Source organism: Neofelis nebulosa, chromosome 4, assembly GCF_028018385.1.
Source record: "Neofelis nebulosa isolate mNeoNeb1 chromosome 4, mNeoNeb1.pri, whole genome shotgun sequence".
In the NCBI taxonomy this organism is placed as follows: Eukaryota; Metazoa; Chordata; class Mammalia; order Carnivora; family Felidae; genus Neofelis; species Neofelis nebulosa.
In genome coordinates, this window is record NC_080785.1 from 3,114,652 (window position 1) to 3,236,547 (window position 121,896).

The following is a 121,896-nucleotide window of genomic DNA, read 5'->3' on the forward strand; positions in this document are numbered from 1 at the left end:
TGACTGTATCATTGAGGCCATCGTGGAAAAGAAAGAAGGTACGTGCACCTTCTCTGCCATAGGGCACCAAGTCTCACCGCTTAGCGGCCAGACACAGGAGAGTTCGCCTCTGTAACAGTGACTTTCACGGGTCAGCTGGGCTGTGGTGCCCAGATATTAGTCAAACGTTACTCTAGGTGTGAAGGCATCTTAAAAATTCAATTACCATGTGAATCGGTAGACGTGGAGCAAAGCAGACCGACCTCCACGATGCGGGTGGGTCTTGTCTGGTACGTTGACGGCCTTCACCAAAGACTGACCTCCCCCACGGAAGGAGGAGTTCTGCCAGCAGATGTCCTTCGACTCTGGCTGCAACATTCACTCCTCCCTGAACTCCCAGCCCGTAGGCCCTACTCTACAGATCGCAGACTTCACAAGAACCAATTCCTTAAAATCTTTCTCTCTCTCTCCCTCCTTATGCGAGGGTGCGCGCGCGCACACACACACACACACACACACACACACTATGGGTTCTGTTTCCAATTATAATACTCAAAGAGAGGAGTTCGAGGAATGTAGAAAATCCTTTCTTCTCATTGTCTTTTCAAAACTGCTATTCAAAGCTGAGGGGATCAATCTATCCTTCTCCTGACCATCTTAGCCTCCAATCCCGGCAGACGGATACCTTTGGTGACTGGGGAGAAGTCTGTGTGTCTGGCAAGGCGTGGGCATAAGGCACATGAACGTATTCTTTAAAATAGTATGTCGGTGACCCCAGATCATTCTCATAGCGGCTGTTAGTCTGGCACCTGGAAAACAGGAGAAGCTCCGGGAGGTTGGCTCGTGCTGCTTGTGCCAGGATAGAAGATGGGTGTCCCACAGTCGGGAGAAACACACGACTGTGGTCCCTTAAAGCCAGTGTGAATCTCGTGGAGCCTATCCCACCCGTGTCGGCCACGGTCTGAGAGTGGCACTTCTGCCGGACCCGCCATGGCAAGGCCACGGTCCCCACAGAGGTGCGGTCAGAGGGACTGGACTGCTTTCGGGGTCTGCTCTTATGCCCTCCAGCTTTATCCCCTTTGCACTCTGCGGCATGGGGATGGGCTTCCCGGGGTTTGTAGAGAAAGGCAGCTGCGACGGTAGGCGCCCTTTCTCCTTTTGGAAAAGTGATCATTCCTCCTAGACGTTCCGACAAGGCTTCCGAAGCACCCACAGTTTTTATTACAATAACCTGATTGTCTGGTTCTGTCATAAGCTGCCTCAAAGCCTTCCTAGGGCCAAAGAGGGAAATAACGATTTCATTGCGAATTGAACACGTCAGTTAGAGCATAGAGGCAGAGCTAGGATGGGAGGTGGTGAATGAAATACGTTCATCATTTTCTAAAGCAGTCGGTTTACACCAGGGAGAAATACCAGTTCGGATGAGCGGTTCCCTTCCCAAGGCACTGATGTCAGGAAGCTGCTTCACTGTGGATATGAACAGAGGAGACACGCGACTCTCAGCCCGTCATCATCTCGGAAAAGTCCCCATTGGGATTTTGGCCGCAGGGAGCAGAGAACCAACCCTGTGTCCGTGAGGCAAGAACGGAACCAGGATGCCTCCCAGTGTCTTGCTACCTGGGAAGGGGAGGACCGGGAGGGCCACTGGCCCCGGCAGTCTCTAGTGTCCTCCAGTAAGAGTCCTCTGGGGAGTGGGCGCCCTTGATGAAAGGGTCCTATTGCCAACTCAATTTGCAAGCCACTCGCCTGGGCCACTGGTGTTCTGCACGGTGGGGGCTACGACGAGTGAAGGCTCCTTGCTCCCTGATGGAAAACCGCAGGCCCGGCATCCAGGGCGCCATCAAGGCAGAGTGATGGTTGATTTGCATAACCACTGGCACGGTGCCACATTTTGGGTGATTTGGGCACGGGGCCCTCACCCACAATTGTTGGGAAATAGCACAGCTAGTGTTTCCTCATCAGGAATTAGCCTGCTGATTTCTTTCTTTTTTTTTAAGTTTATTTATTTTGAGAGAGAGTGCAAATGGGGGAGGGGGAGAGAGACAGGAGAGAAAGAAAACCCCAAGCAGGCTCCACTCTGTCAGCGCACAGAGCCCAATGCGGGGCTCGAACTCACAAACCGTGAGATCGTGACCTGAGCCGAAGTCGGACGCTTCACCGACTGAGCCCCCCAGGCACCCCTACCCTGCTGATTTCTAAGTGAGTTCAGTCTGGCTTATCTGCCCATTAAGCCACACATTAGATCCCACATTCCAGCGGCTTGGACAATTGACCCTGTGGCTTTGGAACTTTAAAGTACTTCTTGGAAGTGAACTCAGGAGTCAGCTGCCTGTCCTGGGCAGGTTTGCTGGATTATCTCTTTGGGCCCAATGTAATCAAGGGATCCTTACAAGCGGAGGAGGGAGGCAGCAGTGAGTCCAAGGGACGTGTGACGATGGAAGAAGGCAGGAGGGCTGTGACGTCGTTGGCTTGGCAGCCGGAGGCAAGGCAACGAGCCAAGGAAAGGTGTCTGAAAGCTAATGAGTCCAGGGCACGGATGCTGGCCTCGCACATCCAGAAAGAAAACAGCCCTGCGGAGGCCGTGATTTGAATCCGGTGAGGCCATGTTGGACTTCCGACCTCCAGAACTGTGAGATGATCACTTCCTGTGGTTTTAAACCACCAAGTCTGTAGTATTTGTTACAGCGGCAAGAGGAAACTGAGCAGTGCGCGTGATCTGTAGTAACGTAATTGGGCATCCCACGACTTTCCATCCAATGGAGGAAACCGGAAACGCTGTCTGGTGGACTCTTGTCGTGTGATTATGTCTTGAGGCCTTTGTTTCAAACCGCAGGGTGGGCTCACCACAGTTCGGTGTGTCTGTGGCCAGAACTCTGTCCTGAAGCTACAAGACACGAATGGCCTCACCGATGGTTCCAGGACCCTCACCTCGCGGTGCCCTGAGACAAGGCGGGCTGGTTAAGGAGTAGGAAGGAAGGAATGTGTTACACACGAATAAGGACATCCCTCGCTCTCGGATAGGATGACTCAGCATCCTAGACGACTGTCTTCCCTAAGGCCTTCCAGGTTAGGCATGGAGCCATTTACCTAACGCAACATTAATAAAAAATGCCAACCACGTTTTGCCTGGAACTAGGCACGCTGACGTAGAGTCCGATGGGAAGATAGTATTTAACAAAACTGGGAAAACCATGACAGCAGAGGGCTATGTGAACAATAATATGAGACCTACCGGAGGGCGTAACAAAATCTGGGCCTCGACGGGTAAAGAGTGTGGCACTGGTGGGTGAAGAGATAAACAGCCGAGCAGAGGAGAAGCCACACCTCCAGACGAAGAGAGAGCCAGAGTCAGCAACCAGGGTGGCAGGTACTCTGCTGTACGTAGACCTACTGTGTGTCCTGCTGCTGGCTGGTTTTAAGCTCCCAGAGCCTGGGGCCCCCTGGCCGGCTGTCACATTTTATAGCCTTGTACATTCTCTGTAAATCGCATGAGCACGTGTGCACGTGCACACACATGCAGACATGCACACACACACACAGGGTCATCTTCAAACTTTGTTCTCTACCATATTAAAAAAAAATTTTTTTTAATGTTTATTTTTGAGAGAGACAGAGAGACAGAGCACGAGCAGGGGAGGGAGAGGGGGCGGGCGTGGGGGGAGACACAGAATCCGAAGCAGGCTCCAGGCTCCGAGCTGTCAGCACAGAGCCCGACGCGGGGCTCGAATTCACGAACTGTGGGATCATGACCTGAGCCGAAGTCGGACGCTTAACCGACTGAGTCACCCAGGCTCCCCTCGACCATATTTTGGGGGATGCTAAGAACCATTGCCCCACTCACCCACCGGTCTCATTTAAAACCACAATTAAATGGACAGAAGAGCCAGGCAGTCAGTTTTGTTCTCAAATGTGGCTCTGAGCTCACCGCCAGGCCCTTGTCTCTAGCCACACTTGCGAAACCTCACGTGGTCTTTCCCGAGATCCTTCCCCTCTTTGACCTTAACATTAGATTGATTAGATTGATTAACATTAGATTACATTAGATTGATTCTAAAATGTAGGGGGGGAAATTAAGTCCATGAGACAAAACTTACATTGTCTCAAAGATTCTAACACACTGTATTTGGAGACATCAGTGTAAGTAATGAAGACTGTATTTACTAGTGGCGTGGTTTCTTGCTGCTGCTAGAGTCACAACGGGCGTAGTTGTGAACGCCGACTGTGGTCCATCGTGATCCCTGTGACCCGCTGGGGAATGGCTCAGTGCCCAGGGGACCCCACCTACCTTGAGGAGCAGGAAGGTGAGAGGTGGCCTCTGTACCCACTCTCTCCAGCCCACCTTCTCCAATCTGGGCCCGGACCTCTGTCCCCCTTAAGGTGCCTGGTCAGGGCAGAGGAGACAGGCAGGCTGTCCGATGCCAAACTGGAGGTTTGGTTCGATAACCCTAACCCGAATCCTATCCTATGTTAGCGTGTTTGGGCTGCCTTAGCAAAGGACCACGGGCTGGGCAATTTAAACAAATACATTCATTTTCTCAGTTTTGGAGGCTGGGAGTCGGAGATCACGGTGTGGGTAGGTTGGTCCCTCCTGAGGCCTCTGTCCCTGGCGTGTGGATGCCATCTCCTCCCCGTGTCCTCATGGGGTCGTCCCCCTGTGTGTGTGTCCTGACCTCCCCTCCTTGTAGGGACACCAGTCACACTGGACCAGGGCCACCCTCCTGACCTCACTTCACCTTAATCACCTCCACGTACAGCCACATCCTGAGGGCCGGGGGGTTAGGGCTTCACCTATGAACTCTGGGGGGACACGGCCCAGCCCACGACACCCCCAAGTTCAGCTCCAGCAGACCCGACTGGAGAGAAGTTGGAGGGCAGAGCCTGGAGACACTGTCACATCAAATGCCACTACCCTCAGAGTTTGCCCAGCTGGGTCAGGAGACAGGACCCTCATCATTCCTGTTAACAGAAACACCAGGATGGCCAGAGACGACATCTCTGGGCACACGGTACGAGTAAGTGTGAGCTGCTCTGAATGCAAAGGGGGAGACAAAACAGAGAGCTGTTGTGCGGCTGGGTGACCCCGTGGCAGCCAGACACGGGCTACCCACGATGGATGTGGTCCTCCGGGGCCGTGGCACCCTCGGCAGAGAGGGCTCCCCGCATCACTCAGGGGCTGCTCAGGAAGGCGAGCACACCAGCCCCACTGACAGACAGAAGCGCGGACGAGCACGGCCAGCCAGCCCTGGACCGCTGACCGCGGGCCGTGGCGGGCTCACAGGTGACGAAATGCACCCTAGACACCCTGGCTCAATCACCATTTGCATTTTCTAGCATTTCCAACCTAGTCACGGACAACTTTTGGAATTGAAATAGAAGCAGAATAACTCATGAGGTGCCACTTCTTCCACGGTGGGGACAGTGTCTCTCACTCTGGCGCACGCAGAGCGTGTCGCACGACGTATAAAGTGCCATCCGGGAGGCGTTAAGTACGTATCGAATGACAACAGCCACTGGACCTGTTCATCTGACAGAAATATGAATAGCCTCAGTAGGAGACTGAAATGAAAATAATGACGTGTTTCTCCAACGAGGGATACGGAATCCTGGGGGAGCCAAGGAGTTTTTGAAGCCACCAACAAATGTGGCAGATCTTCCTAAAAGTGTCAAGGAGAAAGGACCCTTGTTTTTTTAAAACAGAAAGACAAACATTGAAATAATGGATTGCAATGACATTCGCGGGCTCTTTCAGATAGATTGACTGAAAAGTTTACCCATGGTTCTTTTATTTAGTGATTTAATGTTTATTTGAGAGAGAGAGAAAGAGAGAGAGAGAGAGAGAGAGAGAGACTGAGCATGAGTGGGGGAGGGGCAGAGAGAGAGAGGGAGACATGGAATCTGAAGCAGGTTCCAGGCTGTGAGCGGTCAGTGCAGAGGCCGACGCGGGGCTCAAACTCATGAACTGTGAGATCATGACCTGAGCCGAAGTCGGACGCTCAACTGACTGAGCCACCCAGGCTCCCCTTCCCTTGGTTGTGATGTCCCATCTCTGGGCTCCCCTTGTCTGAGCGTAGCCTTCTCTGCTACGAGGTATTGATGAAATTTTAGACGCTCGTCCTTTATTATGACACTAGAATCTAATAGCATTTGGCGGTCTCTCTGGTTCCAAGTAGTAGTGGGGAAGGTAACTGAAATGAACAATCCGTATTGTAAAATATCTGTGGGTTGGGTGCCTGGGTGGCTCGGTCACATAAGCATCTGACTCTTGGTTTCAGTTCAGGTCAAGAGCTCACAGTACATGGGTTTGAGCCCCACACCAGGCTCTGTGCTGACAGCATGGAACCTGCTTGGGATTCTCTCTCTCTCTCTCTCTCTCTCTCTCTCTCTCTCTCTGCTCCTTCCTCTCCCTCTGTCTCTCTCTCTCTCTCAAAACAAAAAAACTAAAAAGAAATTAAAATATTTGTAGGTTTGGCACTTCAAGTTATATAAACAGAAGGCAGAAAAACCTAAGAATGTTTCCAAGCAAATCCTTCCATGAACTTGCTTCAATGCATAGATAAGAGGTCTGCACTTAGCATCATCAGCCATGACCCACAGAAGCTGTGTAACATTTCCTCGTCTGCTCACATTCTTTGAGTAAAGAATCTTGGCAGTAAACGCAAGACTAAACTTCCAACCAAGACTGCAAATTCACACAGATTTCCTATTCTTGATATAATTTATTATATACAAAAGAATACATATATATTTATGATAATAATCAAAGATTATTATGAGATATAGTTTTTGAATTCATGCATTGAAAGAACCAGGGACATAGTGGACCACAGGCACTTTTATTGCCCAAGATCTTTTTAAAGTTTTGTAGAATGGCCTAGGTTTTATATGATCATATAAACACCACACCATCACTTAAATGCCTTGACTCACTTATATAGAGGTGTCAATCTGCCGAGGACCAAGGCCACATTTTACCATATTTCTGCTTTTCTCATTAGTTAGTAGTAGTGTTGGCCTCAAAATGGGCATTCACACATCAGTAAAAAATAGCAAATTAACCAACTGTCCCTTTAAAGTGTACATGTTCGGTAAATATACCTTCACAGTCCTTGGTTATGAGACTAAAAGAAGCTGCCAGCTTCATGACACCTGTTTTCCTCTAACCTCATGATCCAAGGATAAAGGTCTTTGTCCTGCAACATTTGAATAAATTCTATACAAAGAAACTCCATAGAAAATAAGCAAGTTTGACAGAGTCTACAAAACTAGTCTATTTTTCTATGGTTGGTGTACAGTTGCCTCAGAATGGTGGGAGATATTTGGTTTGACTTTCAGCTCCTGTTCCAAGTTGACGGGTTGGATTTTAGAATAAACTGGCCTTTGGAACATTCACCTCCTCCAGAGTTCTGTGTGTGTGTGTGTGTGTGTGTGTGTGTGTGTGTGAGCGTGCGCACACACACATGTGGTTACCACAAACAAAGCCTTAAAGCCAGTATTCACTGGTCTTACAGCTGTGGCCATGTGCTTTTAATAGGTTCAGAGACAATATTTTATGGCCAAACACTGGGACATACACAATAAGTACTAGGGTATATTTACCAGGACCACAGAATGGAATGTTCGAAATAAGGACTATTCCACAAAACTTGGAATTATGGTTTCCTACCCCTCGGATATCGCAGTATGACTTCTAATTCATCATCATCCACCCATTCTCAATCTGTCCGTGTTGCTTTATTTCCTCCCTCTCATCTGCTATGTCTGACTTCTCTGGGGCAAGGATGATGACCATGCTGGAGTGGATTTGGGGGAGGAAAGGGCACTTTGTGGGCAAAGTCCGTGGCTGGTAGGTGCAGGGGGAGCAAGAACAGATAAGTTAGATTAATAAGGTCACCAAAACTGTCTGGGAAGACCCACATTCCTGCCTTGGAGCGTGGAAGGGAGGGCTAGTTCTGAAGACGACCCCGGAGAACTCCGAGGACTTGCCTCTTCCGTGTGGTGCTGGGTATTTATGGGGAAGTAGGTAGAATTGGAAATTTGATTGAGTTACAGGACAGCTCCTTCCTATCCCCAGGCCTCGTGCTCAGTGTTGCTTAGAAAAGAAGTTCTTGAAGGCACTGTTGTAGTTCTTGTTGAAAGCTGTATAGATCAGGGGGTTAAAGAAGGAGTTGGAGTAGCCAAGCCAAAGGAAGATGCTCTTCCAGATGGTGGGGATGTCGCAGGAACACAGGGGGCTGATGAGCTCCGTGGTGAAGAAAGGGATCCAGCAGAGCGCAAACACCCCAATGAGGATGCCCACCATCAGGGCGGCCTTCTGCTCTTTCTGCTCCCTCCACGTGTCCCCTTCTGTCTGGAAGGTGACGGTGGTGTGGCGGACTGTGAACACCATCTGAGGCTGCTGAGCAGAGGTCTTTGCCTGGAAGAGATAAGCAGAAGCTTCATGAAGAGCCACCTTCTTGTGCCTTCCAGACGCTGGGTCCTGCACATCCACTTGAAGAGAAAGCCCTTGGTCATTGCGTGCGGGAGACAGGCTGCCTGGGGAGCCCACCCTCAGCCGTGGAAACGTGGTGACAGAGCTGGCATTTGCTTACGTCTTAGAAGTGGAAGGAAAATGGGAACACCCATAATAAAAATGATGAAGACGAATTTCCCACTGCTGCCTGTTCAACAACAAACAACTGAAAAAATAAGCCAGTCACATAGTCAGTGCGTGTAATTCGGTGACAAAGGCACGAGTAATCAAAAGTGCTCCGAATCCTTGTCAAACCCTGGGACAATTAAAGTCTGACTTTCTAAAATCCTCACAACTTTCTGAAATCTTTGTAACTTTCTGTGCTCATGTGAATCCTCCCTCAAGGAATTTTCTAGAACTTTTCTCCTGGCATCAGTTTCCCAGGACCATTTGGGACAGTTCGCTCACCAGGACACTTACCTCCCTCGGGGCTTCATGGAAAGCAGACTTTCATTCCCTAGCGGGTGAGACTACGTGGACGTTCGTTATCATTCTTCCCAGCCCAACCCAGCAGATTCAGCATTCTGTGATCCCAGTGCATTTGAAAAGGATGCTCACACAGCTCTCTCTCAATAGCACACAAACTTTTAGGTGAAGGACCAGGTCAGAGGGTCATTCTTGTTAACCTAACCCCCTTGACCAGTTCATGGCTACATCTACAGATTGGGAGTCCAAAGGAATCGATTTATCTGTTCATGGAGCATAACAGAGGTATAAATAAGGACACTATGGTTGAGGTAAGATTAGCTGCTATATGAATTCTTAAATTTGCACGATAGCCTTCTTGTTATTTGCTTGAAGAATAGTGAAACACCAAGTATTGTGCAATCAAAAAGAAAATCATAAATATTGGAACAAATAGTCCACAACACTGCAACCCGGAAAAACGGACATAAAGTGAGAAGTGAAAACCTCTTTCTAGACCCCAGCCTCACCCCGAGATGCGCCAGTGACCTTTCATATATTATTAGTGCACATCCGGTAGTGCATTGCAGGAAATTCATTTATGGAAATGCAACACAATATTTAGCTTTATTTTTCCGCACAAATGGGAAAACCTACCAATTTCTTAATAAAACTCAAACCCAAAACGGCATCAGGGAAGCGATTTTTACCCCTTTTCCAAGGGTGGCAACTTGAAGCAACATTCTGGTCCTGACTTTAAAACCCCTAAAAATTCTCCTCCCTCTCAGCACTTTTTCAGGGGTAGCACTGGCCACTCAGGGTTGTGACTCCCCTGTGACCACCCCTTAATTCTCTATAGCACAACTGATATAAAAGTAGAACACTTAAACTAGACTTTGTCAAAGGCTCTGGTCTAACAGTAGAAATAAATACAGCAACACACAGCCAGATATTCTGGCTTTGGAGATATGGCAGTCTTTTGGGAAACAGCCAACCCCTCCCATCTTGACTCCCTGTCTGCCTTCCCTGTGGTCATTAGCCTTTTCAGACTGACTCCAGAAGCCCCCGCGTAGTCCTTTATGTACTCAAATTCCAGTTGCGAGACATGATGAGCCTCACAACGAAACTACCAATGGAAGACCAGCCTTCTGTAAGGTTGAGATATATCCCCGTGTTGGCACATTATGTTTGTAGGAGTTTCCTGTTGCATAATGGGAAAAAGTTGCAAGGTTTCCAGGCATATGACCTACATTTAAGTGTAGGATTTGAATATTTCGATGGAAATTAGTCTTGGGAAAGGAAGATGACTTTTTATAGGACACTTTTATGGAAGTTCATCACTTTAGTCGTGGTCCCTGTACAGGAATGTGAAGTGCCCTACGTGCAGGCCTGCTTGTATGGGCATTTGGCAGTCATCCTATAAAACCTGGTGTTCTTCCAGTTTACCTGGGTTCCTACAGGTGATGAGCTGTTCCCAGATAAAACGGACATTCGCTGGGTCTGCAAGAATCGTCTGCTGTGTAATGGTTCTAATGTTGAATGAAGGGCATTCTTAAAGATATCCCAGGGAGTTTATTCCTAAGTTTGTCTTCAGGAGGACTTTCCCCTTGTCAATAGGGGGGCTCAGCTAAACCCTCGCAGGGGTTACATGTATGTTCCTTCCTCACGGAGTTGTTAGTACAGCAGTGGGGGGCCCACATCCATAGCCCCTTCCAACAAAGACTCAAGATTCCTGTTTTAACCATTCTTTTTTATGTCCCATGGGAACCCCTTATGGTTCTGCTTTAGATTCGATTAAATATTTTCTCTGAATACTATCTTTTTCTGGTTTTCTGTGAGTCAGGAGTTATTTATAGGTTAGTCCTAGAACCCCACGTGACTCAGAAAAGCACATTTTCTAGGACCTCGATATGAAAAGTTGACTGTTTAACTGGGCCCCTCTTCATGCATCCTTCAACGCCAACTCACCTGACAGAAGAAAGAGGGCCACGGATTTAAAATGGTTCTTCTGGGACGGCAGAGGCTCTGCTGGAAGGAGGATCTTTGTCGTCTGGGAAGTTTCAGGTTTCTAGTGTCTCATGGCTTTTTGTTGCTCGCCCTGTGGCTTTCTGACTCAGGGACTCCTTAGCTCTTTGCTTTCTGCTAATCAATGATTACAATAAAGCGCCTAATTGAGTCTTGAGAATAGAACTCTATTAATTACTCTATCAATTACTCAACACGCTCATTAGTAGATTCACAGAAAAAGAAGTAGGAGGATAAACAATAAAGTGGACATCCAAGCCAAATTAGACTTTTCTTAATCATCTTTGTAATGCTGTATCGTTTGAAGCACACATCTCACAATTTAGGATACACATACAAAATTTTTCTAGGTGAACAATTAGCCTCATCTCTCCAAATAAATGCGTTCTTTGGGGGACGTGTACTTATGTGTCAGACTTCTCATTTTTCTGAAATCGTTATGTACTAAATAACGATTTATGGGTTAATCATAAACCTAGTAGGTTTCTTTCATTTCCTCTAACCACTCAGCTTCGCCTTCCTATTAATATCACACATAATTGATAGATTACCATCAATGGTAGGTACTGCAGTTCAAGGATGAAGACTGTTACCTTAGAAGTGGTTTTGGGTGGTTTGCAGGTTAGACCAGCCCACTGTCAGAATGGAAGATGGACCGATGAACCAGGATGCTCAAACTAGAAATGGTCTTACACGTTAAGGGAGGGCTCCACACAGGGGAGGGTGAAAACATCGCTTGAACTTCCCAATAAACTTAGGAAGACTGATTGTTCTGTGGCTATGGCAACAAGGAGTCTTGCTGTTTACATATCTTCCACTGACCAGGGACAATCCCCCTCTGTGAATACTCATTTGCAAACCACACAATCCATCATGTCTGGCCTCGAACGTCAGCCAATTAGGATAGGACTCACCCCCAATAAATGCTCCTCTGAGCACCAATCAATTGACAGCAGTCTCACCGAGGAACCTCGTCTTAGGGAGATGTCAGTTCACTGCCCTCAACTCCACGCTGTCCCCAGTCCCCACAGGTGTTCAGCATTCTGCTCCATTCTGGATACGGTGCTTGACAAGTATAGTTTCTTCTCACTGTAGTAAGCAGTTTGGCATTTATTTCTGTTTCAGATACTGTGTGGTGGTCGTATCATCCTTGGACAGTTCAACAGAGTCCACTGAGATCATTTTGAAGACCCTCCACAGGACGCTTGGACCACAGGTGTGTTCACTGGAGCCCAGACTCCAGGGGCACTCAGAATCTGTAGCCAGCTGTGGTGGTCTCAACAGCTCCAACCAGCTCCAATGGGCTCTTTTTGCTCTCTGAATTTTGTTATCCTAGGACTTGTAACCAAAAGTGTCTTTGGTTAAGGTCTTTAGACTTAGGTCTTTGTACCAGGTAACTAGACCTTTGATTGAGATGTATACTATTTGGTAATTGACTTAGATCTTTGTGCAAGCCAATTGTATCTCTCATCCTAGAGGTGTACCATTTGGCAAATATGTTTATGCCATCAATGTACTTATTCTATTGCTACTTGCTTATATGTGCAAAGTCTGGTTTCATAGGGTAGTTTCGTTTGTTTTTCCTAGAGAGCCTTTCTCTCAGTTGAATATAAAAATATAAAAAAAGATTGTTCTGTATGGCATTGGCTTGATAAGCTTCTAATCCATTCCAAGCCAGACCTGAGGGCTAATGTTCTGAGGACTGATAGACTTAACACCAATTTGTGGAAAAGCAATTGATCAAACTTCGCTTTCGGTCCTTTACAAAATTTGAGGATATTCCCTGTCCTCTCAATTTGTGAAGGAATGTCACTTTATTTAGCTGGTATTCCAGCTCAATGAGTGTTGGGTTGGCGCTTGTGTGGCCCCTTGCTAGCATCCGGTCAGGGATCCTTGGGCACTATTCACAGGCACTGACTCTTGGCCAACCATAGAGTCTTTCTTGTGTGTCATGGTTGGTCTAAGCCAAGGACTCAACCTTCTCCTTTAGGAACTTTGACTTCCTAGTTTAACTTGCACTATAATCTGAACTCTTGTGCTTTTCTCAACAAATGCCTTTTAAAAAAACCTTTCTTGATAAGGAACTTCTGACAAGTCAAAATCAGTAAATTCACCCAGATAAGAGCCCTAGAAAAATCAGGGGGAAAAAGACCAAACAGTTAACAGCTTCCTTCTTTAATTGGTATGCTAGGGCCTTAAACAAAATCTTAACTCTAAAATAGTCTCAAAGGTTTTGTAACATCCCCACACCCACCTGCCTTGCACATCTAGATCTTGTATATTTCTACCTAGCTGCACCTGACCTCCTAAATGAACTGTCCTCTCTTCAGGGTTTTCTCAGAAAAAGCAAAGCCACATAGTAAATTTGCCAGATAAGGAGTCAAATCTATAGAATTTCCATTAAAACCCTGGCCTCAAGTTACGTTAAGGGTTATAATTTAGAATTTTCCTAAACTTCAGAGAGAAAATAAAAATAAAAATGGTTATGGAATTCAGAATTTGGTGAGAGTATTGAACAAAATTCTTATTGTCTTGAACTACAAGTCTGTACCAGTGAGTGAAGTGAATTGAAGTCCCCTCAGATGGGGAAAAACAGATCCTTAAAAGTAGAAGGATAGAAAAGAGAAGAGCTATATAATCCAGCTATGAACATTTTAAATATAAAAATATATAAAACTACAAAATGTAAAAATCAGAAGCCCTTCTTTTAAGGAAAGATTGACTAGATGTTCCACATTGTAAACTAAATAAAGATAGAAAATAGACTTCTGGAAATGTTCAAGCAGTATTCTGGTATAAACCCAGCATCTGAAGTTTAGAGTCTTGCCCTATCTTTCTATAAGTGGGCTCAAACTTGAATTAGGGAATTGAATAATAAAAAATAATGGAAATGTGAAATTACCAATTTAGAAAATATCCATTAAGGGACTAGACGTTTCCAGATATCCTTAGAAAAATAAATTAGCTAGAAAGCAATACAAGATATGTTTCTCTAGATGAAACATCCCAAAGGACCTCTGTTTTCAAAGGTTTGGGAGTCTAGACAAGGACCCTTGTGAGTATTGCCAACAGAAAAATCCTTGAAAGAATCAGTGTTCCATACTGGCTACAAGTAAAGATGACAACTATCTAAAATCTATCCAGTGAAGTCCCTCTGAGGGAGACATTATCACCCAACAAATCCCTATCCTTCTAAATTTCCAAGGGGAGTTGTCTATCATTATAGATGTACAACAATACAGCTTTCTTATTTATACAGGCATCACTATAACTGCCATTACCCCCATAATTATAGAACAACAGATCCTTCAACCTAAAATTTTACCGTTGTCTGAAAAGGAAACAGCAAATTGACTTGAAATAAGTTAAAAGCAAATGAAGAAAACTAGAGAAAATTTTCTTTAAAAAAGTAATTAGTTATACCAGATAGTGAAAGAGGATCATGAAAGACAAATTTGTGGCTAGAGAGTAAATTTATAAAGGCTTGAGGGAAAGTGAACTTCATTAGAAAAATTGAAGCAACGAAAATCTTTCATAATTTTGTGTGCCAACTCAAAGCTGGTATTTTAGGATCATTATTAGAAGCATAGTTCTTTAGTTTCTATCACACACCTACAAATTTAAGAAGTAAGATCTGCTTCCAGGTGAAATGTACAGCAGCCCTTGTATGTTATCAGATTATAGTTGATCTACACATGAAAATACTTACACTCTGTGTAATTCCAGACATTATCAAACAAATGGCAACAGGTCTAGAATCCTATGGACAAAGGGCACCACAGAGAGAAAGATTAATTGGAATAGAATGCATAAAGCCCAGATTGATTCTTCCTAGCTTATCATTAATCTGCCTTTTGTACAAATATGATAAGGCTGGGCCATGCTCTAGGTAGATGAATTCAGCAACATGGTGCCTATCGGAGAACTGTTGTCTCTTGAAGGCCAACCCTCAGTTCAGTAATAAAGGTTTTTCCCTTTGCTTCGGAGAAATTACATGACTAAAATTAGTCACCACATTTTAAGACCTTATATTAAGCCTTTAAATCTTGTTATTATACATAGACAATCCCTACTGCTAATCAAAACCACCCACATTTTTCTACTCGTTGATTAATCATGGTTCATTGTCACCTTCTCTTTCTCCTATTACCACCCATTGGTTTAACACTAACAATCCGGCAACTGTATAATCCTTAGCCAATGAAGGTAAGTCTCGTGATTGTGTTTCTGTAACTGAAGAAGTGTCCTTGCCCCAAGCAGAATTTTTTTCACTCTTGTTTGAAATTACAACTTACTATTCTTTGTTGGTGGGTGTTATACTGAAAATAAAAATAATGTGCAATAATCAATTTGATATGTAATAAGTAGTTCAGTCTTTCTCATAAAACGTAATTTCATATCGGAAGCCAAATTGTTCAATGACTCAACGGGGGCTGCTTCTAGGGCATATAAAATTGCTAAAATAATAGAAGAGAAGGTATAGAAACTAATAACTGGTATGCTTTCCAGATAATTCACTTCTTCAACATGCTATAGAAGCACCTTCTTCAGGCATTCTTTAAAAATGAACAACAAATGTGAATTACTCGGTTGGTGACTTAATGCTCTCTGAAATTATCCTAAACTGCAGTGTTAGGATTCAGGGAGGATGACCTCAACATTAGCTGCAGAGAATGCTCAGAAGTAGAGGGGTAGGTGTTGGCTGCTAATCAAGAACCTTGACCAAGCAGATGAGTACATGAAGACTGTCTGGCAATATACCTATAGCTTCACTGAAGTTGATCACATCTCTTGTACACCTCCAGGGTTCTTTATCCCATACTAAACTCACGCTTTTTCATGTCAATCAAGAAACAAGATTGATTGTTCAGTAGGGCCATCAGTTAGGCCATTTCAAAGACTAACTCTCCAATGCCCTCAATGGATTGTATCTCCTTACAAAGAGTCCAAACGGTTAAAACTCTTTCAGGGAAAAGATTCCTGAGAATACTGACCTCATCCATAGGAGTCAGACAACTTGAGGTTTTCATTTAAAAAAATGGTTGGCACAATAATGTCTACATTGGCTGACATAGTAAATTGTACAGTCTACGCTCTGGAGGCACAACAAAGCAGTTTAAGTATCTTAACCCAAAAAATCTTGACTAACAAAATCACTCCAGCTTTGCTTTTGGCCGGCCAAGGAGGAGTCTACGCACTAACACTAAGTAAGACTTCACATTGTACCTGGATTAACACTACAGGTAAGATACAACTGTTTTTAAACTAAAAGAAAAGGTAAACTAGCGGTCTTAGGTAGACACAGGGAATCTTTGGGACTGGCTTTGATTAGGACTAGAAAATCCTGGGTCATGACTTGGGAGATCTTCCAGGCCCTTCTTATAATACTTCTACTTGTTTGCCTCAGAGTTGTTCAATGCTTGGTAGCCAGAGCTCAAATGCTTCTGCACTGCCCTGTCCTGAGAAATGATTGGAAATTACATTGATTGATGTGCAATTTGAGCATCAGCTCTCCACAGATGAAACTTCATCTTCCGGGAGAATCACCAACAGTGGTCAGTATCTGGTTAGTCCTTGAGGGTTTCTCTCAAAGCTTTGGCTGAATGAGGACCAAGAGTGGGAGCCTGAGAACTAAATGTTCCCACAAACTTAGGACAAGACTGTGTGTTCTATAGCCTAGAGCCAGCTTAAACTTGGTCTATTGATCAGGGGCAATTCAACTCAAGGGACTTATTTTACAAGCCAACCTAGCAGTGTCAGTCCCAGGTCAACCTGGGTTGGATTCATTCCAGTAAACCCCTACTGGGATGACAACCAACCAACAAATTTAAGACTCATACAGATGATGTCAACCTACCTATATCTCTCAAAGCCTCCCAATGTCTGAACTCCAAGCTTTCTAAAAATGCTATTTAAGATCAGCATTCTTCTCTGCTCAGAGAGATTGTGCCTGGCCAGCATGGTTCAGCCATACACTAGTAAATAATAAATTCAGCATTATCTTTTTATGCCAGATCTTTGGTAGTGTTTTCATCATCCTTTCTTTGAGGGCAAAGCCCATCTCTTGTGTTGCCAGTTCCCATCTCAGTGTCTGACATAGGTTAGGTTCTCAGTAATATCCTTGGAGAAAACTCAGCAGATAAAGAAGGAGGAAGTATTGTGTTTCCCTGGGTAACACAGCTAGTTGGTGGTAGAACTGTATTTAGAAATTTTGGCACCTGCTACCATGGAGAAATCAGGAGACCTGGTTTGTAATTAACCCTTCACAGTAACATGAGGACAGAGGCAGCCCCATATTGTATATGGAACCCTGGATCATTTGGAGGTCTTGCAAAGCCAAGACAAACCATTTTTTAAAAGTTATCTGGCAGAGAAAGGAGAGAAAATGAAACAGTGCAGACTAGTGTATAAAAGCACAAAGATATCATGATGCTTTGTTTCTGTTGTCTCCAGAGCAGAGCAGTGAAAGCCTGCATCGCCTTGCAGTAAGCCTCACAAGAAAAACTGTGACTGCTTTCCTTTTAAAGCTGTATCTGGTACCAATTGTAAACCATTTACCTGGATAAGCATCCTGGCGGAAGAGAGTCCATGTAAGGAGGACCCTTGAAGGTGGTCAGTCCTCTTGCTCCTGACCTGGGCTTGGGGTGGATTCTCATACACATGGAAGTTCCCGACAGTCTGGTGCTGTGAGCACTCTTAGCCATCAGCACTCCTCATTCAGGTTAGAAATCTAATAGGTCAAGGTTTCCCAAATTTGGCATTACTGTCGTTTTGGCCTGAATTATTTTTTGTGGGGGCTGTCCCGTCCACTGTACAATGTTTAGCCCCACCCCTTGCCTCTAACGCTAGATGCCATTAACACTCTCTCCCAAACTTTGATAATCAGAAATGTCTCCAGACATTCCAAATGGAGGGGGCAAATCACCCCTGGTTGAGACCATTGTTCCAGATGAAAGGATAGATAGCCTCTGACCCCCTTTTCCTTCTTTCTTCCAGAATGATGCACTTTCTCCTCCATTACCTACACCTCTGATCCCTCTAAGCTTGATTGACTGGTTATTGTTGGAGTTAGCCTCTGATCAGGAAAACAGAACCACGTTACAGCATCCACAGTAGGTGTTTACCTCCCTCACTAGAGGGAACTCTTCATGGGCAAAGATGACGTCTTTCATTGTTTCACTCCTACCACCATCCCCATAGTATGTGCTTGATATGCTTAACTGAATTTATGTTGTTGCCCTAGAGCCCCTAACAGAAAATGGGGCTGTGTCGATTTCTGATCTCACTTAAAAAAGTGAATTAGGCTCACGGGATCACCTTGGCAATGAGTTGGTCAGGGGGGATGCAATCCCCACACCCCATGGGTTCAGTTGTCATATATTTCCTGAATTGAAATCAGGGTTGGATTATTAAGAGTTAACAAGAAACAGGAAAGTGTGGCGGAGAGAGAACTGGAAGAGAGCCCTCACTGTCGCTGTAACGGTTGTCCTACAGAAAATGCCACTTGCAAAGAGCTGGGGAATTGTCTGCCTTAGATTTTTAATCCCTCTCCCCACCCCCCCACCCCCGCCCCGTAGCCTGTCTGGGAAGGCAAACAGGTGATCCTCAGCTATACACAGAAGCCTGACAGGGCTGGGGCTAGACCCAGAGAGCAGCACCACAGGCAACAATGGGACATAACAAATGCAGGCTTAGAGACAGACAAAGATCTGTAATCTCACACCAGGGGAAGAGGACGCTGCAGAACTGCAAAGAGTAATCCAGGAGACACTGTATTCTGCAAAGCTAGCTGCTTTAATTTGCAAAGAAAAAAAATAGATTGGGTCGAAACATGAATCTGCTTGGCCTGCTGTTTGGCAATCTTTCTGCCAAGGCACCTCACCATCTGTCCCTTCCTTCCTCATTGAGCAGCTCAGTCCAAATGCAGGAAGCTGCAAGTTTATCTACTACAGCCCCAGACACCTGCTTCTTCAGCCCTCCTACAGGGTGTGATAGAGTCACAGAATTTTAGAGCCAGATGGGACCCTGTGGAAGAATGTAGTCCAAACCCCTCATTTCCCATATGGGGGGGAAAACCCATCGGAGATGGTAAAGACCATTATTGGCTCTGTGATACTGAGCGCGTTGGAGCAAAATCAGCCTCCGAGGGCTTCTTCAGCTACCCTGGTCTACCCCTTCCCCTTTGCCCCCACCCCTCCCCAAGAAAGGAAACTAAAAAGCTCACTTCCTACAAACTTTCAAGTCAGCGTGCGTAGGAACGCGAGTGAAGTATTTGCAAGGGTCACTAAAACACCCACCTCCACAGGCTCCGATATGGGTGAGACACTGTTGGTCCTGGAGCCCACGCGGAACCTGGCTGCCTTGTAGATCTTCCAGTACACGAAGAGCACGACGCAGAGGGGCAGGTAGAAGGCGCCCACAGTGGAGAACACGGTGTAGGACGGCTCGCGGCTCACCTGGCACTCCTCGTTGTCCTCGGAGTAGGTCTCCCCCCAGCCAAAGAGCAGCGGGGCCAGGGAGATCACGGCGGAGAGCGCCCAGGTGAGCACTATCATAACGTTGGAGACGCGCTTGCGGGTGCGCAGTGTGTACTGCAGGTGGCGGGTGATGGACCAGTAGCGGTCCAGCGCGATGGCCGTCACGTTCCAGATGCTGGCCGTGCAGCAGAGCACGTCGCACGCGATCCACAGCTGGCACAGCCGCCGGCCCAGCTGCCAGCGGCGCCCGGACAGCTCGTGCACCAGGCTCAGGGGCATGACCAGAGCGGCCACCAGCACATCCGAGATGGCCATGGACGCCACTAAGTTGTGCGGAACCCGGTGGAAGGTGCGCACACGGAGAATGGTCGCCAGCACCAGCAGGTTCCAGGAGAACGTGGCGGCCACCAGAAAGCCCAGCAAGGTCAGGATAAGCACACCGAAGACGGAGAGGAGGGGGCTGGGGCGCGAGTCTTCCGTGCCGAGGCCGCTGCGGTTGGTCTCCAAAGGGGCGGGGGTGGAGAGGGAAAAGTAGGTTAGGTTCACAGGCGAATCCATCTCTGGGTCAGGAGGCCGGCCCAGGGTGTGTGCAGGAGGGGAGTTCAGGAAGACGGACGGTGGCCACTGCGTCCAGAGCCACTTCGGATGTTTGCAACCTCCGGCTGGGGGCAGGGTTTCTGGGGATTGCCTATGAAACTGGCCCCAACCTTCTGCCGGCGAGCATCCGTGGGAGACGGTGCGGCGGAGAGGAGGGCGCTGGGCTGCGTCTTGCAGCCGGGGCCGCCTAAGCTGTCACATGCCCAGGCTTTTCACCTCGGCGGAGACAGCAGTCTGGTCGCCCAGAGCCGAGCATCTCCCAGGTTGGGGAGGTGAGGGGGGGGGGCGGGGAAGCTGGGCGACCCTGCAGCGTGTGGGTGCCTCTCCTGCCGGAGAGGATGCTGGTGCGTCAGAGCAGTACTCTCCCAGCCTTGCCTCCGGACCGCCCCTCTCTCCAGGCAGCGGGCTGCAGCCTCAACTCCGTGCCAGGGAAGCCAAGCAGGGACCTGCTTTCGGGGACCTGCCTTCTGCTATCCCCCACCCCCCCGCTCTCCCCCCCCACCCCGCCACCACCCGTCCCCTAGCCCCACCCCGTCTGGGGCTGCGGCTTTTGGAGAACGAACACTGGCGCGCGCGTCCAGACCTCCCTTATCAAAGTGGGGATCCAGCCTACGTAAGGCATCAGCTGATAAGGTCCCCTCTCCCCGCCTCTCTCCCCAGCACGCTGGTGCTGTCCATGGTGCTGCTGCCTCTATCCACCGGGGCGCGGGGCTTGGTGCTGTCCTCGGTACTGGCCCTGCTTTCTGAAATGGGCTTCCCTCATGGATCAAGTTTACCAATGAACTTCCCTTGAGACATTCCTGTAGCCACCCCGTGCCCACGATCCTCTAGGGGTGGTCTGCGTACCTTCAGTGGGTTCTCAGCTTTCCGCAGGGACTTACATTTTGTAAGTGTATTCCAGGTTAAGGGTCTAAGACACTATCACACTGGCTTTTCAACTACTGAAGATTTCAGTATAGTATTGCATTCTTCCTACACAACACCCAGTGCTTCCCTTAAAGTGTAGTTTTCCTTTAAAGAGAAAAGGCAAGATAGTATTTACTGCTGTTCCTAGAGACGGTTGAGGCATTGGAACTCGAATGTTTAAACTATTTCTTCAGAATCACAGAAAAGCTGCAGTCTTTCCAGTAGACCCTATTAGATTTGCTCCCCATGAAGGGAAACATTGGAAACAAGTTATTATAAACAACAACAACAACAACACTCCATCTCACTAGAAAAAAAGAGGGAGCATTTAACTCTTTCCCTGTGCATACACACATAACCATATATTCATTCACAGTGATTGCAAAAATATCAAAAGGCCCTACCCAGAAGTTATGATGTAAAGCACTTTGCAGAGACATGATATACAAAGATAAAATAAACTAAGAAAACCAACATGACAGCAAGGAAAATAAGATGGAATTAAGCATTTTTAAAGTACATACAGTAGGGAGGCGGCTGGGTGGCTCAGTCAGTTAAGCATCCAACTTCGGCTCAGGTTGTAATCTCACAGTTTGTGGGTTCAAGCCCTGCGTCAGGCTCTGTGCTGCCAGCTCAGAGCCTGGAGCCTGCTTCGGATTCTCTGTCTCCTTCTCTCTCTGCCCCTCCCCCACTTGTGCTCTGTCTCTCTCTGTCTCTCAAAAATAAATAAATGTAAAAAAATTTTTGTAAGTACATACAGTAGGTATTATGAAGTCCCATACATTCACAAGTGGCGGGTCACAAATTTGGCCAAAAGCTTTTTAGCTATTTGAAAATGAGAAATATGTTTTGTTTTTTTTTGTTTTTTTATAAGATTCAGTTTCTAAATGAGTATGATAAGCATCAGGAGACTTCACTGGGAAGAGAGAAACTTCTCCACTGGGGCCCATAAGAGAGAATGCTGTTGGGAAACATTGATGAGAATATTCTTCATTCAACACAAGATTACTCACAGAGCTGCTTCACCAAATATTCCTTAAACACACCGGATGGTGGCTGCCCATGTACAGTGCTTCTGTGTGTGGGTCTAGTCAAGGGAAAACTTGTGCTCATTCAGAGCACATGACTTTCTTGGAGCCATAGAACCAATGGGACTGAGATGTAGACCATGAATCTTCGTCTTTGAAACAAATGTTCTGAACAATTCTGCATTCCACTTCAGGGGCTCGTGACCTGGAATAATGGGTGAGCTGCATAACCAATGGGCAGCAGGCCTTGACGATGGTATCTCTGGATACAGATCTTAAAAGGCATATGGGATGCAAGCATATTCCCCACTCGTACTGTGTGCTACAGCTAGCTGTCTGTTAAGTGAGACGCTTCAAATAGGAGACCAAGCCGGGCATAACTGAGATTTTTTTGGTAAAAACTGGAGTGTCATATAGGTAAGAATGAAGTCAAATGCTCTCAAAAAGAAGTCCAATGGAGCATTTCCAGAAAAACCTTTTTTTAAAAGAAATCCTGATTTATCTTTTAAAGAAACACAAAGAGAAATCAGAAATTTCAGTTTTTTATCTTAGAGCATGGTCATAATTTTAGCTCGAAAAACATGTAAATAGGTCTACAACTCTGCCATAAAGCACCTCTGAAATGCCAGTTTTGAGGAGTGGAATTTCCTGGTTTTCTTCCTGGGGGCTGAATTATGTCCCCTTCTCCCTCAAAATTCTTGTGTTGAAGTGCTCACCTCCAGTACCTCAAAACATGATTGTATTTGGAAATAGGGTTTTTAAAAAGTGATGAAGTTAAACAGAGGCTCCTATGGTGAGTTGGGCTGGTGTCCTCATAGGAAGATGAAAGTTTGACATACAAAAGGACCCCAGAAATGTGTACACACAGAAGGAAACCGTGTGGGAACGCAGCAAAAGGGTGACCATCTGTGAGCCAAAGAGAGAGGCCTCAGGAGAAGCCAAACTTGATGACACCTTGATCTTGGAATTCTGGCCTTCAGAACTGTGACAGAAGTGGTTGTTTAAGCCACTTAGTGGTGGTATTTTGTTACAGCAGCTCTAGCCAATGAATACACCATCCAACAAAAGATACGTACGAAAGATACAACCAAGATGATATACCATGGGGGGGGGGGCGATTTATAAACACAATGACAAATTAAGGGACATCTACTAAAACACATCTTTATAAAATGTACTTTGTGCTCATCCTAGGAATAACTGGACACAAGTTCTGTTGTCTACTAAAGTTACTTACAACTTGTGATTAAGCCATATCATTGGCATATAGAAAGATGCTTGTTTTACATTTTTTTATAATGGAAAGGTATGCATCTATTTGATTCAAGTATAAACAAAGATTCTCTTTTTTTCACAGAGAGAGAGAGAGAGAGAGAGAGAGAGAGAGAGAGAGAGAGAGAAAGCAAGTGGGGGACAGGATCCCAAGCAGGCTCCGCATCATCAGTGCAGAGACTGGTGCAAGGCTCAATCTCCCAAATCTGAGCTGATGTCAAGAGTCAGATGCTTAACCAACTAAGCCTCCCATGAGCCCCCAAACTAAGATTATTAATTACAAGTTTAAAGTGAGAAAAAATCAAAATGCAGAACATAACCTTATTCCACCCTACTTGCAAGGATGGGAGGGATAAGATTTTTCCTATCCACCAAACCATCACAATTTCATGAGATCAATAAATCATTAAGGCATCATCATTATTACATAAAATCTATATGGCAAACCAGGTGTCAAATGCATATCCCTGTGTGGTCCTACCACAAAAAGAAAATTAAGGAATCCTTATCCCTATTTTATAATTGAGGAAATGGAATCCTGGAGATGAAGGAACTTTCCCAAAACCACAAGATTTATTTAAATGTTTATTTATGAGAGAGAGAGAGAGAGAGAGAGAGAGAGAGAGAGAGAGAGAGAGAGAATGCATAGGGGAAGGGCAGAGAGAGAGGGAGACACAGAATTGGAAGCAGGTTCCAGGCTCTGAGCTGTTAGTACAGAGCCAGACAGGGGGCTCAAACTCACGTACTGTGAGATCGTGACCTGAGCTGAAGTCAGATGCTTAACTGACTGAGCCACCCAGGTGCCCCCCAAGTCTATGCTCTTAATTGGTATGTTTTACTACACAAATAATTAGGATTTCACAATTGTAAGCTAAGCCCTTGTCTTCATTGCCTTGGGCTGCTAAAACAAAATACCACAGACTGTGGCTTAAACAACAGACATTGACCTCACAGTTCTGAAGTCTGGCAGTCTGACATCAGAGTCTCAGCATGGGCAGGTTCTGATGAGGGGTCTTTTCATGGCTTGTGGAAAGTTGAAAGAGAGAGAGAGAGAAAGAGAGAGAGAGATCAATCTTTCTCTTCTAAGCCTACAGTCCCATTAGATAAGGGCCCCACCCTCATGAACTCATTTAACCCTCTGAAGACTGTCTCCAGATACTGCCACATTGGGGTTTAGGGTTTCAGCATATGAGTGGGGGGCACAATTCCATCCATAGCAGCCTTAAGAGATTATTTAATGGTAAGGGAGAAACCAAAGCAATTTACAGAACTCAATGTTATTCCCAACCATTTTTTCCAAAGGTGAGAGAAAATAAAAATAACCAGAGGAGCCAGTCTGAATGGTCTGAAGGCTTACCTTCTCCATATGCTTAACAATGGCCAGAAAAAATCTAGGCTTGCTGTTTGGTTAGGAAGAAAATGGCAATGTATTGTGGATGGGACGATAAGTATGCATCTAGCCTATAACTGAAAAGACAGTAGTCTCCACACATTTAAAACAACTGCTTGCCCCTATTTATATACCAAAAAAATCTATTGTTTTGTTCATCTAATCTACTTAACAGTAGAAAACAATCACAAGTCACAACAGACTTAAAGCTAAAGAACAAGGTGCCATCAGCCGGTGGAGATCTTACTTTTCATTCAGGATGTCTCAAGCTCCATACATATCATGCAACCAAAAGAATAAACCTGCTAGTCAAAATCCAGATTATATATGATAGAGTGCATCTGTTTCCTTTTTCAAAGGATAAAAGGGCACAGATAGACATTATTTTCAGCCCAACCCCCCACTGATTGCCTTACACACACCTGGGGGCATGTACCTAGTTTGGAGACCACTAACAATGGGTTATTCTCTGGGTGCATCCTCATAGGGCAATACACACAGACTTTGTCTGGGAGAACATGTATCAAGGGTGACAGGTTATCATTCAGAGGAGCTCCAGGGCAATAAACCATTGCTCAACCCTTTCATCTTGACGACAAACCACTGGCCTGTCCTTCCATGTCTTTCTGGATGAACTACATGAACTGGTTGACTATCCTAGTCATAGGCAATTCATTAGGCTGAATAATGAATATCTCAAGTCAGACAGTGTTTCTTTATTGTTGTTTTCCTATCACACCCAACAAAGAGCCTAAAATGTATTAGCCTCCATAAATATTTGCTGAAAAAAAACAAAATCGGAAAAAAAAAATGATCTCCCAAGTAAACTACTGGTGTTTGTGTTTGATGTAGGCACAATTAAGGCTATCTGAGTGGAAGCATGCTAATATAAAAATAAAGTTAACTTCTAACCTCAGAGCAGTGACGCTGTACTTTTTGTGAAGCCTAGTTATTCCAAAGAAGGTGAAGTCAGGAATAAGTAGATGCTAAATTGTTATTGAAATCCTATAAAATAATATCAGGACGTGGTTGTGGAAGTTGCACCTCTTGGATAATATGGTGCTCCTCCCATAATTACTGTGACAAACAACAAAGTCATAGGGGCAGGTGGGAGGGGCCAATTTGCAGTGAGTTATGGAGATGGTGAAAAGAACACAGCGAACCTCGAGTCTAGATAGATGGGCAGCTGACCAGAGCACTGCATAAGGCATGTGCTTAAAATAAACCAAGCATGGGTGATGAGGAGGCTGATGATAGTTAGCCTAGTAGACACAGTCTTCTGCCCAGTCGTCACACCTGAACCACTTCTCAGGCCCAGAACCCATGGACTGAAGGAGAAGAGAAGCCAGGTGCCTGTGACGAGTGACCCTACAACACAGTACTGTGTACTCAGAAATATCCTCAGTCCTTCTCCCAAAGAACGGACACCTATAATCACAGGTAACTGTGCATGGAGGAAAGGAAGCATCCAGACCTTCCGAGGACTGTTGGACACAGTCTGAATTGACACTGATATTTAGGAATCCAAAGAGCTACTATGGCCTCCTCATTGGAGCAGGAGCGATTGGAGGCCAGCCAACAAATGGAGGCCAAGGTCCAGGTCAGAGTAGATGCACTGGGTCAGTGGACCTTCCCCAGGGGTTATTTCTCCACTTCCCAGAAGATTAGACTGCATTTGTGGTAGTTGGCAGAGCCCCACATCGGTTTGTTGACCTGTGGAGTAAAAGCTATTATGATAGGGAAGGCCAAGAGGGAGACTCCAAAACTCCTCCCACAACCGGCAGCCAAGACAGCGAATAACAACAACACAGCTGAAGGGAAATGGCAGAGATTATCACCTCCCTGTCTTATCCACATGGAAGTCACTACTTAATCCCTATAACATCAGCTGGATCCCGACAGATGACAGGGATCTACCACAAACTTAATCAAGCATTAGTAGCACAGTTGCACAGCCCGTGCAGGTACAGCTGAATTGGCACGCCGGCTGGAGTGGATTAACACAGCTTTCACTACCCGGTATGCAGCCAGCCACTGGCCTGGTCACTGAGCTGTTTTCTACTCCCATCAGACAGGAGAATCCAAGCAGTTCGAACAGGCCCTTGGAACAGCCAACGGCAAACATTTATGCTCTTGTTCCGGGGCTATGTTAACTTTCCCTCTCGTGGTCATAAAATGGACTGAAGGATCCTGGATTCCCCTAGGTGAATGGTTTTCAAAGTGTGGGTCCATAAACCCTGAGACGCCCCTCAGGCCCTTCCAGCAGGTCTAGGAGGTCAAAGCTATTTTCACAATAACACTAAGACACGGCTTGCTTTTGTCACTGGGTTGACATTTTCACCGGTGTGCAAACCTGAGAGCGGGGACTGGAGCGCACATCAGAGCAGTGGGATGAGAGTCCTCGCCGCCATGCACTCACAGGAGGAAAACTAAAGGAAAAATTGCCAGCTTCACTGAAGAATGTCCTAAGGAAGCATCAATTATATTAAATTATATTACTATAAGTAATAAATTATACGTATAAGTAATACTGTATATAATACTAGATAGCATGTTTATACTATAAGTAATTTATTATATCAATAGATTCAACTATATATTATTAATTATATCAAATCCAGACCTTTGAGTACACATCTTCTTAAAACATTTTTAAACATTTTTATTCATTTTTGAGAGACAGAGAGGATCCGAGTGCTAGCTGGGGAGGATCAGAGAGAGAGGGAGACACAGACTCCAAAGCAGGCTCCAGGCTCCGAGCTGTCAGCGCAGAACCTGATGAGCCTCACCCAGGGCTTGAACCCACGGGCCGTGAGATCATGACCTGAGGTGAAGGTCTATGCTTAACCGATGGAGCCACCCAGACGCCCCTGAGTACACATCTTTTTAAAAGTCAATGTTACAGGTCAGAAGGTACACATATGGCATTTCTAGGATACACTGAAAGAAGATGGTTGTCTGAAGGAAAAGCACGCATGTGATCATTTGATTTGAACGAAAAGCGCTTTTTTTTTTTTTTAAGGAAACACCATTTTTAGTTGAAGGAACTACTGACAGGTAATAAACTATCATTACTGAGTCTTGGGTATTTGGTAGATATTTTCTCAAGATGAATGAAATGAGCCTTCACTTCAGGCAAAACAACCGACAGCGTCTGTTGCCTATAATGAAATGTGAGCTTTTGAGTGAAAATTAGAATTTTGGAAAACTCATAACCACCACCGTGAACTTGACAGCTTCCCAATACTTAACGACCTTTCTGATGAGATTGGTGGTGAGATTAACAAATGTGAGTCTTTGACATTATATAATGAAAGGTGTCGACATCTGGAGTATCTGGAGAATTCAGTGAGCCGATGACCAGTGCGTGATGGTGCACAATCAGAGAGGAATAAAAGACCCATTTCAAATGGCAAAATAGACCAACGGGCTTTAACCTAATGGAGTCCAAAAAGGGCACCATAGGACTTCAGATTCCGTATTACAACAAACCTTTAAGAAACTACCACTTACTGAGTTTCAGTATACCATCGCAAAAACGTATCCATAATTATCTGAAAAGACTATTAAAACACCCTCCACTTTCCAGCTATCTATTTCTATGAGGCTGGATTTTCTTTGTAAACTTAAACCAAAATAACGTACCACAACAGATGGTGTGCAGGAACAAATACAAGGTTCCAGGTGTCTTGAAAAGATTTGCAAGAATGTTAAACAATGCCACTCAAAATTTTTGTTGGAAAATAGAGTCATTTTTCCCTAAAGCTATGCCATTTATGTAAACATGTCATTGGTTTATTACTTTATTTTTAACAGATTAATACACAGATGTGTTTGCAATTTGTCCATTTAAAACTATATTCCAGGACACATATATAGATAAAACTCACATAAACAAAATCTCTCCGGGATACTCGAGAATTCTGAAGAATGTAAAGGAGGCCCTGGGACCCAAATTGAGAATGGCTGTCATCAGTATTCATCAGAATATCACCTTGGTCCACTGTGTTAATGCAGAATGTTAACAGAACCGGATGGCAATTTGCCAGTCCTTGGTAAAGGATGTGTGCCGCATAGGACAGGAAGTAAACCCTTTGAAGATCCAGGCAACTGCTATATCAGTGAAGATGTCAGGGGTCCAGTTGTCCGGGACTTGGCAGGACATTCCTTCCAACGTAAAAGAAAGATTACTGCATCTGGGATTTCCTACCACTAAGAGGGAAGCAAACTAACTGCATGGTATTTTGGATGCCACAGGCAGCATATTCTATGCTTGAGAATACTGCTCTGAATCCTACATCCAATGACACGAAGAGGCTGCCAGCTCTGTTTGGGGCTAACAGCAGGAAAGGGATCTGTCCCAGACTCCTGATGGCAGGGAAAGCCGCCCTTCTGTGTGGCCTCGAGACTTGGCAAACTTTATGGTAGGAGACGCACCTGGGATGGGAGGAGACTCCATGCAGATTGTGTGGTGAACACCAGTAAAAGAGTCACAGTATAAACTGCTCTGATGCAAAGTCGTGCCGTCTGCACAGAAAGCGCTATTGGAAAAGCAGCTTGTGGTGTGCCAGGGCTTTAGTGGAGTCAGAGCATCCGAGCATGAGACATTAAGTGGCGACAGGACAAGGTATCGCCGTCGTGGTCTGATTCGCGCAGACGCACCTGCGAGATTGGGTGGGCTTGGTAGCAAAGCCGCATAAAAATGGAAACGCCAGGAGGCTCCACAAGCAGGTGCCCTAGACCACCCTGTCATCTGTCAGCCCCGTGTGAGCGCCTGCCCCTGAGCGCCAAACCGCGGCCACGTGGCTAGTGGAGGGGGTATGAGAGGAGCCGAGAGTGGCTCACAGACAGGTCACCTTGGCGTTATGCTGCTCATGCCCCCACTCCAGGGTGGGCTCGTGAGACGGTATATCCCCCAATGGGCAGAGCTCTAGGTGGCGTACCCAACCATCTGTTTTGTGTGGAAAGAGAAATGGCCCAAAGTAAGAATATACAAAGACTCACGAGCAGGGTCTAAAGGCCTCGGAGGTGGAAGATTGGGACGAAGCTGGTCTGTGGAAGCAGGCACATGGATGAACCAAAGGGAATAACACACGAAATGGGAACATCTCTCTCTCTCTTTTTAAATTACTTTTCACATGCTCCCGAGGGCAACCCCACAGAGCGAAATACTGATGGCAGAATGGCCCCGCCAGCTGGGGACTGGCTGGGGACTGTCACGGGCCAGCCTAGTGCAGGATAATAGTTGCGTGAGGACGCCATGGCGGAAGGGAAGACAACTCCGTATGGGTAGAACAGTATAGACTCCCTCCCACCAAGCCCCATTTAGTCACTGTCCCTGCCTGATATCCAACCTGCCAATAGCAGAGGCCAACCCTGAGCCCCCAGACCGGCACCATCCCCTGCGGAGATCAACCAGTCCCTCACATAGTGTCCCACACTGATTCCCTTGGAACCAGCCACCTGCCGAGGGCACCTATTCATCTGCAAATGTGGACGCGTCCTTCCTGCCTGCAGGGTCTCAGCCAGCACCACTCTCCAAGGACTCACCTGAGCTCTGATCCCTCTGATACAGCGGTCCACATACCGTCCTAATGAGCCAGCATCCCTACTTTATCGTCCTGGGCCATAGGACCTTAACTGCGGATAGTTCCGTGGGTAAATTAACACGTTCACCATGGAATACTACCCAGCACCGGACGAGCAGACTGTGCTATGTCGTACAACGGGGATGGATCTCACAGACAGAATTTTGAGCCAAGGCTGACAGACACAGAATTCTACTGAATACATGCGCACAGTTCTACTAACAGGAAAATGACTCTCGGGCCTCAGAAATCAGCGTGGTTAGCTGTGGTCTGGGGGGACAGTGACGAGAAGGGGCTAGTGTTCTAGATCTTGCTCGTTTCCCAGGTGTGCCCACCTTGTGAGATTCTTCCAGCTGTACAAGTGTGACTTGTGCATGTTACTTGATCTTATGCTTTGTGGATATATTATGCCTTAATAAAAAAGAATTCGACGGTAGGAACAGCTCAGTATCTTTCAGTTTAAAATGGTCTCTTTCAGCAGTGCCCAGGCGGCTCCATCGGTTAAGCAGCCAACTCTCGATTTCGGCTCAGGTCACGATTTCTCGTTTTTGTGTGTTCAAGTCCTGAGTCAGGCTCTGTGCTGGCGGCACGGAGTCTGCTTGGGGTTCTCTCTCTCTCTCCCTCTCCCTCTGCCCCTCCCCCACTCGTGCTGTCTCTGTCTCCCTCAAAATAAATAAGTAAAAAGTTTAATTTAAAAAATTGTCTCTTTGGGCCGCCTGGGTGGCTCAGTCGGTTGGGCGTCCGACTTTGGCTCAGGTCATGAACTTGTGGTTGGTGGGTTTGAGCCCCGCGTCGGGCTCTGTGCTGACAGCTCAGAGCCTGGAGTCTACTTCAGGTTCTGTGTCTCCTCCTCGTTCTGCCCCTCCCATGCTCATGCTCTGTCTCGCTCTGTCTTTCAATAATAAATAAACATTGAAAAAAAATTCTTTAATTGTCTCTTTCAGATTAATTCTGTCCTCCAGCAACAACTGCCTTCAGCAGAATGGAGAGCTCATGATGGCCATGAAACCATTTATTTGAAATTATTTAAAAATAAAAAATATTTATTTAAAAATGTCACACGTTTCACTCCTCTTAGCAATATTAAATCCTGCCGTGCTTCAGTACATTATAATAAAATTTTAAAATCATAATGCCATATGCCTATGGCAACCATCTGCTGCTTTGTGTATTATTTTGCAGCCTTTAAAAAATTTTTTTTAATGTTTGTTTATTTCTGAGACAGAGAGACAGAGCATGAGTGGGGGAGGGGCAGAGAGAGAGGGGGACACAGAATCTGAAACAGGCTCCAGGCTCTGAGCTGTCAGCACAGAGCCCGGTGCGGGGCTTGAACTCACAGACCGTGAGATCATGACCTGAGCTGAAGTCGATCGCTCAACCGACTGAGCCACCCAGGTGCCCCTGTTCTTCAGCCTTTTTAAAATTATCATAGGGAACCAAGAAGGTGGTCAGCTACAGGTAACTGAATGCCCGATGAGCAGTGGTTTCAACCGGGGTCATCACATGAGTGGCCCTGGGTTAGAGTCGTGACAGCAATACCAACAAAGACTCAGCTCCGTCTTCGTACCCTGCTGTCCTCCGTAGGCGGGCTTGCCCCCTCGTGTGTTCACACTGCCTGCTGCACATCCAAGCACCTCGCCCGTGTACAAGAAGAAAGAAAAGGCTCACAAAGAAAGGCAGGGGCTCCTGGCGGCTCAGTCGGCTAAGTGTCTGACTTGGTTTGGGCTCAGGTCATGATCTCAGGGTTGGTGAGTTCAAGCCCTGAGTCAGGCTCTGTGCTGACAGTGCAGAGCCTGCTTGGATTTTCTCTCTCTCTCTCTGTCTTTCTCTCTCTCTCTGCCCCTCCCCCACTTGCTCTCTTTCTCTCTCTCTCTCTCTCTCTCAAAATAAATTAATTAATTAAAAAGAAGGGCAACTTTCTGCTCAGCTCTGCCTGTGCACTCCGTACCTAAACCAGGGAACCAGGAACGAAGATTTTCCCCCAGAACGCCTCTATGGTAGCCTCCTATTTCTGTTTTACTGGCAAGAATTGTAGGACATGGCCGATGCTGGCTACAAAAGAGGCTCGGAAATTTCATACTTAGCCTTCTGGTTCGTGTAGCAGAGAAAGGAGAGGACAAAGTAGGGTTGCTAATGACAGTTAAATGGGAAAGCTTAAAATCATTGGTGCTCTCTCATGTGATTTTTCCTGCTTTTCAATGATGACGCTGTATTATACATCTTGCTTTTTTGCTATATACTCTAGCACTTGTCAGTTCTAGAACTCTCAAGGCTCTAACCCACTAAGATCCACAAAGTTGTGCTGGCAAAGTGGACTCTGTATTGTCAGGGGACAACAGTACCACTCTCACAGGGCAGGGGGCATTACCCTTTTGCGTTCACGTGCTTGGCGTCCATCCTGCAGATCAACGAACGGCATCGTCTACAAGAACTAAAGAGGAAACCGCGCATTCAACGGCTGCAGGCATGTGCTTCTAACCATAGCCTGTGCTCCGCAGATAATCGGATGAATTGTTCAAGCACCAAGATCCACGGTCGTGTTGCAACTCTGAGCAGGTGCAGTTGCCTTCATCATCATTGTCTTGGGGCCCCAACTCTCTCTGCGCCCAATTAAGCTTTATGTGCTGCAGGGGTTTTTAAGCCAATCAATGAATCAAACCTGAGTCTGCCGGGGTCCCACCACCCACTGCGGCTCCCCGAGGCTGTTTGTCTGACTCTCAACCTACCTGACCAGTTGTAGCTACTCACGTTAATCTCCGGGGAGTTACTACGCCGACAGCTTCCGAAGAATAACTACTGAGCCCTTTTCAGGTAAAATATAAGTAGATCTTTCTGTAAGAAGCATGGTTTTTGAGGCCCATCATGGTGTTACAAGCAAAAATTCTTGTTTTCTGGTATTTTTTTCCCTCCTTAGGTCACAAAACTTCTCTTTGAATGGCCATTTTCCTAGATATGTAAATGCCCTTAAAAAAAAAAATCTATCCGAAGCCCACGTTGGCTAATGAAGATGTTTGTGAAAAACACTTTGTGACATTGTAGCCCGACTGTGAGATCTGATGGTTGACCTTGGTTCTCTTGTGGCCAGGAAGACTTGCAGGAGTCACTAAAAGGTTTTGGGTCTTGGTGACAATAATTGGGTACAATATGGGTACAATAATTCTGGTAGGCTACATGTAACAGTTTTATGGGTCAACCATACAGGGACTAACAATGCTGTAAAGTCTTCATGAACTACCTACCCCCCCTTGGTTGTGCTTAGAGCAGGGCTGCACTGACCGGCCCTCCTACCCTTGGTCTTGGCGTCCTCGGAGCCACCTGTCCCACTCTGCAACAACAATCTCACTTTCGCATGGCAGTGACAGTCCTCGGGCCACCGATTCAGTTATAAACTCTGACTGGCGCCCCATTCTCCAATGTGGAGGCAACAGAGACTCTGTTTTATGGACCTTTTGTCTGGATCCATGGAGCCCTCCTTTTGGTTAGTCCTATCTTGGGTCTGCCCGGCCTGGTCTTAGCAAGAATCCTGCCAGGTCACCCCACCCACCCTTGATGTCTGATCAAGGTCCTCCTCCCCACCTGGCCTGTCTTCAGCCACGTTAGCAAGAGTCCCCTATCCTTGATGCCTCCTCTTAGTAGTTTCCATACCCTGACCCCTCAGTCTTCTCCTTGGCTAGAAATCCCCAACTGTTTTTGAGGTGTTCGGAGTTGAGCCCAATCTCTCTCCTCTATTGAAAAACTCCTCCTTACTGTTTTAACAAGGGTCAGGGTAACTTTTTCTCTCACAGAGGTTGGGCAGGCAGTTGTTGGTGACCAACCATCTCAGTTTGCTCCAGTCTGAGGGATTTCCCAGGATGCAGGTCTTTCCGGTTACTGGCAAATCGGGACTGCTGGTCACCCCGGAGCATATGTGCAATAACTTGGTACAAGTGCCCCAAGCAAGTCATAAAGAGAGGCTCGGCTGCTGGAGAAGATCTGCCAAACTTTGGACGCTCCTTGGATTTAGCTTGTGGGTGGCACTGGAAGGCGGGTGAATACCGAAGGCTGAGACACCCTACAGATCAGGGACCAGGGAGGCAGGAAGCCAGAAATCAGTGGACACATAGAGTGATGGGTAATGAAGTCAGGCAGCCCAGGTCTGAGTCTTGGAAAACCCAGAGATGCAAGATATACCACACTTGCAACTGGAGAGACCACCTTTCTCCCACAATTTATTTTGAAAAATGTGCAAGCTTCTGGAAAAGTTGAGGGAATAATGAAATGAGAATCCACGTATCATAGCCTAGGTTCACCAGCCACACACGTCTTGCTGCCTTTGGCACACACCTGTCTACGTGTGAATATATATTATTTGTGTATGTATATATCCTCTCATACACACAAACACATACACACTTGCCGCCAGAGACATCTTAAGAGGCTTGCATTTGCAAAGCATTCCTGACATAGAACATGAATTAAAAATGAGCATAACTGCTGTGCTAAGAGCAAATTAAGATATGAAGAGGTGATCAGTCTCCCTTGCAGATAGAGAAATGCTGCAGTTTACTTTCTTAAATCTTTTTCATTTTTCTAATCTGATGGGTGAAGAATAGCATAACATCTAAAGTTGATGGGAGTGTAGGGAAACGAACAATCCTATCCACTGCTGACAGTAACCAAAACTGCTGGTGGAAATATAAGTTACTTTGGGGAGGAAATAACCTAGGGGGACCTACTAAAATTAAGTGTATATTCTGTGATCCAGCAGTCCTTCTCTGAGAATCAGTACTCAATTTTTCAGAAATAAAAGCACCAGTTCTTAATTGTAGGACAAAGCTGTTTATTGCTGTGTTGTTTGTGGGGGGCAAAAAAACGAGAGCTATCTCTGTAAGTGGGCATTTAGGTTATGGTTCAATTAATTATGGTAGAACCATGATATGAACTGTATAACTTTTTTTAGGTTGGAAGTACCCATACTAACTTGGAGGCATGCCATGATATATTAAGTGGAAACTAGTTGTGAAATTACCTTTTTTTTTTTAATAAAAAGGGACAGAAATATTTACGATTATGTTTTGCTTAGCCGTATAAGTAGAAAAAGGGAGAGAAAATACACTAATCTGTTTGCTGTTATTGTTGCCACAAGAATCCTTTTCCTTTCCCTAAGACAAAACCCCACTGATGGAGGGGTAATTGTCACCCAGCACTGTAGACAGTTGATAGAGGAACAAGAAATTGAGACACCTGCCTATTCTGGAGGTACTGAAAGACTCAAAGCCTCTCTGTCAGCACCATGGTGTAAAGAGAGGATAGGTGTCAACCTAGGTTTGACAAATTCATTGCTCCCTCTGTTGACTTTGAACCTTGAGAGAAGGGTACAAGTATGAAAGAAAAGATTGTCTTTTATTTATCCTGGTGCTTGGGTACCACTTGTAGGCTAGCAGGCCCTCTCCCAACTACTTTCCCTCACCTATCGAGAGCCAACTTCATACCTGTCCATGTTCATGCTTGTATCTCTGGTCTTGCAAGTTTTAGCTAGACTCTCCTGCAGCAGCATTTGAACTTGCCTTGGTTCACAATCTTTTCTAACTCACACACCACATCCACTGTGAGGTGCTGCTTGTGGTCGCTCAGGGACCCAGGCTAACAGAGAGTTTGGACTTTACAAAGGGTGTTTAAGGGTGCCTGGGTGGCTCAGTTGGTCAGGTGTCTGACTCTTGATCTCAGCTCAGGTTATAATCTCATGGTTTGTGAGTTGGAGCCATGCATCAGGCTCTGTGCTGATGGTGTGGGGCCTGCTTGGGACTCTCTCTCTCAAAATAAATAAACTTAAAAAAAATAAAAGCATGAGCTCATTTAAAAGCTTTGGGGGGGGCACCTGGGTGGCTCAGTCAGTTAAACACCCAACCCTTGATTTCAGCTAGGTCGTCTCACAGTTTGTGGGTTCAATCCCTGTGTTGGGATTCTCTCTCTCTCCCTCTCTCTCTGCCCCTCCCCCCTTGCACTACCCCTCTCCCTGTCAAATAAATAAATAAGCATTAAAAAAAAAAGATTTTTGGAAGACCCAATAAAGAGAGGTTGAATATATAAGGGAGAGAAAGAATAAGTGATACACAATTCAGGATGTATGCAGGTGGGATAAGATCTAAAGCTTTAGAGTCAGAAGGAAAGTTTCTCTGTTCTCACCTGAAAAGAGGGCAGGAAGTTGCATATGCACATGAATTTGTATATCACAGACCCTGAATCTAGGTTTAACTAGATAAGCGGAGCAAACACAAGATAGGATGAGGAATTCATCGTAGCAACTGAACCTCACACAGCTGTGGAGTTGATTGAACAGTCTGGGTGAGGCTGTTGCTTCTACAACTGGTCGTGTGGTCATGGCTGGAGTTTACAACTTCCTTCTCCCCCTATCCATTGTGTAATTTTTTTGCCCTTAGCAAGCATCTGGCTAGTCATAGGTTGTCATAGCTCTCCACTGGCTCTAATCACAGGGCACGGGAGAACAAAGAGTCCCCTGCACTCCAGACAGATGTGGAGCTGTAAGTTGTAAGAACAGGGATACTCAAGTCAGGAAGGCAGCAGTAGATGCCCCCAAATTATTATCGGGTGGAATAAGAGAAAAACAGATCTGGGTGGGAATGCAAGCTGGTGCAGCCACTCTGGAGAACAGTATGGAGGTTCCTCAAAAAACTAAAAATAGAACTACCCTACGACCCAGCAGTTGCATTACTAGGGATACAGGGATGCTGTTTCGAAGGGGCACATGCACCCCCATGTTTATGGCAGCACTATTGACAACAGCCAAAGTATGAAAAGAGCCCAAAAGCCCATTGACGGATGAATGAATAAAGAAGATATGGTATATATACACAATGGAGTATCACTCAGCAATCAAAAAGAATGACATCTCGCCATTTGCAACCATGTGGATGGAACTGGAAGGTCTTATGCTAAGTGAAATTAGTCAGAGAAAGACAAAACTCATATGACTTCACTCATATGAGGACTTTATGAGACAAAACAGATGAACATAAGGGAAGGAAAACAAAAATAATATAAAAACAGGGAGGGGGACAAAACAGAAGAGACTCATAAATATGGAGAACAAACAGAGTGTTACTGGAGGGGCTGTGGGAGGGGGGATGGGCTAAATGGGGAAGGGGCATTAAGGAATCTACTGAAATCATTGTTGCACTATATGCTAACTAATTTGGATGTAAATTTTAAAAAAATTTAAAAAAATTAAAAAAAAAACAGTTCTGGGAACTTGATGCAAGGTAGTAGAGGCCCATCAAGGGACATTAAGTGGCAATACGAATAAGCAGGCTTTCTTTTTTCTTTTTTGTTGATAGGAGTGGACATCTGAACAAATATGTAATTACTACGAATGAAACCATTACTGCAAGATGCAAGGTGAGAGAAGTCATGTTCCTCTGGATTTAAACCCTCCTCTGGCATGTGTTACCTTACCAACCCAACTTCCCCAAATGGCTCCCATCTGAGCACCAAAGAAATGAAGATCACCGATAACACCGAGTCAAGTAAGACAGAAGAGGGGATAGTAGGGTACCAAGGAAGAAAATGAAGACTAGTGTATGGAGCAGGGAAATCTTGATATGGCCCCGCTCAAGTCCCTGTAAAGCCTATTTTACTTGCATGTTTGGATCTTCACTCAGCATCAAGAAGCCTTGAAATTCGATCATTTTATGTCTGAAAATATCTGATTCAGGAAATAAGCAACCGTTCCCAGGATGGGTTCCAAGAAGGTGCTGCCCAGAACAGGCTGTGGCAAACTGGCAAACACCGATGGATTGAGTTTCAGGTGCGCTAATCTCTGATGAATCTGTAAATTCCGATGCTAAAGAGGGTATAAATGAACCTGCTTTCTCTGATCCCAATGAACAGGTAGGTGAATGGAGTAAAATCCATAAATGACAACACTTACAATTCAATGTTTATGATGTTATAACACACACCCAATACTCTGCAAATTTTCCATAGCAGTGGAATGCGGGACTCAACACTGTCTGCATATTCCTCTCATTTTCTGTACTTTGGTGAAATTCCTTAGAGCTGCCACACATAGGCAAATAGGTTAAGCAAATTCTCCCACTTAGAAACATGTTAGAATTATCCGGAACTCTATTAAATCACTCAGTAATTGAAGAGGGTTCCTGGGCCAAGAATTCTGAAAGTAAATTGCTTTTGCGTTCATGGAGGTGACTCTCTGCTATTCTTCTGTTACAAACGAAATAACAGAAAGTCACTGCCACCCAATTGAAGGACATCAGCTGTTTCTTTCCTGTGTTTGTCTTTCTGATTCATCCTCTAGCCTCCATGCTCCGAACTGGTAAGCCACTTCCCGCTTTGGTCTCTGTCTTTGAAGGGGTAGCATGTGTTCAAGGAAAGATGATGAACTGATTTAAATGGAGTTCAGAGTTACTTGTAAACCCTGCCTAGGAAACAGAGGAGAGTATTAGAACTTTGATGTCATTGGGTTTTTAGTATCTTAGAAAATGTGTCTGTAGAACTGACCAGGAATAGGCAGTCCATAAACGAAGAGTGATACTTTTTTAGATTCATAGTCCCTAGATTTGCTCTAAGCTTCAGGTCCAAAATACTTGCTCCTGTTAGGAAATGGAAAAAAAAAAAAAAGGTATTTAACTTACTTAAGGAGCCACATACTTAATTTTGTGACCATTTTCTGTTTGTGAACATGTTGTTCATAAAAACAGTTATCACATGTTGAAATGTCTGGCTTGTATTTGGTAACCAAAATGGTTTTTATTAATATCTTGGGAAAATGTCCCTAAATCCCCATATTTATCTTGACACGGAATTATTTTAACTTCTTTTGATTAGTGCTCTTTTTTTTTTTTCTCCACGCATGCCACTAGACAATAGGCATTTATATTCAATACACTATGAACAAATTTCACTAAGACTTTACTCATTTTCACCTGTGCCGTGCTAATAAGTCTCAAACAGCTCGGTCAGGTCTCAGCAGCTGGCATTGTGCCCCACTGAGTATCACAAACCGAAAAATGATTATTTGGGGAGGCTTCATAATTATACTAAGATGAAAATGTTGGCAGCCAGGAGATACATATTTTTCAAGATTTGAGAGAAAATTTAATGAAAGTGCCACAAACATATTACTTAGGATGATGATTTGCACTTAATATGAGGCCCTTTTCTCTCTGGATTTCAAAGTCTGGACTAATTAATTAGCCCTAATCTCCCTGTTTTCCTGATGGTCAAGCATTCAGACAGACCCCAGGAGAGCAGAGAGTTATCAGAATGAAGCAGAAAGCGTGCAGACCGGGGCTGTGAGGCTGGTGGCTTAGTTCACACCTGTTGGGTGTCAGTCTTTGTTTCTTCCACTTTCAAGTTTGTAACCCTGGAGCCCTGCCCCTCCCCCTGCCCCCACACCCCTAGTTGGCAAACCAAGACCCAAAGGCTAAATCTGGCCCACTGCCTGTTTTGGCAAATAAAGTTCTGTTGAAACACAGCCTTGCTCATTGGTAAGCACACTGTCCATGGTGCTTTCACACTGCAGCAGCCAAGGTAAGAAATCAAAACAGACTTTATGGATCATAAAGCCTGAAATATTTTCTACCTGGCCTTTCACAAAAAAGACTTTGCTGACCCAAGACCTAACCTTTCTGAGCATTTCCCTATCTGTAAAATAAAACCCAACAGCCAGTAACATAGCAACTTCACGAGAAGAGTTAAGTTTTAAATTTGCACAAGGATGACTGTCTTTAATGGTGCCTCAAAACCATTAGCAATGATATTAATTGATTCAAAGTGCAGCCATCTACTCTTTAAATATGTGTCCACTGTCCACTCTTCATCGGGCACATATCAAAGAGTGGAGGAAATACACGTTAAGGGAAATAAGACTTGTTTCAGTTAGTCGTGGAAGGATTACGTGGGGACAGGGTGTGAGATGACGAAGTATTTCAAAATAAAGTCTTTTTGGTATTTTATATCTAGATATAGGGATGGAGGTAAGCTATCACATTTAGGTTCCCTACCCTGTTGTATTCCTTGCCTTGAAAATGGCTCACAGATGCATCACACCAGCCATTACAACGGGTTGAGGTAAACTCTCTCATATTTGATTAGCTTAGTCATCCGTGATCCGTGCCAAAGAGCCTTCACTTACACGATTTGTTTGTAATCATAAATAGAAGGGACAAATATTTCTATCTCAAGGCTTGAGAGATGTTTCAAGAAACGGGCACTTGAGCTTGGCCATGGGAGGAGGAGGTAAGATCTGCATAGGTGTGTAATTGGAGGGGGTCATTCCAGATGGAGAGATGGACAGTCTGTAGAAAGCCATGGAGGTGAGAGTTGTGGCTGTGATTGAAGAAAGTAGTCCAGTTTGGTGGGAAGAGAGCGTGAATGAAGGGGAGTAGCAGATATAAGTCTGGGGTGCTCAGTTCTGGGGAATAAGGATGGGGTGTATGTCAAAGAATAACAGGTGATCGTGGAGCTCATGGAAGGCAGGCTAACGGGACTGAACTTCGCTCCACAGGCAACAAGAAGCTACGGTGAGTGTGGGGCCACAGCAGGGGGCGCTGTGCAGCTGGCACTTCCGGAGTACTGTAGACCCAGAGTCTACACTGAGCACGGCCAGTATTTTCCAAATGGGATCAAATTAAAGACCAGCTTCTACTGTCTCAAATTTAGCCCTCATAATAGATAGATTCTGATCAATGATAAATATGGGCAATTATTGTCACTTCCTACACAGTGTGCCCTGAAGGTCTTCAATCTGCTGCTTGCTGCTGCCTTTCAGAGGTCCGCCCACACCATCGTCCTCACTTCCGGAGTTGCCTTGCCGCCCGCCATGTTGGGCCTTCCGGGCCAGGCCTCTGCTGAGGCCTGACGCTCCCAGCAGGATGGACGTCTTCGTCCTCTTCCTATTACCCTTAGGGCCCTCTACCAGGCTCTCCCTAATTATCCCAGTCTCTATAGCATTTCCCCGCTGTGAATTCGGTCACTCTACACAACTCATGTTGGCATTGCTTCTAGAACAGAACCCAGTCGTTCTATGGGTGTGTCTGGACTGCTGACGCAGCTGAGGGCTCAACTGAAGCGAATTTCCTATGATCAGACCACTTCGTTCTACTAAATATGTTAGGTGTGCGTTTAAACCTGCACCACCACCCAAGCTTTCCTCACGTCACCTCTTGTGGGTCTGGGCTTCTCCCAGGTAGTGGTGGTGCTATGTGCAAGTGGCAATGAAGAGGCATGGAGAAATGAGCAGCTGCCTCCCGTCTCCGTTAGTCTCTGCACAGCAGAGGACAGATTACCCAAATCTGCCTTAGACTGTACTTCCAAAGTGGGCAAAGAAAAATTCAGCCATTGTATGGATAGGGCCTTGTTTGTGTTCTTCATTGTATATTACTTCTTTAAAACATTGTTATCCACAAATTGCTTATATCTATACATAGGAACAGGCCTTTGTGATTTCCACAAGCCATGTGGATATTAGACTATGATTTTACTATGTCTTCCCAAATGCCATCGAGGTTGTCCATTAACAAAGTCTGAGGAAAATCTGAATATTTTAGTGTTTCATTTATATGGGTGACAATTTCCGAAAGTCTCCTTTTCATTGTAATTATCTAGCATTATCCAAAACTTCATAATTATTTTATTGTCATGAACTAGGGCTATTTCTTATAAAATCCTATGTTCTAGGATATCTTTGAAACAAAGGATATAGCCACTCAGAGTTGATAGCAATTATGGAATCCCGACCCAAGTTTTTCCGTGCGCCATGTTTCAAAACAAGTGGGAAACAGCCTTTGCATGTACCTGATATGTCACCTGAAGTCCCCTTCAGCCTGTCCTGTTCCTGCTGCTGATCAGCAAGCAGTAAGTGTAAAACTTGGCAATATTCCCTCTTGTCATAAGCTTTCCAATTATTGAAAATTGAGTAACTCCCAATAGGGGAGAAATCATTAAATATATAGTAAATAATGAGGTTAATTAATTTAACCCCTTCTAATTAGGAAACTAATTAAATCAGAAAATTAAAACTGACACAAGACATTAAAATCAGGAAGTTTTGGACTTAGATGTAACAACCATCTCTTCATCTTCAGCCGACTCCAGAGGAGGAATAGATATTGGCTGCAAAAAATGTATCGGTGGACTATTTTAAATCAATGCAAAGCTCAATTTTCCATCCCATAAATGGTATTTTTAGAGGTTACCTTTCTTCTACTTCGATTATATGTGAAGTTAAACCTTGTTCCTTTTAATTTTTAAAAGAATGAACCAAAGTCCAAGAAGACGGATTTAGCCCAAATTCTGCTAGTAACTGGGATCATGGGACAGTTGCTTCAGTTCTCTGGGCCTCAGGTTTCTCATGCTCAGAGTATTCTATTCAAGAGGTGAGACAGAGTCACAGTATCTTGGAGATGAAAATAGGTCTAAGTAGAAGGAACAAGTCAGGAAGTTACAGCCAGCTTGTGGCAATCTTTGTCAGTGTGACAGAGCGCAGGACCAGGTCCTCAGAGTCTTTATTACGCAGTTGGTGAACCGTGAGATAGCCACAACTCTCTCTACAACATTAGACCGTCATGCCAGTCAACACGAGCTTTGGTTATACATTTGTAACCTCGGGAAAGTCTCTGGGTAACAACAGCGTGGAGAGTAAGGTTGCGGTGCTCAGGTGTCATTGGAAGTGCTGTAAAAATATCTAAGCAGGTATCCCGTTGGAAGTTTTTGGACTCTCCGTCCATTATTCTCATACTGCATGCAGTTGCCAAGAGCATGGGGCACTGCGGTCGAGGCCCTCTTGTGGGACCCGCTCTGGGGAGGTAAGCCAATATAGATTCCCAAAAGCCAGCACCCAAAATCATCCTGATGAAGAGGAGGGCTTCGATAGACACTTGATCACAACTACAGGCAGGTGCGTGGCCCCAATTTGCGGGGGATCTTCCGAATTTCAGGGCGCTTTTGCTTCCGTGTGTCCTTCCTGCTGCTGGTACCTGTGAACGCTGACAGGAGTGAAGTCGAGCCAATATGATCAAGGTGGCTGTCACAAAGTGCTAGTGGCTGCTGAGAGGCCATAACTTCTTCCCTCCAAATGTGAATGTTTAACTCGTTCATTTTAACTACTATGAATGGGGGTGTTCTAATTTCTTGGTGGGTTAATGCTGTTCACTGCTTCACATCAATGGTCAACGCTATTCAGGACAGTTTTATTTCCGCACACTTCAAAGGCCATGAATGAAGCAACAGTTAATCCTACAGCCAGCCTGTCCCAGAGTACTTAACTCTGAATAATTAGTAAGCTGTTTTGTCCTATTACCACAGCTACAGGATTATTCTATACCTCGAATTCAACAATTTGCTCTGGTTGGGGGGGGGGGGAATCCAGGCTCTTCATATACTGAACATAGTCTATTTGTTTTGTATTGTTCCCCATTTTTCCTTGTATCAAATAATCCAGAACTTATTATATAAAATGTGCAACTTTGTACCCAGAAATGCCAGCATTCTGACCTCACATGCCTTGTCGGTGATTTCCCCCTCCGAGAATCACTTCTTTCTTATCCACTCCATCCAAGGAGGTTTCCCCAGGTATTCTGGCACATGAGCCCCTCTTCCCTAAATCTCTGCTGCATTTACCCTTAATTCCACTAGCTCCAGGCTCGTGTATCCCAACGATCTTCAGGTTTTTTAGGGCAGATGTAATCTCTTACTTGAAGAAAAACAATTTGCAACGTCCCCATCAGGCTTTCCTGTCTTGTATCAGCCAGGATTGCGACTCAAGGCGCACACCCGAATTAGGACTATCTGGGAAAGTTAGTTTGTAAAGGCACTACTTATGAAGGTGCAGGCAGGATAGATGAATAATTAAAGAGCCTAGGCCCAAAGGGATGAGGAGAAGGCCAGGTGGCCAGAACCCGGAAGGAGAGAATTGTACAGAACAGGTTCCTTTGGGAGCTCAAGTCAACCTGACGCGGAACTCGGAAAATAAACGGCCTAGTCTTCTGCCTTCCCTCCCGTCAACTCTGTTGGGTTTCCCTGTTCACCAAGTTCACCTGGAGGGGCAGAGGACGAGGGAGACTATACAGTCCAGTCAGGTCAGCGTCCTGGGACCGAGAACGAGGTGAAGGGTGGAACGTAGATCTGAGGGCGGGCATAAGAGGACACAAGATACCCAGCGTGTCCACGCAGGCCTTCAACAAATACCTGATTGCTTTTTTAAAAGAACACTATTCATCCTTTCCATAAATAGTCAAGAACCCTATTCAACAAATACCTACTGAGTAGCTATGTGCAAACATGTTTTTTTTTTAAATATCTAACAATTTCTGCTTTTTTAAAAAGTTTATTTATTTTGAGAGAGCGAGGGAGAGAGAGAGCGCGCACTCAAGTTGGGAGGGGTGGAGAGAGAGAGAGAATCCCACGCAGGCTTCACATCATCAGCACAGAGCCCAACGCAGGGCTCGAACTCATGAACCTGTGAGATCATGACCTGAGCCAAAATCAAGAGTCATAAACTTAACCGAGCCATCCAGCTGCCCCTGTTTGATGTTGTATCACCTTCCTTAATCTTAATTTGTAGACTTTTTTTTTTGAAAACTAAAAATGGTAGACGTTGGCAAGATGCCAACAATCCCATTTCCTTTTCCTGGATGCATAGAAGACAACATTTCCCAGCCTCCCTTGCAGTTTAGATTGGGGTCACAAGACTGGGTTTTGGCCAATGGAAGTAGTTGGATGCAGAAGTATGCTGCTCTTTCCAGGCCTGGCCATATAACCTCCTGCGTGATGTTCTTCGTGCTTTCTCCGGTGTGTATAGCTAAAAGGAAATGGCTCTCAGACAGCAAAGCCACATGATGACAGAGGCCCTGGGTGCCCATCCGGAAGAAAGCTGTTTGAGCAAGCCACCAAGTTGTGTGCAAGAAAATTTCAAGGTCTTAGTCCGGTGGAATGTGATTTGCTACATCATCTTAAACTGTATTTCTCTACAGCAGTGCTGCTGACATTTTGCACGGTTTATCCTCTGTTGTGGGGGCTGTCCTCTGCATTCTGAGATGTTTAGCAGCTCCCTGGCCTCTACCCACAGGATGCCACTAGTACCCGACCTCTAGTCATGACAATCAAAAATGTCTCCAGATGTTGCTAAGTGCCCCCTGGGGGGCAAAACTGCCCCTAGTCGAGAACAACTGACCTAAGTCCTCTTGACTAATACACCCACTGTGTGCGAGGCACGGTGCTCAGAGAGATAGGGAACAGGTCTGGGCCACAGTTTCTGACTTAAGAGCACGGAACTGTATATAGTACATTACACACGCATGCATGTTTTAAGACGACTGCTTCATTGGAGCACTGTAATTGTTAAATTAGAAACAAAGCACAATACAGAATTGATTAAATTCAAGTACACTAAAAAACAGAGTATGGTTAGGGCGCCTGGGTGGCTCAGTTGGTTAAGTGTCTGCCTTTGGCTCAGGTCATGATATTGTGATTTGTGAGTTGGAGTCCCACATCAGGGTCTGTGCTGAGCTCAGAGCCTGGAGCCTGCTTCGGACTCTGTGTCTCGTCTGCCCCTCCCCTGCTTGTACTCTCTCTCTCAAAAATAAGCAAACGTTAAAACTTTTATTTAGAAAAACAGTATGGCGTATCCATCAAATAACGCAGAACTATTATTTATTGACAAGGAGGTACGATTCCTTTTTTAAGTGGCAACAGAAGAGTACTATGGTATATATATATTTTTAAGGATGGGACAGTGCAAGGATTTCAAGTGTTGCTTCTGGGGATGGGATTTGGGATAATTTGTTTTTTTACTTGTTTTCTAATTTTTAAAGTTTATTTTGAGAGAGAGAGAGAGAGAGAGAGAGAGAGAGCGAGCGCACAAGTGGAGGAGGGGCAGAGGAGGGGGGGGAATCCCAGGCAGGCTCCACACTGTCAGCACAGAACCCAATTTGGGGCTTGAACTCACCAACCCTGAGATCACGACCTGAGCCGATATCAAGAGTTGGACACTTAACTGAGCCACCCAGGTGTCTCTGTGTTTTCTAGTCTTTATATACTAAACAGCTGGATGACTGCTGGTGGCAACTGTGCTGGGTTGACTGCACCTTTCCCATAAAGAAGTAACATTTGGGTCCCAGGTTTCCCTGTGACAAAATGGCTTCTTTGTGCCTCTGACTTAAGTGTTTCCTTTCATAAGGTTAAATGCTGTAGTCTATAAGCCCAAATGAAAGGTTTGCTAAACATTGCTAATATCTAACTTTAAGGGTGTGTGACCAGTTTAACAAAATACGACAACGGGACTGAGATTGTTGTACCCAACATAGAGATGCATTTTTAAAAAGCCACTTGGAGATACTTTTCTAAATAATGCCTCAAATTCCCACCAGTAGGTACAGTTTAAGTATTCCCAACTCTACTTTTGCTTTTTCAATTTCACATTTCATTTTTTTGTAGCCTCAGGTTATTTAACTTGCAAAATAGAAAATGAGAAATGTTACCCTATTTCCAAATTAGCATCAGTCTGTTTATCCTCCTAAGACTTCATCAGCAAAATGACCGTGCTTTGAAGTTAGTTGGGAGAAGCGTAAAAACATATTTTTTTAAAGTTTATTTTGAGAGAGAGCACGCACGTGAGAGCACACTAGCAGAGGAGGGGCGGAGAGGGAGAGAGAGAATGTCAAGCAGGCTCTGTGCTGTCAGCACAGAGCCCAATTCTGGGGTTTGAACTCATGACCTGTGGGACGAAATCATGAGCTGGACACTCAACCGACTGAGCCACCCAGGGGCCTAAGTGTAAAAATAATGCTCAGTGTCACATTCGAGGGTAGTACCTGCATCCAAGTTAAAGAAATGTCTCTTTAATGAACAGACACTGTTAGTAACCTGAACACAGTCTTCTCCTAAGTGCCACAGAAATTAATGAGAAGTATCTATTTGTGAAGAAAATACAGTGGTCTCAACATGGTATTTTTCTTCTATAACTTTGTACACGAACATCTTATAGACAGGAAACTTTTGTGAAAATCATTTTTATGTTTTAGTGCTAATTTTCTTTTAATTTTTTTTAAATGTTGTACTTAGTTTTGGGAGAGACAGAACAATAGCGGGGGAGGGGCGGAGGGAGAGGGAGACACAGAATCCGAAGCAGCTCCAGGCTCAGAGCTGTCAGCACGAGCCCGACACAGGGCTTGAACTCACCGACCGCGAGATCTTGACCTGAGCCGCGGTTGGACGCTCAACCGACTGAGCCACCCAGGCGCCCCTTTAGTGCTAATTTTCAAATTGAATTGCCACTTTGTCCTTCGGCAGACGGGTTCGTCTTGATGACTTCAGATGCCGGTCTTGTAGATTTCCTCGGAACATCCACCACCCACACCAAATCAGATTTCCTCCAAAGGTTTTTATTTTTCCTTACTGGTAATACACTCTAGAAATACACCCTTTTGTGTGCTGCTGACCCCGGGCCGTGCTGTGAGGCCCACACGCGTGCACGGACCAGGACTTGGCACAGTTCACCCGGGATGCCTTGCAGTTTTGACAGGCTGATGAGATTTTAAGCAATGCAGATTTAGACTAAATAGCTTACTTCCATAATCTGCCTTATTGAATCATTGAGGCCACAGTAGGGTCAATTTCTCCTGCTAAATGTTGCAAGTTCGTTTCTAACTTCGAAAATAAAATACCTGTTTGCTTTAAGTCTTTTAAAAAATTACGTGCTTGGTTGGGTGTTTTAACGAAAGAAGGAGAGAGCTAAGGAAAGAAGGAAAGTCTTCTCACACAACAAGAGGGCGTGCGAATTCTGGTTCTGTGTTTGGACTCATTTATTGCGCCCACAGTTAACAGCGAACCTACAACGCTATCACGACCGACAACGCACACGCCGTCGGGCGTGCACCGGAGGAGGAAGAGGAAGAGGAGGAGGAAGTGGATTATTTCTGTAACAGCGCTGGACCGCAGCGCGGGAAGGCGGGAACGCGCCCGCGAGCCGCGCACCGCGGAGCCCAGCCCCCCACCCCCCGACGGAGCCCGACGGAACACAGGCCGGTCACGCCTGCCTCCTCGGCCGCGGGAACTCTCACAACTCCCCGGGCTTTCAGACCCCCAATTTCACCAACACGGACTCGAAAACGCCTAGTACTCAGCGGCTGACGCAGCAGTGGGTGGCGGCCTCGGCCTCCTCCGGGTCCCATTCCCGACCGCCTCCGGACGAGGCCCCAGCGCGGCTGCCGCCACAGCGCCCGCCCCGGGCCGCCGGTCACACTCATCGATCAGCCGCGCCCGCACGCTCCCGCCGGCTCCGCGGCGCCGCCAGGTGACGTCAGAGAGCGCACGTCACGGCGGCGCCGCCAGGATGACGTCAGAGAGCGCACGTCACGGAGGGCCGCCGTCAGAGGCTATAGGGGGAGGGGAGCCGGGCCTCTGTCGGCGGAAGTGGGGCTCCGGTGCGAAGGGGAGAAGCCCCCCGGCGGGGCCTGGGGCCCTCGGCTCGCCCGTGGCGCTCGGTCCCGGACGTGGTCCGGCGTCCGCCCTTCAGCTGGGACCCGGCACCCGAGACCCGGCCTCTCTCGGCCCCAGGCGCTGAGGCGTTACCTCGGGTCCCGTCGGGCAGCAGCCGGCGACGTGAGCTCCCCTGTGGCCCGAAGCCGGCTCGCGCCGCCATCGCCTCCGCCGGCCGGCGGCAAGCCCCGCCCCCTCCGCCGCGCGCGCGTGCGCCGCCCGGGCGTCCGCGCGTGTTGACGGGAGGGGCCTCCGCGTTCCCTTCTTTCCCGGGACCGGCCCACTCGGGCCGCGCCAAGGGGGGGGGGCGCGTTTCTGCGCGTCCCCAGGGCCCCCTTGTGAGGAGGCGGCGGCCACGGGTTCCGGGTCTGCGGACCGGGCTGTGCGGTGCCTGTGCCCTCGGAGCCGCGGGCCGCCGCGGAGCCGCAGGGCGGCGCCGGCTGTCAGCCGGCTGCTCGGCGCTCCCCCTCGGCGACCGGCGGGATGGTGCGTCCCGCAGGGCGCGCGCGGCTCCCGCGCTTGGGCCGCTCGGCGCGGGCGGGGGCGCAGAGGGCGGGGGAGCGGGCCCGACTCGCAGGACCGGGCCCCGGCCGCGCCGTTGGGGAGCGGGCCCCGCGGGGCGGGGCGGGAGCCGCCGCGGAGCCTTCCGGCAGCCGCGACCATGTCGGACCCGGCGCCCAAAGTTCCCGATGAGATGTTCCGAGAGGTCAAGTACTACGCGGTGGGCGACATCGACCCGCAGGTACCGCGCCGCCCCCGCCCGCCGCTCTCCGCGTCCCCGGCCCGTCCCCGCTCCCGCCGCGGGCGCGCGCCCGGGCGCAAAACGTCTGGGCCCCGCCGCTCGGGCCCCGCCGAGCCCGCCGGCCTGGCTGCGCGGAGGCTGGGCCACCTGTGCCGAGCAGGCCCGGGGCCGGCGAGCTTGGCGGGGGATAGGGGACCTGGGGGGGGGGGGCGGTCTGCGGTACTCTCGGGAGGGGATCTGGAGAGGAGACCTGGGGTTGGTCTGCGGGACTTTCTGGAGGAGACCCGGGGAGGGGAGGCAGGGGACCTGGGAGTGGGGGTTCTGCGGGACCTGCGCCCGGCGGGGAGCAGAGGAGAGAGAGGGGATGTGGGGGTGGTTTGCGAGACCCGCGGCCGGGAGGCTGGAGGGGAGGGGGGGTCTTAAGGACCCACGATTGGGGGAGATGGGGGGAGGGTCGCAGATCTGTGTCGTGCTCTACTAGGACCTTTGGCCAGGAGGGCATCTGGAGGGTGAGCTCAGGGAGGAGAGAGACCTGGAGAGGAGGGTACTTACTAACAAGGGAGGAGGGGAGGAGGGTCCATGCCTCGGGCCTAGGAAGGAATGTCACTGCCCTACGCCTGGTGGGGGACCAGCCTCTGTCGCGTGTGGTAAGTTCCCCCCGAAGCCTGCCACCTCAGCCAGCTGCCACTTTGCTCCTTTCTGGGGCAAATTTGGACTGGGAGCATCCTTCCTGCTGCCCACCGCGTGTGTCTGGGCTCCCAGAACAGTAGGTCCCAGAGGGTGGACAGGAGGAAGGTGATGGAGCTCAGCCAGGAACCCCAGGTCCAGGCTGCTGGGGCTCAGTGAACGTGGCCCCTGGTGTGGCCGGCCACAGGAGTGCACACGTCTGGGCTGTGCAGCCCCAGTCACGTGAGAAGCGCTCACTTTGCCACCAGTGAAGTCCTGTTGTTTGATTTTCCTGATTGGGGGAATTAAACAGGAAATGTGGGAAATAGCCAGGGAGTACCATCACTCTAGGCACTTAATTTTTTGTAGTTTGGGCTCACCCCTAAAGATGTCGTGGATTTTCTAAGTGATACATGTGGTGAAATGCCAGAGTGTTCCTCTTCCACGGTGGAAATGAGTCTTGGTTGGATATCCTTTTCAGGTGCATCCTCACAATATCCCCTTTATTGAAGTTGATGCGGTTAAAGTTGTCTTGGGCGTCCTTTGCTGTGACTGCCAAGCTGGGAGTGGATGCAGAGCCAGATGATCGGACCTTAAGGCCTCAAGAGTGGAGACTGGTGTTTTAAGAAATAAATTTGGTTGGCGTAAAAGGAATTATGGAAGGCTGATTGGTCTTGGCCTTCTGGAGGCTGGTCTGTGGGTGTCTTAGTAACTAAATTCTGTTGCACGGCACGGTCCCCAAGGTGGATCCTTTTTCTACTTTATAGGGTGAAGAGACTTAGTCTTGAGTTTGAAGGTAAACAGGTGTTGAACCCAGAGTGATCACAATGAGCGCCTGTAACAGTGGGACCTTTTTCCCCGTGTTGATAATTTTCCTTTCTTTTAGTATCCATCAGTCTTCTCTCCCACTTCCTTGCTACTTTCTTTATTTTGTTTTAGGGTTTTGACTTTATCTTACAAGGGACTTGAACCAAGTATTACTGAAAACCTGGAACAATCTGAGTTGGAACCATATCTGCTCAACCATGACTCAAATCTAAGTGCTTCCAGATGTCCTTGGCAAACCACTTTGATCTGAAACAGGATATTTTGTAAATGATTTACAGCCAAACCATTGATTCCCTGAATCTTACGAACACGGATTCAGAAAGTCCATGCATATTGAGCATGTAGTACCTGTTAAAGCATTGGCCTAGATAGTGGATGTAAGATAGAGAGGAGTGGAACCTGATTCGTATCCTTGAGGACCTCCTCTTGGTAGGGAGTGGGGGGCCCACCTGAAGACCTTGTGGCGTAGGGTGGTTGGTGTGGCAACAGCAGACTTCTGTGTTGGGCACCCCTGAACTTTTCCAAAGTCGGCGTCTTTGCAGTTGGCTGTTGAGATACGCAGAAGTTAGGAAGAGGGTGAAGTGAGGCCTTTCACGTGGAACGCGTGTGCTGAGGAACGGAGGCCTTAATATACTTGGGATACGTCAGGACGATCGGGACACTTGGTGCAGGGTGATAGGAGATCAAGCTAGTAAGGCAGCTTCAGTTTTGTGGAGCCTGGAAAGAAGCCAGTGGTCTGGGTTTCCTCAAGGTCCATGAAGATTCAGTGTTTCCGTAGAGTTCTAGAAAAGGCAGGCGGCAGTGGGTGAAGAGTGAACAGGGAGTGAGGCAGTGAACACAGGTTGGACCGTTGTTCCAAGCGGTTTGTCACAAAGAGGAAGCAGAGAAGGGGCCCGGACGTGTGTGCGTGCGCGTGTTAGGACCAGTGGGGGGGGGGGGGGTGGGGGCTGGAAATCTCAACACCCCTAAAACAGGTAGTGGGGTCAGGAGCGCACGCGAAGGCTGCATAAGAGGGTGTCGTTTTCTGTGGGACAAGCTGAGTGGACGTGGTTGCTTGGAGGCCAGGGAGGGAAGTGGGGGTGATTGGTCGCTACCACCGTTGTCTGGTCACGTGTGAACCAAATACTTAGCATCGGCCCCAGTTGCTGTCTCTGGATGGTGAATGAAATGTTCTGAAAAAGCCTGACTTGTGGGTCAGTCGAGCCGTGTGGGCGCCAGATCACCTTCATAGGTGGTGCCCACCCGGGCCACTCGGGCTCTGCGCCCCCTTCCCCTGTTCCTGGCGGGTGAGTAGGGTCCGGTTCACTCACCCCTCGGCAGCTAGGGATCTCGGTCAGTCTCAGACCTTTGGCCACCACCGTGTCGCTGACGTGCTGATGACTCCCCACCCGCTGGGGGCCCAGGTCTCCCCAAGGACCACTGATGTCTCTTCCGAGACCTTCCATGTGGCACCCAGAGGATGTGCCCAGACTAAAGCACTTTTCTTCCTGCTTCCCCACCTCTGCGAGATCAGAACACATCCCCCAGTGACTGCTACTGCTGTGTCCCCAGCACTTTCTCTCTTGCACTGTCCCCCCTCCCAGGCACTACGTGTTGCTTGTTCTCCCGCACCTTCCTTCTTCCTACCCCTGGGACAGTCCCTCAGGTCAGTACCTGCTGCTTTCCCCCGGGACGCTTGCCTCACACTCCCTCCATTCTTGCCCTGACCGCACTCCTTCGGTGAAATCTGGTCATGTCGTTTCCCTGCCTAAAACCCTTGTGTCGCTCCAGAAGACGCTTGTGTTTTATTTCAGAATAAAGTACAAATGTTTTTGCGTAGGAGGTCAGGCCGGTTGTGGTCGGCCCGGCGTCCCGTCCCGTGTGGCGAATGCTGTGCTCCGTCGGTGCCTGCATTTTTGTGTGGCCAGCTCCTGAAGCTCATCGGGATTCTGCTCGAGTTGGTCTTCTTCCAGAAGCTTTCCTTGTTTTGGTGAAACCGCCCGTCCCTAAGCGCTTTGAGTTTGGGCCTGGGTGCTGTTGCCACTGTCTGTCAGACCAAGATACTACCTAGTACCTGGCTCGCAGCCTCTGTGCTTACCTGGTCAGTGGGTCAAGATTTGCTGCTTTTCACTGTCCTCAAATGTTGGATTGCGTATGACTCAGAGTCAGTTACTAATTTGATGTGGTGGACACGGCGTGTGTTTATTAGACTTTTCATTGTTCACAATAATTTGTGTGAATCAAGTGTGAAACGGGGGCGCCTGGGTGGCTCAGTCAGTTAAGCGTCCGACTTTGGCTCAGGTCACGATCTCGTGGTTCGTGGGTTTGAGCCCCGTGTCGGGCTCTGTGCTGACAGCTCAGAGCCTGGAGCCCGCTTTGGATTCTGTGTCTCCCTCTCTCTCTGCCCCTCTCCTGCTCGCACTCTGTCTCTCTCAAAAATAAACGTTAAAAAAAAAAAGAAGAATGACATGTGTTTTTCCATTTTAATTTGTGTGTGTGTTTTTTAAAAGGTTATCCAGCTTCTGAAAGCTGGGAAAGCGAAGGAAGTGTCCTACAACGCGCTAGCCTCACACATAATTTCAGAAGACGGGGACAATCCTGAGGTTGGAGAAGCTCGGGAAGTCTTTGACTTACCTGTCGTGAAGGTCGGTAGTGAATCGAATTGATTTTATGTATCTTATTGTGTATCTTGAAAGTAATACGTTCAAGACTTCGTGGAACTCTTCTCAGAGTGTTTGCTTTGTAGAGGAAGCTGCCGGATGAACAAAGCTCTTTGGACAGCTCGTAACCCACCACGGCAGAAGGCCCTTTCCCTTAGGTCCAAATTGGTCAGCGGATGCACCTGCCGTGGGGTGACCCCATCTCGACTCCGCCTGGAGCTCTCTACGCCAAGGACCTGTGCCTGGGAAGGGGATGTGTCATCAGCGGGCACTGGGGACTCGGGAGAAAGTGCTCAGTCTCAGGGGCAGACAGAGTCCTGACAGGAGGTAACTCCTGGAGCAGGGTCACGATCCGTCCCCGCCGTGTCAGGTGGCCTTAACTTCCAGCCAGCCATGTTGGAGGGAGTCCCGTCCCCCCTTTGCTGTGCTGTTCAACTGCTCCCCAACAGTGGTCGCGATGACCATGTGTCACGCTGTCCACCTGGTGGCCGTCACTGGTACCGCTACGTAGCTGACGTTGGCTAGTTTATTTTAGAAAGTGGGGGCCTCAGCTGGGTGGGTGAGTTGTTCAGAGTTTGCTGATTACACACTGTGCTCTTCTCTTGCTGCCTGTAGTTGAGTTGACTGATGCTAAATGTAATTGTATAGTTTTGGTCCTTCAGTTTTTTTTCTAATCAGAGGTATCGTATATTTGTCTGAAAATAGTTTAATTCCACTATCATATTTTTTTCCTTCTTTATGCCACCAAACACTTTGCTTTAAAATCAGTATAAAAGTTGTTGTGGTATAGTAACAAAAGAGGCTAGAATCAGGAAAGATTGCCATTAAGTGAGGCTGGGATACAGAGAAGCCGGCCTGGCCCTGGGAGGTCTGCACCTCATCAGTGTCCAGGCTCTGAAACTGCCTTTCAGGCTTAGAAATCTGGTTTTTGAAAATAAACCTGAGAACAGATCTGTGTCTCAGGAGAAGCCTTTCAGAGACCAGACTCTCAAGAGACGGCTGTATAAGTCCGAGCGACTGTTCATTTGCAGCAGTGAAATACAGTGGTCACGTCCCTGCACTAAACGGTGCGTTTCAGCCTGGCCAGGTCCTTCGTGAAGACGGAGTATCCGCACCTTTCCTGCTCCGTCCACCTGACCCCACCTCGCAAGACACACAGACTTGCGACAGGCCCTGGGCCGTGGGCTCGGGCACCTCCCTCCCTTGGATCCTGCTTTTGTCTCTTGTTTGTTTCCATTCTTCCTCAGCTGTGGGGACCGTGTCTCTGGCCCCTTTCCCTGCACACTTTCTTTTTCTTGGTAGCGTGGAGCCTGTTGTCTTGTGACAGTGACTTCACATGGATTATGTAGGTTTCAGAGTGAACCTTAAAAGGGCCCCCGTATTAACCAGTGCTGGGGGCTGAGGTCATTTAGAGCAGTGGGTCTTAAATCTGGTGACGGTCAAATCCCTTCTTGCGCTTTGTAATACCCCCTTTATTATCCCCTTACTTACACGTAGAGGAGTGTCCCCCGATTTAAAACACATATACACAAATGTGTACTTGTGTTCACGTATAAGTACCCCGAAGTGAAATGTAAAGGGGAAAAAAGGGAAAGTGAAGATCACGTATTCGCTACGGAAATACTGGGCACAACCCCCTGGAGGCGGAGGTCACCTGCGGCCGTATGTGGAGGCGCTGTGAAGTGACTCCTGAAATGTAGACCTGTCCCCGTCTCTGCAGGCAGAGTCGCCAGCTGCGAGGCCACGTTTCTGAGTGGGATCAGTCCCTGCTACAGTTCTGAGATAAAAAAGCAGTCTTCATTTTACACGTCATATTTCTGGAAGAGTCAGGCCGTAATAAGGCCGCATAAAGTGCCTATTAGCCAGCTTCTGTGACTCTCACCATTTTGCCAGTCCGGCTTAGTACGCCCCTGGCCCACCCGTCCCCTTCTGGCTGTAGTTTGGCACGAGCCCCCAGGCACACCGTTAGCACTCCTGGCGCTCCTGTCTCCAGCGCCCCGGTCTACTTGCAGTTGGTGGCCGCGCCTGTCCTGTCCACGGACTGTGGTGCCACATGACAGGGTGATGGAGCTTGTCAAAGCTGGCCCAGCAGTCTGTGTCCCCCCCGCCACGATGACGCCAGTAGACCCTCAAGTTCTTATTCTGAGCTCAGCCCACTGAGGCAGAGGCCTGGCTCCATAAGCCCAGATCCCTTGGCCTTTAACATACTAAATTTGACAAGTGCATTTTAAAAATGAGGCGTCCTTACGCACGGCGACAGATTATCATGTACGTATTTGAATTGCGTAGATCTTTAAAACTTGCATCTTTAGGCACCAAAACTTTTGGAATAATTTTTTTTAATGGACATATTTTTATTTTTCTCAGTGGCCTTAGGGCATCATTGGAAATGTTAACGCTGACCAGCAGTGGGCTTGTTTTTATACGGTGTTACTTGCCTTTGGGATAAAGAGCTCCTTATTACGATGCTTTTCCGGTTCTCCGTTTCTGCTTTATTGTTACTCGTGTGTCCTAGACTCATGTGAATGAGGGCCTGGGGGTGATTCTGCTCTGCGTGGACTTGATGGTGGCTGGCCCTCAACCCTCAAGTGGGAATACCCATGCTTCCCCCGTCCCCCAGTTCCCCAAGGGACACCGCCCAGGGTGTATGCCGCACGATAGTTGGAAGGGGTACCTGTCCCACCGTCCTTGGGAAGAGTCACACCTTCACCGGCCCAGGTCCTGTCACAGCGCATCGCCCCGGGCTCTGGGAACCCTCCACGCCATGCCAAGGGATGACTAGAAATGCTGCTTTTTCAAAAGCCACCCTGGTGCGCAGCTGTGCAAAGCAGGGCTCCGTGGGGCTCTGGGTGCTACCGTGGATCGTGTAGCTTGGCTCACGTGACGACGCTCACTATAGAAGAGTCCCAGCCAGTGTTGGCTACCGGCGCTGGCCAGCTCCCTTAAACTAAGCTGGAGTTTCCCCGGGATTACCAGAGAATGTGAAGGCCCACTGGGTGAAGTGCTGGACAGAAGCCTAAGTGCTCGCTGTCAGCCTGGTGCACTTTGTCCCATGAGAAGTTACTTAAAATGCGCGGGAAATTATCACATCGTCATGCAATCATTATTCCAAGCGAAGCCAATCTTTATTTATAAAACGGTCAGTATTCCTACACCCTGTTCACAGAAGACACACTTTTATAAACTCAGGCTGAAAAATTGTTGATGTTACCCGAAAAACGACAGGGGTATTTTGTTTTCTGAAGTTCTTTTTTTTTTTTTTTTTTTTTTAAATGTTTATTAACTTAGAGACAGCACACGAGCAGGGGAGGGGCAGAGAGAGAGGGAGACACAGAACTTGGAGAGGGCTCCAGGCTCTGAGCTGTCGGCCCAGAGCCCGACGCGGGGCTCGAACCCACGGGCCGCGAGATCGTGACCTGAGCCGAGGTCGGATGCTTCCCTGACCGAGACTCCCAGGTGTCCCTCTAAAGTTCTTAGTATGTGCCAAAACTAGTTTGGAGATCATCAGGTTGGAATATAGGTTGCATGAGAGCAAAGACCGCATACCTGTTCTTTGTTATTATATCCCCAGTGCCTTGTACCATCTCTGGGACGAAATAGATTCTCAATAAGTACTTGATGAATAAATTGATGCACGAATAATAAGTCCGTGTGTATGTTTCAGCTGGTTGAAATTTCTGAAAGTTTCAGCTGGCTAAATGGGGCATTATGTAGGTGAATGTAATGTTAAAAGTGTGGAAATACAAAGTTTCAAAAATACAAGTTACCCAAAAAGGTAGTAATTAACCTAAGATTTTATAATTAATCTGAATTTTGGAATTCATAAAAAATTACCAGACAGAAATACTTCTCACGATTTGCCAGCATTTATATCTACTGGAGATTACTAAAAACACTCATGAACTTAGACTTGGTTGGGTTCGGGATTGAAGAGGGAAACCAGGGAGGGCCCAGTGTGCTTGGGATGGGGAGGGGGTAGGCCTGGCTGTCAGACCCCAGCCCTTCGGGTCTGAGGACAGTTCCCAGCTAACCTCAACGCTTAAGCATTAATAGTGTGTGTGCCTAGAATTTACATTTATAGGCATAATAGTTTTTAAAATACGTGGTGGTGCTTTGTTCTGTAATTGAGCTTTTTCGCTTGGGCAATAATAACTAATCTTTGATATTTTTACCACTTGAATACTCATAATCTGGGTGCTTTGTGATCAGTTATAACAAAGCCTTTAATTTCTAGGAGCAGGGCTGGTGAAATGTCATTTTGATTGTAAATTGAAAGCATTTTGTGATTTGAGTTCATATTTTCTTTTTCAGCCGTCTTGGGTGATATTGTCCGTTCAGTGTGGAGCTCTTCTGCCGTATCCTTTTTGGGGAAGGGGGGAGGGAAAGGACAACTCTGGGTTTAAGACTGAAATGGTAACTGAGTGGATTTGTTAGTTTGGGCGTGTGTGTGTGTGTGTGTGTGCGTGTGCGTGTGTGTGTCCTCTGTTCCTTGTGTTTTCCATTCTGATCCGGATTTTCTGTACCTGATCCTTGTCTCACCCCCACCTCCACTCCCACCCCCACCCCCGGAGGGAGGGCCGCCCGCTGCGGGGACCGGGCTCCAGTTCCAGGACAGGGCTTTCTGATCTCGGGCAGGCCTCCTCTCTAGACCTCAGCTTCTCGTCTCTGGAACAGTTTTTGTGATGTCTAGTTAGGTGGACTATTTCCAAACTCGTAAGTCTGCGTGGGCCAAATCATGAGTTACGTGAAGAACGGATAGGGGAAGAGAACATCAGAACGTTTCTAGTTTCGTTGATATGCGCTGTCATTCTTTTTGATTACGTCGGGTAGAAGGTTTCTTTAACACACGTGCTGGCATCTGCTATGGGCCGGGCACCAAAACTAAAGGGGTCGACAAGGTGTCCTTGCTGCCCTCAGGGAGCTCCCTCCCACGCATGGTCCCCTGCTTCTGCATTTCCTGAGTGTGGCTTTAGAGCACGGTCCTCCCCGCCTTGGGTGAGATGTCAGGCTGCCCTCTCGTGTTCTGAGCCTCGTGGCTTCTGTTTCACCCTGGCCGTGTGCAGCTTCCCTGGAGGGTCACTCCACGCGTGACCTAATCGTGGAGGTGCTCCTTTTCAGGGTACCTGGTACCCTGATGCTAAAGTTGCAGATGATGATGTCTTTCATCCAGTTTTGTTTTGCAGCTCGGCCAGGTGGGCCCTGGGAATGCATTTTTACTTTATGGAACTGATGCAGACGGAGGGAGTCTTTGTGTATTAAATCCAGGTGGCCTCAAATCAACACAACATCCCTCTATAAGCAGTTCTTGGAGGATGTGCAGAACTCTAGCAACTCCAACTCAAAACTTCTAAGGCTTTTCATCCATAATCTGAAGAGTTAAAGGAAATCAGTTCGTGTTTTGTTTTAGTTTTCATCCCATTTTGCTGTTTTGGGAGTCTTTGTTTTCTAAGTACAGGTGAAAAAAAAAAAAAGACTGGGAGACAGAGGGATAATTTTGAAGGTGAGAGGTTAATTCTTCCTGTTGTGGATCATTTATTCTCTGCACCAGATTCCTTAAGAAGCTGTCCTCCCCTTGAGTTCTTATCTGCCTGTCCAAGCGCAGCTCGAAGGGACATAAAAGGATCCCCAAGACTCTTGGACGGCACAATCTAGATTTGCCTTTGTTCATGTTTCCCCAAGGCTTTGGAAGGAGAAAATGCTTGAGCTACAGGTAGGAGCATGGAAACCGATCTTGGATAATGGGGCTGAAGGCATGACGTTGGGGTCTGCAGAGGTTAGTCAGACAGGCAGGCTCCCATCAGTTATGAGATCTCTCAGCAGGGCTGGTGGGAGACTTCCAGATTACAATAGAATTTTCAGTTTGATCTGTTTTTCTTCACTCACTTGCCTCAGTAGCTAGACTTTATTCCTGTTGGGAAAACAGGGCAATACTTTAGTAACCCATGTTGAATTGTGGACACTCCAGATTCTTCAAAAAAAGTCCTCGTGTTGGCTTTGAATAGGCTGTATGTTACTGGCGCCCTGAGGTCATGTCTCCTTGGGTAGAGCGGTATGCCCAATGTCTGGCACACAGCTCTTTTGCATGAATTTTAAAAATCTGAGCGTTAGAGCCGGGAGAGTTGGGAATTAGGTATATTCTAACTCTTGTTTTAGTAAAGGAAAACCGAAGCTTAGAGTTGGTCTTGCCCAGCTTTGTAAAGTTAGCAGCGGTAGCAAGACTGGAACCCAAGTTCTTTTATGGAAGATTCTCTCTGTCATAGCCCAGAAGTTCCGTTAACGTTTCCTTCTAAAATAAACTCTAGACTTTGGGATGTGCTGTTAAAGTAATTGCTGTGCCGTGTGTGTGTGTGTGTGTGTGTGTTTACGTGTGTGTGGAGTGAGCCAGCCCTCGGAGGTCAGATGTTTTCCCCTGCGAGTGTACTGGGCCCGTTTTCTTGATGTTGGTGGAGGTGCTGAGTTAGCGCTTCACGGAACCTCCTGTTGTCTCTGCTGTCCGCTGCTCCTTCTCGAGGCTCCTCTGCTGTTTGGCCAATCCGAGTCTCTTTGCTCCGTGGACTGAGTGGGAGGGCGGGGGTGGGGTGGATCACGTCCCAGTGGGCAAATAGCACGTCTTCGTGGAATGCAGGTTGCACTAATCTCATTTCAGTGGAATCTTAATAACTATAAAACAGAGTGAATGGTTTTTCTCCAGAGTCGTGTCAGATCTTTTTTGGAATCACTGCCTGCCTCTCCCAGGTAAGCATGGTTACAGTCCGTCTTGTGTTGTTTACACATAGCAGTTCTGAGTTTTTACACTTTCGGATTTATGACCTGTTTGTAAACCAGGTTTAAAGAAGCTCTCTACTAAGCTGCATGTTCAGTGTGACCTTATGATACGTTTATAATTATTTAAACGTTCCTGCTTAGACTTAAGATTTAAAGTTTTAGTGGGCGAAACGGCCTTTCTAACGTAAAGAATTACAAAGGTGTAAGATTTGAATGTGAAAAAATAGTAAAAATGAAATTATTTAAGATGGCAAAAATTCACTCCTAAAGGCAAAGAAAAATAAAACCTCAGTAGATAAGGCAAAAAAATGAGTTTACAACTTTTTGTAAAGAGGAATCGCAAATAGCGGGACATAACATCTGACACACTTTGCCATCAGGACACGAACATTTATTAGCACGGGCGTGAGAACTTCAGTTCTCGTGCTTGACCCTGCGCGCCTGGCCGCGTGCACAGGCCTGACTCCGCGTGTGTGCCGCGCCGGTGCACCTGCAGACGCGCTCCCTTCCTCCCCTCGCTGCTGGCGGGGATGCAGTTCAGCTCAGCGCGGCTGCTTTCTACGCAAGTGGGGTAGTGACGGGAGCCCTAAAATAACTCATTTTGTTTTCCCCTACGGTTCTCTTAGGTTTAGAAACGTATCCCAAGTTGGCAGAAATAAGGGCAGGTTGATAGACAAAGGCGCTGAGCAGAGCATCGTGTAGAATATCTAGGGTAAAAAGGGAAAAAAAATCAGGTCACCCTCTTGTTGGAAATGGCTCAGAAACCTGTTGTGTGCAGTTGCACGGCAGTGTAAGTACATAGCCAGTGTCGGTGGTGCTTTATGAAAACACGGAAAGAGGAGGTCAGTGCTTTAAGGGGGGGGGGGGGGGGGAGGAGGCCATGACGTAGGTATGTGCATGTTCCATCAGCCAAGGAAAATATACGAGAAATGTCTGAAGGGAGGGACCCAATGTTAGCCATGGTAAATTCTAGGTAGTGAGGAAAGTGGATATTCAGTATTTTTAAATTGTGTTCTGTGCCCTCCGCCCCCAGCTAAAAACCCTCAAACTATTAAAAAAAAAAACATTGTAACAAGTCCAGCTGGTGTTGTTGGAACTCATTTTGAAATTGCGTGGAATAATCTGTTCAGCACGAGCACAGGAAGAGGTGTGGTTGACCGTGACCTCGCCCCATGCCCTCGCGGACCCATCGCAATGACTTGGGTGAGGAGCAGGGTGGCGCCCATCCCTGTGGAAGCCTCAAGGAGGGGCCTTCGAAGCCCTGGGTGACCCGGGAGGGCGTCGCTCACAGCCATGCGCCTCTGTGGTCGGGAGTCACCCAGCCAGGCTGGCCAGGCTCCCCCTTCGTTCTGGCGGTCTCCCCGCCACAGTTTGACCCCTTCCCTGTCCGCACAGTAGGCAAGCTCAGTTAGGGTCACTTTTTTGTGTTTGCATCTAGTTAATTCCTGAAGTCCTTTAAAGTTATGAAATTCTCTCTTTTTGTCTTTGCTACCTTCATTTAATAGGGATCCTTATTAACTACGGGTTTAGCATCAGAGAAGACTTTTAGTCTTAGAAAACACCAGTGGTTACATTTCACAAAGGTTGAAAAGTGGTTACATTTCACAAAGGTAACAGATTATCAGACCTACAACACTAAGGTTAAGGCACACACAACACCTGCTGTATGATGGGCTCGATCAGGTGGCCTGGTGTCGGTGCGTGAGATCACAAGAGCAGTCACCCGTGTGGACGACCTAGTCAGGAAGCCTGGGGGAGGGGAGATGGCAGACCTGAGGGGCCCCAAGGAATGGGCAGAATTAGAGCAAAAGTGGGATAGGGGAGTGCGTTCCTGGCAGAGCAACATGGAAGGACGGACCAGGGCGCCAAGGCTGGCTGCTGACGGAAGGTGTCCGCTCGGGGTGCAGGGGAAAGAGAGCGTTTGGGAGGGTGGGGGCGGAGAGCACGGGAACGGACCCACATGTTGGAGTTTGAGCTTCCTGGAGTGGCCAGTAGGATGCTCCTTCCTTCTTTCTTAAGTATTTAATTTAGGATTACAAATATTTACATGAGGACATTTGAAAAACACAGACAAGCAGAGGAAAATCCTTGCAGTTTGGCAGGTGCAGCTGGTCTGGGGGCTGTAGCAGGACACGGGGCCGGGGTGGGGATGGGAATTTGGGCCAGAGGGAGGGCGTGATCTTGGACTTGAGGCAGAGGTTTGGATTCGGGACGGCGCTGTGGATACAAGGCCCGGACGGGAATCGGCAGGGCCTGGTGATGTGGCCACACTTGGGGCGAAGGAGGAGAAGGCAGCGCCCCGGGGCGCCCGTGTGGCAGGTCCTGGAGCTGCCTCCGCAGTGAATTGTGGGTCCGAGCAGGCCAGGAGCCTGGGGGAAGTGCCAGCATCACTGCTGGAGAGGGGAAACGGGAGCCTGGTTCCTCAGGGAAGCTGGGGAAGCTGGTTTGAAGCACGTTGAGTTTGGGGTGTCGATTAGCTATCCAGATGTGGGGATGTGTGACGGGCAGAGAATTTGCTTCTTCCAGAGGAACGTAGAAGGTAGGTAGCCAGGGGCAGAGCCCTGGGTAGCATGCAGTAAAGGGGCTCTGCAGAGAAGAAATCTGAGCATAGACATGCTATTGGAGGAGAGGGAATTGTTTTTAGAAACCAGGCATGAAATCAGACTCCGTTTTTATTTCTGGGAAACAGCAGCACCCCAAGTAAAGGAGGGGAGCGCTGATTTGTAGCAGATAGTTGTGTATGGCTCCAGGTGTCCCCTCAGTCCTGCCTGTGACTCAGGAGAGGAGGAGAATAAGAATGCTGGGCAGGGACACAGGACTGCTGATTGGTCTGGTGGCCATCGTGCAGGCCTAGTGGTCCATGTGGATCTCAGGCTCTGGGCTGAGAAGACAGCAGAGGGGCAGGGAGGGGGAGAATGGAGAGCCCACAGAAGAAGCCACAACTAGGTGGTAGGGAGCACGGGCAGAGGTGAACAAGGGTCCCTTGGTCATGTGGTCTGGGAAGCGGTCCAGCCCGTGGAGTTTTATCTAGGTGTGAAATACATTGCCGGGGGGCGGCTGGGTCTGTGGTGGGCAGGCAGCTGAATTTAGAAGGACCTTTGACAGTCTTTTTCTATCCTTTTAGCAAACTCATTAGGTAGTAAAACTCAGAATCTGGAGTTAGTTTGATCTTTATGGATCACTTACTACGCCGTCCATCACTTAGGATGATGGATTGGAGTCCCCAGTGTGTGATGGGATCCCATCGTAAAAAGCTCTGCTTTTGAGTGCAGGAAGCTCGATCAAATAAGGATGATTAGCAGCTCACCTGCTGACACCCCAGTTAAGAAGAGCGCACTGCGGACACTGATGTTTTCTGGTTGCGAAAAAACGTTAATTCAGCTTAAGATGCGTTAACAGACCACGTGCACAGCGTGTAGCTAAGGGACTTTGGTTTAACAAATACCAGATGAGTACTTTTGTGACGGGAGCAATGCCGATGGGGGGTGTAAAATAAACTAAGATAGGATGTCTCCCCTCAGCGAACGCACCGTCCACAAGGGAGGACGCGCTTGTGAACCAGCCGCGTGTCGTAGCACACACAAGCGTGTAAAAGTGGGTGCGAGGTGTGGAAACTGTAGCCGGAGGGAGCCGTCTCAACGGTGGATCCGCACCACGCAGAGACTCTTCGGGCGTCCACACCGTTTGCTGAACTTTGGCGCACCTGCCCGCACACGCGCCCACCGGGCAGGACCCCGCCTTTGCGAAAGGACCGTTTGCTCGGTGGCTCTCGGTGACCTTCTGTCTTTTCCCCGTCAGGGTGTTGATACAGGCTGGAGCTCTTTGTTGGAGTCTTCCAGAACTCTCCCAGGGAGAGGTAGGGAAGGCAGCTTGTGCCCGCAGACGTTGAGAAGCACACACACCATCTGCCTTCTCCTGAGCCGGTATTGACGCAGGCTGGGCCTCCGTTGTGATGTGCTGGGTAGGTTTCGGGGGACAGGCCAAGAGTGCGACGGAGAGCCTGGCCAGGGTTGTGGTTTCAGCCTTGAAGGCTGAAGATAAAAGCCCTTTCGTTCTGTATCTCCATCAACAGGTGTTTCTTGACTGCCTGCCCATGTGCCTTGCACTGTACTAGGTCCTGTGAGAGAGGGCAGCGAGGTTGAGGGGGCGAGTCCCAGCGAGACCTCCATCTTCAACCGTGCCTTCAGATTGTAGTTTTTTTCGGGAGGGGACAAGGACAGATTTGGGGGCTAGAACCGAGGAGTGTCCTACTTGTACCGAGAAGGGAAGGTGCTCCCGACTGGGGTGAAGGAGGCATTTATTCGGGGGGGGGGGGGGGGGGCCGTGGACGAGGTGACCGTCCTCTGCTCCACGTCCTTAGAGGACAGGATAGTGGGGAGGGCGAGCATGTGGTTTCGGAGCGTGGCCAGCACGTGGGTGTGTGTGCAGCCTGCCGTGGGGTCCAGGGCCAGTGGTAGCTGAGTGGGCGTTGAGGCTGGGCAGGACACGGAGCCAGAGCCTCGCGTGTCGGAGGAGTGTCCCTGAGACGCGGGGGTGCTATGGGACGCGCGTGTGGGGGCCGCACCTGACTCACCACTCAAGCGTTTGGGTTTTGGGTCTTAGGGTATTGAGATCATGTCCGAGCTTCGTTGGCCGAGATGACAAGATCTGTAGTTTACAAAGGTTGCTTTTAAAAAAACAAAAAAAACACAACCTTTTCCCCAGTTACAAAATTAATGCTTTTGAAAATCTGGAAAATACAGAAAAGTAGAAAAATGACAACAAAAATGTCCCCATAATTCCATCCCCACTAGGGCACTATTGTTAACATTTTGGTGTGGAAAGAGCATTCTTAGTTGGTGTGCAAAGAGGTTCATTACACACGTGAGCTGGTGTGGCTGTTTGAAGTCGCTTGGCCCAGACGTGCACTGATGCAGGATCTGGTTCGTGGAAGGTCTCCAGGTGGCCCGGAGCTCATTTTTGGAGACCCTGTGTCAGCTCCAGGCCTCCCTCCCTCCCACCTGATGTTCGTTCCCCAGCAATAGGCTTGTCCCTGTTGAGACCCGGGCCTGTGGCGCCGGCCCGGGGCCTGGCTCGCCGCGGTCGGCACAGCCCGGGCTGCACGTGCTTCCCTGTAGGCACATCTTCCCGAGGAGGGCACAGAGAGGGGCTGGTCTTTTAACTTCGGTTCTAATAGGGATGTAGTGCTCTCTTGGAGCAGTCTGTATTATCACGTGAGTCAGTCTCACCTCTCCAAATGCTGCAGGAGAGCCACGTTTTTGCGAAAGCCTCTAGTAAAAAAATAACGGTTTTCTGGTCCAGTCTTCGGAAATGTGACAGTGGCTAACTACGTTAAACAGATACAAAGTAGTGATTTTCCAAGGTGATTTTAGGAGACTAGCGTGTTCTTGTTAGTATCCACAGAGTAGTGAGTGTGCAGTGCAGAATAAGTTCTGGAAACATTTGTAAAATGGACAGAAGTAGATGTAAGACAGTGGAGTTCTGGCAAGCTGAATAATGGCGGTTTTTAAAAACATGCTGTTTGTAACACAGAACTAACTTGAGGACTAACAGAATTCTTAACCATAACTCTCAATTTATAATAAATTATTAAGGAAAAAAATTGACCCGGTTAAATGACTACGTCAGAATTAATTTACACACCTTTATTTTTCTTCCTTCTTTTGTCTTTCAGACTCTAAAATTTTCTTTTTTAGAAATTATTTTGGGGAGTAATTGCCCTTAGAGAAGTTACAGAACTGCAGGAAGATGTAGGCAGGCCTGGGGTTAGACACACCTGTGTTTTAAAAGTGTTTTAAAAGCCAGCTGTTCTGATGATTAGCTATAATTTTGGCAGGTTTGTTTCCTGATTTGGGGGGGGGGGGGGCTTCATGATTGCCACTTTGCATGGCGGTCACAGGGGTTAGGAATGCGTGCGAAGCATTTGGCACAGTTCCTGGCACATAGGAGGCAGGCAGTAAATGGGGAGCTGTTTTTGTTGTTCCAGTGAAGGCCTCTTTTCCAACACGAGCCACTCTGCCTGGAGTTGACTTCATCAGTTACGCAAGCATAAGAATGATCCCTTTCACGCTTGCCTTATTTCCTTTGGTGTGTTAGATAATACTTAGGATTTTCGCTGAGCTCCCAGTAACTGTTGTTGTCTCTTGAATTCCTCCATTTCTTAATCAGCATTTAGCCCTCAATGGTGAAGGGGCTCCTTAGTGACTTGGGTGCTGCTGTTGCCCGCAGACATTTTCGAGCCTCTGGTTGTCAGACGCCGTGACGCACTCCCTCCTTCTGCTTGCTTCCCCGTCACTTGAGTTGCAAGAATTCTCCATTCATTTTTCTGGAGCGTGGATGTGTGTTTTCCATTCATTTGGCGACAAGGTGAAAAAAATCACGTGTACGAAGCGGTCACGATAGGAATTGAAAGTTTGTCGTGACAAGCAGATACCCGAGCGCTCACATGTTCCCCCATGAGTCCCCCTACTTGAGTTCCTTTGACGAGGGAGGCCAGTAGGTGCAGCAGAACTGCTAAGATGCCACCTTGTACTTTGACGATGAGCACGCTTGCACGGACTGAAATGTGTGACGGAAGCCCGGTGTCCCTTCCTTTCCCAGGTGTCGTCTGAAGACAGGAGCGCCCTGTGGGCTTTGCTCACTTTCTATGGGGGGAACTGCCAGCTGCACCTCAACAAGAAATGCACGCATCTGGTGGTCCCCGAACCAAAGGGGGTAAGCATTTCACGTACGTTTTCCTCTTCGCGCATCCCGTCAGTACCTCCGGTGCCGAGTGATGGTTGTGAGCTTCTCTTGGATTAATTGCTAGATTCCACGTACAAAAGCCGATTCAGTTCATTTACCTGACTTAGACCTGGCTTCATTCCGCAGACGATGCGAGATGATTATCGTTTCTACTCTGAGCCAGATGTGACCTCTAAATGCGAAGAAATTTGGGTTTATTTTGTGGAGAAAATGGGAAAGTTTTTTGAGTCTGTCGAGTTTCCTTTCAAATTCAGTAAAAGTTTACTTCATTTTTATTTGTGCAAGTATGTATTTTTAGCCTTCTTCACAATTTTTAAAAAGGCATTGTGCTGAGTAAAGCTTTGTAAACACGTGTTTGGTGAAGTTTCCAATGCCATTTCCTTTTTAATGATCTGGAATAGATACAAGTATGTTTATCTCGATAATCGTGGGGTTCTTGTCTCTAAGCACTGGTGGGGCCACAGAGTTTTGGTTTCCCAAGTGGGGCCCCCCGGTCAGCAGCACCCGCCTCCCCTGTGGATCTGTGAGAAGCACGGACTGTGGCCCGCCCCGCACCTCGTGAACCAGGACCCGGTGAGGGCAGGTGCAGAGCCCGGTAACCTGGGTGAGGCCCTCCCGGTGGTGCTGATGCGCACGAGAGTTTGAGGACCATCGCTTTCTGGAAACCAGACTTTGCTCCTCCCAGGAACGATGGTTTATGACTCTGAGAGTCAAGAGGAGTGTGTTGATGGCAAGTTAACTTTCCACGTGCCGGTATCCTGTTTTTTTCTTAAGTGCTTCTGAATCTGTGCTGCCATCCGGTTCTTCCCACGGGTACCCTGGCTGGGAGTGGGGGGTGGGGGGGCAGGGGTGGCGTGTGAGGTTCCTCTTTCACAGAGGCTTTGACATTGAGCAGAGGCGATCTGGAAACGTGTGCCGTGGCCACGCTGGTTTCCTGACAAGAGCCATGTGGAGCCAGTGGGTGTGGTTGTAACTTAGCCACGCGGTCCGAGAAGAAGCGTTTCTGTGAAAATGGGAGATGTGACTCTTAAGTCTCTCGAAGTAAAAAGTCACGTTTTGTATAACACTCTAAGAAATACAGTATGTTTTGGTGAAACAGTGTAACGGTTCTTTTCATATTAATGCTTTATAATTTATGGCTAAGAGCAAATCATTTGATTGTAGGTGGCTAGCTTGAAGGGAAACAAAGTATAGCTTTTGTAAAGATTAGCAAATACTTCTGAAGAGTCATTGTCATTGAAGAGGCAATGCGTGAATGTCAGACTCAAAAATAAACGGCATCTCTTCGAATCCTTTTTTTTTTTTTTTTTTTTTTTGCATTTTTATGAACAAAGAACATGTTTAAACGGCAGAGCGAAACCACCTTTCATATTCCTGGATTTTTAAGATGTTCAGTCAAGTGGAAAAGAAAGGGATTTAAGAACAGAATCGGCGGAACAACGGGAGTGTGCTTGTTGCTGGGAAGGGCTGGTCTCTGGCAGCTGCAGGCCTCATGGGCGACCGTGCCTGCTATGGCCGGAGGACCTGCCCGTCCCCCGCCACTGGCCACGACCCGGACCCCGTGGGCCGCACTGTTGGCTCCCGAGTCTGTGCATTTAGATTTTTTTTTTTTTAATGTTCGTTTATTTTTGAGAAAGAGAGAGAGAGAGAGAGAGTGTGAGTGGGGGAGAGACAGAGAGGGAGACAGAATCCGAAACAGGCTCCAGGCTCTGAGTGGTCAGCACAGACCCTGACGCGGGGCTCGAACTCAGGAACCGTGAGATCATGACCTGAGCCGAAGTCGGACGCTCAACCGAGTGAGCCACCCAGGCACCCCTGAGTCCGTGCATTTAGTAACTTGTACGTGTGAGGGTTCGAGAATTGGAATGACTTAGCTGGGACGTTAGCTCAGGCAAAGGCATCTGACATTGCTTTGTTCTTGGGTCACCTTTGTTCAAGCAGTAACTGAGTGTCTTTCAGTGACAAGAACTCCCTGTTGGGGAGAAGGGAGAGGACACGTGAGTGACAGTGTTGTGCGTAAATTGCCTGGGACACAGTCAGGTCCCTCCTGAAATGAGTGCCGGCCCGGTGTGCAGACGACCACTCCGGCCGACCACGGCGGCTCTGGCTCCCAGCGCGAAGTGTGGAGTTTCTCCGTGGTGTCCGAAATGCTCAGCGACTGCACCGCGTGGTACCAGTGTTACTTCTGCTCTTTGTTAACGATTAAAAAAAAAATGTCACGCTTTATTATTTTCAGCAAACCGTCTTCCTACCTTGGAAAATAACGTAGAAATCTCAGATTTGTTACCTGGTCGTATTTGTGTAGCTTCTAAATACTTGGGTGTGTGTCCAGACTTGTTTTCCTGGGACAGTCCTGGGGCTCGTCTGGGACAGGCGGTCAGGAAGTCGCAAGTCTCTAGTCTGCTACGGAGGGTTCTCATCTGTATCGACGTGGGAGGGCTGGTTTCGCATTTCATGGTTAAGTATTTCGGGATGATTTGGGGGATGAAGAAGAGGATTTTTTAATTCTTTGAAGTTTTTATTTCAGTTCCGTGATTTAGTGAGCAGACAGTGGTGTGTTGGTCTCAGGCGTTCACCGTAGTGATCGGGCACTTCTGCACAGCACCCGGGCTCAGCTTAGTTTCCGCGGTTAGTGCACGCTGTGGTGTGGCTGAGTTCAGCATTCCGTATTCCCACGTGCTTCTCGACACATAGGTTTCAAAACGTTTCCATCTTAATAAAACGCATGGCTTAAATCATGCTTTACACACAGCGTGGCTTCAAGGAGTTCAAGCACACGGCCAGGAATAAAACAGGGTATTATCAGGCGTGTGGGTCAGTTGATAGAGCTGTTCGTAGTTGGTGGCACAGCCTTTTAGGAGGGGGTGTAGTTAGAGGTCAGGAGCCTACAAGTGCTTTCCATACTCTGATACCAGAACCCAGGAGTTCATCTCAGACCCCACGATTCAGGATATGTGTGTCGAGAATTAGCTTCAGTTTTTCACGGTAACAAAACCCCAGACGTCAGAGGCTACGAGAATGAACGATGCGAGAAGTAACTAAGCAGTGATCCGGGGGACAGGGGATTGCCTGAAATCACTGTGCAACAGAATGGCGTGCTGGGGTTAAAACGAGTTAAGCCTGGGTGTGAGGGGGCCCCACAGCTGAGTGGGGGTCACGGTGGCAGGGGTCGTCAGAGATGCAGCGTCACAGAGGAGACAGGTGAAGCGGGATGGCAGACGGTTGCCAGCTACCGGAGCTGGGTGACGGGTGCAGGGGATTTATTACACGGGCGTCTCCACTTTTGGAGTTTGTCGGAAAGTGTACCCCAGAAAGTTAGGAGCAGAAGGGCCGGCCTAGAAGCACACGTTGACGTGGGAGGTCGTTCGCAACGTATGAAGCGAAAAGCATCCTAGAGTGTTTGTGCCCCGGGACACCGTGGTGCCCCCTCCACCTTTTAAACACACGTACATCTGTATTTATAACAAAGATGGTCGGAGCCGTGCCCTCAGATGGGGACGGTGGAAGGGTCTCGCAGTATGGCGGTGATTACATCCGCTTCTCTTCTGGCCTCACGTGTCATCCATGCGTGTCCTCCCATGACTGCGTTTTCAGAAGGTTCGAAGTAGAGCGTCCTCAGAAGCAACAGCGTGAACTCCCTGAGGCTCGTGGGGGGTCTCACTCTTTCCCGGGAGGTGGGTCCCGGCTTCTCTGCCGTTGTGGCCAGCGCCGGCCTGAGGGCGGTCGTCTGCGTGGTCACCCTTGCCCTGACCGTGAACAGCGAGTGCCACCTTCGGTCTCCTTGCCAGGAAACGCATTTTAATGTGGGGGCTCCAGCATGTGTGCCAGAGACCTGCTGTTACCCTAGGCTTTAGAAGCGGGGGGTCGGGGTGGGGGGAGATTCTGTTAGTTAAGCGAACCATAGTTACAAACTCGCTTATTCATTCTTTTTAGTTTACTTATTTTGAGAGTGGGACTGGGGAAGGAGGGAGAGAGAGAGAGAGAGAGAGAACATCCCAAGCCAACTCCACACTGTCGGCACTGAGCCCAATGAGGGGCTCGAACTCAGGAACCGTGAATGAGATCAGGAGTCGGACGCTTAACTGACTGAGCGACCCAGGCGCCCCTCAGACTTGTTTATTTTAAAGCTCCTGTATCATGTGACTCTTTCATTGATGTCTTTTATCCTTTGCTATCTGTTCCATTCTACACCCTGACTTGCAAGGGGGCCCCTGCCTGTGAGCACACCTTTTCCATGCGCCCTACGTTTTTTGCTCAGTGCCCGTGCCTGCTGTCACGCCCCTGCCCGGCCTCACCTTGCAGCAGAGGCCTTCCCTGAGTCGTGCGGCTCACACTGGTGGGACTCTTCTGTACATGTGCCCGCCTCACTCAGCGGCGGCTGCACACTGTATTCCTGTTGGTGGTCACGTTCTCTCCAGAGCGAAGTCGTAAATCTCATTAGGTCAGAGACGTGCTGCACCCTCTGTGTCTCCCGTGGAGCGAGCTCGATTAACACTAGGCGCCTCGTTGAGGAAGCCTCCCCACGGAAAGTCGGCCACCCTCCCTGACCGTGCCCCATGTCCTGAAGGAGCTCTGCCCCCATTACGGCTTTGTACAGATTGTCAGTAAGTAAAAACTAAGCGAGGTGGCGATTATTTATTTCGTTCGTAAGAGAATTTTCCGTGGGATTGCTAGCTGTGCTTTTTTCTAAAATACCACCTGTAGAGGTTAACTTTAAACAAGATCTTGTAAGGGGCGCCTGGGTGGCTCAGTTGGTTAAGCATCCGACTTCGGCTCAGGTCATGATCTCGCGGTTTGTGAGTTCAAGACCCACATTGGGCTCTGCGCTGACAGTTCAGAGCCCGGAGCTGCTTCGGATTCTGTGTCTCCGTCTCTCTCTGCCCCTCCCCCACTCACGCTCTGTCTTTCTCTGTCTCTCAAAAATAAGTGATCTTGAAAAAAAATTTTTTAAATAAAATAAAATCTTGTAAGACCACTGTTGCAGGTGAGGCCGTCCCGAGTTCATAAACCGATGGTTCATTTTGGCTCTAGTCGTGCGTCTGGAAGGAGCTTAAGCTTTTCCGTGTCTAAAACGGCAGTCACAGGTGCCGACCGCTTGAGCTGCATCCCTGTCCTGACGTTTTCAGTACACGGTTCTAGGAGATTTGGTAAAACTCACAGCTGTGTTTATGTGTTTGTTCTTTACTTGCAGGAGAAATACGAATGTGCTTTAAAGAGAGCCAGTATTAAAATTGTTACCCCCGACTGGGTCCTGGATTGCATATCTGAAAAAACCAAAAAGGATGAAGCATTTTACCATCCTCGGCTCATTATTTATGAAGAGGAAGAAGAGGAAGAAGAGGAGGAGGAGGAGGAGGTAGAAAATGAGGAGCAGGATTCCCCCAATGAGGGTAGTACCGACGAGAAATCGAGCCCTGCCAGTTCTCGAGAAGGATCCCCTTCAGGTGCCCAGCAGTTCTCACCCAAGTCAAACACCGAAAAACCCAAAGGGGAGTTGATGTTTGACGACTCTTCGGATTCATCGCCTGAGAAACAGGAGCGAAACTTAAACTGGACCCCAGCGGAAGTGCCACAGATAGCCGCGGCCAAACGCAGACTGCCCCCGGGAAAGGAGCCGGGCCTGATTAACTTATGTGCCAGCGTGCCACCCGTTCCGGGCAGCGTCTTACCCCCCGACGTCCGGGGCAGCATAATGGCTTCGGGACAGAACCTGCAGAGTTCTGAAAGATCAGAAATGATCGCTTCTTGGAGTCCGGCGGTGCGGACGCTGAGAAACATTACGAATAATGCTGATATTCAGCAGATCGGCCGGCCGCCAAATGTGGCACACGTAAGTCACTCTGTAACGAGCGGGAACTTAAGTAACGGATTTTAGGGCTGGATTTTACAGATGGTTTCGATACAGGTTAGTATTTCCCGCTTCTTCAGAACAGTTAACTTACAAGCGGTATTTATTTGTGTGAGAATTGTTCCACAGGGGTGTGTGTGTGTGTGTGTGTGTTGTCGAGCGTCTCTTCAACTCCAGCAGGTACTGGTGACGGGAGTGCTTGCCCCTCAGGGACGTTTCTGCTCTTAATTAGCCTAAAATCAGCAGTGGCTTGAAGTTGACTGTGTGTTTGTATTTGCTTATAATGAACTTCACGGTGGATAAATGATGTAATATGAACTCTTCGTTTACAAAAGTCGTAATCTCAGTTGGTAGGATCCCAATTGGAGTTTGTTGATGTGGAATGGACTTGGAAAGTTTCAGCAGATGTCCTTCAATTTAGGACCAAAAGAAAGTAGTCACGGTGGTATATTGGCCACTGTGTACATTTCTCTGGGTCGTGGAGACAGGGTGGCGAAGGAGAAAGACCAGTTTCCCGCCTTCACTTCAGGTGTGGAAGACAGACACGTACAAACAGAAGGGCTCCTGTGGGTTCGGGGTCTGGGTGTTTTGAAGACAGTTCAGTGAGGGGTCCTATAATAGCCGACAGAGGAAGGAGGCCATTTAGAAGAGGTGGTTAGGGAGGGCCTCAAGAAAGAGGCGTGAATGACAGAGGCTGGGGAAGAACAGGGTGGGGGTGGAGGGTTCCCAGAGGAAGGAACAGCGACTGAAGCCCCAGAGGCAGGTGAATCAGAGGCAGGCGTGAATTCGCTGTGCCGGAAGGGAAGAAAGTCTGTGAGACCGAGGCTGTGGGGAGAGCTGGAGGCCTCTGCAGGGGTCTGTCCCCCAGGGCCTGGACCATTCTCCCTGAGGAACGTGGCCACCTTCTGAGCAAGCCACTGGGGCTCTGGGAAGGGTCTTTTTCTTGTAGACCGCAGTGTCACTGATGAGTCTACTGGTGGTGCTTCAAGTCTTTTGATTTGAGGTGCATGTTAAAAATGTTCTTGTTTTTCTTTTCCTGTCCTCCCTTCCTGACTTAGCAGAGAGTTAGACAGTACATGGCTGAGACACCAGAATAAGGTGGAAGAAAAGAAAATACATTCTGTAGACATCTGAAGGAAGAAAATTAAGGGGGCACGAGGCAGAGTGTGTAGGGTGGAGGGGAAGAGAAACATAATTGGGTTTGAGGAGAATGGAAGATTCTGGAATAGGTGATACAGGGATCCTGGGAAGACAGTATTGTTGGATGTGGTCAGAACCCAGGGTAGGTTGGTGACCACACATTGGTAGCTGAGGAAGAGTGAGTGAGATGCAGTTCACCAAGAGGGGGGCTGTGGAGGCTGAGGAGATGATGGACAGACGGAAGGACAGGCAGACATGGGGGGGGTGGAGGCCGAGGAGATGACGGAAGGACAGGCAGACACGGGGTGGGGGCGTAGAGGCCAAGGAGATGATGGACAGATGGAAGGACAGGTGGACACGGGGGGTGGTGGAGGCTGAGGAGATGACGGAAGGACAGGCAGACAGGTGGGGGCATAGAGGCCAAGGAGATGATGGACAGATGGAAGGACAGGCGGACACGGGGGGTGGTGGAGGCCGAGGAGATGACGGACGGACAGAAGGACAGGCAGACGTGAGGGGTGGTGGAGGCTGAGCAGATGACAGATGGACGGAAGGATGGGTGGATGTGGGGGGTGGTGGAGGCCGAGGAGATGACGGACAGACCGAAGGATGAGAGGATGTGGGTGGGTGGTGGTGGCCGAGGAGATGACAGACGGACCGAAGGACAGGCGGACGCGGGGGGTGGTGGTGGCCGAGCAGATGACGGACGGACCGAAGGACAGGCGGACGCGGGGGGTGTCGGTGGCCGAGCAGATGACGGACGGACCGAAGGACAGGCGGACGCGGGGGGTGTCGGTGGCCGAGCAGATGACGGACGGACCGAAGGACAGGCGGACGTGGGGGGTGTCGGTGGCCGAGCAGATGACGGACGGACCGAAGGACAGGCGGACGCGGGGTGTGGTGGAGGCCGAGCAGATGACGGACGGACCGAAGGACAGGCGGACGCGGGGGGTGTCGGTGGCCGAGCAGATGACGGACGGACCGAAGGACAGGCGGACGCGGGGGGTGTCGGTGGCCGAGCAGATGACGGACGGACCGAAGGACAGGCGGACGCGGGGGGTGTCGGTGGCCGAGCAGATGACGGACGGACCGAAGGACAGGCGGACGTGGGGTGTGGTGGAGGCCGAGCAGATGACGGACGGACCGAAGGACAGGCGGACGCGGGGGGTGTCGGTGGCCGAGCAGATGACGGACGGACTGAAGGACAGGCGGACGTGGGGTGTGGTGGAGGCCGAGCAGATGACGGACGGACCGAAGGACAGGTGCAGGCAGTAGAGTGTGGCAGCCGAGTTAGCGATGTCGGAGGGTTGGTGGCTTGGGAAGATGAGAGACAGAGGAGGCCCAGGTTACATGCCAGCAACCAGTGCGACCTTCTGCCTGGCGTGTTCATGTTGGGGCAAAGAAGATCGTGGGGTTTTTTGCCAAAATCGTGGGATTGTCCACAAAATCGGAATTTGTGGCATTTCCTGCAAGGTGAGTGAGCCAGTATTTTGCAGCCTGAATGGTGACAGTGCGTGGTGGCCGAGCGGCAGACTCTCCTTTTGCGGCGAGGCGCCTTCCGTGGGCTCCCCCCCACCGCCATACTTGGACTTCCCATCGTGGTCCTGTACCTGCCGGGCCGGGAGGACTTTGAGTCGGCGGGACACCGTTCTGGAGGGTGGTGGCTAGTGAGGAGGACCTGAGGGGGGGGGGGGGCCTGAGCGGAGGTTGGGGGGAGAGGACGGAATGCTCTGTCCGTTGGGGCCCACGCTCACATGGGGTCCCTGCGGGTGGGGGGGAGGACGGAACGCAGAGAACGGCTCCGATGGGGAGGGGGTGCTAAAGCCATGAGGTCCTGGGCCCGGCACCAGAGGGCCGTGAGGGGAGCAGAGCCGACGGTCAGAAAGAACCAACCGGAAAGCCAGGGGCTTGAGGCCGGTGGAGAAGGCAGCCGGAGGACAGCCCGGAGGCAGTGGTGGTGTGACCGGGGCGTGCGCAGGGAGGCCCGGCGGCCCCTGGGTGTGCGGATGGAGCGCGCACGGACCCCTCCTGTGGTCTGGGGCCCGGGGTCCCCCTGCTGTCCCCACTGCTGTCCGTCCGTCGGCTCGCCGCTGCCCCTGCCCCTGCTGCCGCCCTGTGCTTCTCCCATGTCCACTTCGATCCCATGCTCCCTGAATTCACATTTGGATGGAATCCGCTCCTGTGGGGTGGAAATGGGTGCCTGCATCAGGGAGTGGGGTGCGCCCCGCAGGAGGGCCGACGGAGAAGCCGGCCCCAGGCTCTGGTGCGCTGCGAGGCCCCGCGAAGGCCCGCCCGGGCCCCAGGGAGAGCGGCTGCCCAGAGGCGTTGCGCGTGGTTTTGGTTTGCAGGGACATTTTGCTGCTAGAAGTGAAGAAAATGAAGTTTTGAAATGCTACAGCTAGAAGACAGATTTAGTTTAAAAATAAATTGGGGATGAGGAGAACACAGCCAATCATCAAAATTTGTATAGGTTGCGAATTGGTAGTGGCTAGAGCCATGTTGTTTGTGTTGAAATTCTTTATATATTGGGGCACTTGGTAGGAAGTAATTTAAATAAAGAAAGCAATAGTGTCACATGAAGGAAGAATCCAGACTTGACGTTCGTTAAGAATTGTTTGTGGAATGGCAGATTATGCGACCAAGCAGCCAAGAATCCCGCTTGTTTGCTCGAGACTAGCGCGTGTTTTCCACAAGAAGCACATCAGAGGGTTGAAAAGCCCGGCTTTCCAGCCCGGGGTCCGTCTTACCCCAGGCCAGGGCTCTCGTCCTGACCCCTGTCTGCTCCGAGCCACCCTGTGCTCACAGCCTGCACCCACCCCGCCCTCTCCCAGCTTCTCCTTGCTCCAGGCCTGGAGCACCAACCCCCCCCCCCCCACCGGATGGAAGGGGAACAGCCTCAGGCTCCAGACCTTCAGCCACTCCTGGTCTTTTCACCCTTTGTATGGAGGGTCCTTCAGACCTTCCGGAGCTGCCCTGTGATCTGGGGTTGGGATGCAGGGGCGGGGGAGGCAGCCTGAGGCACACCACTGGTTTGACCTGCCCATCATGGCGGACAGGCCTTTATTCCTTATTCCCAGTCAAGCTCATGTGGGTTGTGACTTCTGAGAGTAAAAAAATACATGTGTACAAAACTTTAAAAAATTCCAGTGGCACCAAAGGGTATAAAGTGGTAAACTCCCTCCTGCCCTTAACTCCTGTGTCCTCTCCAGAAGCAGCCACTGTTACTGGCCCGCTGCACTGACAGGCTCAGGACTGATCCGCAGAAGTCCTAGCAGCTGTCCGCCACCCGCCCCTCGCAGCTTTTGTGGACGTGTGAGCATCCCAGTTGCTGTCCTGCTGTCTGGGTGTGGTACGCACTGAGGTCCATTTCCCTCCACTTTACACAGTACTTTTCAGTACTTTTAAGCATAGAGAATAAATCATTACCCTGCCGGTTATGAGTTTGTTAAAAAATTTTTTCTGGTTAGAGCTCTACTGAGGAGTTTCTGAAGTGTGGAGAGAACTCCTTATGGAGAGAGAGGTCTTACCTGTAAGTGATTTCAAAGACAGATCGTGCAAGCCTCGAGTTTGGCCTTAGTTTTTTTGTTTTTTGTTTTAATGTTTGCCTATTTTTGAGAGAGAGCGAGCACGAGCTGGGGAGGGGCAGAGAGAGAGGGAGACAGAGTCCCAAGCAAACTCTACGCTGAGAGCAAAGCCCGACGTGGAAGTTGATCTGATGATCCCTGAGATCATGACCTGAGCCAAAGTTGGATGCTCACCTGACTGAGCCCCCCGGGCGCCAGTCCTCCATCAGTTTCAGAGGCAGCTGTTTGGCCACGAAATCCAGAGTCTGCCACCCTTGGAAATTATGTCGCCTTTACGTTCTGGAGTCTGTTTAAGTGGAAGATACATTTTAAGAACATACTTGAGGTTTTCGATTTAGTCGTGGCTTACGTTGCAACTGGATTTTAGAGTTTTGTTTAAATGGCAAGTGTGTTTTCAATTGGGAAAAAATTCATTGTACGACATAACATTCAGTGCTGTGCAAGATGATACAGTAACGTGCCATCTGGTGCTCTGGCCTCTCCCGACTCCTGGCCCTGTCCCCTCCCTCCCCTCAGCTTGCGGGCGGCTCTCCGCTTACGCCTGTCGTCGTGAAGGAGGAACCAGAAGGGAAAACGGTCTGGGCAGTTGGATTTTCTCTGGCTCGAAACACTTCGCTCCTTCTGAAGAGCCCCCCCGTCCTTTTGGGGAAGGTTGACTCAGCAGCTGTGCTGAGGATTTCTCAGTTGAGGGACCGTTTGCCATTAAACAGACCTACCGTTGGTGTCTTTTCCGGCCCCCGTTTACAGAGCTGCCAGGGCGCAGGGCACGGCAACCACAGAAGGGGGGGTGGGGGTACTTTCACTGAGGGGTGGTCTTCACGTCCGCCTCCTCCGGGGCCCCTTTCGTCGTTGGAAAATGGCAGGCGCGGAGAGGAGCTCGGGCCAGGCCGACTGGCTGCAGGGTCCACTTTTTCCCTGGAGCATCCCTGGGTTAGGAGAAGTCTGGAGCTTGGCAGGGGGACAGGGGGGTGCCGGTGAGGCGCTGTGCCCGCAGCCCATTGGGGGGGGGGGCGCACAGACCCCTGCGAGGAAGCAGGGCGCCTCTCTTTTCTCCTCCCTCCCCCCCCCTTTTTATTTTTTGCAGCCCGGTGACTGTGCTCCGTCGAACACATCAGCCGTGTGAGTATACACGTGTGTCAATTTTAAGGCATTAGCTCCTTCCGTGTTACCTACTTCCAAATTCTGAATTCCGGTGAATTCGTTCGCTTCATCGAAGTTGGTGACGCTCGCCGTTTGGTGCCGCCGTGTCGCGCGGTGCTGAAGAGATGGCAGGGTCCGCTCACGTTCTCCCGCTTGGAGGACGTTAGGCCGTTTCCGTGTCGCTAATGACTTCGCCTCGTTTGTGTCTTCTAGATCCTACAGTCCCTTTCAGCGCCCACGAAAGCCTTAGAGCATCAGGTGAACCACAGCCAGCAGGGCCACGCGAACGCCGGCGCCGTGCTGTTCGGCCAAGTGAAGGTGGCCCCGGAGCCACACCTGCCGCCGCCGCCGCCGCCGCCGCCCCCGGTCCTGCACCTTCCGCCCCAGCAGATCCTGCAGCTGCAGCCGCAGATCCCGCAGCAGCCCTACGCCCCGCCGCAGCCACACCCCTTCCCGCCGCCGCCGCCGCCCCGCCCGCAGCCGCCCCTGCAGCCGCAGCCCCCGCCGCCCCCGCAGCCCCTGCAGCAGCCCCTGCAGCAGCACCTGCAGCTGGCCCAGCTGCAGCGCCTGCACCTGCAGCAGCACATGCACGCGCCCGCCGCGCCCCCGCCGCCCCAGGCCCCGCCCCCGGCCCTGCCGCCCCAGGCCCCGCCCCCGCCGCAGCCGCAGCCGCCGCCGCCGCTGCCCCCGCACCAGCACCCGCACCAGCTGTTCGGACACGACCCGGCAGTGGAGAGTTAGTAACGCGCGCGGTCTCTCTCTCCCCCCTAAAGTCTCGTCGGGAGGCGCGAGGGTGGGGTGAGGGGCTGAGGGTTCCCGTCAGGAGGGTCCTCGCGGAGGGGAACGGGTCCGGTGCCCAACGCGGGCCCCACTTGTCACGGTGGGGCGTCCTGGCCCCTGGAGGCAGCACCGGGGCCCCTCACGGGGCTCCACACAGTCGCCCGTGCGCACCATCGAGCCTGCGGACCTGTGTTTTGAACCTACCGCTCAGGCTGCGAGCGTCCCGGTCGAGAGCGACCGGCTTCGGAAACGCAGAATGGATGCAGCGACGTGAACGCCTCCGTTTTTGCGCACACGTACTCAGGGGGTTTTATTTTCCTCGTGTGATTCCGTTCCAGTTCCCGAAGAAGGGTTCCTCCTGGGCTGTGTGTTCGCAATTGCAGATTATCCCGAGCAGATGTCTGATAAACAGCTCCTGGCCACCTGGAAAAGGGTGAGTTGTGCCCGAAGAAACGCAGCTCGGTCTTGAGGACTTGCAGAATGCGGCTTGGCCTTCTGTCCGTTGGGCTGCCCTCACTGACCTACACGTTGTTGTGTTGGGAATGCATTATGGGCATTTTATTTTGGCACTCTGTGACCTTGGGCAGATAGATCACTTTTCTGGGCTTCAGTGTTTCCCGCTGTAAGGGAAGCATGTTGGACTTCGTGATTCTTGAGATTCTTCTAGCTCTTAAACTCTCAGGGCCGCAGGTTATTTGTGTATAACTGGGGATGTGAGAATGAGATCAGGTGTTTGGTGCCCTAGGATAGGGACCATCAACCTCTGTGTGCCTTAATCCTTTCTGTCTCCAGAGACGAGTGCCGGACAATCTTAGACTCTCCAGCTGGGAAGGGACCTCAGAGTCTCTAGTCTGTAGTGGAACCGTAGTGCTCGTATTTATTATTTTGTATGTTGGCCTTTAAGGAAAAAGAGAAGTAAACGCTTTTCCCGTTAGTGCCGCAAATCAAAACTGATTCTAATTTAAAAAAAAAAAAAAGACTAAGTATGCTTCGGGCAGATCTTAAACGCGCTTCCCCGAAAGCATTCCTGTTGTTGAAACACTCTCCGTGTGAGACAGAGAATACTGGGAATGCACCAGGGGGGGAAAACCGCACATCAGTCGGAGAAACGGCCACCTGTGATGAGCAGGAGGCAGGACGGCAGGTGCAGCGAGAGCCGTGAGAAAACACAGCGCGCTGGGTGGGGGCGAGGGCCTTGAGAGAGGCCTGTGGGGACAGGTGGTTCCTGCACTCAGTCTTAGGACAAACAGGAGGGAGCATGGAGGGTGTCCCAGTGAGAAACCCTCGGTGTAGATGGGGAGGGGGTGGCAGGAAGGCACGGGCTCCCGGCCACGCCACCCCTTCGAAGACCTTCTTCCTGTGCCACGTGACAGAAGTCGGATTTTCTCCCTGTAGTTATTAAAGCATGGAGAAAAAGGAGAGACGTACATTCCAAACCATGAAACGTTGAGTTGCGGGAGTGCAGGCAGGTGACTAGGCCAGTTGGGAGATGCTGGTAACCTGACCTGGGGCAGGAGGCAGAGAGAGGAGGGGAGAGGCCTGTCTGAGAATCACGGCAGCAGGAAATTCTCTAAAAATCACAGAAGTGTTGGAAGGTGATGTGTAGAAACCGGCCTCAGAACAAAGATACCTTTGTAACTCAAAGACACAAAAGATAGAGACAAGTCTGCTTCCGTTTGAAGCTCCGGGATTAGTCCAGGAGGGCACGTAGCAAGGGACAGGCGTGCCAGCGCAGAGAAAGCACGGGCAGGAGCACGTAGAGAGGGACGGACGGGCACCGTTGCCGCAAGTTCGGGGTGCAGAGGGAGGGCTGCCCAGAGCTGCGCCCCAGGGACGACTCTAAGAAGCAGCAGTTGGGAGGCCATCTGGTGTCACGGAGCAGCCGGCGGCATCTTTGGAGCCCCGAGGAAGAGTGGCTCCTGGCTTCGAATGTCGCGGCCTGTCTGCCCGTGATGCGCCGCTGTGGTGACCGTGTCCTCAGGTGGCCACGGTTGGGCGCCCCCTCCCGCGGAGACGGGAGAGGAATTCTCTGGGTGAGGGTGGAGGGCAGTCGTGGAGATGAGTGGAGGGAGGCGCCGGCCTCGGAGAGGGAGGAGCGGTCCCCGAGGGGCAGCTGATACGCGCTCTGATGTGACCTGATGTGCCTTATCTGTCGGGGCGGGAAGAGCTACACCGTGCCCTCTGCTGTGTAACGAGTCCTCTGCAACATGGTGACTCCCAGCAGGGAACACGTGTCACCTGGAGGGTGCTTCGCGAGTGGAGACCCTGCCGTGGCTCAGTAGGGTGGCTGTGGCCGAGGCGCTCTGCTCACGTGTGGTCGGGGGGAGCCGGGCGACGGGAGCCACGGGGCCTTCCGTGGGGCTGGGGCAGCGCTGGCCTCCGCCGGGGCAGGTGACCTGAGGCGGAGCAGGGAGGAAGCCACAGCGTCTCCTGTCTGGGAAGCCGCATGCGGTCGCTGCACCGTATCCTGTTTGTCCCGCCCGTACCAAGCGAGGAGGCCGAGCTCTGCTGTGAGGGGGGGCACGTCCAGGGATTTGTGGGCACAGTCAGATACCACCACGGACGGTAGTCGTGTGTTGAAGAGTTCGGGAATGACGTAGTGAAAGGTGCATAGAAAACTAAGAAAGGCGGGAGGGAGGGAATACGGCTCCTAACAACCGCAGGAGAAGCGAGCCAGGGTGAGCCCCGCAGGAGGAGGTCAGGAGGCGTGGATTCGTGAGAACATACCCGGAATTATCGGAAGACACGCGAAGAGCTGACTGTGCTTGCTGCAGGGGGATGAGAACCAGTGGTGTAGAAACTGCTGGTTTGCTCACATGCCTTAGTAAGCCATGTTTGTGAACTGCTGAAACAAAAATTGGTAAATTCTGTTTTTGTTTTTTTCCAGAGAAAGAGCGTGAGTGGGGGAAGGACAGCAGGGAGAGAGAATCCCCAGGAGGCTCCACACCATCAGTACGGTGCCTGACCCAGGGCTCGATCTCACGACTCTTGAGGTCCTGACCTGATCCAAAATCAAGAGTTGGATGCTCGACTGACTGAGCCACCCAGGCGCCCCGATCAAAATCAGATTTAAAAAGTAAATGGCACCTGGGTGGCTCAGTCAGTTGAGCATCCAACTTTGGCTCAGGTCACGATCCTGCGGTCCGTGGGTTTGTGCCCCCCACGTCGGGCTCTGTGCTGACAGCTCGGAGCCTGGAGCCTGCTTCAGACTCTGTGTCTCCCTCTCGCTCTCTCTGCCCCTCCCCTGCTCATGCTGTGTCTCACTCAGGGATAAATTAACATTTAAAAAAAAATTTTTTTTTTAATGTAAGTGAAGCAAGGAGTGCCTGAGTGGTTCAGTCGGTTAAGTGTGCAAATTCAGCTCAGGTCACGATCTCGCAGTTTGTGAGCTCGAGTCCCACGTCGAGCTCTGTGCTGACAGCTCAGAGCCTGGAGCCTCCTTCGGATTCTGTGTCTCCCTCTCTCTCTCTCTCTGCCACTCCCCTGCTCACTGTTTGTCTCTCAAAAATAAACATGAAAAAAAAGTAAATGAAGCAGAACCGTTTTGTGGGGCAGGTGTTTTTTTTTAACAGACCGCGAAAGTCTCTCCCTTCTGGTGCGCGGTTCTTTGGACTTTCACAAATGCTGCCAGCACCGTGCAATGCCACAGAATAGTTCCCTCAGCCCTGAGACAGATCTGTTGTTAAAGATAAATTTTGGGGTTTGCTTGCTAACTTCCTGCTTTTTAATTTATTTATTTATTATAATGGCTCTTAGCCAGGGTGGCTGTGCCCCCCAGGGGACATTTGGCAATGTCTGAAATGTCATGACACCAGGGCGGGTGCAGGTCAGGGGAGCACAGGACGGCCTCCACCATGCGGCGCTGGCTGGTCTAGAATGTGAGCAGTGCGAGGTGGAGAGAGAACCGTGTTACAGAAAGAGAACGTTCGTTTCTCTTGTCTTTCCCTCTGGAAATTCAAGTTAAATGAATGTTGGAGCTCATTTTCGCTTAACGGTGCTGAGTGGAGAACCTGTAAATATAACCCACACGTATATCGTATATGTTCTGGTGAAATATACTATAAAAATAGACGATGGGCTCTTTAATAGTCTAATTGGAAACCGTACCCTGTCCTCCTGAGCACACGAGGTTGATTATGACTTTGGCTCTCCTGTGTGTCTAGATAATCCAGGCGCACGGCGGCACCGTGGACCCGACGTTCTCGAGCCGGTGCACACATCTCCTCTGCGAGAGTCAGGTCAGCGGGATGTACGCACAGGTGAGTAGGGCGGCGTCCCCTGTGACTGGAATGAAGTCGGGCCCGTTTTGTGGCCCATCTTAGGATTCTGGTGATTGCTGTGTTTGGAAAGGACCTTTTTCTACCTCTGAAGAGAGCAGAGTCCCTTCTTTTCACCAGTCTTTGCTGGGACAGATAACCTTGTGGACGCCTGGCCTTTACGTCTTTGAGCGCGGTGTGCCAAGGACGCGCCCCTTCTCTCAGTCCAGGGCAGCCCCGTGACCAAGTGGGGGGCGGAAGCGGGACTTGCGCCCTTGGGGGCCTTCGTGCGCGGGGCTGGACGGAGCCTCTGTAAACTCCTGCAGGGCGTGGGCTCGCGGGGTGTCCCCTCATCTGTGGCCTCAAGTTCCGTGTCTTCTCTTCTAACAGCGTTCTTACTTGTGGACAGAACCCTGTTAATACGTGTGTGATAAACAACCTCCCCGAAACTGCTCTTCAACACTGTAGCCTTTTTCTGGATCCACTTTCCAACTAAAACTGTAGAAATGCCTGTGAGGTTTTTTTTTTCCCTCCATGGCTGATTTTAGGTAGGCAGTGACGTTTTCTCGGAGCCTGTTCTTTTGGGGGCCCTCCATCTTCTTGCAGGGGCATTTTAATTGAATTTTGATGATCATAGATGTGATCTCATTCCGTGATTATTTTTAAGGTGGTTACAAAGCGTGTTGCCTTTGCCCCGGTCGCAGGCTCCCGTTCGCGTGTGGGTCGTCACGTTCTCGATCGTGACGTTTGTCCCTTTGGTAAATCGAGGGCTAGATGTCGTGACATTCCCGCGAGGGCTTCCTGATCCCGGGAAGGTGTCGTCGTAGCTGTCCAGCCCTGCGGTTTTGTGCGTGACCCTGCAGCCACAAGGCCCCAAGCACAACCGACCCGTGATTCTGTGTTTGGTAGGCGATCAGGGAGAGGAAGAGATGTGTCACAGCGCACTGGCTAAATACCGTCCTGAAGAAGAGGAAGATGATGCCACCCCACCGTGCCCTTCACTTCCCGGTGGCTTTCCCCCCCGGAGGGAAGCCGTGTTCTCAGCACGTAAGGGACTCGGCTTTGTTTTGTGCTCGTCCTCCTCCGGCAGAGTAGGTCCTGCGCTGCTTTCTGCCTCCCGCGCGGGCTCCCTCTGGCCCGGCGCCCGAGGGCCCAGGCGGGGTGGACACTTCCCCTCCCGTGCGCCTGGCAGCACAGGCTCCTGCGCATAGGAGAGTCTGACCAGGTCTCTAGCGTCTCGGACGCGACTTAAGGCCCCGGAGTAAAGCGGGGGTCTTGTGCTGGAGTGGCCATCACCGGGCAGGCCCGTCGGTACCTGTGGGCCCTCTCACTCCGACGACCTCAGGACTGGGACGGGCGGGAGGGTGCAGAACTCGCCCGTTCGTATTTACACGCTTAGTAGGACGGCTTTGTTAAAGTGACGTCAGCAGCGTCCTCCCGACACAGAAGAAGCTTCCCCGGGTCTGCTATCTCGGTCGTCTCCCCCGCCGGCTACAGACGTAGCCTGCGTCCCGCGAATAGGATGCTGCTTTCGACATTGTCGGGAGCGGCATTGCCAGCTGCCCGCGGGAACGCCACGTGCACAGAACAGGCCCGGAGAAGGAAGTGGCCACGGGTTAAATCGTCACTGCGTCTTGGCCTTATTTGCTCTCTTTGTGCTTAGATTATTTCTGTGACTGGATTTGTCGACAGTGACAGGGACGACCTGAAGCTCATGGCTTACCTGGCAGGCGCCAAGTACACGGGCTACCTGTGCCGCAGCAACACGGTGCTCATCTGTAAAGAGTAAGCACACCTCTGACGCCACGTGGGCTCCTCAGCCCGCTTACGACTTGGCGGGTGTGTCAGCAGTTCGGTGTTGGGAGCCCGCGAATCGGTCTGTGGGAGTAACAGCAGTGAAGTTTTGACGTTCGCAGAGGCGTCCGTAAAGCACTGCGGTGAACTAGAATCTCAAATTCGCGGGCTTTGAGTCAGCTGAGTCGGGTCCGGGGAGTAAGACAGACGCGGGGCTCGCGGGCGATGTGGGACCGCGGCGTGAGCCTGGACGCACCCTGGGATCGCGATCGCCAGCCAGGGGCTGCGGTCGCCTTGGCTCGGGCAGCCCTGCTGGGTCTCTGATACCAGATGCAAAAGAAACACTGGTTTGAACGGTAGATGCTTCTGGCATTTAATGAAGTGTGTTTTTCCTCAAAACCAAAAAGGCCTGCCGGTTTGAAGTACGAAAAGGCCAAGGAGTGGAGAATACCGTGCGTGAACGCCCAGTGGCTTGGCGACATTCTCCTGGGGAACTTCGAGGCGCTGAGACAGGCCCACTGCGGCCGCTACACGACGTTCAGTCTGCAGGAGCCCTTTGCCCCTACCCCGCACCTGGTTTTCAGTCTCCTGGGTAAGTGCAGTTTCACGGGTCAGATTCATCAGTGCGGGTGCTGGACTGCGTCCACCGCCTCTCGCTTGCCCGAGGCGCCGCTGTGTGCCGGCTTCCTCTTAGTCCCTTCCCCCGACCCTGCCCGGGGGCTCTTGCCGGTTTGGTGTTCTCTCCTGCCTTTTTAGTAGATGCCGGGGACAGAAGGAGCACTCCGCTTTTCCGTCTGGTCTCCCCGGCCTGCCCCTGCTGGTCTCCCGTGCCCGCCTGCGCTCCTTCGGCTGTAGGCCAGCACCTGTGGTCTCCCCTCTGTCCTTGCCAGCTGCTCGTCCTGGGCCACACGGACCCCCGCCCTGCGGGACACGCTCTGACACTCAGCTGAATGCGCTCCGGAAAATGCCCGTTCAAGCTCTGCCTTGATAGGCTCCGTTTTCAAAATGCTCATTAAGTCTGGTTTTCCGGGGGCTTTAATCGTGGCTCTTGAGTGTGGTGTTTGGATGGCTCTTCGTTTTAAGCCACAGTCTGCTTCCCTGGGACATATCTGCCCGTTTGACTTCAGTTCCGGGAGCTTTACCGAGACCTGTGGTCGGTCCTTGAAGCAGTCAGCACGGCCATCGTGTAGGGAGGTGCGCTGGTCCCTCGGCCACCCTGACGTGCCGTGGTCCTCCGTGTGGGCCTCCCGTTGTCACGGGTGGTTGTGGTTCCCGGGAACGGCTTCCAGGGTGACGCCAGGGTGGGCTGCGGGGCAGCTCCGCTGTGGACACCTGTGCTGTGCCGCGTTGCTTCGCGTCCCTCACCTGGAGAACCCTCAGTACGGGACACCCGAGCACGTCCCGCGGCTGCTGGCCGCTCTCCCCTTACGTGGTGCTGAAGACGTTTTTCGGCATAAGCGTGGTGCTTGCGTTTATCCTTAATGAATGTCCCCTGAGCCACCGACGTGTCTGAGGTGACGTTACCGGCCCCAGAAAAGGGCTTTCCGGACGGGCTTTTCGGCTTGAACGGTCTGTCGTTGTAAACGCAACTCGTTTCTCTCTAGATGCCTGGAGGGTCCCGCTGAAGGTGTCGGCAGAACTGCTGATGGTACGTCCAGTCAGCGGCCCGGTCACTTGGGAACGCGGTAGGCACAGACCCGCGTTTGCACGTTCGAGACTCTTCAGGCGATCTGTCAGCACGGCGTCCCAGAACGTTCAGCACGCCCGGGGTCTTCACTCCCCCTCAGTTGGTGCTTTTGTCCTTGCCCGTATGTGTGCACGGGGGAGCACTGCTCGAGGAGCTGCAGCGAGAGGGGAGGCACGAGCACTCACGGGGCAGGAGCCCTGGGACAGCGCTGGCCGCCCTGACTCGCGTCGCGCTGCCCGTGGTACAGGATGGGGACCCCCCCCCTCACTGTGCGCCGGCCCCCGGTGGGTGAGGCTGCCGGCCCGGGACGCGAGGGGGTCGGATGCCGGTGGCTGTTGACTCGGAAGCGGGGACGGGCGGCCTTCCTGCAGGGGCCGTGCAGCCGCATCTCCCTCGTGTGACGCCGGGACGCCGGGTCCCGTTTTCCGTGTCACGCTGCGGTAACCACGCCGTGTGATCCCCGGATGCTGGGTGGCCGTGTGACGTAGGAGTTAGGGTTACGCCCGGGTCACCGTGTGTGTTCACCTGTCTGTTCGTATTAAGGGACTTGAGTCACGTGCCCGCTGATTTTCAGCACGTCCCTCAGCACTACAGAGTTAATTGGGGGGTTGTGTCCCCGTAAACAATGAACTGAGGGGAACCCTCCAGTCAGGGTCACCCAGTGACACCCCGGCCTGTGTTCTGTGATGACCCGCCCTGCTTGTTTTCCAAATCTGACCCGGGAGCTGCCGAGAATCGTCCGGAGTCTGTCAAGGAGCCCGTAGGCTAGTGATAATGTGGTCCTGTGTTTTTTCTTTGCTTAAACTAGTAGTTATGATTTGGTAAGACACGACTGGCTCTGACACACCAGCGAAAGCAGATATTCTCCTGACTCGCCCGGCTGGCAGAGATGTTCCGTGGCCTTCGGGATGAAGGTGGGAACGCGGCCACGTTCTCCCCCGCTCGGCCCCAGGGGCCTGGACGGCGGCTTGTCCCGCGGCTTCGTGGGGTGGTCACAGAGCCGCGGGTCTCAGAGACTCGGGGGCCAGTTTACATTGTTCCTCATTGCCCCCGACGTGTGGAGTTTGGAGACTAAGGAGCCGAGGGTTGTGTCCTCAGGGCAAAGGTCAGAGGAGGAGAGCCTGGCCCCGTGCCTGACGGGCTAGCGGGTCTTGCGTGTTTTTTGGAGATGCGCCGACTTTCTTTTCGGTCATGTGGATACAGCCGGGGTGTTTAGAAAACGTGAAGGTAAATGCCCGAGATGGAGAGGCAGTGGCTTCACGCAGTAAAACGAGTGACCCGCGTAGGCCCTGGCAGCGCGGCGGTCCGTCCGGGGACGGCTTTCGTGAGCCGCCACATGCCAGATTTCTGTTGCGGGAGCAGCCGTGTTTTAGGGGTGTGATTGCAGGGAGTGTGTTTTCCAAATCCCACGTCGGGACAGCAGACGACGCGGGAACGAACGCTGTCGTGTGGCAGCTGGGCTGGGAAGGGCCAGCCGGCAGGCAGGTGCCAGGCACACGGGCCCCTCCAGAAAGCCCTCTGGCCCGTGGCCGGCGTCCTCCTCGCTGCCATCCAGGCGCGGCTGGCTTCTGTGTGGCGGAGGGACGCTTCTCCGATGCGGGTGTGTGGGCAAATGCTGTGTTTCGTGCACAGTCGATTGACGTGGACACCGGTGTGATTACAGGGCGTGAGGCTGCCTCCCAAACTGAAGCAGAACGAAGTGACCAACGTCCAGCCTTCTTCCAAAAGAGCCAGGTACGGACAGCCCCTTCCCGCCGCTACGGTTGGGGTTCTCTGCAGGCCTGTGTTAGAAACGCTCACAGTTGGGGAGATTCCGGGACGTTTTCATAGAAAACAGGCTCTTCTGACTTCCTCTTGCTTTATAACCTCATTGTGCTGGGTCTCGTTGCCGGGCCCAGAAGGGGGACAGACACATCTGTCTTTCTCTTTTGTTTAAAAAAAAAAAAAAAAAGTTGAATCTTCTTGGTTTTAGAAGTTTTATATTATTTAGTGTATTCATTTTTGAGGGAGAGACAGAGCGTGAACAGGGGAGGGACAGAGCGAGAGGGAGACACAGAATCTGAAGCAGGTTCCAGGCTCTGAGCTGTCGGCACAGAGCCCGACGCGGGGCTCGATCCTGAGCCGAAGTCGGACACCCAACCAACCGGCTGAGCCACGCAGGCGCCCTTCATCTTTTTATTTTTAAGCAAAACTGTGTCCCACCGCAGTCGGTAAAGCGGCAGGCGGGAAGGGCTGGCGGGCCGCACTGCAGGAGCAAGTGTGGGATTGCGTCCCCGAGGTGAGCCCCGCAGCCCAGGTGGGCAGGGGCCGAGAGCCCCGTGGAAGGACGTGTGCGGAGGCAGTGGTCTCGCCTGCCGAAGAGCTGGCTGGCCGGTGCGGGTCATGTGATTCGTAAGGCAGGGCAGGTGCAGGGTGAGCGGGGACCTTTCTCCTTCTTTTCGTGAGTGTGGAAAAGCCGTTAATTCCAAGGCGGACTCGATGAGGCTGTCCTCCGCAGTCACCAGCTTCCCTCGCCTCTCCCCTGCTCTGCATCAGGCCCATTGCACCCCCACATCACAGTCCATGTTCCAGGAGCGTTCAGGAACGTGTCGGTCGTGTGATGACGCATTTTTTAAGTTGTCATCAAAATGCCACAAACAAACCTTAAAAAACTATTTTACCTAAATGGCCTCAAGTGTCAGCTACGTGAGACTGAGGTTTCATTTAAAATGCGTGCCTAAGTCAGATCGCTTGCTTTGTGCTTCTGGTGTAAGACAGGGCAGCGGACAGGGGCCTGGCGCCTGCCAGAGGTGCGGCTCCGGGGATGTCCCTGTCACTGCCTGGCCCGTGAGGGATGCTTCCACTGGCACAGCTGGCTAAAGCCCCCACTTTCTTTTTAAAGCCCGTGGAGACCTTTGTGTGTGTGGGGGGGGGGGGGGGGGGCGGGGGGAGGGTGGTGAGGAAGAGACGGCGTGCGCCTGAGCCGGAGCGCGTCGGTCTCGGTGGTGACCGCGTCCAAGGCGGGGAGGCCCTCGCGCTTGCCCCTTACCGAGGAACCCCGCACACTCGGAGCTCTGAAGGCTTGTGCAAGCTGTTAGAATCTGTTGTTTGCTAAACAGCATTTTTATTTTCTTTCACAGAATTGAAGATTTACCCCCTCCCACCAAAAAGTTAACACCAGAATTGACCCCTTTTGTGCTTTTCACTGGATTTGAGCCTGTGCAAGTTCAACAGTATATTAAGGTGAAATTCCATTCTACGTTCTGGGAGGAGTTTTAGCACCGTTCCGTTTTGTACACGTTGGCTTTAGGCTAGCAGTGTGTTAAAGGAACATTTAATCAGGAACGTCCTGCTACAACAGTCTTTTTGGCTTGTAAATCAGTTGTTGTCGTTTTTACAGTAAAAGTAGCCATTAAATCGTAAGTGATGTTTCACCTTGTTCTGTGGTTTTTATAGTTTTATACTTAGACCCTTGCTCTCTTAATAGTAGAAAACGTAACTTGGGTGAGTAGACGAGACCCACATTTATGGTCCTGTGAACGCGAGCAACCTGCTTGAACGTGCTCGTCCCAGAAGCCCCCCCGGTGTCGGGGAAGCCGCAGGCCGGTTCTCCTGGGTGGGGATCAGGGCGGCCGCGTGCTTGTGCTTGGACAGGAAGTGGGAACGCAGCCTTAAGCGTACTGTGGGAAGTAACAGCACAAGGGAGGGGGCATCTCGCTTGGCTGTTGTTTTGGGGGCGGCGGTTAAGAGGGTGTAAGTCGGCCTGTTGTCGCGTGGGCTTCGTTCATCGCACCGCTCAGGTTTTGAAGGGGAAGAAACCGTCCTAAGTGCCGTATCAATTTTTTTCACTTTTAAAATTGAGCCTAGTTACTGAGCTCTTTCCTGGATGTTCACGTCTTCTCAGTCACTTCTCTAATTTTTATGAACAGGGTCTGTCTGTTAATGTGCCTCATCAACACCCATTTCAGCTTAGAAAGTCCGGGCACGTTCGCGCCTTTTCATGAAACGCGCCGCCTCGTTCTCCGGGCATCGTGTCTGTGGGGTGTGATACGGGGGCCCTCGGGGAATCGCTGGTTTTGGCTCAAGGCGCGGGGTCGACTCCGGACACGTACACGTGCGTTGCTGTGCTCGCCGTCTCCCAGCTCTCAGGCCAGCGCAGTGTGCCGTGCTCAGGTGCGGCCCTGCGCTCACCTCCGCTCTGTGCCCCTCCCTCCAGAAGCTCTACATCCTTGGGGGCGAGGTCGCCGAGTCTGCGCAGAAATGCACACACCTCATCGCCAGCAAAGTGACGCGCACGGTGAAGTTCCTGACGGCCATCTCCGTGGTGAAGCACATCGTGACGCCAGACTGGCTGGAAGAGTGTTTCAAGTGTCAGACGTTTATCGGTACGTAGCGTCCACAGCTCCGTTGCTAATGTGGAAAACCGACACGTGTTTTTCTCGACTTTATCTCTGCTTTCATCCCAGCAAACGCCTCATTTGCTTTCTTACTCTTGATAACTCACCATTAAATTCATAAACGTCTCCCACGTCCCAGTGAGTCATTTGATACTTTTGCCTTGTACCGGGAAATAGGAAGGCTTCGGCGTTTGGACGTTGGGGGGAATAAGGCCTCCGCCTCGCCGCTTCCCGATCCTGATGCGTGTGTTCGGTTCGGGTGCTGGCCGTGCAGTGCGATCCCGCGTGCAGCACAGGGTACAGGGATGGCGTCCAGGGGTGTCCGGGCACAGCTGTGATTGCAGGCTCCGTCAGAGGGCTGGTCGTCCGCCCCTCCTCATCTGCCCCGCGTCGTTCAGGGCACCAGGAGCGAAGTCCTTCTAGGTGGTCGTGCTTAGAGACGGCAGAGAAAGCATAGGTTTTGTTACACGGATCGGTGGACCGAAGTGCTTTTAGTGGAAGCAGCAGCAGTGTGACCCCCCACCCCCCACCCCCCACCCCCCGTGTGGTGCTCCCAGCCCACATGCCCCCCCACGCACACATCCTGAGCCCTCACCTGGCCACTGGTGCAGGTGGAGCAGGAGAGCAGGTACGTGGCCCGGACAAGCTTCACTGCGATCTCGCAGTGGTGCGGAGTCTTAGCTCCCTTGTGGGCCCCGCCCCCCCCATCATGTGGCATCGACAGCAGTGACCGGCCCCCTGTCAGGACGCACCCACTGTCCTGTTTCTCCGCAGCCACCTGCCCTGGGCCCAGGGCTCTCCTCCCACTATCTCGGCTGTGCCCGCTCGTTCTACCCCTGGGGCAGGGGGATGCCGTGGATGCCCCAGGACAGCAGAGACCCTCCCGTCCTCACTGCCCTCACGCTCTAACCTGACTTCTCCCTGACGGGGACATGTTGTCATATTGCAGATCCGTGTCGTTTTCTCAGCCACTCGTGTTTAAATCTGATTCAGTCCTTACTGTAAAAAAATTAATAAAAAGCACACGTATTTTGAAGTTCATGTAGTCTAACATACAGATGAGAAAGTATGATCCAGAAAAATAACTTGTTTGCAGACACTTAGGTTTGTTGTTTATAGCAAAGCTAAACCAAACTTAAAATTCTGTGATGTTCTATCCAAGTCAGTCATAGAAAAGAATCATTTACCTGAAAATCAGTAATAATGAAAAAACCTGAATTCTCAACGACAATAATATAGTTGATCCCTGTCATTCCTGGTGTTACGTCCTACAGAGTAGCCACAGACACGGGTTCCTGAGCACTGAACCATCGCTCCCAGAGGAAGCAGGACTGGGCTCCTGTGAGCCCCTGGTCCTGTCCTCATCAGCCGATCCATACGTACCCTCGTGTGTATCTGGAAAACATCACGTACGTGTGCGCTGTGTCAAAGAGCCCGTGTTAACACCTGCTCTTGGCCCCCTCGCACCGAGCGCCTGGCCAGCCGCACATAACCGACACCGAAGGAGGCCACCGGGTCTCCTGCGGCCTCTTCCCTGGGAGCACGGCCGCGCTCCGTGCTGGCACTTTTGAGACCAGCCACCAGCAGAAAGCATAAACGTGTGGGAAAATTAGCACTAAATAGACCACAGAAAGGAAACTGTTGGTGGTATAAACCGGATGAAGGCCCAGCATTGCCTTATTCAGCCCCCACTGGGAACGTGCGCGTCTGGTCCTCGGGTTTGTCACTGCTCTGCGCGTCTCTGCGAGCGATGCAGAAGTTTACAAGTAAATTGTAGCAAGTAGGCAGACTCACAAATGCAGAATCTGCAAGTAACGAGGATAACTGTAGAGACTCTTCTGGTTGAAATTAATGTTTTTGTTCTTAAAAGCTATTAATGAAATAAATGCAGGCAAAAGAAAACATTTGTAGAAACAATTACTATAGACATACAGATTAGCTCCCAAGTTTTTGTAACAGTTGTAAACTTTAGAATGATATGGGCTGTTCCTTAATGGAAATTTGACTTAGTTTACCAAGTTTGCCAGTTGGTGACACGTGATTCTTTTAGCTTTTTATAAAGTTTATGGCATTTCCTGTGTCACAGAAGTTCTGATTGACTCATTTATTTCTGGAATAACTGTTGATGTCTGAGGGTTAGAAGGTGGTTTAGTTGTAATATAAACGTTTACTATTTAATAGTAACTGTTCAGACGTTTCATATTTGATCCCCTAAATTTCCAGACATAAGAGAGTGTTTCCACTTTATAATCATTGCCTTCTCTAGACGTCCTGCATTTGGACTCCTACAGCACGTATCCTTTCCAGAGTGGCCTTCTTTCACTTTGTGATAGGCACGTAAGCCTCCTCCCCGTCTCCTCACTTCATAGCTCGTTCCTGTTTGGCGCCGAACGGTTCTCCATTGTCTGCACGGACCACAGTTAATCTGTTCACCTGCTGAAGGTCAGAACTTTCAAGTCCCGACCGTTACAAATAGAGCCACTGCCGTCATTCGTGTATAGCTTGTGCATGGGTATAAATTTTCAGCTCCTTGAGCCAATACCAAGGGGTGGGGTTGCTGGATTGTATGGTAAAAGTATGTTTAGTTCTGTTAAGCCACCGAGCTGCCTTCCCAGCTGGCCGCCCTGTCTTGCGCTCCCGCCAGCAGGGAGAGTTCCCGTTGCTCCACATCCTTGCTTGCATTTGCTGTTGTCAGTGTTCGCAGTTTCCACCATTTTCACAGCTGCAGAAGGGCGATCTTACGGTTGTTTTAATCTGCGCTTCGGTAATGACACACGATGTGGAGTATCTTTGCCATCACTGTATCTTCTGTGATGCCATGTCTGTTCAGATGTTTTGCCCATTTCTTAAGTGGGTAGTCTTCTTACTGAATCTTAAGAGGTCTTGGTATATTTTATATAGCAGTCCTTTATCAAATGTGTTTTTTGCAAATATTTTCTCCAAGTTCATGGCTTGTCTTCATTTTTTTGACATTTTCTTTCACAGAGCGGAAGTTGTTATTTTTAAATTTTTTCTAATGTTTATTTTTGAGAGAGAGAGAGAGAGAGAGAGAGAGAGAGACAGAATCCGAAGCAACCTTCAGGCTCTGAGCTGTCAGCACAGAACCCAACGCAGGGCTCAAACCCACGAACCGTGAGATCGTGACCTGAGCCGAAGTTGGATGCTCAACCGACTGAGCCACCCACGCGCCCCAGAAGTTTTCAGTTTTAACGGAGTTCAGATTATCACATTTCTTCCATGGATCGTGCCTTTGGTGTTGTAGCTGAAGTCATTGCCATATTCAGGGTCATCTAGATTTTTCTTCTGTGTTCTAGAAGATTTATGGTTTGTGTTTTACACTCAGGTCAGTGATGCATTTTTTGTTGAGAAGGATGTACAGTCTGTGTCTGGATTCAGTTTCTTGCGTGTGGACGTCCAGTTGTTAAATGATTTTTGCTCAGATTGCCTTTGCACCTTTGTTAAAAACCAAGGTGATTGTTTCTTGGCTCTGTCTCTGGGCTTCTCTCCATTGATCTATTTGTTTGGCCAGTGCCACATGGTCTTGTCTGCTGGAGCACTGAGGTCCGTCAGTGGCGGTCCCCATCTTTGTTCCCGTCCTTCAGTGTCGAGCTGGCTGCTTTGCGTCTTTGCTTTCCGGGTGAACTTTAGGGTCAGTTTGTTGGTGTGTGTAAATGGTTGGTTTTTAATACATATTTAATACATACATATTTAATACATATTTAAAGACCTTTTGTTTTGCCAAAAGCTTGAAGTTTCTCAAGAATATGGACCTTAGGTTATCTGGAGTCATTAATATCTGAATCGTTGCTGTCAGGTTCACGTCTTTTACTCATCTGTTAGCATTTGATGGGTTTTTAAGGAACACGTTTGGCTTTTGAAATCAAATCTCTCTCGCCTTTTTTTAAACAATCCCCAAGTTCGCAAACAGTTGCAGTCAGCAAACAGTACAGATCGCTGCCTTCTCCTGAACCGTGAACGAGTACGTTCCCAAGATGACGCGCCATCATCCCTGATGTCGTGTGTTACCTACAGAAGAGGATGCTCTGCCAGACGGCCACGGCACAGCCGCCAAAATCAGGATCTGCTGCTACTGTCTGGTTTGCAGACCTCATTCGGCTCTGCCTGGTTGTCCCCGTGATGTCCTTCCTTGAAAGCCACAGGGTAGCTCAGAAGCACACGTGGTCGTCACGTCTCCGTGTGGGTTTGCCCGCCGCTTCCCCTGATGGAGTGTGGCAACTCCGGTGGGCGCCGTGCCCTCGCGCGGCTCCTGCCGGCGTGGCGCGGTTCTGACTTGTCGTGTCACTGGAGGGGGTCACGGGGACCCCTGGGTGCAGGCAATGTCTGCTGGCCACCTCCGCTGTAGTAAGTCTGTGGGGAAGTACTGGGAAGTGTGCCATTGCCACCGTTCCTTTGATGTACTCGTTTATCTCCTTGTGTGCAGCCCTTTTTCTCTGGCATTCCGTGGGTTGTTACCATGCTGTCCTTGATGCCTAGACTGTCCCGACTAGGACAGTGAGAGCCATTCTGGCTTCAGGGCCCCTCAGGCTGTCCTCTCTGTGTTTGAACACTTCTGGCTTTTGCACAAGAAAGTTCTAGGCTTTTCTGCTCTTGCATTTGTAAATCCATTCTCCCACGGCGAGCAGCCTGGCTTCCAGAACGCTACGCGTGTTTACTACCTAGTTCCCGCGCGTGTGAGCCATGTCCCAGCATTGCCAGCACCACCTTGTAGGTGGGCCCCTCTCTGCCTGCACCGGCTCCCTCGGCTGGGGTTCTGGCACCCCACGTGGCCCCGATAGCTTTCATCGTGTGCTAGGGGTGTGGTTTTGTAATTTTGTGTTTGTCTCTGATTTATAGAGATTGAGACACTACTTTTACAGACTGTCCCTTTCTGGGGTGCTCATTTCCGCTGTGCGGCTGTGAAAAGTTTAACTTTCAGGTTGACTCCTCCCAAGGGTGACGCAGCTCTGTTCCTGTGTGAAATCTCCCCGTAATGGGGTCGTCAGAGCCACTGTTCCTCCGGGGACCGTTCTCTCCATCCAAGCCCCTGACGCCGCGTGGGGCTCTTCAGCTCCTGAGAAGGCAGATCAGCCTCGACTTTTGCCCTAGAACTTACATGTCAGACATTTTCCGTGTGACTGAACTGCTTGTTTTCATTTCTCCCATTTTCGGACAGTCATACCTTTTCCCACCGAAAACCGCAGAGCCGCTTTCTCGGATTGGCTGATCACTTGACCTCGTATCTCTAGCAGTTCATCATTCGTCATCTCAGGGTCTCTTTACTGATTGGCTTGCTTTGCTCCGGGTCGGCAAACTCTGGCCTGTGAGCTAGGTAGGACCGGTTTTTACATTTTTAAAGCATCCCTGTTAAGAGAAGGACGTGTGGCTGAAGGAGCACGTGTCCCCGGCCTGAGCCACCGTGTCGGGGAGCAGCGTGCCGTCTGGCTAGAGCACTGTGATGCTACTGGGTTACTCTTAGAAAACAAGGAAAGGAAGAAATGCTTCTCTGATCGTGAGACATTTATGAGAAGCTTAAGACATTTTGTGATCTTTAACTTTTCTTGTAACTCTGAAAACCAATTAAAATTGCCCAAAGGCTTCTAAGTCGGGTGAAACCGTTCTTTCTAAGGTGCTATACGCTGTCCGGTATTTAAACGGAATGTGTTTTTGTCAGATCTATAAAGATTCATTGGTCATCAGGTCATGGAGTCTGAGACTTGTGGTATTTCACACACACGCTGGGTGTGATGCTCGTTCCGAGCTGGTCGTTTGGGGCCTGGGGTTCTTGACCTCCCCATGAGCTCCCTGAAACAGTGCAAAGCGGCGGCCGGGAGGGGCCCTTCCTCTCAGTCCACTGTCTCCCACGAGCTTATAACCTCAGAAGGTGGAGACGCACGGTCCTTCACCTGCTCTGGCTGTTTCCGGGGCAGAGTGAGTGACACTGTCAGACATACGGCTGACATTTCCGGAGTCAGAGCTTTCCCAGGGAAGCGTGAGCCTCGAGCGGCGTGCACTTGACCGGCGGCACGACCTCTGGGGTGCACGGCCCGTGTCCCCTGAGTCTGCACTTTGTTGAGCGGGCAGCTCTTGTCTTCCAGATGAGCAGAACTACCTCCTCCGAGACGCTGAGGCCGAAGTGCTGTTCTCCTTCAGTCTGGAAGAGTCCTTGAAGAGGGCGCATGCTTCTCCACTCTTCAAGGTACACTTTAAAGGGAAAGGTCCCCACGGAGTTACAGATGACACGGTTGGAGGTGACACACGCCCGGCGGGGGGGTGGGGGGGAGCCTGGTGCTCCTCCCGGGACATGTTACTGGAGGTCTTGGCCGGGGAGACCCATTGCGCCTCCGGAGCCCCGCGCCCTGCTGGCTGTCGGGAGCGCGCGGTGTACCTGGGCCTTCAGAGCGCGTGGCCAGGGATAACTTAATCGGTGTGAGGCATTTAAGTTGGGTTTTCTGCTTTTAACAAATCTTTGCTACTTAACGCTCTTCTCATTAGACGCACACGCAGCTGGAGAAAGAAGATTCTTGGCAAAACGTGAATTGAATGTATGCCTGAGTAACTCAAGACTGAAGATGTTTAAACATTTGTTAGAGAAGCTCCTTGGACACACACAACAAAACGTTCAGGCTGTTCTGTTTTTACACTTAAGGAACCAGCTGAGGCACGAGAATGCCGTTAGGGTGTATCTCCCTCGAAACAGCAGCGTTTTCCAAACGTTAGTTCTTTTCCTGCAAGCAGTTTAACACCGTGCTTTATGGAACACTTGAAAACAAAGGCGTTAGGAAACTGAATCTTAACCGTCAGGATCATTTCCTAGTCGGAGCGCCAACCAGGCCCGGGTAACGAAGAGAACACAGGCGCTGTGCCTGCCTCGCGCTTGACAGACGGAGGGGGATGATCTAATGCCCATTTAGAATTCTATGGAAATTGTGAAAAATGTTTACACTGTTCCTCCCGATCCCACAGAATTCTTCGTGTCTTTTAGGAACGTCAGTTCCAGTCACTTGTACTCCTCACAGCTCACACCTGACATAAGGACAGGCTTGTTTTTTCCACACTTACCTCCCGGCTTCCTCCAGGCCCGTCTCAGGCTGGGGACTTGCAGCGGGGTGGTACTTCCTTCCGGAACTTCCCGAGACGACACATTTTGTCGAAACTCTCAGGGTAGGATTTATGAAGACTGACGTACCCTAACGATTCAAAGTGCACGTATTTTCGTTTCATTTTTAGGCAAAATATTTTTACATCACGCCTGGAATCTGCCCAAGCCTGTCAACCATGAAGGCGATCGTGGAATGTGCAGGGGGACGAGTACTGTCTAAACAGCCGTCTTTCCGGAAACTTGTGGAGCACAAGCAAAATAAGGTGGATAGAAGGGAAACAGCTGACTCCTCGCCGTCCCCGACGAGATTCACTGTTCGGTGACCGATAAACTCCCTTTCTTTTCCTTAGAGCTTATCAGAGATCATCTTAATATCCTGCGAGAACGACCTTCACTTATGTCGGGAGTATTTCGCACGGGGCATAGGTACGGTGTGTTGCCGTGTTTGTGGGCGTGAGCGCACAGCAGTGCGTCCGTCCTCACGGTCCGCCCCTCTCTTTCAGACGTCCATAACGCAGAGTTCGTGCTCACCGGGGTGCTCACGCAGACACTGGACTATGAATCATATCCTTTTTCTGAAGGCGGCTCGGTGCAGGGCCCCCGTCCCCACTAGGATCGGAACCGCACGCATCCGTGTGGTGCGGGCGGTAAGAGGCCGGCTGGATCGCTGCAGGTGCCCTGCCGTAAGCTAGAAGCATCTGTCTTCATACGGTTCGTACTCTTACATCTTTTCCAGATTTTTAGACGTTTGTGAATGTCTAGTCTGTGCCACCTTGACTTTCAGAAAGAACGGCTTTAGAAGTCATCTGGGTGATGTGGGGGGTGTCCTCTCAGGGGCCTCGTGTCCTGTCTAGAGATGGAACGGAGCCTGCGTGGAGAGCTGCCGGGGTGGGGGGCGGGGTCCTATGCGGGGCCCCAGGGGCAGCTGCCTGGGCTCTGCCTTGTGGCCGAAAGGGGCATCCGCCGTGATGCGGCCTCGGCTTCGCCGCCTCCGCGGGGTGGCCGCGCTGGCTCTTCACGGGCGCTGGTCCCAGGCCCCGCCGCAGAGAGGCTGGGGTACGCGGGCCGTGGCAGTCCGTGCGGGGCACGTGGAAAGCTGCCCCTGATCCGGGTTGCCTGGTTTGAGTGGGTATGAGGAACGCGGTCCAGGGTCTTAGACGGGCCCTGACACTGGTTAACGAGACTTGGGGTCCCGTAGGGATGTAAGCTTGCCTCGTGTTCGAAGCGTGTTTTCCTCAACAAACCTACGTATAAATTTAACTGATGGCATCCGCACCGCGACTGGAGTCCTGGGCACGGGCCCGGCCGCAGCCGCCGTCGGGTGGACGGACCCGCTTCCTGCAGAGGCCCGCGTTTGCCAGCTGCTTTGGGAGGCAGGCACTCTAGAGCAGGAAAACCAATAGGATACATATGCTGCATCTTTTTAAGATGTGTAATTTTATTCTGAGGAAACATAAATTATGTTTTGTATTATATGAATTTATGAGCCCACATTAGGTTTTATGATTCATTTGCCAGGTTTTTAAATGTTTTCACAACACTGTTAACAGAACTTCAACTACAAATAAAATGGTGTAAATAAAGACCTTGCTATCTCTAAATTATGATGTTAAAGATTTGAAATGTTTTGTACTTTGATTATTTTTATTTCTTATACTCTTTTCTTTTATATTGATATCTTGCCCACATTTTAAATAAATGTACTTTTGAACTTAGAATTTATTCTGTATTTTTTTTTTTGGCATCATTTATATGACGTGCATCAAGCTGGATCACATTTTAAGTCATTCCAAGACAAAATATATTCTAAGTTTTCCCCAAAGAAATCATTTCTGGAAGGCAGCCATTCTCTGCCAATGTAATACGCTCCCAAGCAGAGGGGTACCCAGAACGTTCAGCAACCCCTGCGATGCGGACACCGACCAGTCGGAACCTCGGACACCACATATCCATCCGGCTCCTGCCCCACACGTGGCTCTCACACACTTCCTGTTGGATGGTGGGTACCATCAAATAACGAGAGACCACTGTCTTAGCAGGTAGGTCAGTCCTAGCACATTCCTTACGCTGTCCTGTTCAGTACAGGAGCGTATTTAAGCAGTTCCACCACAGAGGTGCTCTTACCCTGCTCATCTGGCGTGTTCAGAGTTTGCTTCCATAACGATTCCCGAAATGCCTTCCTAGAAACAGACGTCTTCCTTGAAACAGTTGTGACCCACTTGATGGCTTATTCTTTAACCGCACAGCCTCTACAGTTTAACTCTTGAACTTGGTTTAGGCGGAACACCTGCGTTAAAAACATGAACACAGAACGAATTGAATTCCATGTTGGGAACTCTTAGTGTTCCTGTAGGGCTCCGGTGACGATCACACGCTCAGGACACTGTTTCTTCGGGTGTTCAGCTCTGCTGGGGTGGGACCACGTGGAGTTCTTTCTACAGGTGGAAGGGACATCACCACACACTTCGTAATTTTAAGGTACGGGTCAGTGTCTTCAAGTGATTCTCCCCTGTCTAACCCTTGACCTTCTGTGTGTTTCCCAGTGACCTGCCCGATTACCGTGTGGGCACACCCTCAGTCTTAGCGTGACTGACACCTATTTATTGTTGTCGGCTACTGGGAGTATTTATCTTGAGCTCTTTAAGTATGTGCTACGAACAGTGCATATTCTGGCATTTACTTGTATTTTTAACAAAATGTGCCTGCTTAGAAGCTAATAATTTTGCGCCTAAGCAGACTTAGGAACACTCACCTGCAGAGGCGCCTGGGTGGCCCGGTTGGTCAAGTGTCTGACTTGACTTCGTCTCACGTCGGTTCAGGGATCCAAGCCCCGCCTTGGACTCTGTGCCAACAGTGTGGAGGCTGCTTGGGATTCTCTCTCTCCCCCTCTCAGAATAAACAAACAAAAAAATCCCCTGTAGAATCGGAATTAGTGTCGCTACCAACGTAGATCCCGCAAGATCCTGAAAGGGAAGCAGAGTTTCCCAACCGAGAACACGATTTCGATTCAGAATGCCACCCCACTGCTTCCGTGCTCAAGAGTGAAGGCGCGGACGCAGAGCCCCGCATCTGTTCAGTCTGCGGCGGAGACGGGGCGTCTGCTTAACCAACACGCGAGGATGACTGATTTGATTAACCTTTCAATTAGCGTTTTTTTCCAAAAGCTGCCAAGAAATCATCCTTAAGCACTCCAGGAGCTGTCTGCAGCCAGCTGGCTCACGCAGCTGTCGAGCACGGATTTGGCGGCTCCAGGGAAGCTCCAGAGGAACACGTAAGAATAGAGACTTCAGGTAAACGCTTCTCACGGAAGTTGATGAGAGGAGTTCTTTTCTCTTAAGAAAACGAAGTCTTCATCCCGTGTTGTCTGGCTCAGGGTTGTTCAGCAGAAGTAGGCACTACATGTGCGATTTAAAAATTCCTAGTAGCCACATGAAAATTGAAACAACTTTTAAGTGTCGCAATTTTATTTAACGCCACGCCAGCGTATCTAAAATATTGTCCCAGTGACAGATCATCAATATTAGATCACCGCGATGGCGGTGGTTTTCTCAGTGCCGTCTTTAAATAATCTATTGTGTATTTTACGCTTAGAGCGCAACTCGATTCTGACAATAAATTTTCATTAGAAATGGTTTCTCTGTATTTAGATTTCATGCCACTTACAGTTTAAAAAGGTGTACGTGCCCAAGCTATTCTAAGCAGGACTGTTTCCCAGCAACAAAGTTCGTGGCCGTTTTTAAGTTAAAGCTAATCCTAAATAAGATGAAAACCAGCTCCTTACCTGCATGAGGCTCGCTTCCATGCTCGGGGACCCGGTGTGGCCGCGTCGTGTCTGGAGGGCCGGCGGCCACCCGTGCGGGCTCCCTTTGGCACCGCGAGTGCCGGTGAGGAGGTGGACGGTCCATCTGAGAAGCTCCAAGACCGTAGCCCCCGGAATTCTGTTCCCTGCCACAGACGGGTGGCAAAAGGGGTGTCCATTTGCAGCGGGAGGTGCAGCGTGTCGAGAGGAGAGTGGGAGAAATCCTGCGTGTCCCCGCGGTCACCGGGAAAGGTTGGACGTGTTGTAATCCACCTCTGGGGACTGCAGAAGGAACGGTTGAGTGGGATCGGCCACACGACGCCACGTTCTTCAAACCCGGTGGCTTGCGAGCGAGCAAGGCCCCGGAGACGGCCCGCAGGCAGGAGGCAAAGCCCCTCAACCCAGGCACCCGCGCTCTCGGGGAGCCCTCCCGAGTCCCCGATGTCTGCTCGATTAGAAAGCAAGTGTGCAGTTAAGGAAGGTCTGCGTCCGCGGGAACCTAGCTGCCTCTGCACACCCACCGGTGACTGCACTCCCACGTCTGTTCCATCAGCCGCCGCGCACCCGGCAGGCCCCATCGCCCCGCCCCCGTTCTCGTCACACCCGATGGCCGCCTCCGAGCTGCCGCGGCTGGCACATCCTCCGGCTGTCCCCCGCCTCACCGCCTGTCCACACGTCCCCTCAGCTCACCTGCACAGATGGTCACGTCTGTCCGTCCCCATTCCCGCCGGGCTCATCTTGCCTCCTGTCTCTTCCCTTCCCTGCTGCCCTCCGTACTGTCCCACAATCCCACTAAGAAGAAGGTACCCAGGCTGTGCGGCCTGAAGTCCCAATGCCTTGGGACGTCCCCACCCAGCCCCTCGGTCCCGTCAGCCACACGCACCGCTTCCTGCCGCTCCGTCCGGCAGCCTCTCCTGCTCACTGCCCCGGAAGGCCTTTCCTGCTTCCCTCCGATCCTGTGTAAAAAACGCCTTTGAGGCATGCGCTTGTCTGCACAAGCAACAGAGCGAAAACAGGTAAATCGGGCATCAAAATTCAAGCCTGTTACGTACCAACAGACACCACCAGCAGTGAAAAGACAAGCTACTGAATGGGAGAAAACATTTGCCAATCCTGTATCACATAAGGAGCTCAGGTCTGGAGTATATAAAGACTCCAACTCCACCACAAGAAAAAAGCCTGATTTTAAAATGGGCAAAGGACTTCATAGCTGTGTCTCCAAAGAAGGGGAATGGCCAGTAAGGTGCTCAGTATCCTCATCGTCAGGGAAACGGAGATCACAGCCACAGTGAAACACCACCTCCCACCCATCAGGACGGCTGCTGTCAAAAAAAAGAAAAACCAGGAGGTAGAGAAACGACCCCTCGTGCACCGCTGGTGGGAATGTCAACCGGTGCAGCTGCCCCGGAAAGCGGTGTGGAGGGTCCTCGAAGCATAAAAGTAAAGCGCCCTAAGACCCAGCGATTCCACTTCTGGGTCTTTACCCAAAAGGTTTGAAAGCAGGCTCTTCGTGAGACATTTACACACCCCCGTTCTTAAGCAGTAGTCGCAGCAGCCAAGCGTGGGGAACAACCCGAGTGTCTATCTGCTAATGAACCTGGAGAAGCCAAAGGTAGCCTGTGGGACCGACGGGTCTTGAGATCCTGACACCTGCTACAACATGGGTCAACCCCGGGGATGTTGTGCTCAAATAAGGGAGTCACAAGGGACAAATACTGCGTGAGTCAACTTCTGGGGGGGGGGGGCCCTAGAGCCGTCAAATCCATATAGACTGTGGGCGGTGGGCACCGGGGGCTGGGTAAGGGATGGGGAGTTCGTGTTCCATGGGGACAGAGTCTCAGTTGGGGACAGTGAAGTTCTGGAGAGGACAGGGGTGACGGTTACCGAACGAGGCAGATAATTGGACACTCAGAAATGACGGACGTTGTCAATTCTGTGTGTTTCGCTGGCTTTTAAGAAAGAAGGAAATGAAGACCAGTTAAACCAGCGAGTAGCAGAGTGGAGGTTGGGGAGAACTTCTTGCAAGTTCACCGCCTGCTCTTCCACAGACTTGAACTGAACCCTCTCAAACCCAGTGGCCAGAACCCCGAATCCACGTGTAGAGTTACACGCAAATGCATCCGTGTGCGTGCGTGCACGTGTCTGCGTATCTTTCTCTGGCGCCCGTCACATCTGAGAAGGCATCCGACCCAGGAAGGATTAAAGACTCACTGTGTTAGAAACAAGACAAAACCAGCAGACGGGGAGGTACTTCCAGAACGACAGAACAAGGGTCCGTGAACATCTCCTTCGCCGCCGTACGGAGAACAGACACAAATGGGCATCGCCACTATGTCAGGCCATGGGAGGCTGAGCCCTTCTGCCCCCTGAGCCACGCAGGGTTTTGGGTTCAGGACTCAAAGCTCCCGAGCTGCTAAGTTACGCCGTCCGTGGCATTTTGGCCAGGGTGGCCCTGGAGGTCTTTCTTCGGTGCTGGGGAACCGCGGGCTGGGCAGGCGGAGCAGGGACCGCACCCAGAAGCCTGGCTTCCCCTTCTGTTCACCAGATCGGGAACGGAAGCCCTGCCTGGCACGGGGCAGGGGCAGGGTGCCCGGGGTTTACGACTGGAAAACCATCCACACAGTTAGGTCCACTGACCCCAGGAAGGGAGGACGTGGGGTCTGGAGGCCAGGGAGTAGAGATGGTATTTTCTCGGCTGAGAAGCAAGAGCAATCCCCTCCCGAGGGAACGTTAGCTTTAAGCGAGCGCCGGATGACGCGGCTCCAGCGGGGAGGCGAGGTGATGTCCGCTCAGGAACACGCACAGCCCAAGCCACGCGAGATCGGCCCCGACCCGCCGCCTGCAGGGGAGTCATGCCCAGCGCACATCCACCCCTCACGGCGCGGACGGGGGCGACGTGGCTTCCCCGGCTGCACACAGGGACGGCTCCCGCCGCAGCACTTGTCCTCCTGGGGCTGGCGTCCCGCCGCAGCCCGTCCGTGCTGGGCTCAGGGACTCCCTTCTGCTGTCAGCCCGAGAGACGGGACTCTACCCGCTGGTCCCGGACAAGGACAGAGAAGGCCACGCCCTTCCCTGAGGACTGCAGCACCTACGGGAGCAGAGGGACTCAGTGCACCGGACGGGGCCGCCCTTCCCGGCGCCTAGGAGGTTACTTTTACCACCGGCAACCCGACGTAACGGAAACTGCGTCCTGTTAACGCTGCACCTGCGTAGGCTGATGTGACGGGCAGAGCGCTGCCGACCCTGACACCGAGCAGAAGTACCGATGGCCACCGGGGCAGAGTCGACTCCTCGGCCCGGAATGCGGCGCGCGTCTGGTTTTACGTGGCGAGGGGAAGCAGGGGAAGACGCGGCCTTCACCCCCTGCTTCTCACCTCAGGGACCTGGTGCCCCCCCCCCCCCCCCACGGCAGTGTGCACCGTGCGCCGGGCTCGGCTGCAGCCCCGGGGCGTGAGCCCCGAGCTCCCCAACGGGTCCCATCCCAGAGGCAAGAAGGCGCAGCCAGAGCTGAGCGGAAAGAGCCAGCGCTGGCCAAGCAGGAGGGAGAATTCGGAGAAAATGCGGGCAGCTGCCCTGATGTGTGAGATGCTCGCAAAGACGGGATTTTCAGAGGCCCTGGGTGTGGGTGCCCTTGGACATTTTATAACCTCTTTAACGGAGACTCACGGATCCACTTTGAGAACGGCAGTGAAAAATGGCACCTTGGCTTTGGGCGGCCACCGTGCCGTCAGGAGACAGCGGGTGTACCCCCTGGGTTACATCTGGAGCGTGACCCTCTAGGAATTTGGACCTAAACTCCCCGTGATCAGCCGCACTGCCCACCAACCCACGATGAACACGACCGTGTGCCTTGTGCTGCCGTGTACCCTGCCTGGCCTCCGTCCCCAGAGGGGCAACACGGCAGGTTTCTGAGCGACCGACCAGCTTCCTAACAGGTGCGCCCGGAGATACGGGGTGCAGTTCACGGTGATACGGATGTACCGCTGTTAAGATTTTAGTTTAGAACTCTCTGTACACTTTCTCCTACACACTTTCCTGAGCAACATTTTGTATTTTTCAGAGGGGATTTCATCGCAGCCCCCGACGCCAGGAGCCGCAGCTGTGAGCGGAGTGCATAGCACGTGCTCCGAACTTTTCTTCACGATCCCAGTTGTCCTGATTCTTTTTCAGCCATGATTTGTCACTCGTAAGCTTTGTTTTGCAAGTGCACGCGAATGACTTGGTTTTCGTTTCAATTTTTGCCTATTTTCAGATTTTCCCTGATACAGAAATGATGTATGTTCATCCCCATCGTCATCCTCTGGGATCGTTAGATAACAGAACGATGAGGACTCCAGTTTTGGATTACGTGTGATACTTTGATAAAATAAAGGAAATTTCCGACTTTTAATGTTCGTGGGCCCTGTTCCTAGGCTCCCAGGGAAGCCATCCTTGAACATTTACCAAGGTCAAAAGGATTCAGCAAAACCTCCAAGCGTGGGCTCTATTTCTTTGCCGTGCACACACAGTACATCTGCTTTGTTAAATAATAATAATAACAATAATAACCGAAAAGGAACGTTCCAGACATAAAGAAAGAAACCTCCATGCTTTCCCTAAGATTAAAGTCATACAGTCTCATGCACACTAAAAACATAAGATAAAGCCTGTCGCTTTCCAGAATGCCCTCTGGATTCTCTCTGTAACTCCGTGTAAATTCTGTGTAAATAAACATATAATCCTGCAGCCCATGTTCCTTCCCCGGAGCAACCTTTGTGAAGACTGTGTATCCTGGGTGGCGGCCCCAACTTGGGCTCGAATAAGATGCCTTTTCTTTCTCTTTATTTTTTGGGGGGAGGGGCAGGGAGAGGGAGAGAGAGAGCATCCCAAGCAGGCTCCACACCGTCAGGGCAGAGCCCAACGTGGGGCTCGAACCCATGAACTGTGAGATCGTGACCTGAGCTGAAATCAAGAATTAGATGCTCAACCTGCTGAGCCACCCAGGAGCCCCTCTCTTTAATATTTTAAGGCAGGTTTGTTCTGCCTCAACCTTTCTTGGGGGAGTCGGCAGTGTGTCAGAGCAACCCCCCTGAACACAGCTGGGGGTCGTCTGGAACTCGGCGCTCCGTCCCAGCACGAGCCCTGTGTGCCCTCCGACTTCTCACGGGTGTACCGGTGACTCCTGCTATCCAACCCCCTCAATTTGAATCGACAGCCCTCGTACTCAAGCTGTTGAGGGCTGCCTGTGACGTTCTCCGGGCGGGAATAACCTACAGGGGTTGGTTGTTTTCGTTGAGCATTATCATCATCGATGCTATTAACATTAACGGAAGGCTGGAGTAAACTTTCTGGCTACAAACATGAGACACTGAATCACTCAGCTTGGAAGAGAAGGGACACTTGCTCCTTCGGGCCAAATGGTGCCTTCGGGTGACCGAGAGCCTCGCGGAAGCGTCTGTGGCTATTCGTGACACGTGGCGGTCCCGGAGGAACTTCCCGCCTCATGAGGTAACTAATGCTTGGCTCGTCTGGGGACGCACACATAGGATTGATCATCCGGTGCTCAATGGTCTCAGACCTCACGGGGAGAAACCGAGACGCGTAAGAGAGTGTATCCCAGCTCCCGGGAAGGGATCTGAGCAGCACGGACTGGCCCGCCACACTTAACACCTTTAGATCTCCTTCGAGCCTTACTCGAAAAATAAAACCACGACAAGAGGAATGGGGAACCATGCTTCGAGAGCTGAAAGCTCCCGGAAAACCACCCACCACCCACGGGAGCTCCGGCAGGCTCTGTGCACAACACGTAGGGAACCTCTATTTGCAATGCTGACTTAACTGGGAAGATCGAAGTCTCGGATGGCCCAAATGGGGTTCTTTCCACACGTCTGAAGTCGTTTTCTCGTGCACACAGAGAAAGCGACCGGAAACTAGGAAGCCGTTTGGTTCAATCAGTGCTCACGGAGGTCCTCTGGGCTACATTTGGCTTCTGTTTGCTGTTGCAGCTTTTGGTATCTTTGGGCAAAATTGGCTGTGTTCTGACTGGAAAATGGAAAAAAAAACCAAAACTAATTGATGGACCCATAAATTATAATGCCATCTTGCAGTTAGATTTGTTTTGATAAAAGGGGGATAGTCGGAAATCGGGTCTTTAATGTCTTCTCCACAAATATTAGTGAAACAAAGGCTATGTATTGTTTGCATCTTGTCTATATGTCCATGTGTAATAACGGAGATCTTTTCTCCACTTCCAGATGGTGTTGCTAAAATTAATTTGTAAGAGAGCTCTATTTAATTGGTTTAGGGGCCATCGCTTCTAAAACTCAGATAAAAACTAACCCAAATGTTTTCCAAGTTTATGTGATCTGGGATGAAATTCCCTACATTCAGGCTTTTGGGGTGACTCTGTAATAAAGATGCCCCATGTCAACCGATGGTCCAGAGAGACAAGGATGGGCACAAATCCAAGACCCCCAACGCCCTTCTCAAAAGTCAGAAAGATGAGGAAGAGGAGGAGGAAAACAGGCACTGGAAATCCTAAATCCACTTCCCCAAACAGAAGCACCACAACTGATGCCCCGTCCACTGCCTCCAGTCCTGCCTCCTCCAGACGGCTGAGAACAACCAGAGAGAAAGCCCGTCTTGCAGGAGGGAGAGACAGGAGATGGAAATGGAGAGATGTTAGTCCCAACCTTGAATCGGCCTCTGGCCCGGCCGGCAGCACCCCACCCACCTCTACGGTCCCCTTTCCTGTTCCCGCACAGCCACCACTGGGGCACTCGCACAGCCGGCCCCCACACCACCCTCAGCACCTCTGGCACCACCGGCCCCTCCTACCCTCACCTCCGAGGACCGGAAGCTGTCAGGCCACCTCCTGATGAGGTTCAAACTGGAGCATGTCCCAAACCAGCATGAAGGGGCCCAAGGGCTCCCCTGGACTCAAACTGCTCATTTCAGCTTTCCCCCCAGGAGCCCCGGCTAAAGTTGACGGCAGGGAGCAAATTGACTAATGTCGTGATGGACACATGTGCAACACATTCGGTACTAACGCTAGTTCCGAACCATTGATTTAATGAAAATAGACATGTTTTTGGAACTATCGACGTCAAATATAATACACACAATCAGCTTTTACTCTACCTGAATGTATCAGATTCACGTTGAAACTCTTGTAATCTGTCAGCAAAAATGACTTAAAATGATGGCTGATTTGGTCTCAAGGTTTCATGGGTAATTGTTAAGAGCTAGCCAGTTGTGTTTTTTTTTTTTAATTTTTTTAATGTTTAGCTTTGAGAGAGAGAGAAACAGAGCATGAGCAGGGTAGGGGCAGAGAGACACACACACACAGAATCCCTAGTAGGCTCCAGACTCTGAGCTGTCAGCACAGAGCCTGATGCGGGGCTCGAACTCATGGACGGCGAGATCATGACCTGAGCCGAAGTCGGACACCTAACCAACTGAGGCACCCAGGTGCCCCAGAGCTAGTCAGTTTTATAGAAAATGTTTGTGAACTTTTAAAAAGCTTCCAAGATCTTTAAACCATAAACCACTGGAGTCTTGCTAGATTGAATGACACATTGGGTTGAATTCACTGGATATCTAACTTTTTTCCAAATAAGGTAAAATACTGAAACCTTAATTACTAAACATTAGGTTTATCTGCTTTTGCCTTCTTATTACAGAGAATCTAAAGATACTTGGGTCTCCTGGTAAACATGTTTTGTACTTTATTGAAAGTCGCACTATGGAAAAACACACGTGTCTAGAAGTCATAAAATATATTCATAAATTTCCCACTCGAAAGAATTCTGGTGTAATAGTTCACAATTGGTAACTAAGTTTTCACTGGACACTATGGTAGCCAAGAGTTAAAATTCTGCTAAATGTAAAAAAAGAAAATATGCTAAATGTAAAAAGAAAAGAAAAATTCTGCTAAATGTAATTATACTGCTGGAAATGATAAAGCAGCCAACTCTATGCGTGGCCAAAGTAGGAAATATGTAAGAAAGGCATAAAGAATGAGAATAAGTTTTTGTTGAGAGAAAAGAAAGTAATTTTATCCTGAAATGAGCCTGGTGATTTAGAGAGGGAGAATTTACAACAAAGTCTAAATGAAAAAAAAAAAAAGTTGTAGAAAGTTTGTAAGGGGGAATCTTTGGAAAGAATTTTATGTGTGGTCAGGATGGCTAAGATCAGAATAGATGAATTTTAAAGGTACACTTGTATAGGATGTGAGGGGGAAGGTGGCCCCCCACCCCAGCCTAGATACACAGACACCTGCGGGAACCAGGGCAGCACCAACACTCTCCACCTGGCTGGCTAACAGGGTGCCCTGCCCCCACACACTTCTTCGGACCCACCCCTCCATCCCTGCCTCAGTGGGAGTTTTCCTGGGTTGCTGCAGATCTCTTCCTAAGTACCAGCCACTTTGCTGGCACCTCGAGTGCTCCGCATCCTCCTGTGGACCTGCCCCCTCCAATACCCCTTGGGCCAGAACCTGTCCAAAATGTTACCACAAGCCTGGCAGTGTGCGAGCAGCCCCAACAGGGGCCGGCACTACTCCAAAGTGACTCCCACTGCAGGGAGAGGGAAAGATAACCACACACACACCAGTCAGACGATGGCCTCAGCAGTGGACTGGGGGCGGAGAGCTGTTCTGACTGTAGCCAAACCCCACCCCCCCACCACCAAGGAAACCTTCTCAGGGGACAACACAGGGAAGGCACCCTGCAGTTCGATGCTACCGCATGATACGAATGCCTGGTCTGACTCAGCTCAAGCCTAAAGCGGCCCCAGACTCGCCCACTAACAGCACAGGGACTAAACTCTTCCCACAACAGGCAAAGAGAGCCACTACAGATGGCTGGACTAAGGGAAAAAAAGTCTCAGCCACGAGAGCAGAGCACGTGCAACATAACAGGAGACACCCCTGAAGCACCGGGTTCCAGTGAACGGGGTGCACGGCACTGCGGGGCGCTACAGGGCTTCTTCAGAAGGCCATTGCTGTCAAGAGCAAGAGACACAGCTGACTGTCCTAACACACAGAAACAGACACGGAGAGTTAGATAAAATGAGACAGAGGAATATGTCCCAAATGAAAGAATGGGACAAAAATCACAGCAAGAGACCTAAGCAAAACGGAGATAAGTAATACGGCTGATAGAGAATTTAAAGTAATGGTCATAAAGATACTTGAGAAAAGACTGGAGGACATCAGTGAGATGCTCAGCAAAGAGAGAAAAAATACAAAAAAGAACTAATCTAATCAGAGATGAAGAATACAATAAGTGAACTTAAAAAATTAAAAATACACTAGAGGGAATAAATAGTAGACTAGAGGAAGCAGAAGAATAGATCAGCAACCTGTAGGATAGAGTAATGGAAAGCAATCAAGCTGAACAGGAGAGAGAAAAAAAATAACAAAAGATGAAAATAGACTAAGGGAACACGGGGACACCATCAACTATAATAACATTTGCATTATAGGGATCCCAAAAGGAGAAGAGCAAGAAGGGGGCAGAAAATTTATTTAAAGCAATAATAGCTGAAAACTTCCTGAATCTGGGGAAGGAAAGAGAAATCCAGATCTAGGAGGCACCGATAGCCCACAAAAAAATCAATCCAAGGAGGTCCACACCAAGAAACATAGTAATTAAAATGGCAGAAGAAGTGATACAGAGAATTTTAAAAACAGAATGAGACCAAAAAAAAAGGTTACCTACAAGGGAAACCCCATAAGGCTATCAGTTGAGTTTTCAGCAGAAACTTTGCAGGCCAGAAGGGGTGGCATGATGTATTCAAAGTGCTGGAAGAAAAAAACAAAAAAACAAAAAAAACAAAAAAACTTCCAGCCAAGAATACTGTATCCAGCAAAGTTATCATTCAGAATAGAAAGAGAAGGAGTTTCCCACACAAACAAAAGTTAAAGGAATTCATCACCACTAAGCCAGCCTTAAAAGAAATGTTAAAGAAGACTCTTTTGAGTGAAAATGAGAGACCATAAGCAGGAGTAAGAAGAGTAGGAAACACAAAAGCAGCAAAATTAAGTATATCTACAAAAGTTACTCAAGGACTCACAAAATAAAAGAATGTAAAGTATGACATCATATACTTAAAATGTGTGTATGTGGTGAGGGTGAGGAGTAAACATTTAGTGCTTCTAGAATGGGTCTAAACCGAAGCATCCATCAAATTAATATGGAATTCTATATGCATAAGATATTATATACAAACCGAATGATAACCACAAATAAAAACCAGTAATAGATATGCAAAAAAATAAAGAGAAAGGAATATAAGAATATCACTAAAGAAAGCCAACACATCATGAAAGAAGAGACCAAGGAAGGAACAAAAATAACTACTAAAACAAGTAACAAAATGGTAATAAGTACATATCTGTCAATGATTACTTTGAATATAAATGGACTAAACCCTCCAATCAAAAGACACAGGGTGACAGAATGGATTAAAAGCAAGATCCATCTTTATGTTACCCACAAGAGACTCATTTGAGACCTAAAGACATATGCATATTGAAAAAGTATTTATTATGAAAACAGAAGTGAAAAGAAACCTGGGGTGGCAAAAGATTGGACAAAACAGACTTTAAAGCAAGACCACAATAAGAGACAAAGAAGGACACTACATAATCATGAAGAGAACCTAACAAGATAGAACAATTGTATATATTTATGCACCTAACATGGAAACACCCAAATACATAAAGCAGCTAATAACAAACATAAAGGAAATAATCCATAGTAACACAATAATAGGGAAGTTTAACATCCCACTTAGATAAATGGAACAACCATCCAAAAACAAAATCAACAAGGAAAGAGTGCCTTAAAATGACACACTAGACTAGATGGACTTAAGAGATATATTCTGAACATTCCATCCTAAAACAGCAGAATACACATTATTTTCGAGCGCACATGGAACATTCTCCAGAATAGACCATGTATTAGGTCACAAAACAACTGTCAACAAATTTAAAAAGACCAAAGTCATACCATGAATCTTTTCTGACCACAATACTATGAAAGTAGAAATCAAGCACAAGAAAAAAATCTGGAAAGACCCTAAATACATGGAGGTTAAATAGCATCTACTAAGCAATAAATGGTTCAACCAAGAAATAAAAGATGAAATAAAAAAATACATGCAAATGAAAATTTAAACACAATGGTCCAAAAATCTTTGGCATGCAGCAAAAGCTGTTCTAAGAGGGAAATTTATAGCAGTACAGGCCTACCTCAGAAAGAAAAAAAAAATCTCAAAAAACCAACTTAGCCATATGCCTAAAGGAGCTATGGAAAAAAAAGAACAAACAAAACCCTAAATCAGTAGAAGGAAGGAAATAATAAATATTAGAGCAGAAATAATCAAAATAGAAACTAAAAAAAACAAAACAAAAACAAAATACAAAAACAATAGAACTGGTCCATGAAACCAAGAGCTGGTCCTTTGATAAAACACAAAATTTGATGAATTTTCAGCCAGATTCATCAAAAACAGAGAGAGGAGGAGGGAGGGACAGGGAGGCAAGGGGCTCAAATGAACAAAATCAGAAGTGACAGAGGAGAAATAACCACCGACACCACAGAAATACAAAGGAGTGTAAGAGAATATTATGAAAAGTTAAGTGCCAACAAATTGTACAACCTAGCAGAAATGGATAAATTCTTAGAAACTTACAGCCTCCTCCAAAAACTGAACAAGGAAGAAATAGAAAATTTGAACAGGCTGATTAACAGCAATAAAACTGAATTTGTAATAAAAAAAAAAAAAACTCCCACCAAACAAAAGCCCAGGATGAGATGGCTTCACAGGCAAATTCTATGTAACTTTTAAATAGGAGTTAATAGCTATTCTTTTCAAACTATTCCAAAAAATAAAAGAGGAAGGAAAGCTTCCAAATTCATTCTATGAGGCCGGCATTACCCTGATACAAAACCAGATAAAGACACCACAAAAAAAGAGAACTACAGGCCAATCATCTCTGATGAATACAGATACAAAAATCATCAACAAAATATTAGCAAACCAAATCCAACAATACATTAAAAAAATCATTCACCACGATCAAGTGGGATTTAGTCCTAGGATACAAGAGTGGTTCAGTGTTCACAAATCAATCAACATGGTACATCACATCAATAAGAGAAACGATAAAAGCCATGTGATCATTTCAACAGATGCGGAAAAATCATCTGACAAAATACAACATCCATTCCAGATAAAAACCCTCAACGAAGTAGGTTTGGAGGGAACATACCTCAACATAGTGAAGGCCATGTATGAAAAACTCACAGCCAATATCATAATCAATGGGGAAAAACCAAGAGCCTCTCCTCTAAGGTCAGGAACAAGACAAGGATGTCCACTCTCACCACTTGTATTCAACACAGTACTGCAAGTCCTAGCCACAGCTATCAGACAAGAAAAAGAAATAAAAGGCATCTAAATTGGTAAGGAAGAAACAAAATTTTCGCCATTTTCAGATGACATGATACCGTACGTAGAAAACACAAAAGACGCCACCAAAAACCTACCAGAACTGATAAAATTTTTTTTAATTTTTTTTTAACGTTTATTTATTTTTGAGACACAGAGAGACAGAGCATGAACGGGGGAGGGGCAGAGAGAGAGGGAGACACAGAATCGGAAGCAGGGTCCAGGCTCTGAGCCATCAACCCAGAGCCCGATGCGGGGCTCGAACTCACGGACCGCGAGATCGTGACCTGAGCTGAAGTCAGACGCTTAACCGACTGAGCCACCCAGGCGCCCCCAGAACTGATAAATTAATTCAGCGAAGTCACAGGATACAAAATCAATGCACAGAAATCCATTGCATTTCTACACACTAATAATGAAGCTGCAGAAGAGAAATTAAGAAAACAATCCCATTTACAATAGCACCCAAAATAATAAAATACCCAGGAATTCACTTAACCAAGGAGGTGAAAGACCTGTTCTCTGAAATCCACAAAACACTGATGAAAGAAATCGAAGATGGCACAAAGAAATGGAAAGATATTCCATGTTCATGGACTGGGGAGGTGCGGGAAACTCAAGGCCACAATGGCTCATGTAGAGGCCCTCTTAGTGTCTGTTGCTCTATGGACCACACACAGGATCACCAGAGACATCTGAACTACGAACCAGAAAAATCCATCAGATTGCTGCTGCCTGCCCCCACTCCGCCTGAGGATGCTTGAAGCCTGTCATACAGATATGTCACTGGCAGACACTGGGTTTATAATTTGCTCCAACCATTACCTGTGTTTTCCTTTTGTTTCCATAGAAATGCCTCTCATTAATTAACCTTATTGCCTGCTGAACAAGGCAGAGTGTGTACAAAAGCCAACACCACTTGCGACACCTAGATGAACTCCTGGGAAGTAAGGACCCAGATAATCAGGCAGCAAGTCACATGGGTACAAGAGGCCCCTGCCCCCCACCTCCTTTTTTAAGGTGGCAGAGACTGGCTTACTGATCCATTCTCTTGGATACCCACTGGGATCAGATCAGCTTTCGAGATTCCCACCCCTGACTACACCGTTACTATTGCTTGGAATACACTTGGGGATGAAATTAACGTCACATAGTGCCAAACTATGTAGAAAAATATAACTACCTCTGATGCCCCCTCAATTAGCACAAGGGACCAAAAGTTACAAGTAGGTCAAATCCTTCTGTTTCAAAGCCCCGACCACACCCTAAATCAGCTGAAGCAGTAACAGAAGACAGAGCTCCGCTCACGCTCCATAGAAATGCAACGAAGGACTCACGATGGGAAATTCTAACCGGAAAAGTCTTCACATGTCTGACACCGTGTTGCTTCTGTTTCCCTTGCTGCAGTGACCTACAGGTTAGAACTTTCTGCTTAGCCCTGCGTGTAGGCACGTTACAGCTAAGGTTTACCAAAACTGCTCTTTACCCAACACCTACCTCACCCGAGGAGACAAGGAAGTAACCAAAGCACCATCACCCCCAATTCTTCAAGATTGAGGAAAAGTCATAACTCAGGGAGGAATTGACTCCATGCCCCATAGGGTTAATGAGGTAGAAATTACCAGAAAACTGAAAGCCTGCTTTTGAGAGAAGTGCTTCTCCCTAACTGGCTGTAACTGGCTATTATGTCTCCCAGTCCCCACCAACAAAACCGCTGGATGTCCCTGCAGCAGCCTGGACTCATTGGGTTCCTGCCTGGTAACAAGCAAGGCCCTGCTTTCCTTATGTGAGATAAGGAGAGACCCCATCCAGGTTATCCCAGCCCTCAGAGTGCGCCCACAGCCCCCTCTCCTGGTCCTGAGATAACCTCCTGACGGGGGACTGAATTTCTGAAGTCTCTGCCCCAGAGTCACCATGGAACGTATGTTACGCGTATGTTTCCTCAGTGGGAACACGCTCTAGCTTCCCTCTTGAATGATCAAGAATTTTCCCACCTTTTAATCAAGACTCTTTGGCTTTTTCTCCTAAGTCGATTCCAACATCACATTGGTTCCTTCAAGTTGTACTTACTAGAATTCTTTTTCTGTCCACGAGTCATTGTTTTAAATGTTTTACCAAACGCAAAAACAGACAGTCTAAGCCAAGCACGCGTACTGTTTGCTCACCGGTTGGACTTTATAGAGAACATGTTATCACTTTTAAGCTTCCCACCGGTTCTGTTACAGTAAGTCCCCAACAAGGAACTAGGAGTGAAAAAATACATTATGTTCATACCTAGCAACAGGGACTTGATGGGCCCTGGACAGACAATCCAGGCACCCTGGCAACGAGGGACTGGAAAACATAAGGTTGATCGTCAATGCTTTCTGAGGAAAGATTACTGATCAAAAAGGGGAAATGATAAAGGAAAATTTCAACTTTTGATGTTTGTGGGTCCTGCTCCTGGGCTCCCAGGGAAGCTAGACTTGAACATTTACCAAGGTCAGAACGACTCAGCAAAACCTCTCCGAGCGTGGGCTTTATTTCTGTCCCGTGCACACACTGTACATCTGCTTTGTTAAAAAATAAATAAATAACCAAAAGGAGCATTGCAGACATAAAAAAAAAAATCTCCCTGGTTCCCGTAAGATTAAATTCATACAGCCTTGCACACACTAAAAATATAAAATAGATTAAAAAATAAAAACATAAAACAAAGTCTGTAACTGTTTGGAATGTCCTTTGTCATGACGATTTGTAACTCTTCATGAAAAGGAAAAAACACAAACGTATAACCCTGTACCACATGACCCTTCCCCAGAGGACTCTCTTTTTGTGAAGACAGGTACCCTGGGCAGCTGTCCTAACTTGGGCTCGAGGAAGACTCTTTTCCTTTCTCTTTAAAATCAAACAAATTTTCTTTTAAATGTATATTTTTTTGAGAGAGAGAGAGAGAGAGAGAGAGAGCGAGCGCGCTCAAGCGAGTGAGAGAGAGTAGGGAAGGGGCAGAGAGAGAGGGAGACACAGAATCCGAAGCAGGCTCCAGGCTCTGGGCTGTCAGCACAGAGCCCCACGTGGGGCTCGAACCCACAGACTGCAAGATCATGACCTGAGCTGAAGTCGGACGCTTAACCGACTAAGCCAGCCCCTCGCTTTAAAATTTTTTTTATTTTTTGTTTAATATAGCGAATTGTCAGATTGGCTTCCATACAACACGCACTGCTCATCCCAACAAGTGCCTCCTCAGTGGCCGTCACCCATTTTCCCCTCTCCCCCACCCCCATCCACCCTCACTTTGTTCTCTGTATTTAAGGGTCTCTTGTGGTTTGCCTCCCTTCCTCTCTGTTTGTAACTATTTTTCCCCTCCCCCTTCCCCATGGTCTTCTGTTAAGTTTCTCAAGATCCACGTATGAGTGAAAGCACATAATATCTGTCCTTCTCTGCCTTTGTTCATTTTGCATTGACAACTTCTCTTCCTTAGAATGACAATTTGGGGGGGGGGCACCTGGGTGGCTTAGTTGGTGAAGGTCTGACTTCGTGTCAGGTCATGATCTCAGCAGTTCCTGGGTTTGAGCCCCGTGTCTCGGGGCCTGGAGCCTGCTTCGGATTCTGTGTCTCCCCCTCTCTCTGTCCCTCCCCCGCACGTGCGAGATCTCTCTCCCAAAAATAAACGTTAAAAAAAAAAAAGAGTGACGACTTTTTGTATGGAATTTAAAGAAGGAATGACAGCAAATTAATTATGCTTGTATCTTTACACACACAGACACACACACACACACAACACAGAGGCACACATTTCCCCAGAAAAACATTTGAATTTTTGAAAAGTCTCTACTTGTATTAATAAGAAACAAAGCTATTTTCTGGGTTTGGATAGAACCGCAGCAGAACTTAAGAGCTGAGTACGAGACTCCATAATTCATAGCTAAACTCCAAATACCTCCTACGGATGCAAAATTGCTCATTTTACCCGCTCATCGTGGCAGCGCTGGAAACCAAAGCCGCCTCTTGGGAATAATACTTGGGAATAATAGCAGGCTGCACGGAGGAGACGGTGCACGGCACCCACGCCCCAAACAATGACGTCACAGAGTCTCAGCACAGATGGACGCACTTACAGGTGCGAGTTAAATGCTCAATTAACAGCCCCAGTTAGACTCCCCGGAGCACCTGTGGGCACACTGCTAGTTCTGGAAGGCAGCGCCCAACTGCAGGGAAGGACAGATGCAAACTATCAGTGAACTTGGAACCAGCAGACCTGGGGTGAGGGCTGCAGGGGTCCTTCCGAATGCCCCAAGTTCAGGGCTTCGCAGAGAAGCCCTCATAGGGGGACAGTCTCCATGAAGTCCACATTACCTGATGTTTCCGAGATGGCTAATTGGTGGAGGTTGGGCGGTGGTCGGGTGTTCTGGGGATCGACTCTCCAGCAAGGCTGGGATCCGCGTCTAGAAACCCCCCAAGGGTTCTCCGGGACCGTGGGCATTCGCCAGCCGGGTCTAGGAGTGAGTCAAGGCACACCTGAAAACAAGGGACACGCAGCCCGGGCAGGGAGAGCCAGCGTGCCCTTATGCGATCGTGAGCATTCTCCCGAGCGCCGGATTCTGTGTCTCCAAGCAGGCCTATGAGGGGACTCAACCGGTGACCGCGGGGCCGCAGGGTCTCAGCCCCTGCCCGCCGTCCCCGAGCAAGTCCTCGAGGAGTGAGGCATCTCCCCGCCCGGCCTGCTGCACCTGGCGGCCTGTCTGCCTCCCAGGCCTCGCCGGGCCCCCTGCCCTGGCGGGTGGGGGCCCCGAGCACCGCCTCTGGCTGCTTCTGGCCACGGCGTCAGCTTGGGCTCCGGACGCGAGGAGGCCGCTGGAAGGAGCCGGGCGGCACCGGTTCCCAGAGCTGCATTCAGGCCCTGGCCGCCCTGGCCGCAGCTCTCGGATGTGCGGACTCCTGTCCCTTCCGCGGCTGCCGCTGCCCCTGCTCGCCGACAGCCCGCCCTTCTGAGCTGGGCCAGTGCCGCCTGCGCTGGAGGGGGGGTGGTGGGGGGTGGGCGCGGGCTGTGTCACCTCCCGCCGGGGCTCCCGGGCTGCCACCGCGGCCGCCGCGCCGCCTGCCAGGCCCCGGCCCCCCGCGTGCCACTTACCCGAGCGTCGCCGTTGGGCGGGCGGCCCAGCGCCGTGCCTCTGCTGCCCTCTGCGGGCGGCGTCCACGCGCGACCTGAGCCGGCGGGGAGGAGCCCTGCCCCCTGCCTGGTGCGGGCCTGGGGTGGGGGCTGCTGCGGGGGCGAGGGTCGACTGGGGGCGGGGCTGGCGGGGGTAAGGGGGTAGGGGGACTGGCCGGGGGGGGGGGGGGGGGGCGGGGAAGAGTGGAGGTCGACTGTGGGGCGGGGCTGGCGGGGGAAGGGGGTAGGGGGACTGGCCGCGGGGGGGGGGGGGGCGGGGAAGAGTGGAGGTTGACTGGGGGGGCGGGGGTAAGGGGGTAGGGGGACTGGCCTGGGGGGGGCGGGGAAGAGTGGAGGTTGACTGGGGGGCGGGGCTGGCGGGGGTAAGGGGGTAGGGGGACTGGCCTGGGGGGGCGGGGAAGAGTGGAGGTTGACGGGGGGGCGGGGCTGAGCGAGGGGGCGGGGCTGGACTGGAGGTCGCGGAAGTCGACTGGGGGCGAGGCTGGCGGGGGGTGGTGGGGAAGCTGGGCTGGGGGGCGGGGGACGGGGGTCGACTGGAGGAGCGGGATCGATTGGTGGGGGCGGGGATCGCCTGCAGGGCCCTTCAGCTGCGGGCCGAGCTGCGGGGGGGCGGGGCTGGCTGGGAGAGCCCTGCCCTCCGCTCCCGGGAAGGCGGCCCTGGTCCTGCCCCTCGGTGCCTGCGGCTGTGCGCAGGTCTCACCTGCCGCGGGAGACGCTCCCCGAGGCCTGCGGGCTGGACGTGACCCGGCCGTGCTCGCCTGTCGGGAAGCAGAGAGACCAGCACGATGAGGGGCTCGCACACGTTGACCGAGCGCGCGTTTCACAGGACCCGAGCCCCTGGGGACCCTCAGGCGGCCGTCACGTTGCGCATTGACCGGAGCCCCAAAGTTCACGTGGCCTGTGCGTGGGCACCGAGCTGTTTCCTGTTCTTGCCAGTGCCTGGAAACCCGTTCCCCAAATATTTTTCAGGATGCAGTTCAAATGCGAATTGTCAGGCCTTTTTCATACTGTTTTGGTTAAAGATAAAAAAACCCCAAAAACCCAATTCTAGACATTCCGAACAATATTAGCTCCACTTTATTGACTGCCGGCCAAGCACGACTTTAGGAATTTCCATCCATAGCTCACATCATTGTCCCCCCCTGAGCGCTTGTGTCTGTTCCACCAGGGAGAAAAGTTAGGCTCTGAGAGGTTAGGACACTTGGCCCAGGACACACAGCGGCAGCAGAGACAGTAGCCCGCTCAGGGACTCCACGTTTGTGTTCTGCACACCAGCGCCACCTGTTGGTCCTCACGGCCTCTCCTCACTGCAGCTGTCCTTTCTGCGGGGCAGGTGACCGGCCCTCGCACCCGGCCTGGTCCCCCCCCCCCCAACCCCTGTAACCGCCCTCCCACCCCCGCGAAGCAGCTCCCGGGACGCCGGGCACAAGCATCGCTCCCGCTCTAGGAGGACAGAACTGCATCAGTCCAGCTGTCCTGGCAGCTGGCGGACTGGCCATGAGTGAGTGTGGGGGATGGGTAATCGGGTGGGTAAGCCACCAAACGCAGTGGTTTGCCATCACATTCCTGGCTACCTATCAGTGGCCACCTGGTGCCCGGCGTGGTGAGGCCCTGACGCAACGTGGCACAAAGCGGCAGCCCCCCCCCCCCCCCCCCCCCCCCCCCCCCGCGTCTTCCCCTTTCTCCGCGGGAACCATAGAAAACCACAGGCAAAAAAAGCACCATTACTAGCCAATGTCACAGAGAGC

At 49.8% G+C, this 121,896-nt stretch overlaps 2 protein-coding genes and 2 long non-coding RNA genes across 13 annotated transcripts; 1 reads left to right on the forward strand and 3 right to left on the reverse strand.

Moving 5' to 3' along the window:
• Positions 1 to 6,675: 6,675 nt before the first annotated feature.
• Positions 6,676 to 49,334, reverse strand: HTR5A (5-hydroxytryptamine receptor 5A). 3 transcript variants are annotated; one of them, XM_058723696.1, is made up of 3 exons: positions 48,765 to 49,334; positions 19,216 to 19,896; positions 6,676 to 8,392 (listed from the first exon to the last, which is right to left on the reverse strand). In XM_058723696.1, the coding sequence occupies exons 1-3, from the start codon at positions 49,332 to 49,334 to the stop codon at positions 8,060 to 8,062; spliced, it is 1,584 nt and encodes a 527-aa protein (XP_058579679.1). In that variant the 3' UTR covers positions 6,676 to 8,059. The 3 variants fall into 3 exon arrangements, with proteins under 3 accessions (XP_058579679.1, XP_058579681.1, XP_058579680.1); XM_058723698.1 differs by lacking the exon at positions 19,216 to 19,896; XM_058723697.1 differs by lacking the exon at positions 48,765 to 49,334 and having other exon boundaries at positions 19,216 to 20,457.
• On the reverse strand, positions 23,804 to 28,775 carry LOC131508689 (uncharacterized). The gene is made up of 3 exons (XR_009260104.1): positions 28,479 to 28,775; positions 26,942 to 27,053; positions 23,804 to 24,221 (listed from the first exon to the last, which is right to left on the reverse strand). It is a non-coding gene; the product is annotated as an uncharacterized LOC131508689 (long non-coding RNA).
• PAXIP1 (PAX interacting protein 1) lies at positions 49,288 to 100,477 on the forward strand. 3 transcript variants are annotated; one of them, XM_058723694.1, is made up of 21 exons: positions 49,288 to 49,413; positions 53,397 to 53,531; positions 57,858 to 57,901; positions 60,218 to 60,281; positions 66,912 to 67,025; positions 72,247 to 72,885; positions 78,981 to 79,503; positions 79,886 to 79,980; positions 83,711 to 83,806; positions 84,713 to 84,850; positions 85,467 to 85,588; positions 86,005 to 86,189; positions 87,202 to 87,245; positions 88,948 to 89,018; positions 90,404 to 90,506; positions 91,480 to 91,648; positions 97,756 to 97,856; positions 98,888 to 99,022; positions 99,110 to 99,185; positions 99,263 to 99,322; positions 100,007 to 100,477. In XM_058723694.1, the coding sequence occupies exons 1-21, from the start codon at positions 49,333 to 49,335 to the stop codon at positions 100,021 to 100,023; spliced, it is 3,012 nt and encodes a 1,003-aa protein (XP_058579677.1). In that variant the 5' UTR covers positions 49,288 to 49,332; the 3' UTR covers positions 100,024 to 100,477. The 3 variants fall into 3 exon arrangements, 2 of the variants coding, with proteins under 2 accessions (XP_058579677.1, XP_058579678.1); XR_009260097.1 differs by lacking the exon at positions 99,110 to 99,185 and having other exon boundaries at positions 98,888 to 99,078; XM_058723695.1 differs by lacking the exon at positions 66,912 to 67,025.
• On the reverse strand, positions 90,370 to 120,288 carry LOC131508688 (uncharacterized). Of its 6 annotated transcripts, none has more exons than XR_009260100.1 (9): positions 120,110 to 120,288; positions 119,335 to 119,474; positions 108,377 to 108,579; positions 103,442 to 103,514; positions 102,541 to 102,840; positions 101,512 to 102,177; positions 100,884 to 101,046; positions 92,571 to 92,659; positions 90,370 to 92,092 (listed from the first exon to the last, which is right to left on the reverse strand). It is a non-coding gene; the product is annotated as an uncharacterized LOC131508688 (long non-coding RNA). The 6 variants fall into 6 exon arrangements; XR_009260099.1 differs by having other exon boundaries at positions 119,335 to 119,991; XR_009260103.1 differs by lacking the exon at positions 120,110 to 120,288 and having other exon boundaries at positions 101,512 to 101,722; positions 101,897 to 102,177; positions 119,335 to 120,083.
• Positions 120,289 to 121,896: the final 1,608 nt, after the last annotated feature.

Bases quoted from the DNA above. Each gene is read 5' to 3' on its own strand.
- PAXIP1 (XM_058723694.1), top strand. From the start codon at position 49,333: ATGTCGGACCCGGCGCCCAAAGTTCCCGATGAGATGTTCCGAGAGGTC. The intron at 49,414-53,396 runs GTACCGCGCCGC...GTTTTTTAAAAG, and splicing joins TGGGCGACATCGACCCGCAG to GTTATCCAGCTTCTGAAAGC. The intron at 79,504-79,885 runs GTTAGTAACGCG...ATTCCGTTCCAG, and splicing joins ACACGACCCGGCAGTGGAGA to TTCCCGAAGAAGGGTTCCTC.
- HTR5A (XM_058723696.1), bottom strand. From the start codon at position 49,334: ATGGTCGCGGCTGCCGGAAGGCTCCGCGGCGGCTCCCGCCCCGCCCCG. The intron at 19,897-48,764 runs GTAACGCCTCAG...GCCCCTTTGGAG, and splicing joins GCTGCCCGACGGGACCCGAG to ACCAACCGCAGCGGCCTCGG. The intron at 8,393-19,215 runs GTGGGTGTTTTA...TATCTCTTCCAG, and splicing joins CCATATCGGAGCCTGTGGAG to GCAAAGACCTCTGCTCAGCA.